Consider the following 119,380-nt stretch of genomic DNA (forward strand, 5'->3'; position numbering starts at 1 on the left):
TGGGCAACAGGGAGGGGCTTCTAAAGAACTGGTGACAACCTGTGCTTTAACCTGGGTCCTGGCTATGGGGAAGAGCATTCAGTCTGTGGAAAATTCACTCAGCTGTTTGTGTGTATACCTTTTTCTGATCATAATGTGTTTTCAACAAGTTTTCTAAATAAAATATTTAGCAGACAGCACGCACATGTGTGTGGAGTGCATGAAAAACCACTTGCAAGATGTTTTCTATGTGGAAAATGTTTATTCAAGGCCATTGAGTTCACTGTTAACTATCTGTCTACGGGCCGCTCAAAACTGAATGCTGATTCCCATCCTAATTCATCACAGACTAAGGACAAATATCACACATATTAACAATAGGAACATGGGCTGGAGAGGTGGCTCCATGCTTAAGAACTTACTGCTCTCCCAGAGGTCCCAGTTCCAGATGCCAGCACCCATGGCTCACAATGCCTGAAATTCAAGCTCCAAGAGAATCCAGTGCCTTCTTCCGGCTTCCATGGGCATATACGTGGCATATATATACATACACAAATAAAAATAAATATTTAAAAATAAATAAATACCTGAGCATCCAGCGAAACCACTTCTGGGCATACACCCAAAAGATGTTCCAACATATAACAAGGACACATGTTCCACTATGTTCATAGCAGCTTTAAGCTAAAACCCTGAAATCCTTCAACGGAGGACTGGATCAGAAAATGTGGTACATCTACACAGTGGAGTACTACTTAGCTATTAAAAACAATGACTTCATGAAATTCTTAGGCAAATAGATGAACTTAGAAAATATCATCCTGAGTGAAGTAATCCAGTCACAAGAGAACACACATAGTATGCACTCATTGATAAATGGATGTTAGCTCAAAAGCTCTAAATGCCCAAGATACAGTTCACAGACCACATAAAATGAGGCTCAAGAAGAAAGAAGGCTGACCAAAGTGTGGATACTTCAGTCCTTCTTAGAAGGGGAAACAAACTACTTAAAGGAGAAAATACAGAGACAGAGTGTGGAGCAGAGACTGAAGGAAAAACCATCCAGAGACTGCCCCACCTGGGGATCCAGCCTATATACAGACACCAAACTCAGACACAATTGCAGATGCCAAGAAATGCATGCTGACAGGAGCCTGATTATAGCTGTCTCCTGAGAGGCTCTGCCAGAGCCTGACAAATACAGAGGTGGATACTCACAGCCAACCATTGGACTGAGCACAGGGCCCCCAATGGAGGAGTTAGAGAAAGGACTGAAGGAGCTGAAGGGGTTTGCAACCTATAGAAAGAACAACAATATCAACCAACCAGACCCCCCGCCAGAGCTCCCAGGGACTAAACCACCAACAAAAGAGTACACATGGAGAGACCCATGGCTCCAACCGCATATGTAGCAGAGTCTTGTTGGACATGAATGGGAGGAGAAGGCCTTGGTCCTGAGAAGGCTCAATGCCCCAATGTTGAGAAATGCCAGGGCAGGGAAGCACAAAGGGGTGGGTAGATGATAGGGCACCCTCACAGAAGCAGGGAGAGGGAGGATGGGATAAGGGGTTTCCAGAGTGGAAAGTGGGAAAGGAGATAACATTTGAAATGTAAATAAAATAACTGATAAAGATAAATAAATAAATAAATAAATAAATAAATAAATATGCACTTGACAAGTCTTCAATATCTCAAACGCCTCACCGGCAACCCTCTGATATACAAAACTGTCACCCAGTTTACACAGGAGAGTTCTGAAAGAAAAAGTTATTTCCCTAAAGACACAGAGAGGAACTGGCCTTGTCAGCCCTGCTAACCGTATTAATCACCTGGCAGGCAGGGGAATCACAAGGCTCGCACTCTCAACTGGGAACCCCTACCCCAAGATCTCCCCGAGCTCCCTCCCTTCTAACCCCCCCCCCAGCCTTCCCTCCCTCCCAAGGGGAATATGATGAAACCAAGGTTCAGGTGAACTGAGAAGCTCAAACAAGGAAGTGTCAACCGCTCAGAGATGAGAAGAGGGCCAGAGAACTTCTTGTCTCCATCTTTCAATTCAAACTTCCCTAATCCGAAATGCTTCACCGCGGATTTGCAACCCTAAACGCCATGTTCCTGAACATTCCACTTGATAGCCTTTGGCTTAAAGGGCTCTTCCTGCTCTTGAGTCAAAGAGCAAACACAAGAGGGCTAGGCCACACGGCTGTCTGCTTCCTTGGGGGATAGCTTTTGTCTTCATTCCTCTTGGCACAGTCTGGGTTGTCTTAAGAGCTCCATGAAGATGTCTCTCTGTGCTTTCCCCATTCTGTCTTCATATTATGATTCACAGAGTCAGAGGCTCATCCATCACGCTTGCTCCCAGAAGAGCTCCTTCGAATACAGAGCCCCCCGATGCTCTTGGGGTCCACAGTGACGGATGCTTAAAACAAAAATGCAATCCCCAGTAGTCAGAACTTTTGTCTGCGCACTACCTCTAGGTACCTTAAACTTTCCTTGTCCTTTGGTGTCCAGGCAGGCTCTGGATCAGGTATGTAACTAGGACTATACACTTTCCCCACACATTAACCTCTCACAGTTTTAGGAGGTGTTTGTGGTTAATTCCATGTTAACTCTGGGTGAGGTAACCTAGCTCAAGGAGAAGAAGCCTTGAAAAGGTTCTAGAGACTTCTCTCATGGTTCCTACTGTTAACAGTGCAGTACTTGACACGCTGAGGTCCACTAAGGCAGCAGACTGTAGCTTGAGATACTGCCATGTGTTTAATTCAAAAGAGGATGAAACAAAAGAAAGAGATGGACAGGGATGTGGAGTAAAACATGCTTCCCAGAGTCACCCGCTGCTAATGAACCATGCCAGGTTCAGAACGCTGAGACCGCTGACGCAATGATCCACGGGAGGCCTCCAGAGAACATGGCCAGGCCTTTTGGAACAGAAGACTGCAAATTTGTCCTTGAAAAGCACTGAAGCAATACAGCCTGGTGTCACCTCTCTCCCCGGTGAGTTCACCTCAGGCAGGTCACAGCCTTCTCTTAACCTCACTTTCCCTCAAAGGATTGTGACAAGTGGCATAAGTCCCCAGTGTCTCCTAAGACCCTTCTGCTGTCTGCTCTTGGTGCTGGAGAAATCAGTCTCAAGGCAAGGGAAGTTTGCCTGTGGCTAACAGTGCTTGAGAAGATCCATTAGATGCACTTTGCCATAAAACTCTCCCCCTTCACCACCTTCTTCTTCTTCTTCTTCTTCTTCTTCTTCTTCTTCTTCTTCTTCTTCTTCTTCTTCTTCTTCTTCTTCTTCTTCTTCTTCTTCTTCTCCTCCTTCTCCTTCTCCTTCTCCTTCTCCTCCTCCTCCTCCTCCTTCCTTCTTCTTTTCTCTCTCTCTCTCTCTCTCCCCCCCTCTTTCAAAAACCTCCCCAAATTCACCTCCTCCATATCTTTTCCCCGTGTTCAAGAGAATGAACCGGGGACAAGCTGAATTCTTTTAATAAGAAAACTCAGCTCTACTTTTTAAAAATGGAAGCTGGCATGAGTTGTGGCTATATCCTATGAGACTGATTCTTCTTAAGCCTCAGCAAATTATATCGTTCTGTTCTTGATCAATTTAAGAACCAAAACAAAACTGTCATTCACACACACACACACACACACACACACACACACACACACACACACACCTTACCGGTACAGGGTCCTGAGTATAACCAGTGTATGGGAAGGAGTGGGAAGGAGGCCACCCACAGTTCCTTGGGAGCACAGTAGATGTCTCAGTATCACCTGTGAGGGAAAGCTGAGGCAGGAGCCTTAGCTGTGTGTCCTGCTGCTGGGTATCTGCTCAGAAGCATCCATGCTGGAGCACCAAGCATGCAGGGACTCCTCAAAGAACAATTCCAGCAGAAGCAGCAGTGAGGCGTTAAGTTTCCTGTGTCTGGGGCCCAGCGAGTGAGAGCAGGTGAGTGGATGCCAATGGCAGAATGGACGGGGAGCGTTTCTGAGGCCCTCGCCCTATCATGATGGTCATGCAAAGTCATACTAAGTTGTAAATCATACAGGTTCGCCCTGAAAGAAGTGACAACCTCCACCAAATGTTCCTTTGATGTGTTTGCCTGTTCTTGGACTCTTTAAACTCCTAACAGACTGTCAAAAGCAGACCTCTAAGGGTGTGAAACAAGAGTTCCCACCCTCAAGACTAGACAGTTCCCTATGTTGAGGTAGAGGTGGGAGGAATCCAAGAGAAACTGAAGAGAACACAAGGCAGCACACGCTGCCTCCAAAACCGAACTCAGTAAGGATAGACTTAAGAAACCCCGAAGACGTGCTGAGTGTAGGGAAGAGGGGATGCCTATGCCCCCAACCCTGCCCAAGGCCAAGACAATAAATGGCCCAAGGAGAGATGGTGAGCCAGAGGGTTTAGGTGGGAACAGGCAGCTGGGCTAACAGCCACCCCACCTCACAGTGCTACCTTTGGCCTACAAAGGGCATAGATAATGTGTGTCTGTCTAAGGAGGAGACAATCAATGGTAAATGCTAAATCGGAAGAAGCCAGCTGGCAGGTGACATCCATTTTTCTGGTCAAGAACAAGGACAAGCCTCCTCTGTGCACCATGGTGCAGGTAAATCCCTGAGACAGGAATGAAGGCTTTCTTTGTAAATGAACAAAATACTATCAGAAATAGCAGGTAAATAGCTGGCATGTATCTTGCTTGGTAACGCAGGTAAAAGAATGTGCAGACACCTACGTCAAGCAAGATACATGCCAGCTCCCCAAGAGCGCTCTCTCCACAAAAATATCCATTGGAGGGGATAGGGGGCCAAAGTTTAGAGCAGAGACTAAAGGAACAGCCATTCAGAGACTGCCCCACATGTGGATACGGCCACCAAAACTAGATAAGATGGATGAAGCTAAGAAGTGCATGCTGACAGGAACCGAATCTCTCCTGAGACACACAGCCAGAACATGTCAAATACAGAGGCGAATGCTAGCAGCAAACCACTGAACTGAGAACGGGAGCCCCTTAGGGGGAATTAGAGAAAGGACTGAAAGAGCTGAAGGGGCTTTCGACCCCATAAGAACAACAATGTCAACCAACCAGAGCTTCCAGGGACTAAACCACTACCCAAAGACTATACATGGATGGACCCAGGGCTCCAACTGCATAGGTAGCAGTGAATAGCCTAGTAAGAGCACCAGTGGAAGGGGAAGCCCTTGGTCCTGCCAAGGTTGGACCCCCAGTGTAGGGGATTGTTTTGGGGGGTGGTAATGGGAGATTGATGGGGAGGGGAACACCCATATAGAAGGTTAGGGGGCTGATGAACTGGAAACCGGGAAAGGGAATAACATTTGAAATGTAAATAAGAAATACTCAATTTAATAAAAATGGGGGAAAAAAGAGTGCTCTCCCCAAAACCCTGAGGTGTGAGGTCATCCTCATCTTACACAGAAGGAAGGAGCTTCCATAATGAGTGACCTGAAAGGTCAGCATACAGCTAGGCCCCAACCTGCCATGTTTTCTGCCATAACTCAGATCCAGCATCCTGACTTCAGAGATTTCTAATCATCGAACACACAATCCCAGTTCTTTTTCAGGCCTTACCTACCTCCATTTACCCAAAGTAAGAACCTGTGCAGAGCAAGGCCTACTCTCAGACCAGGCATAGGAGCGTGACTGTAATCTCAGCACTCAGGAGTCGGAGCAGGAGGATAAGTTGAAGGTCAGCCTGGGTGTCATAGTAACTTCAAAGCAATCACACTATAGAGCATGGCCTGGTGGTTCTCACAATTCAAGACCTCGGCATATCCCTGACTCCATTTTTCCCTCTGCAAAATGGACTTCACAGGCCTACGTAGTAGTGAACAATGCTTTATTATTTTGTATGAGGAAAAGGTAGGGGTATGAGACCAGAAAGCTGCAAGGTCCATCAAGCCTACCAATTCAGAAAGATGTTTCCAGGACACAGAAGTGGGAAGCATCGTGTGGGAAATCTAAATGGAGAGGAAGTATGTTTCAGCCTCAGTTTCCCACTGTAGAAGCCGTGCCAGGGTGAGTGGACCTGGCACAGGCTAGAGCCTGGTAGTATTCACTCCTGGTATTGTTTCCTTATTGGTACTATCCAATGGCTTCTAACTCTGCCTTTTCCCCTCAGAACCATTTGTACTAACTGGGCCTGGGTTTCTTCCTCTGCAATAAAACAGTAGTGAACTTTCTGTCCCAAGACCTTATGAGTATCTACATCCATCAGGGGTCTTTAAAAGAAAAGACCTCCCTTGTACACACATACACACACATGAAGTTTAGGGGTAGCTCAAGATAGGGAGGGGAAAAGATAGTTTGACTCCTAACGCTGTGGGAACAAGAGTTTGCCAACTGTAGAAAGAATGGGACTTGGGGGCGAGAGGTCACAAGTGATGAGAGCAAGACAAAGGTTCCTGAGTGATCTGACTGGACTGCCCTTTTCAACACTGAAAATCTGATCCTCCAGCCACTTGTGAGCATTGGTCTTCAACCTATAACTCATGCACGAAACCGTGAAGTCTTGAGTAAGCCTCCATCTCAAATGTTCTTGTTTAATTTGTGGACCAAACAGCTTAACTGACTCACCTGTTAATGTGATGGACAATTATTTACTTTGGAGAGCCCTGAAAGACTCTTCCAAACTTCAGAAATTGGAATTATCTCTAAGCCCATCATCCAATATCAGGTTTCCCGATTTCCATTCTATAAAAGGGAGTGGTTCTTCCTTGGCAAACGTGTTAGAAGAGGAACCCAGACACCCACTGAGACCTTGAGACTCAGGTGAGACCTGCCCCTTCCTCCTCTCCACAGATGCTCTAGGTAGCAGAAAGCCAGGTCCCTCACTGTAGGCTGGTGCTGGAAGATTGCACTGTCATTAACTGGGGACATGACAAGAAAAACAGGACTGGCCATGGTTGGGGACAGGGACTGACCACTCACTCACCTTTCCTAGAGAGGGAGAGATTGATAGAGCAATGAACTCCATGTGACCTAAGTGAAAGCTCTAGGGAAGAAAGTTTAACAAGGTAACCATCAAGGGGTGAACTGTGCCCAAGTGACCTTTGACATTATGTTGCTCTTAATGCTATCCAAAGGCCGTCATGGCCTGAAAACAGACCGAACAACCATCTCTTGGCAGAGATGATGGCTGAGCAGTTCGGGTCTTCAGTCTCTGCCATGCCGGAGCCTCTTCATCCACACTGAAGAACAGGGATGGGGGCAATGGGTCAGGCCACCACAGTCACATCCCAAAGCCCCAGAGTACATGATGGTCACTTAATTAAACAGAAGCTTCTGGGTCAGGCAGGAATGGCTTCAGAGCCTCTCACAGCTGCAACTAGTGACCTTGGAGAAACTGCCTAGAGTTGCTAGGCAACCATGCAATAGGGGTTGTCTGAGCCCACATCTGAGGATGTGGTGACAATGAAGTTGGTGACTGGGACAGACTACTATGGCAGTGTTAGATACTATTGCTAGTCATCAGCCCCTGGCCAGAACATTGACAACCCCATCCCCTGGGGACAGGGCATGCAGTGCAGAGAATCCTCTGATATCCATACCACAGAGAATTTGTCATTCTGTCTGCAGACACCAAGAGAGATGTTTCTAGTTGGGAGTCTCGTCGTCCTCTGTGGGCTGCTGGCCCAGAGCACAGCCCAGCTAGCAGGCCTGCCTTTGCCCCTGGGGCAGGGTCTGCCTTTGCCCCTGGGGCAGGGTCTGCCCTTGCCCCTGGGGCAGGGTCTGCCTTTGGCCGTGAGCCCAGCACTGCCTTCAAATCCCACAGATCTTGCTGGAAACTTCGCAAATGGTGAGTCTGTGACAACCCCTTTCAGGGGATGTTCACATGTGTCTCTGTTTTAACATGTGTGCTCTAGTATATCCAATCTCCCAGTACCAGGAAGGGACAGGAGAAGAGGGGGTGAGAACCTGAAGTTGGCAGGCATGACCTCTGAAGTTCTTTCCCCTTTGCAGCTCTCAGTGGTGGCCTGCTCTCTGGGGGACTGCTGGGCATCTTGGAAAATATTCCACTCCTGGATGTTATAAAGTCTGGAGGAGGCAGTTCCAATGGCCTGGTTGGGGGCCTGCTTGGAAAACTGACGTCATCAGTCCCTCTCCTGAACAACATCCTTGAGTGAGTTGCCACACAGGGATTTGGTTCCCACTAACAACAGAAGTCCCGGCCAGCCCTACAGAGGGAGGACATGGGCTGAGCATGGAGCCAGGGCTCGTCCCCAGGCCTCTCTTCCCTCTGGCAGCAGCAGCGGCCCTTTGCACCTGTAGTTGCCCCCAGTCCTAAGGCACATCCTGGGCCCCAGCAGCAGCTATTACGCCTGTGACAAGTCTTCCATGTCAGCTCCATAATCCCCAGTTCTCAGATGGAAAAACTGAGGCACAGAGATGTGCATGTGCTCACATAGCTAGGGTGATGCAGTCAGGAATCTAACTCAGAGACGCTCCAAGCTTTGCCACCCGTTACAGTCACTGTGTCCATCTTACCAGGGGAATGTGAATGGTCACTAGGCTACCCTCCTCACCGGTGTCCCCTATGCCTGAGACCTGATATGTCTTCCCATGACAAAGCCACATGGGGAGCTTGTTGCTGTGACCAGATACCCAAGCTTGGGTCCTTAGTAAGACAGGACTGAAGCCATTGCCAAGATTCCCAGCCTCCCAGGCCTTTGCTTCCTGACCTGGAGATGTCAGACAGACTTCAGTGCTGGATGACCTGAGGTCAGGCACCTGGTCTCCTGGGTTTGATTTCCCCATCTGTGAGATGGAGAGAAAGACTCTGGAGAAGACCAGGGAAGGTAAATAGGACCATGGATGGGTCACAGAAGGCTTCCTCCTGCCCTTCTGCATCCTTCCCAACTTCTGCTCTTTAATCACTGAAGAGCAGAGGGTTGATCTGCTGCTGGAGGTTATGACATAACTTGTGGTTTCAGCTATAAGTCCTGTCAAGGGTTTATTCTAGCTGTCCATGTATTTTCTATGTGTGTATTGACATACCAACACAGACAGACAGACAGACAGACAGACAGACAGTCTTTGTTCCTTCCTTTCATCTACCTACTTCCTCTTTTTTCCACCCTTCTACATATCCAACTATCTCTCTCACCCTAACCTACAGACCTATCCACTTGCCTTAGACAGCTCTGCGCTGTCATGCACAAGCCCCTTCCTCCCTCAGACACCTTCTAGACCTGAGATGGATAGCGGACCTTGTGTGTTGGGGTTCAATTCAGGCAGAATTGAAGGAAGATGGGTGTGCCTGAAAAACTCTCTGTCTCCCTCACCTGGGGTGCCAGCTCTCCCTCTGAGAAGGGTCAATTTGTGTGAAAAAAAATGGTTTCCAGATTTAAGACTTGAGACCCTGATTCTTTTTTCCTCTAATGTTGTCCCCTGAACAGCATAAAAATCACTGATCCTCGGCTGCTGGAACTTGGCCTTGTGCAGAGCCCTGATGGCCATCGTCTCTACGCCACCATCCCTCTGAGCTTGAAACTCCAAGTGAATATGTGAGTGGGTCGCAAGCGGGCGGTAAGGGGATGGCTCACGGAGAGCTTAAGGGAGACAAGAAGATACAAACGACCTGTTGCCGGTATGTTGAGCAAACTTAGCCATGTAGGAAATGGCTTGACCTCTCTGAACCTTGCGCTCTCCTACTTGGGAGATGAGAACAACTGTGAGAAACATAGGGTAAGGTGAGGCTGGCCCTCCTAACAATAAGAAACCCCCCACCTTGAAATGCAGGGGAGGGGCAGATGCTAGTAGGCATGTTTCCTCCTTTTTCTGGCAGGCCCGTGCTTGGAAGTTTTTTGCAACTTGCTGTGAAGCTGAACATCACCGCAGAGATTGTAGCCGTGAAAGACAATCAGGGGAGGATCCATCTGGTTCTTGGTGACTGCACCCACTCCCCTGGCAGCCTGCAAATCACCTTGCTCAACGGGTGAGGCTAAAGGGCTGGCTTCTCCCACCCAGAGACAGCAGTGTGGGATGACGGGACAATGGGTGAATATATGAGTAAGAGGAGAGAAAGGGAGAGGTGTGTGGAGGAGGATGGGTGGTAGATTGATGAATGTGTGCTTGCTGAGTGATGGAAAGACATATAGACATGGACAGATGGATAAGCAAAGGAATGCATAAATCCTCACTTATACCTTATCGGACAGAATGGCCAACTTTTTAATGTTAGGAAAGAGCAAGTGTACATGTTGTGACTTTTAATGGGTTAATACTTTTTGTCTGTATCACCAACTTCATGGACCTCCACAGACTCTGTCAAAAATTATTATATCTAATTACTACCAAGAGACAAAGCTTATTACTATGAATTGCTCAAAAACTATGCTAGATGGTATTGAAAGAATATTTTCCTGTTTATTGTGCACTCATATTTGTAATAGAATGACTAATTTTGTAATGGATTAGGCAATAAATAGTTTGTATTTAAGCCCCACCTACTATAGGGAAGGTGAACTTCACTGGCATTTTTCCAATTTTGCCTCATCTCATTTATTTGTAATACGAAACTACATTGAGGATATTAACAGAATTCCACCTTCAACCTCTATAACTAGGATCCTTGCTGTTCCTCTGCCATAGACATGAGTGGGGAAGGCCTGATCTCAGTTTTGGGGTGCCAAGGCTGAATGCCCGTAGTGACTGCTGAACTTCCCAAGCCCAACCCCAAGCCTCTGAGCCACATCCATGACTTTTCTCTTCCAGAGTCACTCCTGTTCAGAGCTCTTTAGACAGCCTCACAGGGATACTGACTAAAGTCCTTCCTGAGCTGATCCAGAGCAAGGTAAGGGATCAGAAGTGCCCCCCTTCTCCATGGGTCTTAAAGCTGCTCTGGCTAAAAGAGAGCCCTGGTGTGAACTAAACCCAGCTCCCCTGTATGAGAAATGAAGCCATCCATTAGTCCATCTATCCTGTGACCCCCTTATTTCTACACATCCAAACACACTGGTTGGTTTCTTCTGGGCTGTAGAAAGTATCCATGAACATTCTACCTTGGGCATGCTGCTTCTTCAAAAGTCTCTTCAGGAGGTTCTGAATCTAACACCTCTCTCTGGCCCGGCTCAGGTATGTCCTCTGATCAATGGGATTCTCAGCGGTTTGGATGTCACCCTGGTGCATAACGTTGCTGGTAAGTCCTCTGCCCCTCTGAAGAAGTGTCTGTTTCCCCAAGGAGTTTTATCTCTGCACATCATGGGACAGCGAGGCCTCACTAGCCTCATCCTTCTTTCTTTGGATGTATCTTTGTTCCCACAAATTATCCAGATGAGTCTGAGATTAAAGTCTGCCTCCTCCTCTCAGCCTGACCTGAGAGTAGCTGAGCTGGCTGGAGGGGGCGCAGCCTTCCCCACATTCCCCGGTGTGGTAAGCTTGCCTGGTGATCAGAGCTCTTGCTGGCCTCCTTCACCTCCAGATTGTGACTCTAATCTCGTTTTTATGCTTTTGTTGTTGTTGTCATTGTCCAGAATTACTGATCCATGGAATACAATTTGTCATCAAAGTTTAGGCTTTCCAAGAAGGAAGGCCCACCTTGGTTGAGCTGGTGAGTACTGCTCTTGGTATTTGAGGATTGGCCATTATCCTTCTAGAAGGAAGCAAGGACCTAGGGACAATGTCATCAGTATTAGTTAGCTCTCTGTCACGCTAATAAAAGACATAAGATAATCAACTTGTAAAGGTAAAATGGCCTCTTTTGGGTCACAGTTTTACAAACCCAGTCCATGACCAATTGCTCCATTGCTTTGGGAACATAACAGGGATCATAATGGAAGAAACTATTCATTCAATAGCCAAGAAGCAAAATGAGAGACAGCAAGAGGTAGCATGTTCTAGTCACCTAAAGACCTCCCCCTCCCTAGTGCCTCACTCCCACGGAATCCACTGTCTCTCAGCAGTGCCACCATGGACCACACCATTAACATCTAAGATTCAAGCTAGAGAACTATCTAAAGAGAGTCAAGCTTCCACTGGAACACACACAGAAATACACACAAAGGTTCACAGAAAGGCTAACAGAGGAAGAGAGACACGGGTGCCATATTAACACAACTACAAAGAGAAATAGGCATCATCATGGATATATATACAATTCATCATTACATCATCATCATCATAGTCGTCATTGTCATCATCATCATGGATTCACACATACATCATCATCATCATAGATACACATAAGTGTGCACACACACACACACATGTACATGCACACATTCAGATACGTTTGTGATACAAATCCATGCAGTCTCATACCATTATGCTTCTACATATGTGCAAACATCATATACATATTCACTACGGTCAAACGTATACATATTCTATATAGTGCAAGCACATGCACAAATAGTCAGACTCCTTATGGCTGAGATTCTTCCTTGGGTCTCTGCATGCCTCCTGCCTTCACAGGGCCAGTTTGATGATGGGACAATACCAGTAAGAGTCACCGACCTCAAGTCTCCCCTCCTGACCCAATTCTTCTCCCAACAGAATCGTTTCTCGATGCTCTCTCCTGCCTCTTGCCCAGTTTCCCATGGCTCACAGAAAGGGGCCCACATCCTGGAAAATCATATGCCTGCTTTCTCCTCACAGAGCCTGCTGTCTTTTCCCATCAGGAATGATTAATCCTAAATAAAATAGTTCTTCATCTGCACTGTTGTGTGTTCTTCATCATTACTTGGGGCTTTGGAGACTAGAAAGAGCCTGAGGCCATACCCTAGACGCCAGGGCCTACAGCCTCTATACTAGGTCTTGATCAGCTGAGGGCTGGGGTTCAGCTGAATGTGGATTGGGGCGGTTGTCCTGCTGTTCTTAGGTCATGTGGATAAGCACTGGGGCATTGACGTGTACACACAGGTTGTCACACAAGAAGTGAGGCAGCTGCTAGGAGACATGTTCCAGAGCTGGCCATGCAAGGTGGGTGTGTGAAGATGTAGATGTTTCTGGTCCACATCTCAGGTTGGGGATTGGGAGGAACCAGGAATGTGGAAAGGTGAACTGCATAGAGCAGGAAGAGCGGACTTGGATGGTGGCCACTCTGTGTGGAAATGCTTCGGAGGCCATGAAGGAGAGAGACACTTTGACACTGTCCTACTGGCCTCTTTTCTGTTCTCCCAGCAACAGGAGAACAGAGAATCACAAAGAAAAAGAGTGGAAGGGAAGGCACTGGGGTCCAAGAGTTACCTGCTTATGGAAAGCAATGAAAAGGCTAATTGGAGTTGTCATGGTTTGCTTTTTTTTTTTTGTTTGTTTGTTTTATGTTGTGTTTTAGAGGAAAACTTGATTTTGAGGAAGCAAAGAGAGGGGGAAAACTGGGATTGTATAGAATACTGAAAAACTGAATTCACTTAAAGAGTCTCCAGGAGACCAGAAAACCAACGTCTTGGTAGAAAAAAATAAACAAACCAAACAAACAAACAAGCACACAAACTCAGCAGTCCAGTGGACTCAGAGCAGGGAAGAGGGTGGAGGAACTCCGAGACCTCTTCCCCAGAGCGATGGCAGCATGGGGCCTGCTCACTGGGTCCCGCACAACCCGCTTTAAAACTTGCCTTCATCTGACCTGGCTCAGGGTTCACAGACTAGGAATGGACAGCTTCTCACATGCTCGCTGTAAACCACTGAGGAGTGGTTGCCTAGCACCAGCCGCCTAGAGTGGTGGTGACACTTAAGACAATGTACCAAGGATGAACCTCCAGCGGACAATCTGGAGAGAGGATGTAGGCTTCCAACGTGTTCAGGAGGCCTCACTTGCACGTGGGAGGGTTTGGGGGTTCAGAGCAGCCTGAGGAGGACCTACACTCTCACCTCTGGCCAACCTGAAAGTTCTGGGAGAGCAGGTAGTATAGAGGAAGGTAAGGAACATGGGATAAGAAAATGGTCGGCCATCGCTCTGGGCTCGGTTCTTGTTCTGGGCCCAACAGTCAGCTCAGAACTAGAACTGACTCAAGAAGAGCGCGCTCGCTAAGGCTGGAAACTGCCCGGGTCCGCTGCTTAACATCGCCCTTTAGTTTTGCAGAACTATGAGTACCTCAGGGGACATGTCTGAATCCTGGACGCCTTCTGGTTGTTCAGTCCCTCCTGGTGAGCTGGCTACTTGATTATGGAGTCTACTAGACCCTAGCGATCCTGGCTGGGCCCTTCTTGTATGTGTCAACTCATTTTTTGGAGATGGGGCTCTGTTGGGTCTGTCCGTTGGTATTGGTGGGGCTCCAAGTGAAGTCAGTTTAGGTCACAGCATTACTATAAGATACGCGGCCTCTTTCAGGACCCAGTAGCAGGCAAAGAGCTGCCATTTGAAGATGCATGTGTGTATGAAAGTCACTTCAGGCAACCTATGTGTCCAACAGCCTAGAAACTGTGCACCCCAAGGACAGTTCCCTGTTGCCACAAGCACCATTCTGCATAGGCAAAGGATACGGGCATCTGCGGGTCACTGGAACAGTAGTCCCAGAAGTCTTAAAGGCAGTGTATAGACTGTGGCTGGTTGGATGTTTTCCAAGACCGGCTTCCACAGAGGTCCCATTCAAAATGGGTGTTCTTGCAAGCCACGCTGATTAGGGGAACCAAAAAATAAAAGCATCTAGGTAAAGGACGTGTAGTCCTTAGTTCTTAAAACCCCTGGTCTTATCATCAGGCTTGGTTGCAAGTGCCACTTCCTGCTGAGCCTTCTCTTCAGCCCAAGCCCGAATAATCACCAAGGACAAAAACAATTATTCAACTATTTGGGAGATAGGCTTTTGGCTTCTTGTCCTTGTGACTCCCCAGGAAATGTGCCTACTATTCAAGACCCCGGACTTTACCTGGATTTTAGTTCAGGTAAGAAGTAAAGTCAATGCTGCTTCTGGTTTTGCAGGGTACCCAACTCTCAGGATGTCATCGATATACTGGGTGACTAGAACTTTCCTGCTCCTGAACTGGTTGAAGGTGGCATGCTGCAGAGGTGCGAGCCTTCCTTCAGGAGTGTACCACAGGCAGTAACAGGTAGGCATACATCCCTGTCTCATAACGCTGACCAAAATAGTGTCAAATAATACTAACCAAGCCAATAGCAGCATATTCCTCTCTCGTGGGGGTGGCAGGTATGGCGTTTGCCATCTCGGGGCCAAAGGCACCTGGTTTGTTGGAGTCCACTGCCAGCCTCTATGCCCCAGAAACCTTGTGAACCAAAGCAGCCTTTCCGTAGTGACAAGGTTGTTTGTGACATTCCTGCCTCAGTAAGTCCTGATGATCAAAGGAAGTATCTCACTTCCCTCCAGCATGCTTTTTGCTGACTAACCCACTAGGGCTCGGCTGGCAGGCCTCCTCGTATGGCTCAAACCCATAGCTATGAGCGGGCACATTCCCTCGGGTGCTGCTGGTGTTCTGCTCCACAAACAGTCTGAGCTATGACAACAACAGGAACTGTAGTCACCAGTGCTCAAAACCACCCAAAGGCCCCACCCATGAGCACATACGCACTACAGGCAGAAAAACACCCTGGGTCAGCAAATTATCCCCGATCTACCTGATGTTGCCAATTTCCTTTGTCTCCTAGGGAGACTGGAAAATCTTGTCATGGAAGCAACGATATGCCAAAGCCACAGGAAAGTCTGCGTCCTCCTCCAGTCTCTGCATCTTAACATCGTCACTTGGTCCCGTCCCTGAGAGCACCATTCAGCCTGAGACGTGTGTATCTACAGAGGTCCTTATCAAAGGAGTATCAATCAGGCTGTGGTGTGATTCTCTGGCCTTTTGCCCATAGCTGTCAAATCTCCTCCTCAGAAAATAACTTGATTTTAAGTCTCATTCCCATTAAGACTGTAAGTCTTTCATTAATGCATGAAAACAGGTCTAGATAGGGGGCCTCAAGCAACTCAGACCAGGGAGGGTTCCTTGCCAGGGACCCTCTGCCTGTTCCAGGCATCATCTAGGATGTGATGAGAGTCCGTGCTCACCATGTTACCCCTGTAAAGCCAAAGGATCACCAGCACCTCAGCCATTCCATTACGCCTCCCCACTGCTGGCCCTACCTTGGAGCAAAGACCTACCATCTGACAGTGCCATGGCTTGTTTTGTTGGTAACCCTGCTTACTGTGCCAGACTGCTGAGTAAAACAACACCAACCCCAAGATCAGAAATCAAACACTTCTACCCAATGGCCTCTTCAAGGAAAACACAGGAGGGTCAGATGCTGGCGGGGACAATACTGGATTAGTTTCCAAGAACTGGCAAACATCTGGACAAATCAGTAAGTGAGATTTATTTAGGTTCTCAGTTTCAGAGATTCGGGATTTCAGGGGTTTCAGTGCACCACAGTAGGAATGATAGGGCTGCGTAGAGCAGCCCAACACCTAGTGATCAGAAAGCAGAGGGAGCATGCCTGTGCCAACAGATTTCCCTCTGTCACCCAGCGATGACCCTCAGCCTGTTATCTGATGCCATCCACACTAAGGTCAGGTCTCTTCCCTCCTTAGCAGTCTCTGGAATGTCTGTCATAGACAGACTTATAGGTGCACTTCGCTGGTCATACAGGTGCTTCTCATCCAATCAAGAGGGGTCAGGAGGATGCGTCACAAATGTTTTGCTTACACGGGAGAGGAAGAGGGAGACCATGCCAGCAAGTAAGCATGCGTGCTGCCACTGTGCCACAAAGGCTCCAATCCCTCCCTTGTGGAGTCTGCAAATCTGAAAGCTGGGGCGGGGGGGGGGGGCACGTCTGAAACCATTGATGCAAACGCTGAATCAGAGCGAAGAACAATCTCAAACAGAAGGGTTCCCATGTAAGGCGTGAGCTCTGTGGCCTCATTGTCTCATGGAGTGTGAGACAGGACAGAAAGATGGGGGAGTTGTGGGCTGTGGGAAGGAAAAGCTATTCCTTGCTCTGAAGAATAGTTAGAACCTCTCCACAGCTGAGAGTAATTTTAGCACAGGTAATATTTTCTGTGTATATTGCTAGAACATTGAGACAAACTGTCTTTTATATAGAAATATTCTCAGATGGGGATGCTAGAATATCGATGAATCATGCTTAAGGCCTCAGGTAGAGCCTCTCTGCTCTCCTGGGCATTTGAGGAGAATCTCACAAAAGAACACTCTGAGCTTTTATAGGCAGGATGATACACTGCATCCCTGGGATCTAAGGTGCTATTTATTCGCCATAATCCTGTCTGCTGCACCTCAGGAACCACTCTGTTACCTCATTTCAATTCCTTGGCAACCCTTCAAATAAACAATTTCAAAACCCACCAGAGCTGTCTGTATGGCAGTTATACGGATGATGAGGCCTGGCTCTGCCTTGGAGGCTTTGCCCCACCCACGCCCTTGAGTATGCCTGACTTTTCTCCTGAATGCCTTCTCTTCTCATAACTCTCCTGGGTAAATCTGTCCTAAGAATCTCCTTTTTAACAAACTCCAGTTCTGCTTCACGCAAGCTCCTAATGATCCAAGGATCCAGTTTTACATGAGTGCAGAGCCTGAAGTCTGTAAGCTACTGCAGGCAACAGCATGGAGCAGGGTCTCCGCACCACAAGTATAGAAGTGGGTGGAAGAGATGGCTCAGTGGTCAAGGGCACTGGCTGCTCATTTAGAGGTCCTGAGTTCCATTCCCAGCACCCACAAGGCAGCTCACAACTGTCTGTAATTCCAGTTCCAAGGGATCTGATTCTCTCACAGAGACATCTATGCATACAAAACACCAATGCACATAATAATTTTTTTAAAAAAAAAAAAAAAAGGAAACTTATTTGAGTATGAAAACGTGTGGAAGTATCCCAGGCCTGAGGCTCATTCTTAACCTGGCCAACGGAAAAGTCAAAGCACCATATGCAAAAGACTGCCTCTCTCAATACTAAGAAGTCACACACTACAAAGAACAGAAGCTTACAGAAATAGTTGGGAAAAGCTATTAGACAATATCTAAAGCAACAGTAACAACAAGAAAAAAAACTCTAGAAAGGAAGAATAACCGGATTTGCAAAGTGGTTGTATTATATTTTTAAGTACGAGGCACACAGATACAAGTGAGGAGCTGGAGAAATGGCTCACTGGTTAAGAACACTTACTGCTGGGGTTGGGGATTTAGCTCAGTGGTAGAGCGCTTGCCTAGGAAGCGCAAGGCCCTGGGTTCGGTCCCCAGCTCCGGAAAAAAAAAAAAAAAAAAGAACACTTACTGCTCTTCTGAAGGACCTGGTTTTGGTTCCCAATCCCTACATGGTGGCAGATAAAACATTCACACGTGTGAAATATAATAATAATTGTTTTATTTTAAAAGGTATGAGACGCACAAAGAAACAGGAAAACATAACTCCTTCAGTTGAAAAGTAGCGAGGATCTCCAGATACTGAACTTAACTACACAACGACTTAAATTTCTGTTTTGAATTTGTTCAGTAAGCACGCATCTAAGACACTGTTTTCATCACTGTTCTGTCACTGTCCTTAAAAAACATGACCAAAGCAACTTGTAAAAGGAAGCATTTAACTGGGGGCTGGCTTAGGGTTCCAGAAGATGAGACCTTGATCGTCACGTCAGGAAGCATGGCGGCAGGCGACCGCGCATGCTCTGGAGCAATAGCTGAGGGCTCACAACTGATCCAAACGTTTCAGGAGGCGGACGCTAGGCTTGGCATGGACTTTAGAAACCTTGAAGCGTACCCCCATTGACACATCTCCAATCAAAACAATGTCTTGCAAATAGAAAATATGAACACTGTGACAGGAATCAATGAGAACGAATGCCCAAACTCCTGGAGTTGAGACGCACAGTGAGGTAGGTGAGATATTCGCTCACGAACCTAAACCGTGGGTTCTTAGAGAAAAGACGTGAACCAAGAGGGAAGAAGGGGCATGGGGTGCAGCTCAGTACTGGGGTGTTGGGTAGCATGCATGAGGCCTTGCTCTCACCCAGTACTACACACAATAAAAACTATCAGAGAACTCACAGAGATCCATCTGCCTCTGCTTCTGCCTCTGCCTCTGCCTCTGCCTCTGCCTCTCCTGTTGGAATGAAAGGTGTGCACCACCATTCCTGCCAAACTCTAAGCACTTCTGCCTACATGTTTTGTAGCAGTCTCCTCTCAAATTATTGTCGGCCACAGCTTTCCTGTCTGGGTTGAGTTAATGTTGGTGTTTTTCCAGGGGAAAAAAAACAGAAACAATAAAAAATAACTGACAAGCATGCCCCGAAGGGGTCCCTCAGGCTCAAATGGAAGGGGTGTTGGCAGTAAGTGGAAGCTATGATGAGAAATACAGAACACCTGACAGATAAGTACATAGGTCGGTCTAAAAGATGGTAAGACTCAGGGGCAGCTCAGTAGGTAAGGTGCTTGTCTTGCATACTGCTTTGCCTTACATGGATTGAAGCTTGTTTTCCAGAACACATGCACATACATGTCCACACATAAACACATATACACACATAAAAACACATATATATACACACACAAACATATATAAACACACACAATTACACACAGAGACATACACAGACATAAACACACAGATACATGTATACACATGTACATGCATACACACATACTTACACATACACATATATAAAGACATATATACACACACACATACATACACATAAACATACAAATACAAATATACATACATACATATATACATACATACATAGACATAAGCATACACATAGACACACAGATATACATACATGCATATACATGCATGCACAAATACACACACAGACATAAATATACACACATAAATGAACAAATACACATACATATACATGCATGCACACATGCTCACAAATACACATATATGTGCACACATACACATACATACAACAGAAAGGGTCTCTAGCACAGACTGACAACAAAACTCCCTACCTAAGCAAGGACGACCTTGAACTTCTGATCCTCCTGCCTCCACCTCCCAAGTACTAGGATTACAGGAATGTACCACCATACCACCTCCTCTTTTTGCAGCACTATAGGTTTCCTTCCTGCTAGGCAAGCACTCTAACAGCTAAGCTATGTACTTGCCTTGCCTAGTTTCTGCCAGAAACTCATTTTGAGTGTGATTAGTGTCCAGCTTTATACTGATGACAGATACACTCATCACTTTCCTTAAATTAGTTGTTGGTCCCTGAAGTCGGGTTGTAGATTTACCATGCAAACACAGAAGACGAAAATATAGCTCGACCGTAGAGTGTGTGTTGTGCAGGCCCAAGGCCCCAGATTCCATCCTCTGTAGTAGCAGTAAAAACTGAGGAATACCAGCCCACGGGCTGTGGACTCAGTGGTTTGCTGTGGTGAATTAAGCAGGGGTTGGGGCCTCATGGTTTGGAAGATGGTAGGGTGGTGATGGTTCAGCCATGGTGACTTGGCATACCACCCCAAGGAAAAGGACTATGAAGTTCTCCGTGGTGCGGGCTCCAGCGGCCACTACCAGAAGATCCGGGGAAAGATCAATGGGAGATACGAGTTTGGAAAGACCTTGACTATGGCTCCAGGATAGAAGCTGGAAAATGTGGTTGTTTCTGAAGTGAATTTGCTCCATGAGCCGAAGCATCCAAGCATCATTCCATATCGATGGAAACCGTGAAGTCCTTGCTTCAGTTACTTTTCTGTTCCTGTGATAAAATGCCATTGATGCAGTCCAGCCCCGGCATCCAGATGCTGAGGCAGGCAGAACTCTGGTGTTGGCAACTGTGGGGGAGGGGCAAAAGTAGTTAACTTTTGGTAAATTTTCTCTTTCTTTAACTCTTTGCTAGTCTGTGGCCCAAAGCCACTGACTTATGGCAATTAACTCCTGCTGATAGCAGCAGGGGATTAAGAAAAAAGGCTTAGCTTCTCTCTACCTGAGGGGCCTCCTGCTGGCCAGGCAAGAGAGTTCTTTAAGTCTTCCTGAGTCAGAAACAAAAGAAGAGGAAGAAAGGGAGAATTCAAGCACACATACAGACACACACACACAGATGCACAGACACCTAGGCCAGGTCCTACCACCTATCTCAACAATTCCACAAGCGTTCATGCACACTTACATTCATGCACATATACCAATACATGTGTGTATGTATATGCATACATATAGACAAACATATACATTTGGTGGATGGGGCCGAGCCCCAAATACCATACTTTATTCCTTCTCTCTGACCTTATACTTTCTTAGACAAAAATTCTTTATAAAATTACCTCACAGATAAAATGTAACACAAAGAGGCAAAGATTAAAACAGAGACAGAAGGAACACCCATTCAGAGCCTGCCCCACATGTGGCCCATATATATACAGCCACCCAATTAGACAAGATGGATGAAACAAAGAAGTGCAGAAGTGTAGATCGCTCCTGAGAGACACAGCCAGAATACAGCAAATACAGAGGCGAATGTCAGCAGCAAACCACTGAACTGAGAATAGGACACCCGTTGAAGGAATCAGAGAAAGAACTGGAAGAGCTTGAAGGGGCTCGAGACCCCATATGTACAACAATGCCAAGCAACCAGAGCTTCCAGGGACTAAGCCACTACCTAAAGACTATACATGGACTGACCCTGGACTCTGACCTCATAGGTAGCAATGAATATCCTAGTAACAGCACCAGTGGAAGGGGAAGCCCTGGGTCCTGCTAATACTGAACCCCCAGTGAACTAGACTGTTGGGGGGGAGGGTGGCAATGGGGGGAGGGTGGGGAGGGGAACACCCATAAGGAAGGGGAGGGGGGAGGGGGATTGCCCGGAAACCGGGAAAGGGAATAACACTCGAAATGTATATAAGAAATATTCAAGTTAATAAAAAAAAAAAAAGTAACACAAAAGGGGAGTTACAGAAGAATATCAATAGTAAGCTCGGAGCAGTGTTTCATTCTGTAAGCTCATTATAAGTTCAAGGCAACAGTTTCAGTTTCCCATGGCCTTGCTTTACCACAGTGCACACTGTGGCTTCATCCTTGGGCCTGACCTACAATGAATGGTTTTCCTTGATCACAAATCTGTCCCAAGCCTATTTCTCTTCTTAGTGTAATTTATGAAAGCTCATTGTAGTCCTTATTATGCAGCCTTTACTTACTATTCTATGAGGAGAAGGCACATTCTATTTTTATTATATTTTCTAGCAGAAGAACTGTACCATCTCCTTACATTTTCTTTGTAAAATTATTCTAATCAAGAATGCTATAAAGTAATTAATTCATCTAAACAGCATTAATTCACGAAAGTTCATCTTCATGTTGGCCTGAAGGAAATTTGCCCAATAGAGTGGGCTGATGCCCAGGAATCACTAGGCTACGTAACAGTAGCAGGAAAGGTACATCAGCAGTGAGAAGCAATCTTGGGATGAAGGCTCTAGGGCTGTGCCTCTCCAGACTGCACTCATTGCAGTCATATAAAATGGTGGGCCATCTCCAGGAACCTCACTTGCATGTCATAGATTTCCATAGTTGGTTTCTGTCATGCTGTGACCTAAGACAACTTACAGGCAAAAAGTCTATTTTGGCTTATGGCTACAGAAGGAGCATCTGTGGTGCTGCGGGAGGCATAGCAGCAGACAGCTGGAGCAGGAAAGCAGCTGATCACATTTCTCACAATATGCAGGAATGGAAGAGAATGAGCTCCAAGTAAGTTGAAGGTATGGAATCTCAAAGCCCATTTGCAGGGATGTACTTCCTCCAGCAAGGATCCCTCTCTTAAACGTTCCATAACCTCCTTAAGCAGTGCCACCAACCAAGGTCAAGGGGTCAGATACATGAGCCTATGGGGAACCCTTACATTCAAACAACCACGGCCCTGTATAACATGATGGAACATTGTGATGGTGTCGGCACCTGACTGGTCTAATTACAAAGGGACCAACGACAGACGAATACCTACGTGAGGAGTTTATTCTTGGGATGATGACTCAGTTCACACTGGCCCCAAAAGAAGGTCACAGAGGAGGCTGCTCCCACTGTGCTGCACCAGAATCTAGAATCAGTCAGTGTCTTCCTGGATGACAAGAAAGCATCAAGCCCAGGGACTCTGGGTTAGCTAGACTATTCAACCAAGGTATGGATCTTAAACATCTGCTAGCACACATTATCACATGTCTTCCGAATAAATGAGCCTCCTGTAATTATCATGAAAAACCGGATATCTGGTCCCTGGGTTGTTTGGCTTATCGATTGTATGTGCTGGCGCCTCCAATTACTGCTTTTAACCAGAAAGAAGTATATAGAAAAATCTGTATGGAGATCCAGGTGAATCCCTGTGGCTCTGATGGGATGAAAGACATTACTATGGAAATGTTCAACAGAAAGGGTTGCCACAGACCATTGGCTGAAGACATTCTTGAGAGCCATCTGATACCTCCATTGACAGTAAAAGCACAAAGAAGAAATCTTGAGAGGGTGACTCTTAGGACCCCCTGCAGTGTTGTCCTGCTGTGGGACCTGAAACTGGGGGAGAGGTAGTTATAAAAACAAGAACCAGACTGCAAAGCCAAAAAGGAAGTCGAGGGCAGAAGAAACATGAACAGCACATTCAAGAGAGACCAGACATTTTCTTAATGTTTTCTTAATTATGTGTGTGGGAGGTATAAATCTGTATACATAGGTGCAGGTGCCCACACAGACCAGGACACAATATCTGATTGTCTGGAGTCTGAGTTCCAGGCAGCTGCAAGCTGCCCAACATGATGGGTGCTGGGAACTGAACCTGGGTCTCCCACCAGAGCAGCAAGTGTTCTTTGGGGCTAAGCCATCTCCTCTGCCCCAGTTCAGAGATCCTTGACCCTCCATCCCCAATAATGAAGAAGAAAATTCATTTTGCTGTAAAAAGTATAGAAGACAATGAGGAAGAGAATGCAGAGTCCACTCACTTCTCACCTAAGTAGGACAAAAGAGGCCACTTGCTGCCCAGTGGCAAACTCACACAGATATTGGAGGAGAACACAAAACAAGACCTAAAGCAGATGGATTCTGTGAACTAGACCAGGAGAAAGGGGAGAGAGGGAGAGAGAGAAGAGAAAGGGTGAGAGAGGGAGAGAGACAGACAGACACACAGCAGAGACAGAGACAGACACAGAGACAGACACAGAGACAGACCCAGAGACTAAAAAAGACAGAGAGAAGTTGAGCACTGGTGTATTAATCCAGATTTGCTAAAGGAACAATAGCAACAATGATATATATACAAAACCCAACACCCACATTGAGCAGCTCGCAAACCTCTGTAACTTCAGCCCCAAGAGCCCCAAAACCCTCTTCTGGCCTCTATGGGTATCCAAACACATGTGTACATACACTTACCATAACACATACACACAGATATGTGGGAATACATGCATGAATAAAATAATATATAAACATACATGCTCGTGTGATTATGTGCATCATGTGTGTGCGAATGTCAGAAGAAAGCATTGGGCATCAGATCTGCTGGAACTAGAGTTTATGGGTAGGTGCCAGGATCTAAACCTGGGTCCTCTGCAAGAACTATAAACACTCTTAGCCAGTAAGCTATCTCCACAGATAATAAGCTATCTCCCCAAATAAATAGTTATTAGATATGGTAGGCATGGTGTGGGAAATCAAAGGGCAAGCAAATGTGAAGAGGCCATCTCCATCTCTCAGCACACTGAGTAGGAGAAAGAGCAAGAAAGTCCCTCTGTCCTGCTGCCACCTCATGCTTGAGCCCCAGTTCTCACTGTAAAAGCTTGCCTCCACCCACAGGATTTTGAGGACCTGGCACGGTACCGCCATGGTTTGCATGCTATTATGACTTTGGGCTCTGCCCTGTCCTTTCTGGGTCACTTGTCCTAACCAGACCTCAGTTTTCTCCTCTGTAAACAAGAATTTTACCAGGAATAGTGTGAAGACCTACACACATACACACACACACACACACACACACACATGCATGTGCCATACACACACACACACACACACACACACACACACACGCATATGTGTAGAATGGAGGGATAGCTCAGAGCTGGGAAGGCCACATGTAGTATGAGCAAAGTATCACCAAGTGGACAGAAAGGACAAGAACAGGGAAGGATGAGGTCTGGGAGCCAAGAATGAAGTTCCTGGTGCGGCCACCCCGGCTGCTCCAAACTTGATCTTCCTGACACTCATGAGCACGGATCTCCAACCTTAAGCCTCTGCATGGGACCATGAAGTCTTTAATAACCTGCCATCTCAAGTTTTCTTGTTTAGCTTGTGGACAAACAGCTGACTTGACTCATCTCTTAGAGTGATTGGTAATTACTCACTTTGCAGAAGCCTGAGAGACACGAGCCGATTGCAGAATCCAGGATTATCGAGAAACCCATCATCTAATCTCACGTTTCCTGATTGCTGTTGTATAAAAGAGGCTATCGCCTCCTCAGCAGAAACAGGTAGAAGAGGCACCGAGGACAGCCGCTGAGATCTGGAGACTCAGGTAAGTCCTGACCCATCCTCTGCTCCACCACTCTGGGTAGCAGGAGGCCAGGGCCTTACTGCTGCCAGATGGTGCTGTCATTCACTGGGGACTCAACAGCAAAAACAAACACTAACACTTTTATCAAGAGGAAGGACTGGCCATGTTCTAGACAAGGCAGCATTGTTGATAAAGCAGTGAGCTCGCTTGGGCAAGACATTTTAACAAGGTTACTATCACAGGGTGAGAGGCTGCCTATCATGTGAACTTTCTGGCACCTTGATGGTATCCACAAGCCATCATGGCCTGAAAATAGACCAAACAACCATCCCTTGGCAGAGATGATGGCTGAGCAGTTCGGATCTTCAGTCTCTGCCATGCGGGAGCCTCTTCATCCACACTGAAGAACAGGGATGGGGGCAATGGGTCAGGCCACCACAGTCACATCCCAAAGCCCCAGAGTAAACATGATGGTCACTTAATTAAACAGAAGCTTCTGGGTCAGGCAGGAATGGCTTCAGAGCCTCTCACAGCTGCAACTAGTGACCTTGGGGAAACTGCCTAGAGTTGCTAGGCAACCATGCAATAGGGGTTGTCTGAGCCCACATCTGAGAATGTGGTGACAATGAAGTTGGTGACTGGGACAGACTACTATGGCAGTGTTAGATACTATTGCTAGTTATCAGCCCCTGGGGTCGGGGCAGAACAGTAGCAACCCCATCCCCTGGGGACAGGGCATGCAGTGCAGAGAATCCTCTGATATCCATACCACAGAGAATTTGTCATTCTGTCTGCAGACACCAAGAGAGATGTTTCTAGTTGGGAGTCTCATCGTCCTCTGTGGGCTGCTGGCCCAGAGCACAGCCCAGCTGGCAGGCATGCACTTCCCCCTGGGCCAAGATCTGCCCACGTCCATGGGTCACTGCCGGTCCTTGCACGTGGACCAGACCCTGCCCTACTATGGAGGGACTACAGTTGTGTCCACGTATCCTACACACCATCTTGATAAAAACTTCAGAGAAGGTGAGTCTTTGATAGTCTCTTTCAGGTGTGTGTGTGTGTGTGTGTGTGTGTGTGTGTGTGTGTGTGTGTGTGTGCATGTGTATTTCCATGTAGATGCTCTAGTCTACCCAACTTCTCAATCACAGGGAGGGGGATCATCAGTGAGAAAGGGGCCTGGCGCTCTAGAGCAACAGTTGTCAATCTTCCTAATGCTGCAACTCTTTAACGCAGTTCCTCCTGTCATAGTGACCCCAGACCTTAAAATTATCTTTGTTATTACTTCACAACTGTAACTCTGCTACTGTTATGAATTATAATGTAAATAGCTCTCTTTTCTGATGGTCTTAGGTGACCCTTGTGAAAGGGCTCCACCCCAAATCCCTAAAGGGGTCTTCGCCCACAGGTTGGGAACACTGCTCTAGAGTTAGCAGATGTGACCCCTGAGATTCTCTGTTTTGCAGCTTTCAGACAAGGCCTGCTGTCGGGGGGCATTCTGAACTTTCTGGAACACATACCACTCTTGAGCCATGTGAGACCTACAGGAAGCAATGCTGGTGGCCTGGTTGGGGTGCTTGGAAAAGTGATTTCATCAATTCCTCTCCTGAACAACATCCTTGAGTGAGTTGCCACACAGAGATTTGGTTCCCACTAACAACAGAAGTCCCGGCCAGCCCTACAGAGGGAGGACATGGGCTGAGCATGGAGCCAGGGCTCTCTTCTCTCTGGCAGCAGCAGTGGCCCTTTGCACCTGTAGTTGCCCCCAGTCCTAAGGCACATCCTGGGCCCCAGCAGCAGCTATTACGCCTGTGACGAGTCTTCCATGTCAGCTCCATAATCCCCAGTTCTCAGATGGAAAAACTGAGGCACAGAAATATGCGGTGCTCACATAGCTAGGATGATGCAGTCAGGAATCTAACTCAGAGAAGCTCCAGGCTTTGCCACCTACTGCAGTCACTGTGTCCATCTTACCAGGGGAATGTGAATGGTCACTAGGCTACCCTCCTCACCGGTGTCCCCTATGCCTGAGACCTGATATGTCTTCCCATGACAAAGCCACATGGGGAGCTTGTTGCTGTGACCAGATACCCAAGCTTGGGTCCTTAGTAAGACAGGACTGAAGCCATTGCCAAGATTCCCAGCCTCCCAGGCCTTTGCTTCCTGACCTGGAGATGTCAGACAGACTTCAGTGCTGGATGACCTGAGGTCAGGCACCTGGTCTCCTGGGTTTGATTTCCCCATCTGTGAGATGGAGAGAAAGACTCTGGAGAAGACCAGGGAAGGTAAATAGGGCCATGGATGGGTCACAGAAGGCTTCCTCCTGCCCTTCTGCATCCTTCCCAACTTCTTGCTTCTTAAAAGTCATGACAGGTTGAGTAATTTCCACCTTGCCTCTTATGCAGAATTTATTCTAGTTGCCCGTGTATCTTCTCTGTGTGTACTGACAATACGTCTGTCCATGTATACGTCCTTCCTGTCATCTAACCACTCCAGCTTCCATCCACCCTCCCACATAACCAATTACTAATCTTCCTACCAACTTAGAAGTCAACCTTTTTCTCTGAAGAGCTCTCAACTAGTATACCCAGTCCCTTTCCTCAAATATTTCTAAACTTGAGGTAAACAGAGGCCCAGGTATGCTGGGATCTGATCCAGAAGGAAGTTAGAAATGAGAGGGATGTGGCTCAGAAACCAGGGTGGTTCTGACTCCAAGACAGTCCTCACATCCTCCTCCTCCCAGGTGGACAGCTCTCCCTCTGTGATGAGTAAATTTAGTTAAAGATGGTTCTTAGGTCTGAGATTAACACGTTCATGTTTTTCCCCAACCAGCATAAAAGTCACTAATCCCCAGTTACTGGAAATCGGTCTTGTGCAGAGCTATGATTTCCACCGCCTCTATGTTACCATCCCGCTGGGCTTTGATCTCAAAGTGAACACGTGAGTAGGTCCCAAGGTGGGTAGGAATGGGGGATGACTCACGAAGGGAGTTGGCTATGGAAAGCACAATGGCCTGACCCTTGAACCTTACCTATTTGATGTTGTGTTGAACAAACTCAGGTCATGTGGGAAACATACTTGACCTCTCTGAGCATTGGTTTTTCCTAATGGAAACAGAGATCAATATCACTGTCACAAAATGGAGTAAGGGTTTCCTGCCAAGAGGAAACCCTCCACCTTGAAATGTAAGAGGCCAAATACCAATAGAGCTGTCTCTGCCTTCTCTGTCAGACTGGTGGTTGGAAGTCTGTTGGAGCTGTCTGTGAAGCTGGATGTCACTGCAGAAGTCTATGCTGTGAGAGACATGTATGGGAGGAGCCGTCTGGTCATTGGTGACTGTATTTACCCTCCTGGCAGCTTGCGTATCTCCTTGCTTAATAGGTAAGGACAAAGGGAGGGCTTCTCCTGCCCAGAGATAGTTAAATAAAAGATGGACCAAAGGAAGGACGGATGAATAAGAGAACAGGAAGAAAGACGTGCTGGGGAGTAAGTGTGGATGGACGGGTGGGTGGATGGACAGATGGACGGATGGATGGATGGACGGATGGATGGATGGACGGATGGATGGATGGATGGATGGATGGATGGATGGATGGATGGATAGATGGATGGATGCATGGATGCATGGATGCATGGATGAATGCATGGATGAATGCATGGATGAATGCATGGATGAATGCATGGATGGATGGATTGATAGATTAGTGAGTAGATGAGTGGGTGAGTGGGTGAATGGATGGATCAGTGGTAAAATGTTTGGTGGATAGGAGACAGATGTATAGGCAGGTGTATGAATAGATAAGTAAATGGATAAACAAATGCTTCCTTTCCCGTTATTAAACCAAAATAACCAATTTATTGTTGGATAGGCCATATAGAATATGGTTTAAGACCATCTTTTATAACCTGATGAGGAGAGCCAGAGAGCCTCTGACATGAACCTGACCAGTGTTCCTCCAATTTGGTCCCACTTTGTTGAACTATAACACAAAACTATAAGACATTATTAATAGAATCCTGCTAAGAGGTATTAGATGTAGAGCCCATTTCAATTGCTTGTTCCAGTTACCTGTAACATGGGAAGGCCCAGGCATACAGAGTACATGGAGCCTGTCTAGATCATGGCCCAAATTTACTGGACACACATATGGGCTTTGTGGGTACTGTTTCATCAAGTCTCCTTGACAACTACTTACTCAGTACTTTTCACACATCCGTGGATTCCACAGTGTTGTCCCTGAAGCGTGTTTGTTCTGCACTCACCTGTGCATGCACATCTAGGTTGAGTGTAACCCTCTTTATCTAGGAGCCTTGCTGGTCATCTGCCATGGACATGCGTGGGGAAGGCCTGGTCTCAGTTATGAGTGTGCATAGTGGCCACTGACCTTCTCCAGCCCAACCCCAAGCCTCTGAGTCACACGCATGCCTTTTCTCTTCCAGACTTGGTCCCCTGCAAAACCTTATAGACAGCCTCACAGACATCTTGACTAGAGTCATCCCTGGCCTGGTGCAGGGTGTGGTAAGACACTAAAGCGACCGACAGTTCCCCACTACATGGGTCTTAGAGTTCTTAGGCTGAGTTACTCTGTTTGAAAACTGTCCACCCATCAGTCCATCTGTCCTGTGATCCAGATGTCTGTCTTCATTCTTTCTACTCCTCCAAACACATTGGTTGGCTTCTTATGGGCTGTAGAAAGTACTCCTGAGTATATTCCACCATGAGCATGCTGCTTCTCCTAGGGTCTCCTTGCAGGAAGTCCTATGCCTAACTACCTTCTCTACCCTGGGTCAGGTGTGTCCTCTGGTCAATGGGGTTCTCAGCCTCTTGGATGTCAGCCTAGCACATGATGTTGCTGGTAAGTACTGTTTCCAAGTCCCCTCTCCCTGTAAGTCAGCATCAGTTTCCCACAAGTTTTGTCCCTATGTACCAAGGAACAACCAGGTTTTATCAGTCACACCCCTCCTCAATTGAGGTGCCTTTGCTTCCATGAATGATCCAGATGGGTTTGGGGTAGTGTCTGTTTCCTCCTTAGCTTGACCTGAAAGCAGCTGAGTTGGCTGGAGGGGGACTAACGCTTCCCAACATGGCTAGGTGTGGTGAACATGGCTGGTGCTCCAGAGCCCCAGGAAGCACTCAGGTTCTCCTTGGACTCCTTCACCTCCAGATCATGACATTAGCCATTCCTTTTCTAGACGTGCTGCTGCGTGGAGTACAATTTGTCATTAAGGCCTAAGCCTTCCAAGAAAGGACCTGTCTCTGCTGCGATGGTAAATGCTGTTCCCGTCCTCCAGGATTGGTGGATGAGCTATAGTTCTCTAGGACAGGGAAGCAAGGATCTTGAGACAGCAGTGCACACAGAAGCTTTCCCAGTAGCACCACTCTGAGCGGGAGGCCTTTAACACGTGGGTCTGGGGGAAAGGAGTTAGATGCAAGTTATAACAATACCCAAGGAAAGAGACAAACATGAACACAGACACACAGAGATGCACCACTCCCTAGAATAACTGACAGATGTGGAGATGGACTGGAGCCACATACAGCTTCAAAGAGAAATAATGTGGTTATGGATACACACTCCAGCACATAGACATGGCAGTCAAACCCTCATCCACAGGGCACACATATACAGACTCACTAGCCAAGTCCCTGTGGTTAAACAGACACACACTCGAACACATGCACAAGAAGCTGTAGACAGACTAGGGTCTCAGCCTGCTCTTGTCTCTCAGAGATCCGATACCTGACAGGACAGTACTAGTGAGAGTCACTGACCTCAGCCTCCTCCTGACTGAACTCTTCTCCCCACAGAACCATTTCTTGCTGCTCTGCTCACTCCCTCCTGCCCAGCTTGCATGGCTCACAGAAGGGAGCCCCATGTCCTGAAAAATATGGCATGACCATCTTCTCAAGGAAACCTCTCTCCTCCTTTCTCAGGCTTGATGGATAACCCATGTTCATCTCTAAATAAAATGGTTCTTCTACACTGGGGCCTTATGTTCCTCCCTTCACTTGAGAAGCTCCAGCGAGTCCTGACTAGGTGGTCAGGGCCCTACAAGAGCTGGACCTCTCATATCACAGGAATGAGAGTTCTCGAACAGCTCAGGGCTTGGGTCTGGGTGAATGGGGATTTTGGACGACTGCCTTGCACACTCACAAAGTGTGCATGAGGAAGCTGGGAGTGGATAAGCACTCAGGCATAGATGTTCACACACAGTATCACCACACAAAGTGAGGCGGCAGAGGGAGGGATAGCTAAGACTAGACAGAGTGTGTGTGGACATAGATGGCTCCAGTCTGCACCTCAGGCTAGGTGTATTACCTGAGCCTTATATTACTGTGATAAAACACCAGGACCAGGAGAGATGTCTCAACAGTTAAGAACATGTGTTGCTCTTGTAAAGGATGTAGGTTGGATGCCTAGAACCCACGTGATGACTCACAGCCATCTATAACTCCAGTTCCAGAAGACTCAATGCCCTCTTCTATTCTGAGGGCACCAAGCACATACACGGTACACATATGTACAACCAAGTAAAACACTCATACATATATACAGATAGATAGATAGATAGATAGATAGATAGATAGATAGATAGATAGATAGTAGGTAGGTAGATATCTAATATTTACTAAAAAAATATACCATGACCAAAAGCAACTCGGGAAGGAAAGGGTTTCTTTCATAGCTTATAAATCCATCACTGAAGGAAGCCAGGGAAGAAACCAAGGGAAGAACCTGGAAGCAGGATCAGAAGCAGAAGTCTTGGAGGAACACTGCTTACTGAATTGCTTCTCAACCTGCTTTCTTATACACTCCAGGACTACCTGCCTGGGCTGGCATAACTACCTTCCTGAGCTGGCTTTATGCCCCCCTCCAAGGGCTTGGCCCTCCCACATTAATCATTAGTCAAGAAAATGAACCAGAGCTCTTGCTCTTTCCTTCTTCCTCCTGCTCTGTCCTCAGCCATTTCCCTCTTTTTCCCCATTCCACTCCCCCCTCTCTCTCCACGTCCTCATGGCCAGCCTCTTCTCTCTCTCTCTCTCTCTCTCTCTCTCTCTCTCTCTCTCTCTCTCTCTCTCTCTCTCTCCCCTCTCTCATCCCCTGAATAAACTCTATTCTACACTAAAAAAAAAGAAAAAAGAAAAAGAAAATGAACTAGAGAGGCAGTTTCTCAATTGAGAGTTCTTCTTCCCAAATGAGTCTAACTTGTGTCAAGTTGACATAAAACTAACTAGCACAACTGACCCTTGTCACCTTGACACACAGATGCATCACTATTCCACTAAAATATTTCCTTTCCCACTTTTCCTTAAGATAGCTTGTTAATATTAGTATCACAATATATAACATTCCAACTTTTAAAAGTCTCAGTCTTTAAAACTCCCAACACTCTGAAAGTTCAATCTGTCTAAAGTACCCAGTCTTTCTAAATCTCCAGAATCTCTCCATTGTGGGCTCCTGTAAAACCCAAAATAAGTTAGATCCTTTCTTACTCCAAGAGGAAAGAACCAGTCAGAGTCAGTCCAACTGAAAACCAAAGTCTAACAGTGTAAAGCCCAGTGTAGACTTCTGGGACTTGGTTGTGATATTCTAGGCTCCAAAGGCTTGCCACAGGACAGCATTGCCACAGGACAATGCCACAGGAAAGTATTGTCACAGAATAGCATTGCCACAGGATAGCATTACCACAGGACAGCAATGTCACAGAATAGCAATGCCACAGGACAGCATTGCCATAGGGCAGCAATGCCACAGGACAGCATTGCCACAGGAAAATGCCAAAGGAAAGCATTGTCACAGAATAGCATTGCCGCAGGATAGCATTACCACAGGACAGCAATGTCACAGAATAGCAATGCCACAGGACAGCATTGCCACAGGACAGCAATGCCACAGGACAGCAATGCCCACAGGACAGCAATGCCACAGGACAGCAATGTCTCTCTGAGGCTTAGACAAGCTCCACTTGACAGCTGCTGATATTCTTGGTGGTCATCCCATGTATGAAACTGGCATCTTCAAAACGTTGGCATCTCCACAGCCATTTGGCTGCACCTTCACCAATAGCCTCTCTTGGGCTCTCTTTAGGGACTCTGACCCTGCCACACAGTGCCAAGCCTCAACTTCTCTCTATGATCTCTTTATCCTTGGGGCTTCTCCTACAACTGAGGCTGTACCTTCACCAATGCCTTCTCCCAGACTCTCTTCAGGGACTCAGCTTCTGCCAAAGCCAGCACCACCCTGTGGCTACCAACACAATATACAGCCTTGGCCCCCTCTGGACCAGAGTTTCTGCAAGATGATCATGGGGGGAGGGAGGGATGCTTTCCACAAGATTCTGTCTCTGTGATGCTGGTCTCTTCTTAATCACCACTACTTTCTCAGCTCCAGCTGACCAGCATTGATCTCCCCAGCAAAGCAAAGGTTTCACCTCAGGGGTTCTTGTCTCTTGTTAACGACGGTCAATTCTTCATGCCCTGCCACCTTGATTCTGCTTCAGCCCTAAGAGTATCCAGGCACTATTGCCTGCTGGGCAGGGATCCCAGTCAGTGTGAGTACAGGAGAAATAGCTTTCTCCAGAGATAACTTTCAGAGAAACAGTTCTTCTTTATTGGGGGTAACAAGGGCTATATAAACCTTGGGGAGGGATGGAGGGTTTTCAGGGTGGGTGTACATTATTTGGCTGGGGCCAACGTACTGGAAATGTTTCACTTGCGTGGAAAGGAATTCCAGATGCTTGCTGGACATGTCCTTATAAGGAGAGGGGACATTTAACATGTAATTTGACCACCAGGCTACATGATTGCCTCAAGAGTGGCAGAGGTGGGAGGTCATAAGGCTTACTTGTGTTGAGAAATGCAGGATGAGATTTCAAGGACACGTCTCAACCTCACTCTTGCTCCAGACTGGCACCCCCAGCTCTCTGGAACCACAAGCCTCAGATAACCAGACTACAGATTCTAATTCAAAATATCAGACTCTCGTATGTCCCTCTGGAACGCCACAAGCCGCGCCTCCATCATCTGCATCGCTCTTACCATTTCTTCCAAGTTCCCGCAGAGCAGCCCACGGAGGTCTGAGAACTCCATGGCTTCCCCAGTCCAAAGCTAAAAGACCACCACAGTGCTCCTGAAAACGTGCTGTCAGTTCTGTCACAGCAACACCCCATGGCCTGGTATAAATGTCTGAGCCCTCAGTTTAGGGCCAGAACTCAAGGCGGCAGGAACTGAAACAAAGAACGTTGGGGCATGCTGTTCACTGGCTTGTCCAGCCTTAGAGACCCCATGACAGAGGGACTGAGGACTAGTGAGACGTAAAGAACATATTATATTATATTATATTATATTATATTATATTATATTATATTATATTATATTATATGTATCACCAGATTCAAGAGTGAAAGGACAGAGACATGATTTAACTAGAACCTCCCATTGAGTAGCTGAAGTGTTGCGACACCCAGCTCTCCCACAGTGTAACAAAATGCCTGAGGAAATCAACTTAAGGGGGAGTAAAGTTATTTTGGCTCTTGAATTCAGAGTTTTCAGTCCATGGTTCACTGGCTCTATTGCTTTTAGGCTGTCACAAGACACACACCATGGCTCACTTCATGACAACTGGGAAGCAAGAAGAAAGGCAATCAGAGCCCCAGGGTTCCCTGCGGGGGGTGGGGGTGCGGGAGTCAATGATGTAACTCTCCCACTAAGCCCCGCCTCCCTGGCTCCTCTGCCTCTTCACAAATCCATAGACTGGAGAACAAGCAAGCTTTGGGGGACATGTCACATCCAAACTATAAGGAGTGTTCACACAACCCAGCAGGGGACTTCCCCAAAAACCTGACCCAGAGAGAAGCAGAAAGCTTTTGATGGCCTGCTCTCCAAAGCCGTACACATCACTCTCTCTGCATCTCTCTTCACTCTATTGAGTCACCAGGGAAGGGAGGATCAAGCTCACACTCTGGAAGGGAGCGGAGCACCTGTGGGCAAGCTAAAAGCCGCCTTCCCTCTCCCTTCCAGACATCCCCTGGGCGTGGCCACAGTCATGGGAGTGCAGCTCCCTGCAAGCTGCCCTTTCACCCAGATTCTTCTCTCTTAGAAGATGAAATGACAATGGTGCAGGGTTTGGGTCTTGTGTTGCTGTTTTGACAGTTTACTCCGTGACTATGTCCCTTCCCTCTCTGTCCAGAGCAGGCGAAAGCAGAATTACTCTACCGGGCAGCGAAGAAAAGGCTCTCTGTGCTCCCATGGCTCTCAGTCTGCCTCGTGTCCTCCATTCATGTGTTTGGCAAGCTCAGGGGAAGTCCGAACAAAGCATGGTGTAACCGTAACCCGTGGAACAGCCACGTTTTTCTCCATGACCACTCTCTTACCATCTAATTGCAGCTAGAGTAATGTCCTAGCTGGGGGGCAGCTTTTCTTGAATATTCAGGGTGAATGCTCTCTTAGACTCGGAGGTGGGGGCCAGGGAAAGATTCTTTCCACCACATTATCTTAAAAAAACGTAAACTTACTGACATCCAGCTCTCGCTCATATCCACTGTGCAGTCATCTTCTGCTAAGACAGTTTGCTTCTGAGGGTTTTTAACTTATCCCCATAGGGCTGGTTAGGTGACTCAGCAGCTAGAGAAGCACGCGTCACTGAGCCTGAAGACCCGGGTGCTGGGATCAAACCCAGGACCTTCTTCCTTTTTACAAGCACCATAAAGACTAAGCCATCTCCGAAGAACCTAGATGTCTTGAAATAAAAAGTGGGGAGCATTTAGAGGAATATATGAAGTAAATAAAGGAGATGGTGGGGCTTCTTTTTTTTTTTTTTTTTGTCTTATTATTAGTAATGTTTGGGGTTTCTTTTCCTAAATTGGGTATTTCTTATTTACATTTCAAATGTTATTCCCTTTACCGAAAACCATGCCAACATCCCCCTAACCCCTTCCCCTCCCATCTTATATGGGTGTTCCCTTCCCAATCCTCCCCCCCCCCATTACCGCCCTCCCCCACAAGAATCCCGGTCACTGGGGGTCCAGCCTTGGCAGGACCAAGGGTTTCCCCTTCCACTGGTGCTCTTACTAAGCTATTCACTGCTACCTATGCAGTTGGAGCCCAGGGTCAGTCCATGTATAGTCTTTGGGTAGTGGCTTAGTCCCTGTAAGCTTTGGTTGGTTGGCATTGTTGTTCATATGGGTTCTCAAGCCCCTTCAAGCTCTTTCAGTCCTTTCTCTGATTCCTTCAACGGGGGTCCTGTTCTCAGTTCAGTGGTTTGCTGCTGGCATTCGCCTATGTATTTGCCGTATTCTGGCTGTGTCTCTCAGGAGAGATCTACATCCGATTCCTGTCGGCCTGCACTTCTTTGCTTCATCCATCTTATCTAATTGGGTGACTGTATATGTATGGGCCACATGTGGGGCAGGCTCTGAATGGGTGTTCCTTCAGCCTCCGTTCTAAACTTTGCCTCCCTATTCCCTCCCAAGGGTATTCTTGTTCCCCTTTTAAAGAAGGAGTGAAGCATTCACATTTTGGTCATCCTTCTTGAGTTTCATGTGTTCTGTGCATCTAGGGTAATTCAAGCATTTGGGCTAATATCCACTTATCAATGAGTGCATACCATGTGTGTTTTTCTGTGATTGGGTTACCTCACTTAGGATGATATTTTCCAGTTCCCTCCATTTGCCTATGAATTTCATAAAGTCATTGTTTTTGATAGCTGAGTAGTACTCCATTGTGTAGATGTTCCACATTTTCTGTATCCATTCCTCTGTTGAAGGGCATCTGTGTTCTTTCCAACTTCTGGCTATTATAAATAAGGCTGCGATGAACATAGTGGAGCACGTGTCTTTTTTATATGTTGGGGCATCTTTTGGGCATATGCCCAAGAGAGGTATAGCTGGATCCTCAGGCAGTTCAATGTCCAATTTTCTGAGGAACCTCCAGACTGATTTCCAGGATGGTTGTACCAGTCTGCAATCCCACCAACAATGGAGGAGTGTTCCTCTTTCTCCACATCCTCGCCAGAATCTTCTGTTGCCAGAGTTTTTGATCTTAGCCATTCTCACTGGTATGAGGTGGAATCTCAGGGTTGTTTTCATTTGCATTTCCCTTATGACTAAAGATGTTGAACATTTCTTTCAGTGCTTCTCAGCTATTCAGCATTCCTCAGCTGTGAATTCCTTGTTTAGCTCTGAACCCCGTTTTTAATAGGGTTATTTGTCTCCCTACAGTCAAACTTCGTGAGTTCTTTGTATATTTTGGATATAAGCCATCTATCAGTTGTAGGATTGGTAAAGATCTTTTCCCAATCTGTTGGTTGCCACTTTGTCCTAACAACAGTATCCTTTGCCTTACAGAAGCTTTGTAATTTTATGAGATCCCATTTGTCGATTCTTGATCTTAGAGCATAAGCCATTGGTATTTTGTTCAGGAAATTTTCTCCAGTGCCCATGTGTTCGAGATGCTTCCCCACTTTTTCTTCTATTAGTTTGAGTGTATCTGGTTTGATGTGGAGGTCCTTGATCCACTTGGACTTAAGGTTTGTACAGGGTGATAAGCATGGATCGATTTGCATTCTTCTACATGTTGACCTCCAGTCAAGCATCAGGGTGCAGTTGTCTCTGCAACCACAAGAGGGAGCAAATGTCCAGAGTACATGTATACGTCCCAATATAGCTTCCTTTCATTCTCTTCCACCACATGAATCCCAGAGGGTCCTGGGTTCCTGTCCCACCTTCCTCCTAGAATGGAGTGAGCAGACAGCAGAGTGTACAAACATGAGAGACTTTGTCAATTCAGAGGTAACAACCTTTAAGCTTCTGACGGTTTGCCAGAAGGGATTAAAATGAACTGAGCTTGAACTCTTCATAGTAGATAAGAAGACACCATTCTCACGATGCTACAGCTCAGTGCTCTCAGGAGCCTTCCCCTGCCAGGCAAGTCTGCAGCTCTGGCCAGAGTGGTGGCTCTCTCAGACCTCCAGAGCAGCAGATCTCTGAGATATTAGATGGCTTCCACCTCCAGTGTATGGAAACTGTTCCAGTGGCCCAGACAGGAACAGGTTCCTGAAGCCTGCAATGGCAGGTAGAGGCAGAAAAATCCTCAGGTGCCAGGTCCTCCACCTTTGAGAAATCCACCCAGAGTTGTCAAAAGTTACCAACAGGTCTGGGTGGCAGGGGACAGGGAGACAACTATTCTTTTTTCTGGCCTGGTCACATTGGGCTTTGGCTATCAAAAGCTGGATACTTGAGTGGCAGGAGTAGTTTCTCCTGTGGCTTCCTTGTCTCCTAGGCTTGAGTTCCAAGCCCACCTTCCCCAGCACCCCTGAGTCCACATGGAGCAGGACACCCAGCACCCAAGACCTTCTCACCCCAACCACAGTTTATCAAACTCAGGTTATCGGTCCTGGCAGGAAAGTGTCTTTACCCACTCAGCCATCTCAAGTCCAAGAGACAGTTATGGAGCAGTCTACTGTCCTGCAAGGCTCCATCTCCATGTAGATGGAGACGCCATGTCTCTGAAGTCAGAGCTTTGTGAGCAGGGAGTCCAGGACTCGGGTGCCAGTCAGTCTCCACAGCCCACACTGCTTGCTGCAGGCAGAAAAACTCATGCACTGCAGACATTTTAAAAACTGGGTCTCTAATAGTGGCTGACTTCAAATAAACTCCCTCTGTAACCAAGGATGACTTTGACTTTCAGATCATCCTGCCTATATGATATGGAAGTTTCTGGATATGACAGGTGATGCACACTCATTTAGTGTTTGGCCTAGAGAGACTCACATGGAGTCTTGCTGAGGCAAGGCCCATGGAAGGACTCGTGATGTTTAGAGAAGAGTATAAATAGGACTCAATAGACAGTGACAGCATGCTTGCACAGCTAGCTTTGCAATGTTTTGTTGGTCTCACATCATCATCTTTGTTGATCTCCACTTCACTGAGAGCGACAGAGCAGAGAGGTTCTCCTGATGTCCAGGCTGGTTCTGGTCACTCACACTGACTCATGCCAATAAGGCGGAGGCCTGGCTGTTTCTACTGGATTGTGCCACTGCTGCTGATTTGTGTTTGGTATCCTGACACGGAAATGCTGGTATCCTAACAACCAGAGATTGGAATCACCCTCAAAGAACCACTTCTAAACAGGTCCACATCCTGTTGTCCTAGTTACCATGTTTTCTCCCTACCCTTGGACAGTGGGCTAGAAGGGGAGGGAGGGGTCAAAGCATTTGAGAACCCTTATTAAATGTAGGTTTATACTGGCTGGTTTTGTGTGTCAGCTTAACACAAGCTAGAGTTATCACAGAGAAAGAAACCTCTCTTGAGTTAATGCCACCTTGAGATCCAGCTGTAAGGCATTTTCTCAATTACTGATCAGGGGTGGGAGGGCCCACTGTGAGTAGTGCCATCTCTGGGCTGGTGGTCCTGGGTTCTATAAGAGAGCAGGCTGAGCAAGCCAGGGGAAGCAAGTCAGTAAGCAGCACTCCTCCATGGCCTCTGCATCAGCTCCTGCCTCCAGGTTTCTGCCCTGCGTGAGTTCTTGTCCTGACTTCCTTTGGCGATGAACAGCAATAGGGAAGTGTAGGCTGAATAAACCCTCTCCTCCCCAACTTCCTTCTTGGTCATGATGTTTTGTGCAGGAACACAAACCCTAAGACATAGATTTTTAAAAAAATCTACGCCTACCCCTCCACCTCCTCAGTGCTGGAATCACAGGTATCCAGCTTTATGTGACGCTGGAGCTTGAACCCATGGTTTCCTTCATACTACGCACACGCTCTACCTACTGAGCTGCAGGCTCAGCCCTACCTCCAAAATAAATGTATTCTTTAAATGCTGGTGAGTGCCCAGCCCAGTACTGTCAATGCACCCATAGCTATCCCAGTCAGCACAGCATGGAATCCCACATTTGCTTCTTCACCCTATCTTAAGTTCCACTGAAACCAACTTGGGGAGAAAAGGGCTGATTTCACCTCAAAGAGGCCATCACTGAAGTGAGTCAGGTCAGGAACCTGGAGCAGAGACCGGAGGAGTGCTGCTGACTTAACAGTTGCCTAGCTTTTAAGCATGCTGTGCCGAAGTATGCACAGACACATTTGTGACTTTCCACAACACTGAAATGTATTGGGTGATAGCAAATCTATGGGCTACATCAGTTTCGTTGGCTGTAGCTCGCCACGTACCCATGATTCCCTTTGATCTCTGGCCACTGGCAAACTCAGGGTCTTTTATTCCAATCTCAGGCACTAATGTTAACTCTTGAATTGTGCTTCACATAATAATTAAATTATATCTGCATATGTGTATATATGGAAGTTACAGGATGGCTTTGAAAGGATTTAAGGGCCACAGAGGTCAAAGAGTTCAAAGGATCCTAACAGAGGCTGGGACAGAGGTTTGATGCAAACTCAGAGAGTCACTGCAAGTGGTTTGATAAGACGTTTTCCAGTTGGAACGCTGCTGGGGACCACAGGGCCAAGCCACAAGGTTGAGTCAGCAGGATCACGGGGCTGTGAGGGTGAGTTTCAGAACTGGGTCCTGATGGATGGTTGGGTGTCAGGGGACCCCACAAGCCTTATAGCCAGCAGGGATCCTCGTGAGGTGAAGGGTGAAACTTGAGTCAGTACCAGCTTGGCAAGTACTGAGTCAAAACCTCCAGGGTCTGACCTCATGGTTAATTTCTTACAAATCTAAAACTTTGGGAAGGGGTCTGTTTCTACATGGCGATTATCGCAGCAAAGCTTTGAGTTCGACTACACAGAACCTCCCTAGGAAAGTAGCTAGCACCTGTGACTTTAACAATAAGAGCGAGACCGATTCTCACTCCCAGCCCTCTCCTGTCCCCTCCCCCAACACCTGATTGACATCCCCAGACCCCTCCTCATCCCCACTCCCACCCTGTTCCCTCTTTCCACCTCCAGTGACTATTTTGTTTCTAATGTCTAATTTGCTTACAGATTCACACATCCTCCCTCGGGCCCTTCTTACTGCTCTGTTTCTTCTGGTCCGTGGATTGTAACATGGTTATCCTGTACTTTATGGCTAATGTCCACTAATATGAGTACATACCATGCATGTCTTTCTGGGTCTGGGTTACTTCACCCAGGATGATAGTCTCAAGTTCTATCCATTTGACTTCAAGTTTTATGATGTCTTTGTTTTTAACAGCTGAATAGTATTCCATTGTATAGATGTACCACATTTTCTTTATCCATTGGTTGAGGGACATCTAGGTTGTTTCCAGTTTGTGGCTATTACAATTAAAGCTGCTATGAACATAGTTGAGCAAGTGTCCTTGTGGTATATTAGGTTATTTGGCTTGGTGAAACCCCCCCTTAAGATTTCAGCATAGCCCTTGGCTCTGTGCCCCCTAGCTGGAAACAGTATTTCCATGAGATTGTGGAACATAGTGGCATCTCTGGGACTAGTTGACCTAGGATGGGCACCATCCACAATTTCAAGCTATACTGTGGAGCAATAGTAGTAAAAACGACATAGTATTGAAAGACCCCTGGAGCGGGGAGACCCTCACTCAAGTCTCGGGATCATGCAACCCCCCAAGAACTCACGTGAGACCGTCCTTGCTGTAATAAACATGAGGTCTATTGATAGGAACCAGTGCACTGGGGTCGAGACTCATATCCCACGCAGGGGCAGTGGAGTTTGACCCCGAAAGGCTGGGAAAAAGTGTATTTAAAGAGAGAAACCATAACCCTAGGGGGCAGGGATGGTGTCATTGGAAAGTGTCGAGAATACTAATGAAAAATCACAAGGAGGAGCTTCCTGTTTCTCAAGATTGTTAAACTTTATGGCCCATCAGTTCCTGGGAGGAGCTTCCTGTTTCTCAAGATTATTCTCTAAGATTTTAATCTAACTTTATGGTCAGCTAGTACAGGTAGAGGGCAGGGTCTGGAATTTGAGGTATTTAGGGCTTTTTTAAACATCTGACTTCTTAGCTGCATTTTTTATTCTTTCAGTATTGGCATAAAAACAGACAGGGTGATCAACAAAATAGAATCAAAGACCCAGAAAAATGGCTCAGCAGTTAAGAGCACTGACTGCTCTTCCAAAGGTCCTGAGTTCAATTCCTAGCAACCACACGGTGGCTCACAACCATCTGTAATGGGATCCCATGCCCTCTTCCGGTGTGTCTGAAGATGGCTATAGTATATTCATACCTAAAATAAATTTAAAAAAAAAAAACCATATACCTAGGGACACTTGATATTTGACAAAGAAGCCAAAACTATACAATGGTAAAATGAAAGCATCTTCAACAAATAGTGCTGGCCTAACTGGATGTCTACATGTAGAAGAATGTCAGTAGAACCATCCCCTGGGAAAAGGCCATCCCCTGACACTATTAACAATACTCTGATCTGCTTGCAGACAGGAGCCTAACATAACTGTCTCCTGAGAGGCTTCCTCCAGTAGTGCATGAAAACAAACGCAGACATCTGCAGCCAGACATCAGGCAGATATCAGAGAATCTTGTGGAAGAGTGGGGGATAGAACTGAGCTGGAGGGCCAAGGACACCACAAAAACACTTACAGAGTCAACTAACCTGGGCCCATGAAGGCTTGCAGGGCTGAACCACCAGCCAAGGAGCACGCAGAGGCTGGACCTAGCCCCTCATACATTTGTAGCAGATGCACAGTTTGGTCTTCATGTGGATCCCCTAACAATTGGAGCAAGAGCTGTCTCTGACTCTGTTGCCTGCCCTTGTATCCTTTTTCCCCTACCTGGACTGCCTGGTTGGGCCTCAGTGTGAGAGGAGGTGCTTAGCCCTGCTGAGACTCTGAGAAGGAGAAAGAGCAATGGGGGAAGGGATTTGTAAGGGCAGGACTGGGAGGACAGGAAGAAGGGGGTTGCAAATGGTATGTAAAGTGAATAGAAGAAATAAATTATGGAAAAAGGTTGTTTATAACCATCTTGCAACCCTACCTTTGTTTCAAGGGGGTTGTTATACCCACCTTGCATCTATGTCTTTGTTTGAGGTGGGGGAGGGGGGCACTAACTTATGATGCTTGTGTTCTGCTCCCATAACCTCATCTACTTTGCCCACCAAATCCTCCCAGTGAAAACCCAATACCTGTGAGCTATAAAAGCCTTGTCTTCCTCACATCCAATGCTGACCTCTCAAACCCCACCTTAGGGCGAGGCAACCTGTATACATGAATAAAAAAGTTTGTTTCGATGAATTTGACCATGATGGCTTGGGTCCGTCGTCTTTCTCCTCTCATCTTTGGGGTTAACACATACACTGAATCTGAGAGACCACTGCGTACCTCATTCCACACGACGACGGCAGCAGGGAAAGAGCTACCCGGAAAGGATAAAGACTCACTGGAAAGGAATGGTAGACACAGTGGGGAATGTAAGATGCTGTCCCTCCAAGCATGGCAAAGGGTTGCCAAGGGACCTAATGACTCCTGGCATCTCAAAGGACAGGCATCAACAGTTCTAGTCACTTGTGCTTTGGCAGGGTGAGGGGTGGGAGGACAAAAAAAGAGTCCCACGAAATCTTCAGTCCAAAGAGTCATAACCTACTGTCTGTGCTGCTTCTGTAGCAATGCACCAACCAGGCCACCGCCTCTCCTTCATTTTGTACAAAAACATGAGCATATTCTGAAAAGAAAAAGACTGACGTGTGAGTGTTCTCGGTGCGTCCTCATCATAGATACAAACACCTTCTCGGGTTCCCTGCCACCTCTCAGGATGAGTAAGGCCCTGCCCACCCAGACTGCAAGAGCTCAGGAACTTATTCTCTAAGCTAAACCTTCCTCTCCCTCTCCTTCCCCTTCTTCCTCCCCTCCCCTTCTCCACCCCCTCCTTCTCCCTCCCTCTTCCGGGTCTCCATAGCCTCAAGAATATCCTGAGGATAAGGTCACTCACAGTACAAACTGTGAAATCTTTAAAAGTCTCCTCAAACAAGGAACAATACCTCAATGCCACGGGGCCTGGGTCCTGGAAACCTGGCTATCGCCTGCGTAGAGGCAATGAAGAGAGGACAGGCACATCACCATGAAGGCGGGACCACAGGGAACTGGAAGCTCTGTGTGTTTATTGGGTGTAACACGGAGGGCAGGTTAACTAGTCCATAGGAGGTCTCTGTAGGGAGCAGTCTCAGGTTGTAACATCTGGGAGGAGAAAGCTGCAGTTGCCAGACTTTGCACACACTCATCCATCAATAGTCCATGAACACTCAGACTCAGACTCAGACCCCCAAGGGAAGCTTTGCCACTTCTCTTGAGCCTGGGTGACAGCTTTGTCAATTTCCCATGAGTCCATTGGCCTTGCCATCGTAGACATGACCACACCCACGTCAAAATACACATTTACTCAGAACTTCACACACTCAGGGCTTCCTCGGCTCCTTACATGTTAACTTCTTAAAAGCACGGTAAGTCCCAGTTATAATCCCCCAGCAGTCGTAATGTTACTTTAGGTTCTGGTCTGCTTCGCGCTTTCCCTATGAGACATTGTTATACACTCGCATACACTCGATGATTATAATCACATACTGTATTAGCGTATTTCCCCCACTGCCTTCCTTCTTAGGATTCTTCTTGTGTGTTCTGTCATATTCTCAGAATACCACTATCAGTTCTTAAAAAAAAAAGTGTCTTGCTCTTCAGCATGGAAGATGATGAAGACAGCTGTCTGACAGAACCAAATGGCTCTGAATACTCTGGCAGCACCCAGGGGAAGTCCGTGCCACAGTGAGGCGGAGCCCTGTGTGCATCCACCTGATGACTGGGGTGAGGGATGCCCTCAGGCCTCCATGGTCTGCACGCCCAGCTATGCAGACTCTGTGCCTGATTCTGAAGTGGATTTGGTTGATTTGCTTGGATCGTGGTCACCAGGCACCTCATGATAGAAGAAAATATAAGATGGCTTTCGTTCAGTCTCGAGATCCAACAAAAACGCCTGCTAGTGATTCATTGCTTATATATAGCTCGATGTCTCCCCTCACACAGAAAGATTTCAAGAGAAAGCAAGATGCCAATGGAGCGGGTTTAATGAATGCCCAAAGTGCACACGGCCCTGAGTGGGGCCTGACTCCAGTCCCGACCACAAACTTTCTGTTTCCTGGGAATCTTACAAACAAGACTCTAAAGTTTGCTTACAGTAAAAATGTGTCTTCATTTCCTCGTGCACCCCCTCCCTATGGTTTTACCGTATCAGCTGTAATTCTATCCAGTGTGCCTTAGAAGCTAACCTATGACCTCATTTTCCAGAAAGGAAAAAGTTGAAAGGGGATGGGAAGGAGGCTCCACAGTTAAGAACACTTGAAGCTCTTGCAGAAGAGCACTGCTGGTTCCCAGCCCCTACATGACGGCTCACTCCAGCTCTAACCTCAGTTCCGGGGGATCTGACACCTCAGGCACCGAGCATACGTACATTCAGGCAAACACTCACATATTAAAAAGATAAATAAGTAATTTTTAAATAGTGGACAAGTTCTCAGAAACCCTTTCAACAATGTCACTTGAGAAGGCACCAAAACTGTCACTGCTTAAGCACAGCTCTCACAGAGGAAGCCTGTGTGTTCACACTTGGCTGTCCTGTGCCATTCCTAAGAGCTCCCACCCCCCACTCTCTGTACACCCTATGCTAAAGCTGTTTCCTGCTAAAGCCAAGCCCTGCTTCCCACTGATTCATCGGAAATTCTTTCCTGGGGCACAGTCAAGAATCTGGCTTCACCTGAGGTCTCTGGGGAAATAAAAAAACCTGACAGGCATCCTAACATGGGACTTTCCAGGGAGCTTTCAGGCCTTGAGCACCAGACTAAGACTGCCAAAGCACCTAGCTTCATGTCTGACAGGGGCCAAGCTGGTCATGCGTTCACATAACATGCACAGCACCCTGGGTTCAATCCCCAGAAATACATAAACCCAGTGCCCAGGAGGTGGAGGCAGCATGAGGCCATCCTTTCCTGTATAGGAAATCCAAGTTCAGCCTGGGCTTCATGAAGCTTTGTCTGAGAGAGAGAGAGAGAGAGAGAGAGAGAGAGAGAGAGAGAGAGAGAGAGAGAGCAAATCTCCACATCGGTACGTGATTTGACCTAAATGTGCAGTGGACACACACCCACTCATCTGCTAGACTGTAATCAGAGGCTTACTCTGCTTACCAGCCCACAGTTGTATCTACCCATTCTGCCCTTCCACCCATGTACGTACGAGCACCACATGCATGTAGTGCGGGCAGAGACCAGAAGAGAGCACATGTATGATCACCTGGAGCTGGAACTTCTGGTAGTTGTGAGCCACTGTGTTGGTGCTGGGAAGGAGGGACCCAGGTCATCTGCAAAGGCATCCAATGCTCTTAACTCCCAAGACATCTCTCCAGCCTATATTTTTAAATTTTAAGGTAAATTTTATCCACAACAAAATGTACAGATCTTTAACTGTGCGTGGGGCGTGGGGGTGCATGCTCATGAGTGTGTGTGTGTGTGTGTGTGTGTGTGTGTGTGTATTGGTGGTTGGTGTGAGTGTGTTATGTGTATATAGTGTATACATACACATGTATATGGAGGTACATGTGGTGGTTTGAATAAGAATGGTCACCAATAGGCTCATATATTTGAACATATAGCCATCAAGGGTTGTTGGAGGAAGTGTGTCACTGGAGATGGGCTTTGAGGTTTCAAAAGTTCAGGCCAAACATACAGTCAGTCTCTCTCTCTCTCTCTCTCTCTCTCTCTCTCTCTCTCTCTCTCTCTCTCTGTGTGTGTGTCTGTCTGTCTGTCTGTCTCTCTGTCTCTGTGTGTGTATGTGTGTCTGTCTGTCTCTGTCTCTGTCTGTGTATGTATGTATGTGTATGTGTGTGTGTTTGTGTGTCTGTCTGTCTCTATCTCTGCGCCTCTCTCTCTCTCTCTCTCTCTCTCTCTCTCTCTCTCTCTCTCTGCCTACAGATCAATCTATGACTCATAGCTACTTCTCCAACACTATGCTTGCCTATGGCCATATTCCTTGCTACCATACTTCCTGCCGTAATGATAGTGGACTAAAAGTCTGAAACTGTAAGTTGAAAAACCCCCATAGCGGGGAGACTCTCACTCAAATCTCGGGAAGACGCGACCCCAAGAACTCATGAGAGACCGTCCTTGCTATAATCACACAAGTTTTATTGATAGGAACCAGTGCACTGGGGTCAAGACTCATATCCCATGCAGGGGTAGAGGAGTTCGACCCCGAGTAGCTGGGAGAAGGGGTATTTAAAGGACGAAACCACAACCCAAGGGAATAGGGAGAATGTCATTGGAAAATGTCAAAAATACCATTGAAAAATACAGGGGAAACTCCTGTTTTCAAGATTGTTCTTTAAGATTTTAATCTAACTTTATGGTCAGTGAACAGAGTTGCTAAACCAGCTGGTGTAATCATCAGTTCTATGGTCAGTCAAGTTCCTGGAACAGAGTCACTGAACTGACTAACCTACATTTTTGGCTCGACTCTGTTTGCTGGGGGGTCTGAATTTTCCTTGGTCCTTCAAGGCAAGCCTACAAAGATTTCTTTTTTAAGAGATGCCTTGGTCATGGTGTCTCTTCACAGCAATAGAGCAGTGACTCAGCCAGTATGCATGTGCATGCATGTGCAGAGAGACTAGAGAATACTGAGTGCCTATCAGTCTGCTATGTTGCTCTGAGATAGAGTCCTCCATTGAACATGAAGCTAGGTTGACAGCCAGCAAGGGCCAGCCATTCTCCTGTGTGCACCCTGCCCCTTCACACTTCCACATCTCTGGGGTTGTAAGTGCTCATACTCAGCCCTTTATGGATTCTGGAGATGTGAACTCAGATCCCCAGCTCACACAGCAAATGCTCTTACCCACTGAGCCATCAGCCTCTGGGCATCCACCATGTGTATACTTGGTTTTCTTCAACATTTTAAGAGTTACACTAACCCACTTTCAACCAACATTTCTCGAACCCCCTCTGAGTATCAAACTAGTGTATTTTCTTATTAATAGTACACGTTAGTCGGGGATAGAACCATTACTGTGATTCGTATGCGTAGAGTGGATGGTTAGTTGACTTTGTCATGTGCCTATTACCAATGGGACAGGGAAAGGCAAACAATCACACATAAACACATTAGTGAGATCACTGCAGGAGGACCTCACTGTAGGAGGAGCCCACCAAATGGGAAGTGCAGGAAGGCAATCTTTAAGGAAGTGACAGCCAAGGAGATGCCTAAATAAGAGAGGGTGCCAGGACACCTTCCACTTTGACAATGAGCCTCCATCTCCCTAACTCTGTCACAAGAATGCCATCTTCCTCACAGGCTCTGGTGAGGATTAACTCAAGCGTGCTGTGTGTCCCTTGTCCCTGTGAGATACACAGGCAGCAAGGTGCTGTCCCACTTGCATCTGCTGCAGCTGTGCAAGCTCTTGGATACATCCTGGATCCTACTGAGTGGTGTTCTGGGTGCTGGAGATGCCATGGTGTCTTCCTCATGGAGCTCACAGTTCAGAGGGTAAGACAGTGTCAGAACAAGGTGACTGGAGCTGTAGGGAGACTTGCTAGGAAGGACCTTCATGACTTCTTGGTGGGATATTAATGCCTAGGCTTCAAGAAGGGGGAGATACCTAAGCTGAATTCTCTCTCTCTCTCTCTCTCTCTCTCTCTCTCTCTCTCTCTCTCTCTCTCTCTCTCTCTGTGTGTGTGTGTCTGTGTGTGTGTGTGTTTGTGTGTGTGTGTCTCTCTCTCTGTTTCCTCCTCTCTCCAGTCTTCCCTCTCTCTGTCTCTCTCATTCTCTCTGTGTCTCTCTCCCTCTGATGAGGTCTTATGTACCTTAAGTTAGCCTCAGACTCCCTCTATGGTTAAAAATAACCTTGAACTTCTGATTCTTCTGCCTTGAGTTCAGACTCAGGGCTCTGTTCACATTAGGCAAGTACTCTTCCTACTGAGCTACACCTGAGCCCTTAGGCTGAGTCTTAAAAAGACAAATGGGACATCTCCAGAGCTGTGAGAGCAAGAGTGCCTTTCAAGTGAGAAAACAGCTACGTAGGAGCAAAGGGAAATGAACTGCTTGACAGAACACAAGAGATCTAGTCACATCAGTGTAGGGGGGAAACCTGGAAAATTCAAGACTGGGAAAAGATGGGCTAAACCCATGGAGGATTTAAATTTAGCAGCCAAACTTTGTCCTGAGAGTCACGAGGCATCAGTGGCATTCCTTTTAAAGATGGTGTTAGCCCACACACACAAGACCTGACATTGTCCAATGTTAGTGAAAGAATGGGCTGACAAAATTCCTATAAACTGCAAGTGAAAACGTAGGATGGTGTAACCACTTTAGAAAAGGTTCTGTAAGTTTCTTATAAAGCTAATCAAACACTGAGCCCCGTGACCCAACAATTTCATCCCAGGAGAAATAAAGCATATTCACAAATTGATGTGCATGAAATATTTATAGAAAGTATGAAACTCCCTAGGGGCCACTTGAAAGAAGAATAAATTAGCACATTTTGGTGAATTTATACAATGGGAGACTGTGTCCCCATCAAGAGGATCAGCTGCAGCCCAGAGGCACCAAAGCAGTATCAGAGATAACACATGAGTGAGCGGGACTGAGATGTGCCCACGTGTTTGAAACCACCCAACAGACTAGACTAATCAATTGTGGGGAAAAGTTAGATCTGATCCCTGCTGTGGAAGCTCAAGAGGTACTGGCTGGGAAGGATTACAAGGGACAGGACCTCTCTTGGGTGACATTCTGAATCCTGACAGGAAGGGGAGGGAGTTACACGGGTATATACCTTTTGTCAAAGCTTTGCCAGTCAAATTGTATGCTCTGTTTTTCTCTGTGGCACTTTGCTAACCTGATTTTCTGCAGAATGATGATTGATGCCAGCCACAATGTCATGAGAGTGGCAGTCATGAGCATCACACAGATGACGCAGTCCCTAGGACTGTTTTATTGGTTCCAGAATGTTCTCTTGTCTAAGACTTGGTACCAGCCATGTCAGGCATTGTGGCAATCTCACCCAGGGTCCATTCACATCATACTTCATACCTGCCGGATTCCTTTTGTATCTGGGTAGCTTTGAAAAGGCAATTCATCAGGCTGATACCCCCTCATCTGTACTGTGAGTTTAAACCCCTCCAGGTCAACAGTTGCTTTGAGGTCCAAAGAGTGATGTCGAGTTCCAGAGCAAGGGCCTGACTTTGATTTCCCCAGCCCCAGCTCACCAGGATGTCAGAGGTGACTAGTATCAGCTGAACTCAGATAGTCAACAAAGAAAACTATATGGTGGCCCCTCTCTGAGCTGAAACTAGACTGTTAGCAAATATTGAACTCCAGGCTCTAAAGCACCACCAGAGTACCGAGGGAAAGGGCACAGACGTTTGCAACTTTCTTTGAAATCGCTCTATCAGTACCATAGGCAGGTGTCAGAGAATAAAGCAAGTGCAGTCAGGTATCCATGGTGACACAGAAGCACCCAATATACTCTTGGGAAATTCTCACAGTAAGTTACCAGGGTTAGGCAAGATGGCTGTGGTAACAATGACAAGAAATGGCAGGTGGGGTGGAAGTCAGGGATGCCTATGAAGAATAAATTAGGGGACCTGAGGAAGACCTGAGCTGCAGAGGTAGAGAGGAGAGGTAGACAGAGACACCATTTGTGGTGTGACAGAAACAAGGTGGAAAAATGACCGGAAGTTGGGTCTACTCTGCAAAGAAATAGAACTGTCTCTGTCAGGAGCATCAGAGCTGCATAAAGAGGGGTGAAGACAGGAGAGGGCAGGGGCAGGATCATGGTCAGTCCCCCACACTTTGGTGGTGAACTTGGCTTGCCTTTGTCTAGGGGTTGAACCCCTTGGTGCCTCCTTCGCCTGGATGACCTGGTGACCGAATGAGTAAATGTTAGCACAGAACCCAACCCTATAAAGGGGGCCATGAGGGAGGTTCCCCTGTGTACCCCGCTGGCCCCCAGGGCATCAGGCCAAGCAAACACCAAGGTATTCAAAGCCCTAGGAGGGCCCAGGCCCCAGAACAGGCGCAGAGGTGAGAGGACTTGCTTCGCTTGGGTCTTAGAGGTTCTGCTGCTGGACACCCCAAGGTGAGAGACTGCAATCCGGGTGTCACGCACTTGGGATGTGCTCAGTGCATTGCTGGCACTCAATATCTTGGGGAGGCTTTTCTAGAATCTATGCCTCAATGGCATTGTGGCACCGTGGCACTGTCAGGTGGCACTCTGGCACCATCGAGTGGCAGTAAGCAAATGATTTCATTCCTAGTCTCTCGGTCCTTGTGGTGATAACTCAGAGAAGAGCTGGACGTGGTGCTCATGTGTTTCCAGCACATCTCTAACCATTCATTAAATCCTCCCTTGAAGAGGACAAAGCAAGGGCCCAGAGTGTGGCTCAGTGGTGGGGTTCTTGCTTACGCCTGGCTTCCGGGTTCAATCCCCAGCACCAGGTGAAGGAGGGGTTGGTTGCCAGAGGTCAATAACATACTTCTGTTTGCATAGAAGCTTAAATAACCATTTCCTTCCTACCTCATGCCTGTCTAGCAAGGGCTTGCCCAAACCCCATCCACAGGTGTCCAGATACCTGTGTGGGGTGGGGCTGCACACATGAAAACAGCAGTCATCACACCTAAACACCCAAACTTGGTTGTCACCATCGTTGGTATCGCTGTGGTCCTGTGGTTGATGGAAAGTGGCATTCTCCACTTTAGGAAGTGAGACACGATTTCCAGTTACGAGTAGAATATTGAGCTCATTCAAGCTTTGCAGTGTGGCTTTGTAGGTCAAAACGAATGTTAACAATTAAGAGTCTCAGCCATTGGTAAATAGGATCATCTGAGGAGGTTGTGGGCAGCTAAATACGGGTACCCAGCTGACACTGGCAAAAGGTCAAGAGGGCCAGGATTGAAGTCACACAGACTTGAGTTCAAATCCTGGCTTCATCACTGTGACCTTGAATAAGTCACCACACTAGGACTTCATCTGTGCCATGAGAATTATAACTAAGCTACCGGGCTCAGGACCAGCCACTGCCTGCTGAGCATTCAGAAACAGCAGGGCCAGTCTGTTCTGCATGCTAGGCATCCCACTTCCCCAAAGTTGTTTGTAAATCCAAACACATGGAAGTTGAGCAGGGAGAGTGGTAGGGTGTGTGTGTGTGTGTGTGTGTGTGTGTGTGTGTGTGTCTGTGTGTGTGTGTGTGTGTCTGTGTCTGTGTGTCTGTGTGTGTGTGTCTCTGTATGTGTGTGTGTGTGTGTGTCTGTGTGTGTGTGTGTCTGTGTGTGTGTGTGTGTTGGGGGGAGGGACCATCCAACTTTCAGTGGGACTGAAACCTCTTAGATAATGCCATGATGGCCTCTCCAGTTGCCTCTTTGTTCCAGTCACACACTATAAGTATGGAGCACTGCGGTTTACATTGGTTTGTCTATAGTTCACGTGATCTTGTCCAGAGATCCTTGGTCTAGAAGAATGTGTCCCCTGCTGTGTCCAAGGCGTACAGAACTCAGCTCTGCTCACACATCTGATGGCTAGCCAGCTCAGTCTCTCTCTCTCTCTCTCTCTCTCTCTCTCTCTCTCTCTCTCACACACACACACACACACACACACACACACACACACACACCCTGGATTTCTAAAGAAACAGAAATTCCAGGAGGATGCTGGGGGTGAACCCCTAAGACCACACGGTGAAGTCTCAGGCCGCAGCCATCTCCCTGGGCCTGCCCCGGGCTGGTGAGTCCTGTCCTGGAGTAAAGTGGAAGAGGTTGCCCTGAGGGGCCATCTCCACCACAGCCAAGCAGGAGAAGATGAGGCTAACCTCAGAGCTCTTCTCAATTTGAGAAACTCATCCGCTCAGAAGCGTCCTCCTCTCAGAGGTGCCCCATCTCCTCAGCCCCCAACGCGCAGACACACCTACAGGAGTAGTCTCAGACGCCTGGATTTTCCGGACACTGGTTTTCCTACATCCAGCCATGGACGTGGACAGGAATTCAGTGAGTGCAGCAGTGATGTCAGAGATGCTCAGGCTAAGAGTCCTTTGGGGCTGTAGAGATGGCTCAGCTATTTAGAGGACTAGGGCCCATGTGGTGGTTGACAACCACAGATAACTCCAGTTCCAGAGAGTCCAATGCCGTCTTCTGGACTCCACAGGGTCAGGCACATGCATGTGGTTGGTGTACATGTAGGCAAAGCACTCATACACTTAAAACAAAATAAACTTTAAAAACACTTCCTGGGCCTAGGCCCTGCTCTAAGCTAACACTCAGAGCTTTTCGGGTCCATCCCTCGGAAGTGCGACTCAGTCAAGGTCAGACATAGCTGACTGTCCAGAGCCCTGCCAACCCCAGACTGTAGCACAGGGAGGAGAGGACACACATCCAGGGCCACATCAGGAGGTCTGCTTTATCCAGGTGCCACAACCTTGCTCTCCACGGGGTCCCAGCTCTACCAGCCTCAACAGTGGCACCTAGAGATGCACAGGGAGAGGGAGAAAGAGTGAAGGGAAGGAACTAAGAAGAGGAGAGAGAGGTAGGGAGAGAGATAGGACAAGGACAAATGGGTATGAGAGAGAGAGAGAGAGAGAGAGAGAGAGAGAGAGAGAGAGAGAGAGAGAGAGGAAAAAGAGACTTGGAGAAACCGGAAACAGAGAGAGACCTGAAGAGAGCTGGAGCTCCAGATAGAACAGTGCTCAAGGCATGACTTGGGGAGTCAGAAGAGGCAGTTGTCCCCTCCCCCGACCCAGGGAGGTTCTGGTGCAGGTGCAGCACCCCGGGAAGAGCCGTGCTGTCCACTCCATGCTTGCCACGGGGTTCAGACAGCTCTCAGACTCACTGAGAGACCTCACTCGAAATGCCTCCCTTGCCCCGTACCCACCTCTTGGTTAGTTCCTCTCCCCCAATATCTCTACCTAGCTAGTCTCCTCTCAGAGCACTCTTCCGGAGGCCTCAACAGCAATGCCGGGGACAGTGACACCCTGGAACAGTGCAGACCTCTGTCAGACTTGATCTTCCACTGTGTGTTGCTTCTGTCCTCACATTGCCTGTGGGTCCCACACTCTCAGACCCTGACAACATTCCCCATGCCACATTTGACGTGAACTCCTTGCAGCAGACACATATGTCACACTGTCCCAGGTCCTGTGCTAAAAGCACCCAGCCTCCAGCCTCCAGCCTCCAGCCTCCAGCCTCCTCTGATCCCAAGCTGCCAATGGGGAAGGAACTCGGAGCACTGAGCCCCACCACTGCCTGCTGTGACCTTTGCACCTGAGGCTACCTGAGCACCTGCCAGGCCCCGGGTGTGAGCCCCGTCAGGGCGGGGCCCTGATCCTCATTTCCAGGCAGAGCTGGGACTGAGCCTGGCTTAGCCGTGGTTTGTTTGCATTTAATTTAGTCTATTCCTGCCCTACAAAAGAGGGATTATGCCCAGAAAGTTCCAGAACCGGGATTTCCGGGCTGCTGAGACCGTGCTTTTGTGCACTTATCAGTGGTGGCGTGGCAAAGTTTCCAGCTAACTTGGGGTGGGCAGGGCTATGACTCAGGCTCTGGGAAAGAGAGGCCTTGCTACACAGCCTTGGCCTCTGCCAGCCTCCTTCTACTCCATTTCAAGTTGTTTAGTGTGATGATTGGCTGATCCAAAAGAATGCAATGATGTAAAAGAAAAAAAAAGTTTAAATCCTAAAATCACCAAGATCATAAAAGTCACCTGGGATCACATCACCAAAAAGAAAGCGGAAAAAAGTAACTAGATGTTATCTCAGGGGGGTCATATCCTTCCAGAACATTCTCTAGGTTAATTTCACTTGCCTCAGTCTTTCTGCGTTGTTTAGTGACAGTTGCCTGGTGGCTGTGGACTAAATAGATCCCCTGTTTCAGGACATTTACGTTGGGCCTGCTTTGGGGCTAGTACCAGTAACCACACTGAAGGCAGCATCCTAACAATCATGTTCCCAAACTATTTGATCATTCCCTCAGCGGAGCCCTGATTCCCCAACCCTGACTCAAGGGACTGAGCCTATCACATGGGAAGGAGGAACAGCCCTACCTGTCTTGAATATCGGGTGGGCTCTCTCTCCTATGGACAGGCCTATGCAAAGCAGCCAGGAAAAGGTACCACAGAACCTACATCTTTAGTTTCCATTTGGGGACACTGAGGCCAGAGATAGGAACAACTTTTCCAAAATCAGCCCACTTGAGGCAGTGGCAAACTTCATGTCATTTAGACTTTTCTCCTTCCACTTCTACGTGTCTAGGATTTTACCAGAATGGACGGTCTTTAACAGGGAGGAAGCAGGAGGCAGCAGTACAAGGCCTCTGGATTGCTTCTGACAGAAATTGCTAGTCAACTGTCAACTGTCACATCCTTTCCTGCTGGACCCAAACCCCTGAGGACATCGACAACCATGACCGGGGCTTGGTACAATAGTGAATCCCCGTTGGTACCCAGAAGAGCCAGTGTGTAGAGGACTTGAGTCTGCCAAGAGTAGCTTGAATTCTTGCTTTCCTTCTGTCCTCTTCCAGGCAAGAAACCGTTGGAAATCCTGCTGGTTTCCAGCTGACCAATCCCACCATGCCACTCCTCCCCACACCCTCTGTTTCTATGCAACCACGGTCTTCTCCGGAAAGGCTGCCCTCATCGAAGCAGGACAGGGTGGGACAGGGTGGCAGAGCAGAGGAGAGAGTGAGGAAGAGCTGCCCCTGCTCTAGGGCCATGGGAACTCAGGCAGGTCACTGTTCTTCCCCAAGACCCTGATCCATCTGGGACAGGGGGATCCCAATATGCTATTCTCTTCTTCCTGAGACTGCTTGATGGTCTGTAGAGGAGAGGTTGATGGTCTTTTCCACTGTGCCTCTTGCTGCACAGGGACAACCAGCTTTGATGTGACATGGCGTCTCTCCTCAGCCCTAACCCCTCTGCCTTAGATGGCTGGTGGCTAGAGCCCTGCTCACCATCTGAGAGTGGTGAGGACCACCATTCTCCACCATCTGAGAGGTGGAGAAGAGGGAAGAAAAGTGCGTCCTGGCTGTGCAAGGTATCCTTGCTCTCTGTGGATGGATGCGCTTTACGCTGGGCCTTAGTGGCGCTCTGGAAATTTTTCTAAGCCTCTCTGCTGAGTGTCCCAAGTCTTAACCGGTTCAAGGCAGAGCTGCCTGCTGCCCACCCTGCCCACTGAACCATCCTCTCCAGCCGTCCCTGGCCCTCCTCAGTCCCTGCCTTTCTGGTGTCAACTCATCTCCTCCCCAAACCATGACCTCTAGCAAGCAAAGAGCCTGTCCTGCTGTGACCACACCAGCCTGGATGCCATCCACAGCAGTGACTTCCCAAACATGTCGTTCTGCCCACCATAACTGCAGCTCATTCACATGAACAGAACTCAACCCTTTGTACATCTCACTTCAGGAACATAGCCTCAAGCTCCTAAGTGATCTTGGGAGAGCCCTCTCCCTCTAGAACCCTGTTTCTTTCTGGGAGACCTGCGCTGTCCCTTAAGAAACGCCTTCACAGAGATGGACGTGTGGTGCACGCTTGTAATATCAGCACCTGGGAGCAGAGACAGGAAAATGGAAAGTTCAAATCCAGCCTGAAAAACATAGGAAACCCTTGTCCAAAAAGAGAAAGGGAGGGAGGAGGGGTTGAGGGGAAGAGTGTGAGATAGGAATGAAGGGAATGCCTCCACGATACCCCGCCCACATCTGATAGTGCTCAGTACTCTAACTGGATCAGGGCTCCTGCGTGACGGAACCCCACCCTGACCCCCACACCCCTGCACTGTGGCCTGCCCGTCTCCTTGTCGCAAAGCATCTGTGGAGTTGCAGGGCCTAGCACGCTTGAGTTTCCAGCAAATTCTAGTGTGACACCCCCCTGTGTATAGCCAGAGCGCCCTGCGCTCCCCAGGTGACAAGCAAAGGCCTCTCCAAAGAGAGAAGCTGAAACCTGGCAGATGAAAGGCAGCAGCCTGGGAGAAGGCACGGCATGTGCCAAAGCCCTGGGGTGGGAATGACAGGAAAGTAGGGCAAACTAGTACGGAAAGAGGACTTAGATAAGCAGCCAACAGTGCTGGGTCTTACAGAGCTTGGTTCTTATGCAAAAGCACTGCAAACTTTGGCAAGTTGGACAGAGGGCCAATGGCTGCTGGGCAGAGTGGATCTTTGGTGAAAGAGACTTAACGTGAAGACACAGAGACCAAGAGGGGACGAACTGTATAAGAACAGGGAAAGGGAGGGAGCAGAGGGATGGCTCGGTGCATAAAGCTCTGTTGCAGTAAACATGGGGACCTGAGTTTGGATCCCTGGACCCATATAAAAGTCTGGGACAGCAGCATGTGCGTGACCCAAAACAGGCCAGGGCCAGACACAGACAGGCTCTGTGGACTCGCTGACCAGCCAGTCTACTTGAATCAATGAGCTCCAGGTTCAGTGAGAGGTTGTGTCTCAAAAACTAGGATGGACCCAGCGCTGGAGAGGTGGCTCAGTGGTTAGAGCACTCGCTGCTCTTCCCGAGGACCTGAGTTTGGTTCCCAGCACCCACACCAGGTGACATAACTGCCGGCAGCTACAGCTCTAAGGGAATGGATGTCCTCTTCTGGCCTCTGTGAGCACCTCCATACACAGGGCATACACTCACACAGACGCAGACACATAAATAAAAACTGTTAAAAAATCTTTCCTAAGAGAAAATAATGAGATAGTGAGGCACAGAGGTCGAGCAACAGAGGTGGACGCCTGGCATCAACCTCTGGTGTCGTGTGTGTGTGTGTGTGTGTGTGTGTGTGTGTGTGTGTGTGTGTGTGTGTATGTACATGCATGTGCATGCGTGACACACAAAACATACATGCTCACATACACACACACCAAATAAATACATAACTTTTAAAAACACGAAGGAATAAGGAATAATGGAGGGACAAAAGAGATGTCAGGCACAGGGAACAAAACTCAGGATTGTAGTGTGGGCTTTGAGGACTCACCAGAGGGTTAAGATGACAGGGATCAAGCCGGGGAGCTGTTCCCTTCTGGATTGGGTCCTGAAGTTGTCTGGTGAGAGTAGCTTTGTAATGGTGGTAGAGTTGCCCATTCAGTGGGTGAGGATGTAAGCATTTTCTCCTCCGAAGGGAGCAGAGACCACAACTCAGGCACAGGAGAGGGTGAATGCCATTTTCCAAACTCCAAGGTTTCCCTCTGGCTACCACCACAGAGGAGCTTTTATTATTATTATTATTATTATTATTATTATTATATTTTTACTTTTGTTATTTTATGTATATGGGCGTTTTGCCTGCATGCACATCTTTGAACCAAGTATGTGTATGGTGCACAGAAAGGCCAGGAGAGGGTGTTGGCTTTCCTGGAACTGCAGGTACAAATGTGGATGCTGGGACTCGAGCCCAAGTCCTCTATAAGAACAGCCAGTGCTCTTAACCACTGAGCTATCTCTCCAGGCCCAAGAGGAGCTTTTGTGAGGTGTGAGGAGTTCCAGGAAGGGAATGCACACCAGAGTGTGAGGGTCTGAGAGAAACGAGACCAGAGGAAGAGGTGCAAGGCAGGGCCACATGGGACCAGGTACACAACCCAAGGGGTCCGGTGATGCCTGTTCAACCCTGAGTAGACTGAGCTGAAAGGCAGGAAGCCAGAGCAGGTGCGGGCACTGGCCTTGGCACCAGCTCTACCACCCTACAGAGGGACATTGTCTGTGGGCAGCAGGCATGGCAGCTGAGGAACCAAACGGGCGTGTGTCTCTCTGCACATGTGCCTGAGGCACTGGCAGGGTCCTTCCGGGAGCCCTCCTGGCTCTGCAGCAGCTTGCCTTGGGTGTTCAGGGTCTGTTGAGTGTTCCAGACACGGCAGGATGCAAACCACACTTTCCTCCGTGACCAGCCAGAGACTGTTTAACCTCAGGAACACTGCCCCTCTCTCATCATCATACAGATGGGGACAAGACTTAAACAATGGATCTCTTAGCCCTAATCCACAGTTTACCACTTCCAGATAGAAGCCAAGACACGTGTCCAAAGGTCACATCAATATCCCTACTGACCCTAACGTTAACCAGGACCCACCAGGGCAGAGTGGTCAGGAGTGTGTGGCCTTCACTAGGTGAGTGGGCTCAAGGCCCCTCCCTGACTCCTGGTCCTGTGGCCTTGAACAAATCTCTCAGCCTCCGATGATCCTGGAAAAGGCAGAGCTGTTAATTCCCATCTGGCACTGCATGGCTAAGTGGGACCAGCCTGTGTCCAGGCAGGGGTGGCCAGGGCCCCTCTGGCCAGTTCACTCTTGTCCCTGGGCCCATGGTCCATCACTCATTTTTCTTTAGCTCCACAAACACCCACTGCCTTCCTGGTGGTGTCAATGAAGCAGCTTAGGTCACAAAATGACCTGTGACAAGGGCATATGGCCCACAGCTCAGCCTGGTAGACAGCACTACCATGAACTGCCATTGTACCAAGGAGGTGAGAGGTGAAGCGCCTTGCCGAGGGAAGCATAGCAAAGAAGTAGCGTGGTGGGGGAGGGGGATGCACGCCTATTCTCTTAAAGAAATCAGTGAGTAGAGATGTGGTGTCCTTGCTGCATGGAAGTGGGTGTGATGGGCAAGGCTGTGCCTCCCTTGCTTCCAGGGGGTTGCCCTGCCTGAACTGTCTAGTCACTTCTCTACAAACCTCATCCTGTTGTAAGCAGTAACAGTGACAGCAGCCCCAAACACACTGCTACTGAGCGTCCCTCTGAGTAGGCCATGTCCTCAGCTAGGTGCCCTGTAAGACAGAGGAGCTTGAGTTTGCCCATGTCACGTGTACGCCCATTTCACATATGGACACTGAGAGGCTCAGAGTCCCAAGTCACTTCGAGTGAAAAAGGTGAAGACAGGGCTTGAACCTGCTTTGACCCCTAGCACACATCCTGCATCTACCATGCTGTGGAAATAAATGACCCCAGATGGCTTTTGAAGCCAGATTTCTGCTTGGACCCCTGGCTCTTCTGTTTGCTGACTGTGGAGACTGGTTCCTCCTTGCTAATAGCAGGATGACCGGCTGACCATGTGTGAGGAGGATACCCATCAGCCTAACTGATGGAAAACATAGGGTGATGTCAGCCATGTCTGGGATGTTCGTTCACTGTGGCTGCTACCATGCTCATCGTGGTCCTGTACGAGGCATGGAGGTCCCTGTGCTCACAGACAGACACTAGGGGAACTAATGTCAAACACATAGCCTGTAATCCACCCAAAAGACCTGGAGAGGACATATTTATTAGCTCTATCTGTGTGGCCAGAGACTTTGCAGACCCAGCTCCTCCCCGAGACCCTCAGTCAATCTATAGAAGCTCTCTCTAAGGACTTTAGAAGAGTTCTAACGCAGTCGTGACTGGTCTTCATTTAGCTTACTGTGTCCCTCAGGGAGGCTTACATATGCCTTTTTTGTGGATGTGAAACTGATTTCATTTTCATCAAACAAGTTTTCACCAAATTGTGCTGTGCTGTGCTTAAATATGCCTAAAATGACCTACTCGGGTCAGACTTCAGAAGTTTGAACCAACGCGGGCTACAGAGTCATATTGAACTGAACTGCCTTCCTGTCCTCTGTGGAGCCTCACCTTTCTGGCTGTAGAGATTGCAAAGACCACTACATAGACCTGTGGACAGTGATTTCCTGGGATGCAGGGAGTCCTTGTAAGGCTTGCTGGATGCTTACCATGTGTCCCAGTGCTCCCTCTGTCCCTCCAGCCAGCTTAGACCCTCCTTTCTCCAAACCTCAGGAAGCTAGAGCTCCCAGACTGCTTCCAGGAAGGGCTTTGGTTCACCAAGAGCTACAAATATTTACCTTGGAGACCTCGGCCCAGCCTGAGGTCTTGGCCCACATGCTCAAGGTGGCTGCCCAAGTCTGGATGCAAGATATAAGGCTGGGTCTCCAAACTCACCACCGAGGAGAGGAGCAGGCAGACCCAGGACTCCAGCACATTCAGGTAAAACAGGAGAAGGGTCTAGAGGCCTGGACAGTCAGGAAGGTTCCTCACAGAGAAGACTCGCTGAGAGTAGCCAAACTGCTGGGCGAGAACTGAGCCTAATAACACCCCTGTCAGCTCTGGTTTCTGGGGATCAAGAGAGGCAGGGAGGTGCTGGTATTCACATCCAAAAGCCATGAACAAAGATTGAAGCGTAAGACAGGTAGGCCTTTTCCAGTCCTCAGTGTACGGACTTCAAACCACTGCACAGAGTGGCCGTGCGGTGTCTGCATATGCTGAGCTGTTGCTGGGGACAAAGAGAAGCATCCGTCACAGCAGCCCTCAAAGAACTCCCAGGTGGCCATTATGTGATTACTGTGTTTAAGGAAGGCCCAGGACCAGAGAAAATCAGAGAAGCCTTCATGGAAGAGATAGTGTGAAAGATGCAAAGTTGAGTGGATGCTGGAGAGGAGCAAAAGGCATGAAAAGGGAAGGGGTTGAGGACTACATAGTGGGTCCATGATGAGAACAGAGACTAGGACCACATAGTGGGTCTATATAGAAGGCATGGGTTGAGGGCCACGTAGTGAGTCCATGACAAGGACAGAGGCTAAGGACCATGTGAGGGTCTGTAAACAGAGCAGGGGCTGAGGACCATAAAGTGGGTCCATGAAGAGGGCAGGAGATGGGGAACAAAGGGTGGATGGGCACAGGCTGGGATATGAGGGTGACAGTATCTCCCAGAAGAGGCAATGCTACAGCTTCTGGGCTCAGAACCCCTCTAATCAGGAGGCTGAGCAGGGGGCAGGAGAAGGGGGCTGAAGGGGTCCAAAGGATTTGGAAGATAAAGACACCATTTGATGGCATGACTGCCTTGTCAACCAATGCAAGCTGTCAGCTTGGCCCTCCGGTTTTAATTGTAGTATGGCTTCCTCAGATCCCAGGATCAGTAATCACAGTCCTCATTGGTAGGCTCAATAGCATTCATGAGTAACATCAAACCGCAGATGCATTCTCCCTCACAACTCCCCTCCCGGGTGCTATCATCTCACATTAGCCAGCCGCTCATGGGCTCCAAAAGGTTAAGTCCCTCGCCCGATCACCAAGCCAGCCATAGAAGATCTCCTACTGGAGTCTCTGACTCCCAGACCCACAACACATCCCCTTCAGGTTGCTGACACTCACGGATGGGGACTGTGCAGCTTTGTAGGGATGTCCAGAAGGCTGGCTCCAGTTTGCCCACAGCCCCTCAGAGGTCATTCATTCACTCTGCAATTCTGTATGAAGCACCACAGCCAGGCTCTGTGCTGGGTGTAGAGACAGTCAGGAGCAGCCAGCAAGGTTCTCCCTCCCAGAGTTCACAGCCTGGTCAGGAACTCTGATTTGACAACAGTGTCTCATTCCACAACAGACACATTAGTCTTTGGTGACAAGACACCCACATTCTGAGGCAGGCAAGGGCACATGGGTCCCAAGGGCCATGTCTCCCTTTTCTCTAAACGAGACAGTCTGCAGAAATCTTCAGCTCCGTGTAAGGAGTTTGGGGAGGAAGACTGATCAGGGCTGAAGGTGTAGTCTCTGGCCTGTGGAGAGTAACAAGTTGTCAAGGGACAGACGCCCCAGCACCACAGCATCTCTCCCAGAAACTATCATGGCTGAGAGCAGAAATGGGACAAGAAATGGCTGCTTTAAGCGTTGCTCAAAAGGAGGGTTGCTCCAGGCTGTGCATTCTGAGAGGGAGTAGCTTGCTGCCTGCTCCTGACTGTTCCTACACCCAGCACAGAGCCCGGCTGTGGGGCTTCATACAGAACTGCAGAGTGAATGAATGACCTTTGAGAGACTGTGGACAAACTGGAGCCAGCCTTCTGAAGATCCTTGTGGGTTTTCTGCAAGGAAATGGCTGTCTGCCAAGTTCTTCTTGTGGGAAAGGCAACACACTGAATGATTTCTAGATACTGCTAATCCCAGAGACTCTGTGAAGTGATGCTTCATCGTGCCCACTTGCCAGAGGAGAACCCCAAAGCATAGAAGTATCTGTGTTTTAGCCGATGATTCGAGAATGTACGGCTAAGTCTTGGCTCTTACCTACTGCCCTGAATGTCTCTCCTGGACACTGTGCCCCAGGATACCAGGCATTATGTGCCTCCCACGGGCCCCTCTGTCCAGCTATCAGGACCCTTGTGTTTACCACAGGCCCTACTACCTGCCACCTACTTCTCATCAATAGCCATGAAGATGACCAACCCATGGATCGTCAGCCTCCTGCTGGGAGCCACACTGGTCCAAGCTAACCTCTATCCTCCTGCAGTGCTCAACCTTGGCCCAGAAGTCATCAAGAAGCGTAAGTCATGAGCCCCCAGGCCTCAGCACCATAGAGCAAGGGCAGATGGAGCAGTCCTCCATAAAGGAAGGGAATTCTTCATCAAAGGAAACTACCAGGCAGGGGTGGAGCCCCAGGCTAGCAGCTGAGGTATGAAGGTCTGGGGTAGAATGATCTCAAGAGCCCATGATACCAGATGTCCCAATAATATTATCCCTAAGACCTACCAGTGGGCAGAATCGGGTGGCTTCAGTCCCACCCAAGGGTTTGTTACTCCAGATCCATGACCCTAGGCCTGGCCCTGGACCTAAGCTTACTTTCTGTAAGCACATGGGAAGGCCTTTCTCCCTGGGCCAACGGGAACTTCCAATACCACAGGAACTGAGGAGAGTCCCAGGCTCTCTAGGCAGCCTTCTCCCTGGCTCATTTCTGCCATAGGACACAGTCCTGTGCTAGAGGACACTTGGCAGCATCTTCCACCCAGGCACTGATACGGGTCTCCTGTGGCAGTGTGGCGATTACTTGGTAGACAAGCTCTTTTCCAAAGGCTAAGGGAAGCAAATGGCTTAAGGCTAATGCGATGATTCTCAAGCATGTGGTATGGGAGCTATGGGGCCCTGGGGTAAGCAGCCATGGCAAAAGTCTGCAGCCAAGGAGCTACTACACTGGTAGTTTGGGAGGAGATTCCCAGGGTCCCCTGCAGGGGAGTCGGTGGGCTGGCTCACCCGAGCAAGTGACCACTGAGCACCAGGAGCCACTAGGAAACTGTCTTAATTAACTCCATCGGAAGACGAAAGCCACACCGTAAGCCTGGCTGAGGTGTTTAACGTAAAGAATAATGGAACATGAAAGGAAGGAGGGTTTGCCTAAGAGGGAGGAGGGAAAAGAACTCTAACGAGTTCCCAGAAATGAGGTGGCACCCAAGGACAGAACAAACTCAGAACCAGAGACCTCATCCCAGGCCTCATGCGACTGGGTATGACTAACCGTTAGGTGGAGGGAAGCTTGCTAGGTTGTGCCGGGCCAGCTTGTGACCCGCCGCTGGCAAACAGAGCACACACCTGCCCTGAGCTGATGACATCCTTTGGATTATGTCCCTGGAGGGAGAAGTTGTTTAATCTCTCAAGGGGACCATTTCTGGGTGGCCCCTGGAAACTTGCCAGGGGCCTTCAAAATTTACTCTCAGCCTTCAGGAGCCCTGTTGACTGGCAGGTCAACATTACCTGGGCAGTGACACCGCAGGGGCTGACAAGAGGCATGCTTCGGGGACTTTCCACTTCATGTCCCTCGAAAGCCCATACTGATGGGGTTTGAGATTGCCAACCAGAAAAGATAAAATGTAATGGGTCCAGCCCCGTTAGCACAGAAGAGGCAAATGCTTGATCGGAATGCCACGGGGGGGGGGGGCCTCTGAAACACTGGCTGGCATGGTGGCACACTACCTATGAAATGGGCTCTGGCCACTGGGGAAAAGCCAGCAGGGACCAGCCCCAGGGCTCTTGTTCAAATTTCTTCCTTCCTCTGCTCAACACCTAAGGCATTTTGGACAATAGGGCAAACAGTGAGAGTGACAGAAGACCGTTAGCAGGCGTTGATTGGCCACCAAACCATCCCCAAGGGAATGCTTAGCTCGAGAAGTATTTGGTGCTGGCTAGGGAGAAGGAAGACTCGGGTCCAGCATCCCAGCAGTGATTGGCAGCCCTCAGTGTGAGAGTTCCCACTACCTCCAGCCTCACTGTCCACCCAGGGGCACCACCCTTCAGGGCACACTACATGGTGAAGATGATCATGTTGAGAAGGTGTTCCTCAACCCAAAGCCACTGCTAGGCTACTTCCCCTGCCTCCTCTTGACATCTATTCCCTGCGCCTATCTGCAGACCTGACCCAGGCACTGGAGAACCACGATGCCACTGCCATCCTCCAGGAGTTGCCGCTGCTCAGAGGCATGCGAGATAAGTCTGGCAGCATCCCCATATTGGACAGCTTCGTGAACACTGTTCTGAGATACATCATCTGGTGAGTGGGGCTGACAGAACGGCCATCTCTTCCCCACACCTCTGCTTACCTGTGCTGTTTGTTCAGCTGTCCACCAACAAACAGTAGTGGAGATGCACCAGACTAAGTTCCTCTTTTGAAAAGCCCCCCAGAATGGCTAGCGGTGATCATAAGGCAGCGTCACGGGTAAGAGGGCAGCCACATGGAAAGGTGGCCCCAGGTAGGAGAGTGCTGGAGCCAGGGTGTGCTTTTTAATGAAGGCAAAGACAAGAAACTGAGATTTCAGGCAAAAGGGACCAGTGGAGAAAAACCATGGAGGGGCAAGAGTCACTCAGAATGATTGCAATTCAAACCCCAATAGCAAAGAATGACAGGACAGTAGGAGCTTACTGTCAGCTCAACAGGCTGAGGCTAAAAGCCAAGGAACCTGAAGAGAAGCAAGCAAGGCGAAGGGGAGAGACAGAGGTAGGGCCGTGATGGAAAGGATTAGTAAACTAGGCTTGGGGTCCAGGTTCTGCTCGGGTGTGAGGAAGTCAGAGAAAAGGATGGGTGCGGGCATGGGGACGACACTCCTCTGAACGAGAACATGATTCTCATCTCCCCTCTACCCTGTCCAGGATGAAGGTCACCTCTGCTAACATTCTCCAGCTGGTTGTGCAGCCTTCGACCTATGACCAGGAGCTGGTAGTCAGAATCCCCCTGGACATGGTGGCTGGATTAAACACGTGAGTGTCCCCCAAATCAGACCCAGCTCACCTAACAGTTTCATCTACTCAACTCCCCCCCACTCCGTGCAGACTTCTAGAAACAAACCCCAACGTTAGAAGAGCCAGAGCAAAGTCCCTGAGGCAGGAATGACAGAGAGGAGGGAAGGAGCGGGAAGTGGTTAGAGCTGAGCTCAGCAAGCCGCCGAGGACCGATGGTGCAGGGCCTTATGTGACAAAATGAGAACTGCGCTTTAACAGAGTGTGAGAGTCAAGAGCAACAGAAGGTCGGAGCTAAGGAGAAAACAGTGTGGCACAGAATGGAGGCGGGAACGCCACACGGAAGGTCCTGCGGCCGCTCTAGAGGAGACAGATGGCTGAGGCCCAGGTTTGGGACAAGTGAGCAGAGGAGTAAACAGACTCTGTATGGGTTGGAAACAGGCAGAAGCAACAGGGATTCCTGTGAGTTAGATATGGAGGGGGGGGGGGGAGAGAGGGAGAGGGAGGGGAGAGGGACAGGGACAGGGAAAGGGAGAGGGAGAGGGGAGGGAGAGGGGAGAGGAGAGGGAGAGGAGAGGGAGAGGGACGGGGAGAGGGAGAGGGAGAGGAGGATTACTTCAGAGTCTGCTCCCACAATTCAGGGAGGAACAGCCAGCAGCCAAGACCACCAGGTTTGAAAGAGGCAGGCCAGGGGACAATGTGGAATCCACTGCTGTTGTGCCTGAGGACTCAGGGGATATCGGAGTGGGGCACAGTGTGACTTGGAATCTCACAGCATCCATACGCAGTGAGATCAGGAGAGAACGCCAGGACTCCAGATGTGGGAGGGATGATAGGAACCAGCAAAAGAGATGGTGAGGACAGACACCCAGCTGTGGCTCCCACAAAGACTTCAGCAGCACCCGTTCCCACTGCTGTTGTCCCCACAGGCCACTGATCAAGACCATAGTGGAGTTCCAAATGAGCACCGAGGTCCAAGCCCTCATCCGGGTGGAGAGGAGCAAGAACGGCCCTGCCCGCCTGAACCTCAGTGACTGTTCCAGCAACGAGAGCACCCTGCGCCTCAGCCTGCTTCACAAGTGAGTGCTGGGCTGCGTCACACTGTAGGAGAGGCAGACGGTGGCCTTGCCCACTGCACTCATGGACAACACTGGAGGAACAGACATGTGTCCCTCTGACTCTAGAGCTGGGGCTCCCTCCAGGGCATCTAGATGCCAAAGGCAGTTCTGGGTGGCAAATGGGAGCAGCGATGGTGTCACGATACCAGCTTGGGAGGGTGGGTGTGGAAGTGGGTGTAAGGGTGAGGCAAACCCCTGCAGACAGAGCAGCCTCTCCGTCTAGGGCTCCCAGGCCACCTAGGCAGGTCTAGGTGAGTCCAAACCAAGTTTACCTTCCCCTTTGACTGCCTGGGTGGTGTTGGGCAAGTCACCATCCCATATCTCACTTTCCTAGTACAGGAAAGGCTGCTAACGACACCTTCCAGGCAGCAAGCATGACCCACTCAAGAGTGTGATGTCACCTCCAGGGGATCCATCAGCTCCCTGCATCCTAATGTGTGCACAGATCTGTATAAGGACAATACCCAGGACAATGTCTGCCCTCAGCTCGGCCTCTGTCACAGCCTTGGCTAACGCCTTAGGGGAACTTAAGCAAGTGCCTTCCTCCTAGGATTCCATGTCACTTCTATAAAGCAGGGACAATCCTCTCTTACAAGCTCCCTAATGTCCCGCTTTCCTCTGCCAAAGGCTCTCCTTCGTGGTCAACTCCTTGGCAAAGAACGTTATGAATCTCCTGATGCCAGCCCTGCCCCAAATAGTGAAAAGCCACGTGAGTAAAAACCAGGCCTCTGGCCTGTGGAGATAGCACCCCCTGTAGGACTGGGGTGGAACTGCAAGTCGGTACCATTTGAGTTCTGTCTCCTTGGGTGGGATCCTTCTGGAACTGAATAATTCCTTCAACAAAGCAAAGAACCACTGAGCCAATGAACTGAGCCACTGACCCAGAGAGATCATTGAGGTCAAGGTAGCATGAAAGCCAAAAGTTTAGGAGGTCTTGCTCACGTGCTGGCCAAGATTTTAACACTTGTCTCTAAAAGGGTTGAGGGAGGGAGCCCTACCTGTAGCTTTTGCTGACTTCCCAGTTATAAATCCCACCTTCGAGCTGACTTTTGTCTACTAAAGTGACGTCATGGAGCAGAACTGGGAGAAGGTACACAGCAGTGTGCTCCTCTGTAATATTCCCACCCGACAGACAGTAGACAGTGTCTCAAGAGACAGACAGTAGTGGATGCAGAGCAAAATACCTAGGAAAGAATGGGTTGTCTGCCTTCATTAAATGTATTTTACTATGTTTTTATGTAAGTATATATACTGTGATTTCAAAAGCCAAGCCAGACATGCCCGAACATCGCGCATTTTGTCCTGAAATGCTGTCATAAGCAGGCTGTGGCATGCTCAGCCATCCAGCTGTGGTCCATAAACACTGCAGCCCGCTGGATCCAGCTGTGTTTACTTCTTCTGAGTCAGTCAATTCAGCCTTTCTGAGAAGACAGAACCCAGGGCTTCAACCCTACTAGGCAAGTGTTCTACAGCAGAAGACACTTGTAAACCCGGTGACTCTCATTTTATCTGCCCTTAATATGCCACGGGTAAACTCAAATGTTATGAGTGGATTTATCCATATTGATCAGTGATTTCCATTGTAAATTCAAGACACTTTAGCCAGGCAGTAGTGATGCATGCCTTTAGTCTCAGCACTTGGGAGGCAGAGACAGGCAGATCTCTGAGTTCAAGGCCAGCCTGTTCTACAGAGTGAGTTCCATGACAGCTAGGGCTACCCAGAGAAACCCTATCTCAAATTATCAAAAACCTGAGGGCTAAGGATGTAACTCAGTGATAAGGCACTTTCTTAGCATACAAGGTGCAGCACCACCAAAAGATGAACAAAGAAGAAATCCCAAATGAGATTTTATTTTATTATAAAGACCTACTTCATTCTTAGTCATATATATATATATATATATATATATATGGATGGGTATGAGAGAAGGAGTATATTCTACATGCATGGATGCCCACCAAGGCCAGAAGTACCTGACTCCTGAAGCTGGAATTGCAGGCAGGTTTGGGCTCCTTGGAGTGGGTGCTGTGAGTTGAGCTTGGGTCCTATGGAAGAGTGACACACACTCAGCTGCTGAGTCACCTCTCTAACCCCTGGATCTTATATTTTATAGGACTAGTTTAAGAAATAATATTCACTAGTCTGGAATAAGCTCTAATCCCAGCTCCTTGGGAGGCTAAGAAAGGAGGGTCACAGTTCAAGGTGTGCCTGGGCTACTGCGCAAGTTCAAAGCCAGCCTGCACGACTTGGCAAGGTTCCTCCTCAAAATAAAAAGTAAGCCAAAAGAGCAGGAGACGTAATGTAGCTCAGTAGTAAAGCACATGTGTGAGGCCTGGGATCAATCCTCAGTGAGGAGGGAAGGAAGGGAGAAAGGGAGGGAGGAAGGAAGGAAGGGAAAGGGAAGGAAACGAGGCTAGTTCCTGGTTCTTCTTGGAAGAGGAAAAGTCAGGAGACAGAGGGGAAAGTAGACATATGTGACTTCCAAGTCATTATTATTAGACCTTTAACCCCTGGACATTAGCAGAGGTACATGCATATCCACAAGGGAGATGGAAAGAAATCGCCTTGTTAAATGACCTTTTCTTAATGCCGTGAGTATGCTGTGGCAGAAACATAGACAAAGAATACACGTCTTTCTACAATGTCAGAATTGTCTGAATAACAATAAAATTCACAGGGCTATGGGTTTCAATGGCAACAATTTGTCAGACCTTGGTCATCTGGCGCAGGGGAATGTAGGTTCTTTTATTCCAATTTTTTAGAGCAGGGCACACTCTCAACACTTACATGAGAATGTTGCAGGCATGGGAGACAGGACTGGCCTTGAATCTCTGATCCTCCTGCCTCCATAGCCCAAGGCATGTGACGAGATAACCAGCAGGCATAGTTTTAAATTTTTTATTTTTCTTTTTAAAGACCGAGTTTCTTGAAGTAGGGCCCAGGTGCAAATATTTTCAAAAATTTAGTCAGATTTGTATTTGAATAGAAGAAAAAAATTCCCAGCAGAAGAAATGGCATGAACTTGGAATTCTGAGTTAATTCTAACCTGTGTGTTTGCACGGTCACTTGAGGCAGGTTGCAGTGGTCACAGTTGTGGGTCACAGGGTGTGAAGGAGGGCATGCAGAACAGTCAGGAAAGAAGCTCACTGGGAAAGTAAAGGAGCCCTTTTCCATGTAGACATGACTTACCCAGTCTGTCAGGACGTGACTCACCCAGTCTGTCAGGACATGACTCATCCAGTCTGTCAGAACGTGACCCATCCAGTCTGTCAGGACATGACTGACTCACCCAGCCTGTCAGGACATGACTCATCCAGTCTGTCAGGACATGACTCATCCAGTCTGTCAGGACATGGCTCATCCAGTCTGTCAGGACATGACTCATCCAGTCTGTCAGGACATGGCTCATCCAGTCTGTCAGGACATGACTCACCCAGTCTGTCAGGACATGGCTCATCCAGTCTGTCAGGACATGACTTACCCAGTCTGTCCAGTCTGTCAGGACATGACTGACTCACCCAGTCTGTCAGGACATGGCTCATCCAGTCTGTCAGGACATGACTTACCCAGTCTGTCAGGACATGACTCACCCAGCCTGTCAGGACATGACTCATCCAGTCTGTCAGGACATGACTGATTCACCCAGTCTGTCAGGATGTGACTCATCCAGTCTGTCAGGACATGGCTCATCCAGTCTGTCAGGACATGACTCATCCAGTCTGTCAGGACATGACCAGTCTGTCAGGACATGACTTACCCAGTCTGTCAGGACATGACTCACCCAGCCTGTCAGGACATGACTCATCCAGTCTGTCAGGACATGACTGATTCACCCAGTCTGTCAGGATGTGACTCATCCAGTCTGTCAGGACATGGCTCTTCCAGTCTGTCAGGACATGGCTCATCCAGTCTGTCAGGACGTGACTCATCCAGTCTGTCAGGACATGGCTCATCCAGTCTGTCAGGACGTGACTCAGCCAGCCTGTCAGGACATGACTGACTCACCCAGTCTGTCAGGACATGGCTCATCCAGTCTGTCAGGACATGGCTCATCCAGTCTGTCAGGACATGACTCACCCAGTCTGTCAGGACATGGCTCATCCAGTCTGTCAGGACATGACTCACCCAGTCTGTCAGGACGTGACTCATCCAGTCTGTCAGGACATGGCTCATCCAGTCTGTCAGGACGTGACTCATCCAGTCTGTCAGGACATGGCTCATCCAGTCTGTCAGGACGTGACTCATCCAGTCCAGGACGTGACTCATCCAGCCTGTCAGGACATGACTCACCCAGTCTGTCAGGACATGACTCATCCAGTCTGTCAGGACATGACTCATCAGGACTATCTGAAGGCTCTAAAACGTGGATGTCCCATCCCGTCCTAGATTCAAAATCAACGGGCCTGGTGGGATCCCTTTAATACGTTGAAGGGAGTGAAGGATGGGGAGTTGGGGGAGAGGGGGAGCTGCCCCCTCTATTCCTTCTCGTCTCTGGGTCATGGGTTGGGAAAGCCAACGGAAGCAAGGAAACATTGTTCCTAAGAAAAGTTAGCATTTCTCAAAACGCACTGCCATCACACAAAAATACTGAAGCGGGTGGCCAGCTAGATGGCCCTTCCATTAGAGCAGTCAAAAGGTCTGCAGGTCCTAAAGACAGCAAGGTAAATGCTTACTCCTGCCTCCCCGGCCCCCTTTCAGCAGAAACACTAAATCCACACTGCTGACTCTGGGAGCTACTGATATATTTTTGTGGGGCTGGGCTGCTGGGTGAGATATTTAGCAGCATCTTTGGCCTCCGTCCACTAGATGTCAGTATGGTTCGTCTGCCACATTAGGATAACTAAAAAAAAAAAAAATGTCTTGCCAGAGACCAAAATCTTCCCAGGTTGAGAGTTGCTGTCGATGTTAGGCAGAGAACTCCTTGATGGTACAGGACTATCTGTTGGGGCTGGAAACTCACCAAAGATACAGAGACTGCTTAGCACTGGGTGGGACGGCCCAGCTGGCCTTCTGTTCTGGAGTCTGACATGGAGGGACTCTGGTTTTGTGGAATGAACAAGTGAATTCTTGGCTTCCTCTAAGGAAGTTGTGGGTTCCTTTGAGCACTTGTGAGTAGCTGGTAGGCACAGTTTGGACACAAGGCAAAAGGCAAACGGACCTTAGGACAGCTGTGGACGCCGACAGCAAGGTGGGATGGAGATGGGCAAATCTGTGCGTCCTCGATCCACAGATGAACATCTGACTGGCTGGGGCACTACAGAGAGCCTAGGAGGAGAGCAGGCCCGGGAGGCAGTGGGCGAGGGGCTGGCTCTTCACTAAGAGCCCTGACTCTGTGTTCTTGCAGCTGTGCCCTGTGATCCAGCAGGCCTTTGATGACATGTACGAAGACTTCCTGAGGCTGACCACAGGTAAGGGCTCTGCTGTCTGCACTGCCTTTCCCTTGACTGCAGGCTTAGCCTTCAGGCCCCACCTTTACCCAGGAGAGACCACCCTCTCAGGTCTGATCAGCACCTTGGGCCAGCACAGGTGAGTGGGCTAAGCCCTGTCCAGGTACTGCAGCTTCAACTTCGTGAGCACCTTTTATGTGCAAGTCAGTGGTTCTCAGCGTTCCTAATGCTACGACACTTTACTACGGTTCCTCATGTGGTGACCCCCAACCATGCAAAGGTCGTTACTACCTCCTAACTGTACCTTTGCTACTGTTATTAAGCATAATGTAAATTTCTGTGTTTTCTGATGTCTTAGGCAACCCCTGTAAAGGTTTAGATCAACCCCAAGGGGTCGTGACCCACAAGTTGAAAACCACAGCTCTACATGAGGCTCAAATACCCAGGTTGGGCTGGGTTAATACCCAGCTCTACCGCTGATTGACTCCTTGACCTTGGGGGAGTCACTCTACCTCCTGGTCCCCAGTTTCCACATCTGTAAAGTGAGACTTTCTACCTCCCAACCTCAGAGGATTATAGTCAACATTTAAAGGTTATAGAAAAGTTCTGGGCATATAGGAGATATTCTGCCTGACACAGAGTTGCTTAAAAATAAATGCACGCTAGGTGGACAGGCAGAAGGACAGACAGATGGGTGGGTGATAGACTGACTATTGTGTGATTCTGAGAGGAGGGGGAAAGGGCAGAGGTGAGCTGTATGTGCAGAGCAAATGTCATTTCCCCTTCCCTGAGACTAACAAACAGGAGAAGACATGGACTTCTGTGTTGAGCCTTGTCAATTGGTCCTGCTCAACCCCCTCATAATAGAAATCAACAAAGGGGAAGAACCCCTACCATGTTATGATTTAAAATCTAAAGAGGCACATCAAAGGGTAGCCATGGCGGCATGGGAAGAGCAGAACAAACGACTGAGCTCCTAGTGCATATGAGGGCTAAATCCAGGGCTGGGCACTGCAGATTCACCATCTCACTTCCTCAGTGCACTCAGTTATCCAACTGCACACATAGGGAAACTGAGGCACGTGGTATATGCCACCTCCGAGCTCACATGTGTGTGTGTGTGCATGTGGGAGAGACAGAGAGACAGAGACACACACGCACAAAGAGAGAGAGAGAGAGAGAGAGAGAGAGAGAGAGAGAGAGAGAGAGAGAGAGAGAGAGGAGAGAGGATCAGATCAGATCAGATCAAGGCTAAAAGACACTAATGCTATGGAATCCCCAAGTCTATCTAGCTGCTCTGTTCTCAGTGACAGGGGCTGAAGCAGGACAGGGACAGGCCCACACACTCATTCTCCACCCAACATCTGGGCAGATGAGATGTCTCTACCACCCGTCCACCAAGTGGAGGGAAACCAAGGCAAACACAGATGATGGGCGAACTAATGAGTGCACACCAGAGTCGGATCCCAGCCCCTGCCTGCCTTGAGGGGTGGGTACAATGAGGTGGGGGAAGCGCAGGCTTTAAACACCAATTCAGGTTTGGCATAGAAGTGCGTGTGTTCCGGTTGTACACATTAACGTCTAGCTCTGTACGGGTGTTTTGAATGACCCTTGCAATGATTGCCATGGTTACCACCAACAGCATCATTTCTCCTGACTCTGGCAGTGCCCCTAACTGCCAGAAAGAAGAAGCGGTAGGAAATCACCCCACCCGACCGCACCCTCCACCCTCACAACCTTTCTTCTTGCCCTGAGTAGCACCCATTGCCCTCAGCCCTGGAGCCCTGGAGTTTGACCTTCTGTCTCCTGCCATCCAGGACAGTAACATCCTGTTCAACCTGAAGGTGAGTGTCTGGACCTCAGAGCAAACTGGGGACATACGTTAGGGAACAGCTCTTTTTCTGTGACCACCCAGGGACCAACATCTATACATCGTCAGGGCATGTATCCGATGGCATCCTGTGAAAGCCAGCAGGTAGAACATTATGTCTCCCTAGGGTCTGTGTGTGCATGGATGCCCAACCCCAAACTTCTGATGACACTGCAACATGGGCTCAGGACAGAGGCATCCTCAAGGGTCACACAGCTCTAACTCCCAGACTCATGGCTCCTGCCCTGGCTGTGTAGCCCTAGGCAGGTTTCTCCTCTCTGTCTCCATGGCTGTGGTTATAGTTAGGAGACAATGAGATGAGACTGCACTGCTTCCCAGACAGAGGATGCTCTGTAACAACGGACTTCTGTAAAACTCCCACACTGCACATCCCGTGCGTGGTGTGAGTCCCAGACAGGTTCTCAAGAGTCTTGGAAACCACAGCATGAGATGGCTCCATCTGCTCTGTTACAGCTTGAGTCCTCCCTTCACCCAAAGGGCTTGAGCAGTTGAAACCTAAGTGAAAAGCAGGCGTTCATACAAGCTAGGCACAGGTAGCATGCGGCCACAGTCCTGGGTGCTCTGAAGATGGGAGGCAAAAGGCTCGTTTGAGCTCAGGCATTAGGGGCCAGTCCGGGGAAGCATAAGGATATACCATCTCTTTAAACGTGAGACAGAAGGACAGAGGGAAGGATGGAAGAAGAAATAGGGACAGGGAAGAAGGGAGGGTAGAGGACTAAGGGACTCGGGAGGGGAGGCTGCCAGGTCCTTGACAAGCCATTGTCTTCATCAATCTCAACTTCCTGACACAAATGCAAAGATGGGAAACAGGCAGAATGGTACCTGCCTTAGTCTATTTTGTGTTACCAGAACACAGTACCTGAGTGATTTGTAAACATTAGAAGTTGACTAGGTTTGAGGTCCTGGAAGCTGGAAATCGAAGAATATGCTGCATCTTCTGGTGCAGGCCTCCATACTGCATCAGCCTGTGGTGGAAGACACAAGAGTTGGGGAGGGCGAGAGCAAGGGCAGCCAGGAGTGGAGCTTAGTTTCACAATGGTCTACTCCCACCTCCAGTAGCTAGGCCACTCCTATAACAACACTAACCGTTGTTAGAGGCCCAGTCACCTCCTGGAGGAGGTCTCTTAACCCTGTTGTACTGGGACGAGGTTTCCATCATGGGAACTTTGGGAGACACCTTCCCCTCAGCACGGTTGTTTCCTTCCAGTTGATTACAGGCTACAGTGTGTTACCAAGGTCCTCAAACAGTGCCTTGCTCTTTGCCTCCTCAGGCCAAGCTGCTGGACTCCCAGGCAAGGGTAACCAACTGGTTCAACGGCTCTGCAACTCCTCTGATGGAGACCACCCCAGACAGGGCCCCTTTCAGCCTGACCGTGAGGCAGGACCTGGTGAATGCCATTGTGACCACCCTGGTCCCCCAGGAGGAGCTTGTAATCCTGCTCAGATTCGTGGTAAGCCACACTGTGGTGGTAGGATGACTTTCCCCCCATGCCATCTGCCCACCAAAAGGAGACCTGAGGTGGGAACTACCAGTGATGATCATTTCTGCCCTCCCTTCAGAGAGACCCTGATTCTGAGGTTCAATGCTAGAGCCAAAGGCTTCCCTGAACACCCACCTTGGGCCCTGGTTCTGCCTTCAGAGACCAGATGTATCTGTTTCCTCCTCCAAATATCCTGGGGGAGCTTCAGGGCACTCTGGATACTGAGGAACTCAGAGATGGTGCCTGTACCCCAATACCACAGACCATTAACTGATCGGGGTCCTCATTTCTCCTGAGCCTGGGTGCCAACACATACTCTGATCCTATTACTGAAGCATGATTAGTGCAATTGACTCACAGCCCTTGCCCTCCAGATTCCTGATGTGGCCCGCCAGTTACAGATGGACATCAAGGAGATCAATGCAGAGGTGAGTCTGTTTGCCCCCTGGAGCCTGCTAGGTGTTTGCCGACTCTGTCCATGGGTCTCTGCAGGATGGAATGGATGTGGGCTCCTCTTTTCTTTCCCACTATGGGGACCAGGACTCCTAGAAGCCCAGAGACTTCTTCAGTCAAGCAGAGAAGCTTGAAACTGATGATTTCTGGGTAACAAGCCATTTCCTGGGCAGTCCCCTGCCCCAGACGAAAGGGTTGGGTCAGAGTAGAACAGCAATCACATGCAGTTGGGAGAAATGCAGGGAAAGGCAGACAAGGCTAAGAAACCGGAGAACATCCCCGAAGGGAGGTGGTACTCCACACAGGGCTGCTGGGAAGTACAGAGGCTGGAGTACCAAGAAACACCACAGGAGACACAAAGGACCTGTGCGCTGTGATCGGATGTGTGTGATGTCTTTCCAGGCAGCCAACAAGCTGGGGCCCACCCAGATGTTGAAGATCTTCACTCACAGCACCCCCCATATTGTGCTGAATGAGGGCGGTGCCACGGCAGCCCAAAGTGTTGTACTGGAAGTGTTCCCCACCAATACAGATGTCCGACCCTTCTTCTCTCTCGGCATTGTGAGTTTAAGTGTCTGTAGCTCGGGACAGAGACTGGAGGTTGCCCTGTTCATTGTTATGAACTGGGATATCACCCAGTAGTGTGGGGAGGAGGGGAAGTGATGAACCAAGAGTCAAAAACTTTGGGGACCCATCAGCTAGTCACTAACACCAGCAGCCCCTAGGGATAGAGGGACCATAACACCCATCAAGGCAGCTACCTTCCAGCTAGGGGCATTTTCTAGAGAATGAGCAATATTCAGCAGCTGAGAGGCAGCCCCACGCCCTGGAAGGAAGGGATGGGTCAGCATAGGACAGCAAGCACATGCAGCTAAGAGAAATGCAGAGGAAGGCAGAGAAGACTGGAGAAGGGTCGAGTCATAGGTAGGCTCTGAGTAGCGAGGCAAACCAGGCTTACCCTAAGGGGCAAGCAGTACCTGTGAGCAGGAGGGGCTGACTCCTCCTTAGAGCTGCGTCTCTGTGGGCGGCTCTGCACCAACCACTTCAGGGCTGCCTTTCACACACTGCAGATTTATTGGTACCTCCCAGAGAGCTCATCTTGGCATTCTGGCCTCGCAGTGAAAGACAGTGGGAGCCTACTTCCCAGACCAACCATACTCCCTGATGACCACTCCATGGCCAATGGGAGGCACTGCGGGAGAAATTGGTTCTCTTGGCTCCACTGCAATGAGGCTCCACACTCAGCCCCCTGCGTCAAGCTGATGCAAGTCTTCAGCCCCGAATGGCAAACCTGATTTAGCCTCTGAGCTTTGTGATCCTTCTAACAAAACTCAAGACTTACCAGAGCTGCTGGCGTCCTCTGCCCTTCAGTCACTTCCCATGTACACCAGGGGACTGATAGGACCCAATCAAGGAGTGGTAGGGCTTATTGAAGAAGACGCTTGAACTGCCTGAGACACCGAAGCAGGCAGTGCGCTGACTGTTGGCAGTGTCATCCCCAAGACTTCAGTGGCACCTGTGAAACAGGGGCTAGGGCATGGAAAGTGAGGTCAGAGAGGTCAAACTTTTCCCAAGGTCACAGAGCCAGTAGCCCAGATCACCTTGACTCCAGTCTTCCCTGTATAACCCTCCCTCTAGATGCATTCTCTCTTATTTTAAAACGGGGCCTGGGCTGTCTTGTTGCAGGAAGCCAGTTATGAAGCTCAGTTTTTCATAGCAGACAACCGACTTATGCTCAACTTCAATAACGTCAGGTAAGCTGCTGAGCTGCCCAGTGCTATGGGTTTCTCTAATCCACCACCAGGGGGCACCAGAGAGGGCTGATGGCAGAAGGCTTCCTTGCCAGGTCTGGCCTGCCTTAAGGGTTGAATTCCAAATGGAAAATAAAGGGACTCTACAGGAGCCACAGAGCAAGCTAATCCCACCACTGGGCTGGCCACCACTGGGCTGGCCACCACTGGGCTGGCCACCACTGGGCTGGCCTGCATGCACCACCCCAGGCTTCAAACAACCCATTCTGAAATTTTTCAAGACAAAACCAGTAACAGCCTAGATACTAAACCCTTGGGGCCCAGCAATGAAGTGACCTCTCTGCCCCTGCCAGTCCTGCAAAGTCTACCACCTTCTGTCCCAGAATGAATTCAGGGACTCCAACTGGAGACTCTGGCAATAAAGTTAGGCTCAGGGGAATATTCTGACCAGCCCATATGGGGTGAGATAATAGCTAGGTGTCAGATGATAGAGTATAGATAGATGATAGATAGATAGATAGATAGATAGATAGATAGATAGATAGATAGATAGATAGATAGACAGGCAGACAGATAGAAGATAAGATAGAGCAAGAGAGGGAGAGGGGGAGAGCAGAAATATAAAATCAAACAATCCTGTCACCCAGGCTGGCATTTCTATACAAGTGGTTGAATGGGAATTAGGGGCACCGCTCCCAGAAAGGACTGGAACTAACTAGTACAGCAAACCTCCCCCATCCCTGGGTGATTTTCCGTCTTAGTCCTTCTGGCCACCATCTAGCCCCTTTAGAATGTGAATGCCATGAAGCAAAGACTTTCCCTGCTTCACCATTGTCACGTGAGAGCCTGCCTGTGCCTTGCCCATAGCAGGTCCTCAATAAACCAACAGTTATTGACAAGAGATTCCAAGGGACCACTCTCATGGGCTTCTTCTGTTACAGTATCGAGCGCATCAAGCTGATGATCTCGGATATCAAACTGTTCGATGTAAGTATCAACAGATCATCTCTAAGGGAACTGGGGCCAGAACGGGCCATTCTAAAATGAGACACGGCCCAGGATTTGCTTTGAAAGACCTATCACGGGAAATCCTGGGCTGGGTTGGTGGGCTCCTCACGGCCCTCCAAAGCCTAGCCTGCCGGCTCCCGTTTCTACTGAGCACCCACTATACACAGATATAGCTGAGAACACCAACAGTGTATAAATGTGCACCACACTCTCTATTATAAAACAAAGCCCTCTACTGACCCCAGCAGTCTCTCTCCTCTGGTCCTCGGTGTCCCACGTCCCTAGCCTGAACCAGAGGGCTCAGCTGGGCTGGCTCTTGTCTCCAGCTTTGGGGTTTCCTTCGTTTTGTTTTACTTTGTTGTTGCTGTTGTTGTTGTTTTGTGTTGTTGTTGCTGTTGTTGTTGTTGCTGCTGCTGTTGTTGTTGTTGCTGTTGTTGTTGTTGCTGCTGCTGTTGTTGTTGCTGTTGCTGTTGCTATTGTTGCTGTTGTTGTTGTTTTGTGTTGTTGCTGTTGTTGTTGTTTTGTGTTGTTGCTGTTGTATTGTGTTGTTGTTGCTGTTGCTGTTGCTGTTGTTGCTGCTGCTGCTGTTGTTGTTGCTGTTGTTGCTGTTGCTGTTGTATTGTGTTGTTGCTGTTGTTGTTGTTGCTGTTGTTGTTTTGTGTTGTTGCTGTTGTGTTGTTGTTTCTGTTGTTGTTGCTGCTGCTGCTGTTGTTTTGTGTTGTTGCTGTTGTATTGTGTTGTTGTTTCTGTTGTTGCTGTTGCTGTTGTTGTTGTTGTTGTTGTTTTTGTTGCTGTTGTAGGTCATGGGATTCGTTCCTTTGTTGTTTGTTTGAGGCAGGTTCTCACTATGAAGCTCTGGCTAGCCTGGAATTCACTATGTACATCAAGCTGGCCTTGAAACTCAGGCCAATCCTCCTGCCTCTGCCTTCTGGCTGCTGGGATTGTAGGTGCTCATTACCCCAGCTGTCCCTCCATTGGTTTCTATGGCGTTTTGTTAGGAAAGCAATAGTTTACTGCAAGATTTGTGAAAATCTAAACATCTGGCCTCTCTTCAAAAGCAGAAGTCTCTTGGGTGCTTCCAGCTGAAAAAGCTCCCTGAGGGTAGAGTTCTCAATGAGCCACACCCCAGAGCGGTGACTCTCTCCCCAGGCTATCTGGTCCAACCCTGGCAGCTTCGGCCTATAGGAGACCTGGTATTCCAACAATGACTGCTGGATGCTTTTGTCCTGGGGGTGGGGGGCAAGTCAGAAAACCAGAAATGGCCCTGAGGACCTGGCAGTCAGCCTTGTAATGGCTTCCCTCTCCCTCACAGCCTGAAGTCCTGAAGGACACCCTGACCAAGATCCTTGAGTACACATTGCTGCCCAATGAGAATGGTGAGTCCCTCAGGCCTTGAGACCCTCTCCTAGGCTGCTGAGCCTTCTGTCTTTACCCAGGATCCCTTTTTTCACAGCCCACCCATCTTCTAAGCCTGGTTCAAATTCTTCCTGCTCCAGGGAGCCTTCCTAGCGACTGCCTGGAGAAGACCTCTCCTGCCTAACATCCCCTCAACAGCCTGGCCTTAGACCAGCTCTAAAACAGGCAGACACCAGGTTCATAGGGCCAGCTGGAACCAGATGCAAACAGACAGCTAGACCTCACTCAAGGGGCCTTAGGCAGACTGAGCTCAAGTCCCCAACCCCTCTTGCTGGCTTTGAACAAGCTCCCTGATCCTCCTGAGCCTTGGGCTCTCTCTGTGAAAAGGGTAAATAAGAGTAGTTTCCTCAGAGGTGGGGAAGGAGATGGTATATGTCAGGGGTGGGGAGAGCTGCTACCCTGTGACAGCATCACCATGTGTCAGGGGTGGGGAGAGCTGCTACCCTGTGACAGCATCACCATGTGTCAGGGGTGGGGAGAGCTGCTACCCTGTGACAGCATCACCATGTGTCAGGGGTGGGGAGAGCTGCTACCCTGTGACAGCATCACCATGTGTCAGGGGTGGGGAGAGCTGGTACCTATAACATCATCACCTTTTTAATTTGCTTTACTAGAGTAGGAAATCTCAGGTGGAGAAACTTCTGCAGTGGGTGATGGGAGCCATGACTGTTCTTGAACAAGTGTTAAAGAACGTGAGGTGCACTGTGGGACAACCAGAAGCTGCTGCCAGAGGGCCAGATAGGGCTGGATGGATGCTGGAGTAGCGGCCAGGCAAGCATAAGGAAGGACCGGACCAGGTCTTGTGTGCCAGATTCCAGACTCGCCACCAGGAAGTGCAAACGTGCCTACAATGGCCCGCCACCCTCTGACAACATTTGTTATTTCAGGCAAACTGAGGACTGGAATCCCCATGGCAATGCCCAAGGCCTTGGGGTACGAGAAAGCCATGTGGTCAGTGAGCAAGGTGAGAGGCATGTGGGAACAAGAAGCTGTCTGGGCTGGGAGTGGCCCACAGTTCACCGCCGGCCCTGTGGTCACCTGTCGGGTGTGGGCCACCACTATGCAGGAATATGTCTCCTCGCTATAATGTGCGCTGGGCGTGGCTCCTCGTGCTTCCAGCTGTAGAAACAGATGATGCTGTCCCCCTGGAAGAGCCCACATTCTAGCAAGAGGGACACCTATGTCAACTAATAAGCAGCACGAGTAAATAAGGGCTGGGAGGGAAGAGAAGGCAGTGGTGGAAAGGGGATGCTGGCTTTGATAGGATAGACAGGGAACTCCTCTCTGGAAAGGCATTGTGTGCTGGCATCTGAAAAGCAAGATGGTGAACCCAGTGGACAGAGGGAGGAGTGTCATATCAAAGGGACCGGCAAGTCCAAAGGCTCTGAGGCTGAGGTGGGTACTTTTCCAGGAAAGATGGTCAGGAGGTCTAGGGCATGAGGTGGCATCCAAGGACTGCATATCTCAAGTTACTTACGTACTCACACTCACTCTCACACACACACACACACCCACACGCTCGCACACACACACACACTCCCTCTCACTCTCACGCTCTCACACACACTCTCTCTCTCACACACACACAACACACACACTCTCTCACACACACACACAGAGAGAGAGACTCACACACACACACACACTCTCTTACACACACACACACTCACACGCACAGAGAGACTCACACACCCTCTCACACACACTCACACACACACTCATACACCCACAGAGAGAGAGTCTCTCTCTCTCTCTCTCTCTCTCTCTCTCTCTCTCTCTCTCTCTCTCTGTCACACACACACACACACACACACACACACACAACTGTGTGGCTGAGTGACCACTGCCTGAGCAGACCAGAGTTCCTGCTCAGTTCTCCATGCCAATGTCCCCAGTGTCTAACACGTGCTAACGGCTTAGTAAATGGTTGGTGAGCAGGTAACAACCCTGGCCTCTGCTGGAAAGGGGGCTGTAGCAGTGTCGGGCACTTCACACCCACTGTCAGCCCTAACAGCGATGTCCACACCAGCTCTGCTGTCAGCCTCACACCGAGCCCCAGAGGTGGGTCCTGGTATGATCTCCCTTTACAGATGGGGAAACTGACACTCGGTGGCACAAAGATATTTTTCCAAAACCACACACCTACTGGTGGCACTATTGACACCTGCCCCAGTAACCTCTTACTTTAGCCCGAACTTCTGCATGAGCCAGTCAGTAAAGTGCCCGTCTTGGTCGGCTGGCTAGTGGTCATTTATTAAGCACCTATGATGTGCAGACATTGTCCACAACAACGTACAAAGCAGAAAGAAGCCCTCTGGCTCCTCAGAACTTCAACCTAATTTAGAGGGGCAGATGCTCAGCCCTGCTCTACAGAGGCATTCTGGGTCAAGCCTGTGACTCCTGTAAGTCCCAATTCTCCCCCAAGCTGCCCATCAGGACCACTGAGCTTCTGAGCCATTTAATCGTAGAGAAATCCCCAGATCTAAGCCGTGTCCCCCTGTCTCCAGATGTCCTGTGTGGCTCTGTTGTTTCCTCTGTAGCCAACAATGCCCTGGTTGTGTTCTGCAGCCGGGAGACACCACACATTTGAATTATGGGAAGAGGGTAGAGAAGAAACAGTGAGTAGATGTGAGTTAAAGCCAGTGTGTGCGAGGACCCAGAACACGGGCGACAAGGGCCATGTGATCACTGCTCAGCGCTACTTTGCTGAGAGCCGTGAAGAGATGAGAATACAGTCTTTTGCTGTGCCTTATTAATTTACATTCCAAATGGTACCCTCCCTCCTGGTTCCCCCTCCAAGAGTTCTTTACCCAGTCCCCCTTCCCCTTTGCCTCTGAGAGGGTGCTCCCCCACCTGACCCATCCACCCTCACCTCACTCTCACCCCATGCCCCCTTCCTGGGGCATCAAGTTTCTACAAGATTAGGCACATCCTCTCCACTGAGGCCAGGCAAGGCACCTCTGCTATGTGCCAGGGCATAGATCAGAGCAAGTCTTATCATTACACTTAGTTTGGTTTTGATTTCTTTTTAAAGAGACAGTTGTTTAAAACTCAGGTGCCCCGGTCTCTCTGGAGACAGACAGGAATCTACTTTTTTAATATTTCTTTGCATACTACTGTGGACTTGGGGACAACTGTCCTACACAGTCCAGCCACTGCACACAAATACTTTGCCTGGGCCACGGATTGCTGAAAGATATTACTGTTTACATACAAACCCTTCACTTATGGCCTTGTTATGAACTCTGCACGAGTGCGTTCCCCCAGCCCAGGGCTTCCTTCATGGAGGACAAAAGCAGGGCAACCCCCGAAAAAGCAGAAAGTGAACCCCAAAGCAAAGGAGAAAACTAACCAGTTCGCCTCCCCTTTAATTCCAGGGCGCCCTCAAGCTCACCCCAGCCTCCTCCTAGGACCCTGGCTCTCCTCCCTCCTGATGAAGACCTGGACAGCAGCAGCCAGCCCCGGCCAGGTCCCAGCTGGGAATGCGGAAGCCTGCCATGTAGACTATTCCCCTGCAATTAATAAACACTTGCCAGTGGCTCCTGTTGTCGGGGTGGCTTTGTCCAGCATGGGAGTCACTCCACCTCCGGCAGGCCTAGGATATGGACAGAGACGTGAGGGTGGGGTTCAGACACCTCTGAGCCGACCTGAACAAGTCTGTCATATGGAGACGGCATGACCACAGAGGACTAGTAGCTGTGGTTGGGATCACCTCCCTTGGGTGGCTTACAGATCGGGAGACACGCACTTTGTTGATCTTGTTGGTGTGGTGGGTCATATGCTCTCTGAACCCTGTTCTGGTGACAAACAGGATGCAGCTTCTCCTAGGTGGGCTCCTGTGCCCTTCTCTGTCAAGTGGGGAGAATCATGGTTCTCACCTGGCAGGGCTGGGGGGACAATCAAATGAGGCACTCAGCCAGTGGCTCCGTGACACCTCAGGGAACACCTTATCACCAAGACCTTTCCTACTCAGACACACGTGACAGCCACTGTCTCCGTGGTTTCTCTGAAGCCCCGAGGTTCTGGGACAAGACAAAAGGCATCTGTTCATTGATCCTGGCTTGTTCCCCACCCCCAGCCACAGCCTTCAGGAAGACAGGGGTAGTGTCTGGTTAAGGGACAGTACTCGGTGTCAGAGGACATTTCTGCCATACCTCTGGTCTATAGTGCCACCTTGTCACCATAAGGCACTTTGTTCCACCCTATGTGATCACCAGATTTGAATGCTGAAACATGAAGACTCCCCTAACATAGCTATGGCCAAGGCTTCTCAGGTCCATCATCCCCTGGAGCTTCCGAGGGTGGCAGATGAAGATCTTTACTCCCTGGGTCAGGGACAGCTCTGGGTCCAATGTGACCTCTGGCCCCCAGGCCTCCCACAGGAAGGAACTTGGGCACCCACAGCAGCTGGTCACATCCTTGTCCCCACTGTTGTGCGGGCCATCTCCTAGATCCACTCTGCTCAAATCTGGGTATCAGCCTCCTGCTGGTACCAAGACCATTTGTTTCATGTTGGATGTCGGTAACACTAGAGGGATCACAGAGCTCACCCGCCACCTACCTTCCCCACAGCCTATGCAACACTCTCCCCTCACCCAGCGCATGTCACTGCCTGTTCTTTCAGACTCCTTCCTCATCCACCATCCTCTGTGCTCTGCTTTCCCTGGGAAAGACGAGAAACTGTTTCTGCTCTGACCGGCATCTGACAGGACCCTGACACTGCCATTCCTGACCCAGAGACAGGGGACCCTAGAGGCAGGAGTTCTCAAATCCCACAGGCGGGGCTCTGAGCGTCTGCACCCTTCCTCAACAGAAAGGGTGAAAACTCTTCTTAAATCTGAGTCTCAGAAACAGTAGAGAGAGAATTCCAGGTTATATCTTATAAACTGCCCCTAAGTGACACCCATCTGTATGACTCTAGCTCCTCAGAAGGCTGAGACAGGAGGATTATTAGTTGGAGACCAGCCTAGGCTACATCACAAGAACACGTTTCAAAACAAGGCTTGAGCCTGGAGAGAGAGATCCGTGGTGAGGAGCACTGGCTGCCCTCCCAGAGGAGCTGGGTTCAGTTCCCAGAACCCGCATCATGGCTCACAACTGGCTCTCCAGTGCCAGGGGACCTGGTGCCTTCTTCTGGCCTAGTGTGTGCCAAGCATATGTATTGTCATACGGAGATAAATACAGGCAAAACACCCACACATTAAATTTAAAAAACAAACAAACAAACCTCACCCTTTCAGATGGAGAGGTGGGTCAGAGATTAAAAACATCCACTGCTCTCACAGAGGACCTAGAACCTATATCAAGCACTCACACCCACGTGTAACTACAGTTCCAGGGACTCTTGCGCCCTCTGGCTGCCAAAGCACATGCTCACATACACATAAATTTTTTTAAAAATCTTAAAATAGAGAACCTAGTCTTCTCTAACATATCCCACCAAATCCTCTGAATTTTCGCTGCTGGTTTGTTCTGTTGGCTGAAGGAAGAGACGCTTCAGAACAAGCCAGGGTCAGCCTCACGCTTCCTGTGTATCTGCTGCCTCCTGGAACTCCGTCTTCCACCAGCTCCCAAGCCTGAACCTCCAGGTTGAAAACTGGAACTCCTGAGGAAAGGATGGGGAAGGAAGGGGAGAGATGGTGTAATGATATCATAATCTCAAAAAAACCAAAAAGTTTAAAATGAGAGATAAAAGGAAATTGGAGCTAACACCTGTCCTGCTTGTGCCGAGTTGTACAGGAGAAAATTCAACTGAAAATGCCAAGACGACTGGAGATAGTTGGTGGTGGTCACACCACCCAGTAATGAAGGAGCCACGCTCACATGGTTGGGTGCATGCAGGAGCATGGGTTGCTGGGTTCCCGCAAGGCAGGGCCTCTATACAGGTAGGTGACAGAGAGCTCAGTCATGGAACTGCTGTGGCAGAACCACCAAATCTCTGGGCCCTTTCTGGGCCCTACATCAAACCCCATCTCTCTCTGGCATGCTACCTGACCGGATGGAGGCACTCACTCCTGTCTCTCAGTTCCCTTGTGTAAGAATTAGAATGATCATAACAGGTCATTAGCCCTTCCTGTGCACCAGAACTGCAACTCCACAGTTGCTGCTATGCTGACCGCTGACCTTCACCATCCCCAAAGCCATCTGTAGGACTATCGTCTTCTGAGTGGGGCTTAGAAGGAAATGAACACAGTTTGTTCTCCATTCCTCAGATCCCACATAGTCGAAGCAACCATTTAGGACCTGTCTGAACCTTTGGTGACCACATCTGGGTAGAAATGAGGTAAGAGCCTGGGTGACATACAGAGGAAGGACATAGGAAGAGCAGGAACAAGGCGAACACTGCCAGCTTCATCTTTGCTCACACATGTCACCCACACACTCACGCACATATGTGCACACACACACACACACACACACCCTTACCACCTTGGGATATATGCCAGTCACATCTTGCATTAGCAGCCTCCTCACAAGAGCGGGAGATACGCCAAAGGGAAAGGGCCCAAGCCCATCCCACTTCCTCCTTAGGGTCCAATGGCCACATGCTGAACTTGCTGTCCCCTACCCCAGCACTGCGTCAGTGACAGGCTCTATTGGTTTTGGCCAAAAGCTCCTGGCTGCAAAGTGCCAAGAGAAGTGATTCTTTCGCTGAAGAATTGGGCTTGCCAAACTTTGCCAGGGGCCTTGTCTTCTCACCATGTACCCGCCCTTCACTTCAGAGCCTGGCGTATAAAAGTAGTCCTTTAAGAAACCTGGTGACACAGTCCTGAAAGATCTAGAAGGCTCCATTCAGAGCGGTAAGGACAAAGGAGACAGCACCCACATACACAGATGTTTGCTGTGCCTCCACCATTACATGGGGAAATAGAGCAAAGGTTCTTAGCATCTGGTCATCCTGGGTTCAGATCCAAGCTCTTCCACTTATCTTTTACCATAAGGGCGTCAGGCCCAGAGCAGGGCTGTTAGAATATAAAAAGATAGGGGGCAGGGTAAAAAGATGGGGACCAGGGTAGTGTGGGGTCGTGGCACTGCGGGTCCCTGGAGAGAACGTAAGCTCTCACTTCCACGGCTGCAGGTTCTGAAGGGAGGATGCTGCTGCTGCTGCTGTGTGCACTGCTGTTCTGCTGGGGGATGCTGCCCCAAGCCCGAGGGATGACCCATGGCCCTCTCTTCCTGCGGATCAACAAGACCCAGCTGGAAACAGGTGAATCTCAAGGAATGAGCTTGGACAAGCATGGCCTCCAAGAAGGCAGAGCCATGGACAACAGCTCTGGGCTTCTCCTCTGGTGTCCATTTACCAGCGTGCACAGCTGCCCTTGCCCCTCCTCTGCTCTAACGCTTGTCACAAGCAGTCCTCGCCCTGCCATTCAAACCCTCCAGTGTCCTCCTTACCACCTCCCACCGCATAGAGGTCATGGCTGCCTCCTTGGCTGTTTGTGGGCCCATCCCCCTTTCTCTCCTTCTAAATGTAGTGTGCTCTGACTGGGCCTGGAAGTCAAAGTCCTTACCACCTCTCCTCCAGAAATATCTTCCGATCTCCCTGTAGCAGTCAGGTCTCTCTAGCTCCCACAGTCCTCTGGTGAAACCTCGTCAATGAACTTGTCCAGACATAGCACCTGCTAACCTGTCTGTCTGCCTGCTGCTCTCCCTGCCGCTTGTCTGGAGGGTGTTTGTCCCAGCTTGAGGATTGGTGACCTGGAGACATTTGCATGTGCTGCTGCTCTCCCTAGACCCTTCCATAATGAGTTCCTTCACCTCCTTGGGGTGTCTGCCCTAAGCCTCCTCCTTACAGCAGCCCTCGAGGACCTTCATGTCGGAAGCAGTCACTGCTCACCCCAGTCACGCTTAGACTCTGCCCTGCTTCATTTTCTCTGTAACACTTCCAAAACTTACTTTACTTGCTGGTCTGAGTTCTAGTTTGTCTTTCTCCCCGACTACCATGTCAACTCCAGGGCAGTGGGAGTCACGCAGCTCCTCGAGAAGAGGAGACTTACTTGCTGGCTGAGTTGGGATGGCAAGGCAAGGCTAAGTCAGGACAATCACTTAAGTACAGGAGTTTGAAACCGACCTGGGCAATATATTGAGATCTGAGCTCTGGTCTCCTGATAAGAACTTGTTGAATGGCTATCTTATCTTCTAGCTGAGTTCAGGTGCCAGTGGGTGTTTGCTGAATGGCTGAATGAACCCTGAGGAGTTGTTTTTGTCCCCAGACATCTCAGATCTACTATTAGAGTACCAGGTCCTGAAGGGTGTGATCAGGATGGCTGTGACTGGATCCCCAAGTGAGGGTGTGTCTGTCCTGGACCGCCTGCCCTTTGTCAGAAAGGAGCTTGTCAAGAAGAAGAGTGGGCTGGACCTGTCACTCGTGGGGGACCTGCTGTCTGGGAAGACTATCCCTGAGCTCAAGAAGTTGCTGGAGACAGCCGGGTGAGTGGCCGATGAGGTAGCCTATGCCTCTCTTCTCCCTCAGGGGCCTTTCCCTGTCAAGTGGAGCAGAAGTGGGCAGGCAACCTGGTGTCTACAGCCTTTCCTCAGCCTCAAATGCATGAAGCAGGTGTCCTCCTACTTACTGTGTGGCCACCTTTCCAAATCTCTCCAAAGCCCTCCAGGAAAGAAGCAGGGTCTTCCCCTCTGTGGTTCCTCATTCCTATGTTTTACAAATATGAAGGGTTTCCAAAATAGCTTCAGTTAACTGCCTGCCTTTGAATGACACGGCCATATCTCAAGATCCAAGGTTCCCAATTGGATGGGTTTGCCAGCACAGCCGCACTGAAGTGTCCAGAGCCAGCGGTCTCCCTGGAGAATGGCGGCCAAGGCAGGCGTCTGCAGCTGCTTTCTGGAAGCAGAGCTCAGCCTTTGCTCCTAGCATCCACTAACAGTCTCTGGTGCAGGCACCTTATGCCTGACATTGACCTCTCTTGGGGCACCCTTGGGTTCAAAGTCCCTTTCTCTAGGGACGCAGCCATGCTGGCTTACGGTCTAGGCTACTCTAGTGTGACTTCACCCTTACTAATCATGCTGGCAGCCAGTGTCTTCTAAATAAGGTCATGGTCTGCAGTCCTAGGGGCCAAAACTTGAACTTGGACATGGGGACATAGTGCAACCCATGGAAATCTGGCCACACCTGTCCTGCCCTCCCACACAACGAGTGTTAGTGTCAGGTCTGTAGTCCCTTAGCTGGTCCCCAGATACCCGCCATGCTGTCTGCTCGGCCCTGAAAGGCTAGCAGAGCAAGAGCCCACCTAGACAAATGGTACTGATTTTATTTGCCTTGAGGGAGGCCTGCACAGCCACAGGCTCAGCCGTGAGTGCATGAGTCCCTCCCCAACATTAGCAAGGAAAGACTCATAGGTCCTAAGACTCCAGGCTCCAAAATGGATTTTCTGGTGGGAGTGAAATGGAGAGGCCGGGAACTATAGAATGGGGAACACTGCCCAGGGAGGCTTGGGAGGCAGCATAGGCAAATACCATCACCATGCCGAGTGTTGGCACTGTCCACCGCTTCCCCCATCCACCTGGGTAACCATGCCATGGTTTAAGCCTACCCTATCCCAGGACATGACTTGGGAGGGGAAAAGGAAAGCACCACATAATCTGATCCTAAAAATATCCTCCAGGCTGAGCAAGAAGATCAGAGTTCAGTCCTCGGCTACATAGGAAGTTTGAGACCAGCCCAGACATATGAGACCCTGTTTTGAAACAAACAGGAAAAGAAACCCCTTCCAGAAGTCTCCTTGCTGGTGGCCAGGTCCCTCCCTGTGATAGAAGGCGTTACTGCCAGCCTTAGTGGCTCCGGAGGAATCAGCAGCTGACACTGGTGTCCCTGGTGCAAACCTGACCCCTCCAAGCCCAGGGAGGAGAGACACCTGAGAAGGGAAGGGAAGGGAGCATAGTGCTGAAGAATGCTCGGCAGGGCCTGTGGGCCTCTCATGGAAACTAGAGGGGCTGCCAGGACTCTTGCGTCCCCATTGCCTGCTGGCTTTTCTTTCAAAAAGCTCATTGACTCTTATCCCTGAGACCTTGGAATCAACCCCAGGGTCCCATGCGCATTGTCAAAACATTTCCCACTGAACTACAGCCTCGGCCCCAGAGTCTGGTACTTGGAATCAGCCAGTTTTGTGTGTACAGACTTGGGCTACAGTACCTGCTTGTTAGAGACTTGCCCAGAGAAGGGTAAGGACTGCCCAGGTCCTCCAGGCTTAGAGACTGAAGCAGAGTTCTGTGGTCTCTGGCAGACCACTATGTAAGGACAGGCTGCCCCAGAGCTCTCTCCACTTCTCCTGGCATCAGCTTCATTCTAAGTTCTCCAGATACACACAGAGCCAGACACATCACCCCCTGCCTCCCATAGGTTGGTCATAGAAGATGCCAAGGGACCAGAAGTCACCCTGGAAATTCTAAGTGACAGCCTGCTGCAGATCACACTGCGCTGCAAACTGTACCTCTCACTCCTGGAGTAAGTAGCCATGGCATTTCCTCCCCACATGCTGCCAGGAAGCAGGACTAATAAAAGCCATGTGTCACCACAAGCACATTCTACAAATACTGGCTGACAGGGAAACTGAAGTCTGGAATGGGGAAGCGGCCTGCCCTGAGTCATTCAGTGAGTCTGCAGTGAGGACTCTCCCCCATGCTATTGGTGCACGTGGGCACACTTGCACTGATGGGACAGTCTGGGAAGAGTCTGCGGCCCCTGGGCTGTGTAGCTGAAGCAGGAGTGTCCGTTCTCTGGGCATACGTCTAGAACCAGGCATAGCTCTAGTCCCTTACTGCAGTAGGTCAGGAGTCCATCTTCACACCCATGGACCAAGTGGTTGTCCCCATGGCCACCTGCAGAGGCAGTGATACAGACACACGTTGGCTAGTGAAGTAGGGAGGGTCACCATGCCCTTTGGGAATATACCAGACCCCGCCTTTCTTAGGAATATGATTTTTGGTGCAACTTTATCACTTAATGGGGGAGTCTTTGACCATTCCACCTGGAATGCATTTGATCTCATCTGGTGTCAGAAGCTAAGCAGACCCCTTAGTGCTTGGATGAGAGGTGTTAAGCCTAAGAGAGCACTGTGACAGAGTCAAGGGGCCCTGAGAAATGTCTCTGCACCCTGGGGAATATATTACAGCCTTGATTGGGATAGCGTGGCAATAGTAAGATCCAGCGGAGAGAGCATGTGTCCCATCTCAAGGTCACACTCAGTGTCTGCTGCCCTCATGAGGACCTCGGCCCAGTGCTGTCCAGTCTGCTAGCAGATTCTGTATTTTAAGGAGCTCGCCTAGTTTCAAATGCAAGCTGCAGCCAGCTCATGACTTTTGGTCTCAACCTTAGACTCTACCTGGGACTCTGCCCAGACATACTGTCCCTACAGGAGCCTATGGCTGGAAGCCATCAAGAATATACGCATTGGAGTACGGCTAGAACAGATAGGGAACAAGACCCGAGTGGCCTTCGAGGAGTGCCACACGCCACCCGGAAGCCTGAACATTGAGATCTTGAAACGGTGAGCACTTCTGAGTTCTTCCTGAGCCTCCCCTGAGTCCTGCGCTGGCCCAGCCCCTTCTCCAGTGGTCCTTCTCTAAAATTCTGGGCTGGGGGTGCCTCTCCTTCAAAGCCACAGAGTATACATGTCACCGGTCAGCCTCTCTTGCCTCCACACTAAAGGTCATGGTAAGACTCAACCTCTGCTTAGCTACTTCCTAACAGTGGGTGCTGGCCAGCTACGGACTTCTGGGAGCCTTGGTTTCATTGCTTATGGTACTCAGCCCACATGAACAGTCCTGGGAAGGAGATTACTAACCGACTTACATAGCACAGAACCTGACACCCAAGGGGATCAATTATTCATAGAGACATGATCTCCTCATTGCCAAAGGGGCCACTTCCTGCCTGAAAATCCCAAAGACTTTTATAAAAGATCAAATACAAATAAGGACATAATGAAGAAAGTCAGAGAAAAAAACACATGGGTGTAAGGGGGGCAAGAAGATGGAGGAGGAGGGGAGAAGGTGGGAATGCTGGGGAAGAAAAAGGTAGTTACTGTGGCCTTCCTGCTACCCTGCCTAGGGGAGTTTTCCTCGGCTGTGTTTGGCTTCCCCTCCCTGCCCACACCTTTAGCACACCCATGTATGCCTACCTGCCATCCCTTCCCTAGATCAGACACCTTGTTGCCAAACCAACTGCTGGAACTGGTGGCAGACACCCTGGATGGATCCCTGCCCTTTTTCCTGCAGAAGATAGTGAGTCACCAGGGGAGAGGGGTGTGGCCCCCAACAGAGACCCTCTACCATGGCCCTATTCCAGCAGGAACCCCTCTTCTCTCCCTCTAGGTGTGCCCTGTGACCACAAACCTGATCAACTTCCTGCTGGAAGACATGCTACACATCATTCTTCGTATGTTGCTGGTGGTCAGATGCCCCTTGCCATGTGCCATGTGTCCGTCTACAGGAATATACCCAGGGACAGGACACCCATGCCTACAGGAAGGATACTTTCTAACTGGGAAAAGGATGGGACAATATAGTTTGTAAATACCATGTCACTTGCCCTCCGAGCTTCGGTCTCCCTATCTGTTAAGCAGGATCAATGGAAGGCCTATAGGCAAGGCCTGTTAGAACAATACCAACAACCAGGCACAAAGCCATCACTCAACAAGTGTTCCTTATTTCAGGAGGCTCAGTCATCAAAACCCTTAAGGCTGAGCAGGGGAGAAGGGATTTCTCCCGCCTCCCACAGCATCCTTCCCACCTCTGCCTCTGGCTGAGTTGGGTTTTATTTCTGTGCCACAGCTCCTGCCATCTCTGATCCCAATGATTTCCAGTACTATTTGACCACCACAGAGTTCACAGAGGGAGCCATCCTGATGAGAGTGGAGGTGAGCGACCCTAGGCTGCCATGGGCCCTTGGGGACCTGCTGGGGGAGGAGGGGCAAAGAGAAAGGGAGGTAGGGCTTCCTGGGATGGGAAGGAGCAAAGCGGAAGACAGGCAAGAGAGGAGCGGGACAAGGGAGTGGAACGAGAACGGGAGCCCAGGGAGCGAGTCAGGCCAGCAGGAGAACAGCTGAGCCCGCTCCCAGATGGGGAAAGTGTGGACAGAGAATGGCTGAGGACTGCCCAGCTCCTGTCCACTGCCTTGATGTCTCTCTGTAACGGAAGGTAGGAAGGACAAGAAGGTCCAGGAGGGACAGGGTTCAGAGAACAGAGTGGAGTTCCATGGAGGAAAGGGAGCCAGGCTCAGGCACTCAGCTCTAGCTCGTCTCTCATGGAGGATTCGAATGAATGGCATCACCTCACTAGGCCTCGGTTTCCTTGTGTTCAGATGGCTCCCATCTGATGATAAGACACTGTTGGTTAGGCTCACATGAAATTGTGCCTGCTGGAGTCTGTGTAGTGAACTGTGACCAGGTGACCACCAGGGGGCGCTGTCCCCACTGAGCGTCTTCCATCATTTCTTTGAAGCTTGTGACTCCCTGTGGCCCACACCAGAGGCCCCCCAGGTCAGAGCACGTGGTTCCCCCACCTCTCCCAGGATTATCCCAGAACAGCATGGCAGACTTTGCCTTTTGGCTAGAAATCTACAATGACATCCTGGCCTGCCTCTACACCAGCCAGGAGATCTTCGTGGAGCCCCAGGATTCCTCGGTGAGTGCTGGGAGATCGGCAGGAGAGAGGAACAAAATGCCCCTGCCTGTTTCTTACATGGTAAAGCCAAGACCCCACTCACAAAAGTCATTTCCCCACTCTAGACTTGAGCAGTCTAACCTTACTAGTTCCTTTTGATCCTTTGGAACCCAGAGCAGAAGCCCCATTATCTGAGAGGAGGAACACTCACACCCTTCTCTCTTCATAACGCACACCCATTCTTACACAGCAGATATTTATAAAAGCCTGCAGTGTGCTGGCCCTGTGCACACAGGTCCCTATCATGCAGAGATCAGAGTGCCATAGCGGAATCGAAAATTGAACAAGAAATGTTCTGGTAAATGAAAGGGTTGGGGGTGGAGTGTTCACAAGGGACACTGAGATAGATGGCCGGGGAGTACAGAGTTTATTAGGGGAGTTATTCACACTATAGACAAACAATGGACAACAATGTGGCAGAGTCTCTGAAGGAGGCTCAGAGCCTCCCTGGCAGAGGTGGAACCTGTTGTCATATCCTTCAGAGGTTGAGGAAGTTTCACAGCACAGCCCTGCACCCTGGCTCTCTGCTCTCCAGGAGGAGAGTGCAGGAGGGGCAGGGTGAGAGGTCACTGATACCTACTTTGATGTTCTTACTTCTGGATGAGAGTCTGATCCCTTTTAGCTAAGGTATCACAGACAATGTCTCAGAAAGTGCCTGCCACTCTCTGTGAGAGGAAGCCACTGTAAATATCATTTGTGGCCTGGGCAGAGGCTGGATTCTAATGGTACATCCTTACAGTAAGTAACTAGTCAGCTTTGCTTAAAGCAATCAGGGCAGCCAGAAGGCCACCTGGATGTTGGTGCTGGGAAAGGCGTATCTAAGGGTGGCCTCTATGCTGGTGAGGACACACACACACACACACACACACACACACACACACACACACACACTCAGGCATTCGCACCCGTCCCAGGGCTGATGGGAACAATAAGCAAGCCCACTGCATACATCGATGCTCAAAAACTCACGGCAGCTTCTCACCACTCCCAGAATAAAAGCAAGGCTCCTGGACAATCTGATGCCCTGTTTCTCCCCAGCTCTGCCTTCTGACTCCTTGCATTCTAGGCACACGGATGGCACTGATAACCAGCTCAGTGCTTTGTACACACATCTTTCTCTTCCCTTTCTCACATTCTTCTCTTCACTGGTAGTCTCAGCATGAATGCCATCTCCTCACACGGCCCCTTCAAGATGGCTGTAGAGATCTGAGAAAGTGCTCTCTCTCTCTCTCTCTCTCTCTCTCTTTCCCCTTCTGTCTCTCTCTCTCATACTCTTTCAAAACACTGATCTCATCTTAACTCTATAGATAATTACATATGTGTATATAATTATGTATGCAAAGTGCATATATGTGTAATTACATATAAAATTACATATGCATGTAAATTATATATGCAAAGTGCATATGCATATACATGTGGAGCATCCAAAATTCAGATCTGATATCTAAAGTGCTCCAAGATCTGAAAAACTTTACGTGTCCACAGGACACCTCAAGTGGAACATGCCACGTCCAGAAACTTTACACCAGACAAAGGAAGTTGTTTAAAACAGTTACACCAATGAGTGCCCAGACTAGAGAAGTGACCTGCTCAAGGTCATCTGCAGGTGGGACTGGCTGTAGGCGAGAGAGGTCTCCTCATCCCTTCACTTGCTACAGAGTTGAAAGTTAATTCCTGGCCCACCACCGAGCAACTAGTAAACTAATCAGACTCTGTGCAGAGTGAACTGAGACACATTGTTTTATTAAGAGTGGGGACGTTCTATGGGTCCGGGCATTGAGTGCCGCACACAGGGTGCAAGGCTGTGTGACCAGCATGCTCCTGTGCTTGTGTGTGAGTAGAAAAAGTCTATCAGGACATACTGCAAAATGTCAACAGTAGTTACCTCTGAGAATAGGATTCCGAGGGAAAAGGAAAAAGAAACGGGGAATTTTACTTCAGATATTTCTATAATCTTCTCTGTGATGACTTGTGATTCACTGTAACTCGGAGGTCAAGAATACGCTTAGTGCTCCCTGAAACTCAGTGAAGCATCGATGGCTGGGTAGAAATGTGAAAAGGCTATAACAGGAAATTATTCATGGCATATCTGTGGAGTGTGGAATGTTCTCTAGGAAACTCTCTGTTTCACTGTATTTAGAGGATTTTGCATAGTAAGAGGCTCGGTGGCTAGAGAGATTGCCTGGCTTGCCTAGCATACGTGAGGCCCTGGCTTCAGTCCCAGGCATCGTGCATACCTGTATTCTCAGCATTTGGAGGGAGCATCGAGAATTCAGCTCCGTCATGAGTCTGAGGGCATCATGATACACAAGACCCTGGCTCCAAAAAAAGTATAACAAATGCTAGGAGAAAATTATAAAAATCGTAGAAAGTATGCCTTTCCAGATAAACGACTCTGAACAGTCACACACGTGACTGTCTTGAGCCAAGGCTAACTCCTGTGCGGGCAGCGCATCCAGTGCAGGCAGCTGCCTCCTGGAGCCCTCGGTCTGCTCAGGACACACTTAGAGGACTCCGAGGACTCTAAAGGGCTTGGTCTTTGCCTTTCTAGGAAGTTGGCCTGTGGCAACTGCTGTCCCTGAGAAGCTCGCAGTCCCAGCCAGGGGTAGGTATGATGCCTGCCCCTCCCCCAGCACCCTGGGCTAGGCAGGCTGAAGGTTCCATGGACGTGTTCTATTTTTCTGCTATGGACTCCAGAAGGACTGCACCCCTTTACGGTGTCAGGATGTGAAGCAATAGGATACTACCACAGCAAGATGTCGTAGAGCTAGAGGAACTCAGTCCCCTGCCTCATAATAGAGTCTGTTTCCCACCCTTCCGCACCAGGCCAAGGAAAGCCATCCTCTAGCTCTCCTTCCTGTTCCTCTGCTTTAACCTCACTCAGGCTTATAATCTGACCAGAGGGAGCCTGGGCCTGCTCATCAGCGCCCCACGACCCCCTACCGTTCACCTCGATGGCTGCAAGACCACCGTCACCCAGCAGGGCTTACTGACGCTGCAGGGGACCAACAATGCCTCCTCTGGGGCAGTTGCCTGGGTGAGTGAAACACATGGATTTAGTTCCCAGCCTGCAGACTGAGGGCAGGAAGATGGGACAGCCATGACTAATCCCACCACTGTCTGCTACCAGTCTACACATGGGCAGCTGCGCCCACTGCTACGACATTAGCATTAGTTTCTGAACTAATAGTCTCCCACTGGGGCTCCCCAAGGTCCTCGTAGGCCATGAAGAAGTTTTGGCTCCAGACCCTATAATAGGTGTAGCTAGGGCTTCCAAAGGACTCCAAGGTCCCTAAAGGACTCGGTCTTTGCCTTGGGCAAAGCTTAGGCGCGGCTAAGTCACAAAGCTGAAAGAAACCTGGGGCCAAGATGCTCCTGACAGCCCCACCACTGGAGAGAACATTGGAGAACATAGCAGCCATCTTCACCCACTGCCAGATTGCAATGGTTTAATTCTGAATGCCCTGACCTCCAAATTGGAAAGTGCCTCAGCTGAGGGTCAGACAAGTCATTGTGCCGTAGATGTCCTGCGTGGCATCCTAAGGATGGGACAGGGTCCTCAGATCCTCCATGGCATCATTGTATGGCCGAGACCTAGCTATCCCCCATGGAGGAGAAAAGCCCTGTACCTGTGCACAGAGTCACAGAAGTGTATCAACACTGCCACAAAACCAAGAGGAGTGAGCTGCTAGTCCTCTACTGGAAAAGCTGAGGCAGAGGGATCACTTGAGTCTAGAAGTCTGAGACCAACTTGGGCAACATAGCAAGAATCCACTTAAAATTAAAACAAACAAACCAGTCTGGCTTTTTGTTGTTGTTATTGTACAGCCCTTGCCTACTGTGAGGCCCTCCCAACATGTACACAGGCAGCGAACCCACTGACTGCCAGAAACAGTGAAGGCCCAAGCCTGCCTTTCCATTGGGGGTGCCTCAGGTTCAGGCCTAGCCTCCCCTCCACCAGGAGCAGCCAGCACCATCGGTGCCTCCTCTCCCAGTGAGGCCCATATACAGTGTAGGGAAGACAGCAGCAGGGTGAGGACCATGGGACAAAACAGAGATCTGTCCAGTTGGGGCTGGGGCCAGAGGCCCCCATTGTAGGGACCAACTCCAACTCTGCTCTGCCTGCTTTCAATCCCTCACAGCAACTCCTCTGCAAAGGCGTGTTCTCCTCAGGGAGTCAGAAACAGCAACTCCAGGTCACACCATACGGGTAACGGGTTTGAGTCTGGAATATGCGACAACTGACAGGGAGGTGGGGAGCAAAGGAGTGGTGAGGGATGGCCGCCCCTGCTATGCCTGAGGTAGGGCAGTGCTTAGACACCCACCCAGCCTAAGATCACTTACTGACCTACTCTCTTTCCTCTGGCAGAGCTGTGGTCACCTTGGGCCCCTACCCTGCCATCATGGAGAAGCAGGTGAGTCCCTTCCTTAAGCCCTGTGCTCTAAAGGCTCCATAAATGCACGTTGTAAATGGTCTCAAGTCACTGGCACAGGATTGAAACTCGGAGTCATACTCTGTCCCTAATCTCATCTTACCTTGGAGCCCCCCAACTCCTACTGGAGTAGGGTGAGGCCTCTGGGGCTCTGGCTTGCCTAATTCATGTATAACAAATATTAAATGAGCACCTACTATGTGCCTAGTCTTGCCTTAGGTACACAGATGGGTCAAGTATCAACACAAAGGCCCCCACCCTTTTGAAATTCACGTGCTGGCAGACATAAATAGTCCCACCTAGAACCATATATTTATATGGGCCTATAAACCTCAGCAAAGCCAATTATATGGCATAGAGACAGGTGACAGCACCATGAAGAGAGAAGCAAGTCAGTGTGGGGATCAGCAACATTAGAAGGGCGTCTGGGAAGATGGCTCAGCAGTCACAAGCTGGCTGTCCTTCCAAAAGACAAAGCTCAGTTCCCAACACCCGCGTGGAAGCTCGCACTGTCTGTAACTCCAGTTCCAGACAGACAGACATGCAAGCAAAACTCCAATGCACATAAAACGTGTGTGTGTGTGTGTGTGTGTGTGTGTGTGTGTGTGTGTGTGTGTGTGTGTGTGTGTGTGTTTTAAAGGAATCTGAGTGATGCATTGATGTGAGCTTTTTTTTTGGGGGGGGGGGTAAGATAGGGTTTCTCTGTGTAGCCCTGGCTGTCATGGAACTCACTCTGTAGACCAGGCTGGCCTTGAACTCCGAGACCCACCTGCCTCTCTGGACCGAGTGCTAAGATTAAACGTGTGGGCCACTACTGCTCAGTGGAAGTGAGCTTCTAAGGAAAAACTGAAACAGAAGTAGGGAGAGTAGGGATTTCAGGAAGAAGTGAACCAAAGACCCAGGACTGAAGGTGCCCCAGGGCTGAGGGAAGAGCAGGGGTCTGGAGCAGAGAGGGCATCAAGACACAAAGAGGGGGCAGAGCAGGTCATAGTGAGGCCAAACTGGGATGACTTTTCCTCAGAACGAGATGGAGGCCTTGCTCGAGGCTGGAGAGCATGAGCAGCACCAGAGAAGGCAGTGGGACCTGTAGCAGGGTACAGTCAGCACAGAGTGGATGAGAGTCCCAGGAGGTGACGGTGGCTGTGCACACAAGAGTCAGGAACTGGGATTTTAAAGCTAGACCTAACTAACAGGATCCCATGATGGGTCAGAGAGGGGAAGGAGGTGGAGTTTCATCTAAGATGGGGCAGGCTTACTAAGGGCTAACCTTGATCTCTAGGTCGAACGCAGAGGTGCAGGGAGCTGAGCATCATGGCTGAACTGACAGGCTGGCCTTCAGTCCCTGAGCTCAAGCCACTGTTGATGCAACCTGCACCTCTTCCCCACCTCCTGCTTGGAAGAAGGATGCCCACAGTAAAGCCCCCTTCCCATGGCCCACACATCCTCTCTGCAGGCCTGCGTGCACAGACTCTAACCCTAAAGGAGGAAAGTCCCAGGAAGGCGGGGCTGAGTGAGGATATGAACCAAGAGACACAGTAGGGAGGGTTCCCTGGGCTGGAACCCAGGCCTTGTGTGAGACCCACTAACCAGCCCTGCCCTACGGAATACTACGGTCATTGGCACATCACTTCACTTGCATAGACTCTTGGTCAAAGACAACAAGACTCTTGCTCTCAGGTCAGGAAGCTCAACTGTGACATCACAGGGCATCCATCAGACCAGGGTGACTATGCATGGTTTCAGACAAATTATTCCTTAAATAAGCTACCCACCCACACCTCAGACTAGTAAGCCAGCAAACTAAGTATCTGAAGGAGTCTTCTTATGTGTTCGGATAAGTTGGGACAGTCCTGATCACGACCCCCTTGCACATTCCTCGGGATGGGAGGCTTGCTGTTTCAGTGGGCCCCACTGTAAGCAGCTCTCAGTCCTAGAAGGACTAGAGTTGGTCCCTGTGAAGATGCACCCTGGGCTCCCATGGATCCATCTGTTCCCTTCCCTGGGGCTGCCCTGCAGAGATGGTGCCTGGCTGGGGGGGGTCTCCTTTTTTGGCCCCCTCAGGGTTCCCTTGGGCCTTCACTAATCTGACCCAAAGGTTCCAAAGTCCTTCAAAAGTGGCATCAGTATAGATACAGTGGCCCCTGTAACCCCAGTGCTAGGGAGGCTGAGGCAGGAAGATAGCAAGTTCAAAGCCAGCCTAGACTACAAAGGGAGACTTTGGTATTTTTTAAGATGGTGTCTGTGGGACATCTCTGGACTCTGTGTGGCAGCTGTACTGAAGGCTCTCCCTATCCTAGGCTGGCACATCCCCATCCATGTGCCATAGAGGAACTGAGCTGCCTACCGTGTCCCATTGCAGGGAGAGTACCTGAAGGCCTTGCTCTTGGCTGTCCTGAAGAGGCGGTTCCTGCCTCACCACAACAGTGAGTCTCGCTGTACCTCTCTGTCCACCTCTCTGTCTGGCCACACTCACAGTACATTGCTGGGGGCAGCACCAGGCCTATTCACAGGGGCTGCCAACAGTTGCCTGGGTTGAGACTGACTTCCCGGGAAAACAAGAAGCAGCCACCCCTGAGCTCTCAGAAATAGTTGCAGAGACTGCTAATGCTGATGCAAGCTCAGAGCACGGACAGGTGACCAGGAGAGTGACTTCAGGGCAGACGTAAAGTCTCAGTGAAGAGGCCATCAGAGCGGAGGGGCCACTCAGCTCAGCAACTACAGGGCCGAGAGTCAATGGTCCCAAGTAGAATGCTAGATGGGCTGAAGCCAAAAGGCTGGCCAAAGTGTGCTCACACGGTAAATGTGACCAACAGGGCTGAAAGCTGAATGTCACAATACGTCACCCTCACCTCTAGCTATCAGGAATCCAAAGTTTTCCAAAAATCCCTGTCTGCTCCTGTGCTCCACAGATGCTAAGACAAGGCAATGCCTTGTGACATCTAAGGAGGTGAGCTAGGAAGGCGAAGGGCAAGCCTTAGCACTGGGCTTCCTGGCCTGGCCATTCCTTGGACACAGTGTATCCCATCACCCATCACCCATCACCCATCACCCATCACCCATCACCCATCACCCATCACCCATCACCCATCACCCATCACCCATCACCCATCCCCATGGTTACTTGGTCAGTAGTCAGTACCTGTATCCCACGGCACAGTGAACTTCCAGAGACATAGGTCCTCATGTTTCTCATTGTGTTCCTAGCATCCTGTCCAGACTCACACCAAGTGATAGAAGATCTCTCTCTCTCTCTCTCTCTCTGTATGTGTGTGTATGTGTGTATGTGTATGTCTGTCTGTGAGTGTGTGTGTGTGTGTGTGTGTGTGTGTGTGTGTGTGTGTGTGTGTGTGTGAGAGAGAGAGAGAGAGAGAGAGAGAGAGAGAGAGAGAGAGAGTCTTGAGGAATTACCTGGCTCAGGCTTCTCATCTTTCAGATGGGCCCACTCTACAGACCCAGAGAGGTTAGGTGACTTATCCAACATGACCCAGCAAATCTCTGACCAAGCTGAGTCCAGGAGCCTGACTTCTTGCCTTCTCAATTGAGAATCTTTTGTGCTTTGAGAACAATCACTTTGAGAAGCTGGTAGAGACTCGAATGTTAGCCAGGCTTCCATCCTGAGGTCTATGGTGGCTAGGGAAGGTTCTGGGCATGAAACGAGCAAATCTGTTCAAAAGGGAGCCTAACTGGGCACAGAGCAGGGGGCAGTAGAAGGCCCAGCAGGGCAGCCAGGGAGGTCAGACAGCAAGGATGCCACCTGCAAGGGGCTGGGGAGATAGGACCTACTCTTTCTGTGCCCACCACAGGCTTTCACTCAATGCTTGTCCCATAATACCACAAGGGTCAAAAGACAGTCCAAAAAGTAGGCCAGGCACAGAAGTTGATATGGTCATGCAAGGTCTAAACACCAGGTCAGGAGCCTGTTCGGTGACACAGGGTACTGCTTCATACTACAGCTCCACCCAGAGGAGAAAGGGGCAGGGTGAGAGCCCATGAGAAAGCCCAGGAGGGCTGTATGAAACAACTTGAGGGAAAAAAAATAAAAATAAAAAGCAATGGAGGCTTGGGCAAGCCTCGTGGAAGAGACTAGAATGAGGAGCGCTCAGGCTGAGGACCCAGGGAGGTCTGGGGACAAATGGAAGAACAAATTCTTGGGCTCTTCTTCTTCCCCCCACCCCGCCCCCACCACCTAACTTCCAAGTGACCATTAGGCCAAGAGAGGATGCCAGGTCACTCCAAGGCCAGAGTAGCTGGGGGGGTGGGGGGGGATAGGGTGGAGCAAGACCGCTCAGCACAGGAGGGAGGCCATGCCAGGCCCTCGGTTTTTCACAACTCAGTCTTTGAAAATCATCCAACCGAATGGTTAGTTCACAGAAGCACTAATTGCAAACTGACCAGCTCTGTAAATTTACTGATCTGAGGCTTAGTTTTCGATGTTTGTCAAGGAAGCATATCTGTGAATACTTACCCTCTTTGATATGGTCGATGGATATTGTTGACAGGGCCAAACATCTAGTGCTTTCAGGTTTCCAGTTGATTCAGACTCCTGATTCAGACATCTATTTTCAAGATGTTTCATATCTACCACCCTGGTAGGATATTTTAGGTTCAGTGTGAGAATTGGGTAGACTATATTTCCTGAGTAGATTTATAGGAAACCTTCAATCTTCAACAAACTGAATCTTCCTTAAAACACCATGAAGAAGGTGAACTTCCTAACAGTACTCACAAGTCTGGAGTGTTTTTAAGAAGAATGTTCCTTTAAAAGACAGGAGTGAGTGAAGGTGTGGAGGGACTGTGAGTCAATCAGGGTTGTACAACCCGGGGCTCGCAGGACACATGTGTATATCCCAGGATAGTATGAATATGGCCTGGCCCAATTGTAAATGGTAATGTCATATTGAAACGTCAAAAGTTGTACCCTCCTAGTGAAGTCTGTTTTCCCTGGGATGCCTGCTGTTCAAGGCTGCCTGGTTAAGTAGGAGGTTGGAACACAAATGGTCCTGAGGCTAGGGGCTGGGGTCTGTAGCTACACAGAACCTCCCAAACATACCTGCAGGACAGCCTGCCCACCAGGCCCTGAGCTCTGCCTTCCTCTTGCAGAGTGGCTCCGTGAGCACAGCCTCCCACTGCCCAACATCAAAGGCATCTCCTTCAGCCATGCCCAAATGGACTTCTCTGAGGTAGGTGCAGGGGAGAGGTCTCCCTGTGATGCTCAGCAAATGGGCAGGAAGTTAGAGCCTGAGGCCGCTTCCAAAGCCCTCAGCCATCTTGGATGTGGTACTTCAGTTATAGAGGAATTGACCTTGGCCTTGGCTTTCAGCATGAGTCCCTCAGGAAGCCAAAACACAGGGCTCATCAAGATCATCTCCCCCTACACAGACAAAGTCAATGTTATTCTCCCCCACTTTGATTGTGAGGAGACTTGAGGCTCAGAAAGGGAGAAAAACGGGGCCAGGGTGACAAAGCAGGAAGCTTTATCAGACCTCAAAGTTAATGATCTCAGCTAGGACCACCTACCTCCCTAGAGCTGAGATGTCCTGCTTGTACCTAGGGCATCCACAAATAGTGCCATTGTACCCAGTGCCTACAAGCATTCAGGGGTGGGAAGCAGGGATCGGGTAGGAGGCCAGAGGCAGCCCACCTGAAGTAAGAAAGCATAAGGGGCCCCTGAGGTGCTGCCTGGTGGATCTGCTCACAGGCCTACCTGCCTCCTATCCCTATCCTGGCTTCCGTTCCTTCCCAAGTGGGTCAAAGTTCATACAATGAAAGTTCCAGGTCTGGGGGCTGAGTGTTGCTGTTCTTCTCGAGGACCCAAGCTCCACTCCCAGCACAACCTCCTGTAAGCTCCAGAGGACCCGATACCCTCTTCTGGCTTCCACTGGTCCCTGCACACTTGTGGTATACACTCAAAGAGGCATACAAACGTACACATAGATACAAATGAAATAAATAGAATTTTTTAGAAAGATAAAAAATATTTGAAGGAAGTTGTCAAAGAACAAGTTGGAAGGCAGACAGAAACAATCTCAAGTTAACAGAGTATATCTCCCATAATAAACTGTCTCCTAAAGGCTGGATGTGACCATGATAAACTCCACACTGAGGCAGGAGGGACAGGACAGACAGACAAAGAGAGACAAGGACCATGGAGCGTGGAGAAGGCATTGCTAGGAAGGGTGGGTCTCGGACACATCCTCATGTCCTCATCTCTCCACCTGAAAAGATTTCCAAGGTTGTGGCACATCCAGCACTCAGGAGGGGGAGGCAGGAGCCTCATGAGTTGCAGGCCAATCTGGGCTACGTAACGGGACCCTGCATCAAAAGGAAAGGCAGGACAAAGGCGTGAACTTGAACTTTAGGACCACAAGCTTAGGCCCTGGGCTCCCATCCCCATTCCTGACTACAAAAGCCTGCCTTCCAGACCCTGAAATGGGAAAGGCAGCAGGCATAGCCTTATGGGACCACTCTGTGTTCCCCCACACACACCCAAATTCCCAGTCTGCTGCTCCTCCCTGACATCAGCCTAGGGACCTTAGAGAGTAGAGACCCTCATTTGAGTAGGTCTAGAAGAACACATCCAGATAGTCCAGGGTTTGTGACTGCCCTAAAAATAATGCCACCAGTCCTGGCACAATCAGGTCGGGTGCTGACTGGGGTGTGTGGGGTCCGTTGATGGGTCTGGGTGACCAGAGTACAGCCAGAGTCTTCCAGGCACTGAAGTGTTGCCTCCTCATAACCAGACCTGTGCAAAGCAAGCCTCGCTTACCAACTTGCTTCTAGGCTGCCTTGTAGGCTTCCATTGTCCAGGTTGTGAGTTACATAACTACAGAGTGCACCATGCAGACTGTAGTCTAGAGGGGGAAATGCCAGCTGGAGCTGGACAGGCACAACATACGCATCCTTACATGGCTGCCCTGATTGCTCAGTCACTCGCTCACTGTCCTTTGTTCACAGTCAACGTCTCAAGAATAGCTAGTGTGAATAGTCTAGTGTGAATAGTCTAGTGTGCTGCTCTTTTCATCAATGCTCCCAAGACTCCTTTTCCTCTCCACTCTATGCCCTATCCACTCAGTCCCTGACTCTTCTGTCTTAGAGTCTCAGGTGTGGGCCCCTCTGGAGTGTCAGCAGCGGACTGTGAGAAGTGGGGCACACAGACTCTGTGCTATATAGAATCTATATGTATAATCTACAGGATTACATCCTGCTGACCGTCCCCGAGTAACCATTCTGCTGGGGCGCTGTCCCTGCCCACAGCTGCACACGCTCAAGAGCCCGAAGTCCACGATCAGCGGCAGTCCCAGTGCAGTTCACAGCTGTAATAAAGATGTTTCCTCTGTGAGTCTGGGTCTGAGTTTCACGTGTTTCCTGGGAGCTGGGAGGATGACTTAAGTGTTTAAATGACAGGCATCCTTCCCAGCTCTAGTTTTCCTATGACCCTTCTGGAAAGTGCTCTGAGTTCTGTCCTCAGTACCCAGAAAAGGGCAGAAGGAAATAGGATAGGGGTTTATGGATGGGGGTGTACTATTGTTAAATTTTCATAAATCAAAATATTATTTTGTGATTAAATTTTCACTGAATTTCCCTTTTTAATCAATGATAGAATTTTAATTTCAATGCAGCAATTATTAATGCGTTCACATTTTAAACATTTTCATTCTATCATGAATAATGATTAAATATATCCTGAATTTAAATTTTTTTCATTTATCATAATGGTATGCTACATAGACTGTGGGAGAGGGCAGTGATCGTGATGTAAACTAAGTAAATGGATAAATAAATAAATAAATAAATAAACAAACAAACAAATGGTACAAATAAATGTACAATTAAAGTATGTTTTAAAAAAGTATAAGCCTACACCACTATCATTTTCCCTACCCACCTGAAGCACAGTTCTTAACAAAGACACAAAAACCCACGTGTTCTCAATGAAAATTGGTGGGGCAATAAAAACACTCAGTGGCAGAATTCCTCTGTCCTGCACAAATAAGCTCCCCTAAAACTGAAGAAACTACACATAACAGCATTCTCTCTTCTCTGGCCCTCTCAATGGTCAGTGTAATCACACTACATGCTCTTTTAATATGTTGTCATGTACTGCCAGCGACCATTCATGCTACTAAATGCTGCCACGCCTTCCTTCTATGCTACACCCTTCACTCTCCAGACCCCTTTCTCCTTCCCTCTCTTCCCTTCCCCTTCCCCTCCCCCACTCTCTCTCCACCTGTTCCTGAGCTTCTGCCTCTCTCTCTCTCTCTCTCTCTCTCTCTCTCTCCCTCTCTCTCCATATCCCCTCTCTTTCTCTGCCTCTACTCCCTTCTCAGCTTCCCTTCTCATACCCCCAAATAAACTCTATTCTATACTACATCAATCCTATGGCTGGTACCGAGGAGAAAGGGATGCTTCACCATGGACCTGCTGAGGTACCCCCTCCCACCACACCACATCATGCTCTATAAAACATAGCTTTATAAAAACATTGGTTTTATTTTTAAAAAAAAAAAACACATCACTAAGGGCTTTATAGAATCTGTCTATGTGAACTGTCTGTCATTTTATGTTCAAAAGCTAAATAAGATTGAGTCACTGCATAATTGATTTAAGTCATTACCACTCATTTTTTAAGGTGTGTGTGTGTGTGTGTGTGTGTGTGTGTGTGTGTGTGTGTGTGTGTGTGTGTGTGTGTGATGGTTTGCATATGCTTGGCCCAGGGAGTGGCACTATTAGGAGGTGTGGCCTTGTTGGAGGAAGTGAGTCACTGTTGGGTGGGCTTGGAGACCCTCCTCCTAGCTGCCTGAGGATGCTCAGTCTGTTCCTGGCTTCCTTCGGGTTAAGATGTAGAACTCAGCTCCTCCTGCACCATGCCTGCCTGGATGCTGTGGTGCTGTCTCACTCCTACCTTGATAATAATGGACTGAACCTCTGAACCTGTAATTAAATGCTGTCCTTTATAAAACTTACATTGGTCATGGTGTCTGTTTACAGTAATACGACTCTAACTAAGACATGTATAGACATGTATACATGTACATAGTATAAATGTATAGACATTGGTATGTCTATATACACAAGCACTTTAAGGTAATTTTACTTTTGACACTATACAAATGCCAGATATGGTAGCAAAGGCCTTTAATCCCAGCACTAGTGGGATCTCAGTGTGTTCAAGGCCAGACTGGTCTACATTAGTGAGAGGACAGCCAGAGCTACATAGTAAGAGTCTGTCTCAACCAAAACAACAACAAATAAATAAATACATAAAACAAAAACAAAAACTATACAACCTGCTCAAAGATATACCATGACATCTCAAAATTTTCAAATAATCCCATGTGTTTGATTAGATCATCAAAGTAACTCCTCTTTTACAGTGTATTTAAGTGATCGCCATACAATGCCTCTGCTTATGACTATTATAAATAATGCTTGATGCAAAAGCCATTCAATTTAAAAAGCTACAAAGGAGTTAAATATAAAAAGTATATTTTAAGTGCATTTTCAGTAAAGCAGGTTACAGAAAAGAGAAATGCTTTTGATTGAGAAAGATTTCATATGGTAAAGTAAGGATTGCTCCACAATGGGAACAGAGGAGGACAGAGAGGAGTGAAGTGCACTGTGGAAAGATGGTGAGAATAAACTTAAGAACATGGGCATGGTGAGAGCTGCCAAGTCCAAAATAGCCCCAAAGAGGCAGCGCTGCCGATAGTGTCCAGCTTGGGTGGGACTCTGACAGGGTACACAGAGGGAGTGCTAGCAGACAAACATAACCCAAACTCGCCATTCCTCAGAAACCGTGGGAAGCATGTTTCTGGCCGTCAGAAAAGCCATTACCTCCCTTACCTGCCTCCAGCAACAAGGCCTCTAGTCCCCTGTTACTCAGACAGCTCACAACAGATCAAATTTCCCAGGCTATTCTGACTTACACAGTCGGCGCTGACTGAGCCCCACCTCCTGACACTACTCACCAAGCTGCTCTGACTTACACACTCACTCCCACCACAACCCGCATTCCAGGAAACTGGCAAGGCTTTTTCCACCATGATGTTCTCTCTCCGTCTCTCAAGAGACAGCCTGGCAGTTTTTAATTCCCTAGTAAACCTTCCTTTCTACTCAGGTAGTGGTCTAGTTCAGTGGTTCCACTGTGTCTTACTTATAACAAAGTCAGTTGTAGTTACAAGTTATTGAATTTTTTTGTCAAGCTATGACTGTTTATTAACTGACCAGATTATAAAAATGCCATGGGAAACACCTTAGTTCGTCCGTCTAACAAGCCTGTCTATCTGGTCTTCCCTGTTGCCAGCATCTCCACCTTCTACAAAGTGGGTTGTCTTGTTCTTCATTCTACCTCGTGGGGAAGATAGTTTGAAGGGCCATGGGAAGTTATTTGCTTCCTTTCCATTCCCCAGCTGTACAGATCTCCTGAATTAGATCCTCCATGCAGATGATGCCAAATTTACCAAGAGATCGAGCAATCAAGGAATTATCTGTCAAGGCAATGCGCTTTTCATTGGTTTTGCCATAGCCTCGCTTGTAGATGAGCTCATTTACTGACTTCAGGCTGGGGTACCACCGTGCCATGTACGGCTCCACAGTCCTCAGCATGTTCACTGAAGCCTTGCTGAGCTTAACAAAGGTGCCATGCAGGATCTGCCGAGGACGAAGCAGCTGCAACACCTGGCGCACCTTTGGGCTTACTCCACTGACACCTCGGAGTCTGGTGACAAAGGCCAAGTCTGGTTCTGCGAGCACATAGACGTTCCCAGCTCTCCTTGCCGTCCTCGCCATGCGAATCTCAGTCCAGTCCGTCTGCCTGCACTCCTTGTGAGCGAGCGTGCTTTGCCGTCTCCTAGATGAGCTTCCTCCTTGCCTTCCGCAGTGTCTTCAGGGCAAACTTCTTCCTCAGGCGCCTCACCTCCAACTCTTCGAAATTCCTTCGCTTTTTCTTAAGGGTTTCTGGCACAATGAAAGAAAAGTACCCCTTTTTATTCTCTCCACAGCCTCCCCGGTTCCTGCCAGAAAAGGAGCTGAAGCTCACCATACTGAATTCTTAACATCAGAATTCAATGCCAAGATAAAACTGATACCTCATTCTGTTTACAGCAATAAGGTTTTCTTAAGTGTTGATCTCCTCTTCGTAATTTACAAAGAAATAACTTGCTCAGAAAGGCAAGGGCTTTGTTTTATTCTCTAACTGAAGGAAACATTTTGAATCCGTGATTAGATTCTATTTGTTGTTGTTTTTTATGTTTTTACTCGCTATACAGCCCCTTCCTTAACCATAGAAAATTTTCTCTTCAAATAAAGGATGCCTGGGGCTAGAGAGACGGCTCAGTGGTGACAAGCGACAAGCGCTGCTGCTGCTCCTTCAGGAACTGGCATTAGGCTCCCCGCACTTACACCGGCAGCTCACAATCACTGTAACTCCAGCTCTCCACTGTGTGCATATTTACACACACACACACACACACACGCACACACGCACGCACACACGCACACACACGCACACACGCACGCACACACGCACACACACGCACACACACACACGCACATGCACACGCACACACACATGCACGCACACACACACGCACATGCACACACACACGCACACACGCACATGCACGCACACACGCACACGCACACACACGCACACCTGCAAGTAAAAATAAAATAAATCTTTTTAAAAATAATAATAATAATCTTTGTTGGGGCATTCCTGCTAAACTGCAGAGTGAGCATAAACCTCACCTAAATGGACAAGTATTTAAATATATTTATAAATCTGTACTATTTTATAAACAAATGAAGTAATAAGTGGCCAAATTTTGCTAAAGCTTTGATTCCAACTTCATTAAAAATGGGCTAATCAAGTAACTGAATATTTCTCTCATTTTTTATGCTTCTTAAATACTTGTATAAATAAATCTTTTTAAATTGCTTAAGATATTTAGTATTTTACTTGATATGTTCCTATGTGATGAAATAATGGCCACCTTAGTTTGCTGTTGCTGTTGCTGTTGCTGTTGTTGTTGTTGTTGTTGTTGTTGTTGTTGTTTTGGTTGTTTTTCAAGTCAGGGTTTCTTTCTGTAGCTCTGGCTGTCTGGAACTTCCTCTGTAGGCCACGTTATCCTGGAACTCAGTGAGATGCTCCTACTTCTGTCTCCCAAGCGCTGGGTTAAAGGTGTGCACCACCCCCACCCGCCCAACCTTAATTTTAAAAAGGAACATTATGGGCAGGCATAGTGGTGCATACTACAAAGAGGGCCCTGTCTCTGATAGACAAAAAGAATTTGTTCTTTCACTAATGGTCTTGTTATGACTGCTTTGCTTACCCAGAGCTCCTGTCTTATCAAAATCCAGTTTTCATGTTTAAAATAATTCAAGAGTTCACTTTTTTCATTTTTCAGAACAAGTTGGATAAAATAAATCTACATGTTTGAGATTTTGGTTTGGTTTGGTTTGGTTTGTTGTTTTGTAATGTGGCTTGGTTTTCTTTTATCCATAAATATTTTTTAATTACAAACTACCCAAATGGAAAGAACACAGAAGTAAGGGTCCCTTGTGTCTATTGTCTGTACTGTGTAATCTTGTGGTCCATCTATGCACTTGGCTCCTAGCTCTGTAGGGACAGCAATCAGAATGTTTGCTCTGTTCAACAGCAGTGAGACCAAAAGCTCAACCCTGACCACACTGAACTAGCAGGTACACAACACAGAAAAACAAGCCACAGCTCCACATGAAAGGGAGAAAAATCTGAAAGTGGTGGGGCTTCAAAGATTGAACCCAGGTCTAGAGCATCAGGACAAAGCACAGTTGGCTGGAAATGAAGAGTCTCGGTGCTTCACCTTGGGATGGGGGAAGAAACCCAAAACTAACAAGGAAACACTTCCAGACAGATTTCAAGTGCAGATTTCAAAGTTCTTCACCTTTCCTCTTTGGACAGTGGGTAATAAAAAGAAGATAAGGGTCTAACTGAATGTCTGACTCTGTGAAGGGGCGGGGGGAGGGGGCGGGGGAGGGTGTGTGATGGAGGCAGACAGGAAAGCACTTCACGTCCAGAGCCCATGAGGAAGAAGTGTTCCTCAGAGTCCAGAGGGTTGCAGGGAGGACCACCCGAAGGACATGCCACCACCCCAGAGAGAACAAATGTCTCCATGCCAAGGCACCCAGAAGTTTGTTGAAAAAAAATCTATTTATTACATTGATAAATCTTCCAAAAGACATTCCATTTGTGGGACAATTATACTGTGATTGGGAGCAGAAGGTGTGGCCATGATAGTTGTGATGTCTTTAGTTTGAATTGAAACACTTTAGGTAAAAACAAACTTTTTCCTACTAATAAAATATATTGGGGATGGAAAGATGACTAAGTTTAGTTCTAAGTCTTCGCATCAGAGGGTTCACTATCACGTGTAACCCTAGGTTTAGGAGATCTAATGCCTCCAGCCTCCAGGGATACCTGCATTCCTGTGCAGACAGACAGACACACAGAGAGAGAGAGAGAGAGAGAGAGAGAGAGAGAGAGATTAGTTAGTTAGTTAGTTAGTTAGTTAGTTAGTTAGTTAGTTAAAAAATAATAAAGGGGCTGGAAAGAAGACTAGCCATATAGAGCACCTGTAGGAGACTTCAACACACCACTCTCATCAATGGACAGATCATGGAAACAAATCTAAATAGAGGCACAGTGAAACTAACAGAAGTTATGAACCAAACAGATTTAACAGATGTCTATAGAACATGTCATCCTAAAACAAAAGAATATACCTTCTTCTCAGCACCTCATGGTACCTTCTCCAAAACTGACCATATAATTGGCCACAAAATAGGCCTCGATAGATACAAGAAGATTGAAATAAACCCATGCATTCTATCCGATCACCATGGACTAAGGCTAGTCTTCAATAACATCAAAAACAACAAAGCCACATACACATGGAAGCTGAACAATGCTCTACTCGATGACAACTTGGTCAAAGAAGAAATAAAGAAAGAAATTGAAGACTTTTTAGAACTTAGTGAAAATGAAGATACAACATACCCAAACTTATGGGATACAATGAAAGCAGTGCTAAGAAAAAACTCACAGCTCTGAGTGCCTCCAAACAGACTTGGAGAGAGAGCATACACTAACAGCTTAACAGCACACCTGAAAGCTCTAAAACAAAAAGAAACAAATACACCCAAGAGGAGTAGACAGCAGGAAATAAGCAAACTCAGAGCTTCAACCAAGTAGAAACAAAAAGAACTATACAAAGATTCAACAAAACCGGGAGCTGGTTCTTTGAGAAAATCAATAAGATAGATAAAACCATAGCCAGACTAACCAGAGAGCACAGAGACAGTATCCAAATTAACGAAATCAGAAATGAAAAGGGAGACATAACAATGGAAATGGAGGAAATTCAAAAAATATCAGATCCTACTACAAAAGCCTATATTCAAAGAAATTGGAAAGTCTGGAGGAAATGGACAATTTTCTAAACAGATACCAGGTACCAAAGTTAAATCAGGATCAGATTAAACCATCTAAAAGTCCCATAACCCCTAAAGAAATAGAAGCAGTTATTAAAAGTCTCTGAACCAAAAAAAGCCCAGGACCAGATGGGTTTAGTGCAGAATTCTATTCAGACCTTCAAAGAAGACCTAATAACAATACTATCCAAACTATTCCACAAAATAGAAATAGAAGGAACACTACCCAATTCATTCTTTGAAACCACAATTACACTTATACCTAAACCACACAAAGACCCTACTAAGAAAGAGAACTTCAGACCAATTTCCCTTGTGAATATCAAGGCAAAAATACTCAATAAAATTCTCAAAAACCAAATCTAAGAACACATAAAAATGATTATCCATCATGATCAAGTAGGCTTCATCCCAGGGATGCAGGGATGGTTTAATATATGAAAATCCGTCAACGTGATCCATTATATAAACAAACTCAAAAATAAAAACCACATGATCATTTCATTAGATGCTGAGAAAGTATTTGACAAAATTCAACACCCCTTCATGATAAAAGTCCTGGAAAGATCAGGAATTCAAGGCCCATATCTGAACATAGTAAAAGCCATATACAGCAAACTAGTAGCCAACATCAAACTAAATGGAGAGAAACTTGAAGCAATCCCACTAAAATCAGATACTAGGCAAGGCTGCCCAATCTCTCCCTACCTATTCAATATAGTACTTGAAGTCCTAGCCAGAGCAATTAGACAAGAAAAAGAAGTCAAAGGGATACAAATTGGAAAGTAAGAAGTCACAATATCACTATTTGCAGATGATATGATAGAATACTTAAGTGACCCCCAAAATCCCACCAGAGAGCTCCTATAAACAACTTCAGCAAAATGGCTGGATCTAAAATTAACTCAAACAAATCAATAGCCTTCCTTTACTCAAAGGATAAACAGGATGAGAAAGAAATTAGGGAAATGATGCCCTTCACAATAGTCACAAATAACATAAAATACCTCAGTGTGACTCTAACCAAGCAAGTGAAATATCTGTATGATAAGAACTTCAAGTCTCTGAAGAAAGAAATTGAAGATCTCAGAAGATGAAAAGATCTCCCATGCTCATGGATTTGCATAATTGATATTATAAAAAAGGTCCATCTTGCTGAAAGCAATCTACAGATTCAATGCAATCCCCATTAAATTCCAACTCAATTCTTCATAGAATTAGAAGGAGCAATTTGCAGATTCATTTGGAAAATAAAAAAACCCAGGATAGTGAAAATTATTCTCAACAATAAAAGAACTTCTGGGGGAATCACCGTTCCTGACCTCAAGCAGTATTACAGAGTAATAGTGATTAAAAATTGCATGGTATTGGTACAGAGAGAGACAGGTAGATCCATGGAATAGAATTGAAGACCCAGAAACGAACCCATGCACCTATAGTCACTTGATCTTTGGCAAATAAAACTATCCAATGGAAAAAAGACAGCATTTTCAACAAATGTTGCTGGTTCAACTGGAGGTCAGCATGTAGAAGAATGCAAATTGACCCATTCTTATCTCCTTGTACAAAGCTCAAGTCCAAGTGGATGAAAGACCACATAAATCCTTGAAATTTTAATATGACACTTGTGTTCCATCAGTGTAATCAGATACAGAGGACAGAGCAGATCCTGATGGAGAACAGATTAATATGCTTCTTGTAACCACTTCTTTCTCCTGATGCTCTGACTTCCTGGTTATTCAGCCTCATCTTCATCAAGTCCTAAGATGAACTTCTTGTCATGTGGAACATGAGTTTGTTGCAATAATTCTCCAACTCTAATAAGCCCATTCAAAAAGAACACACAGCTTAGTTACAATGTTTATAAGCTGCATGCCTAGACCACGCAGGTCTACCACTACCCTATTCTATTCCCCAGCTATGAGATCCCTTGCTACTTACTGCTCCTTCAGGCACATGGTTCTGCTCCATCTTCCTTTTATCTCCCTTCCTCTGTCTTGCCCTATCTCCTCCATCCTCTTGTCTGCCTCATGCCTGGCTAATGGGAAACTATAAAAGGTACCATGAAGGGGTTGGGGATTTGGCTCAGTGGTAGAGCGCTTGCCTAGGAAGCGCAAGGTCCTGGGTTCAGTCCCCAGCCCCGAAAAAAAAGAAAAAGAAAAAAAAAAGGTACCATGAAAAGCTATGTCTGTGTTGCTACAATTCCAGGTGCACCTGTGATGTGCGGGAGCTCGAGAAGAGGGATGAGTATGGAAAGGAAAAATATTTGTGGTCTAAAGTCAAAATTACCTAGGAAGCTGCTCACATGCTGCTGTAAGGAAAGGATTCACACCTTCAACCTACTCAGATACAGGCCCATTAACCAGGGGTGACTGCTGCCTATAGGCAGGCTCAGAATCTAACAGGCTGTATGCTTGTTGACCAAAAGACAAATCCAGAACCTAGAAAACCACATGCATGTGGCTACCAGGGCAGGCTCAGCACCCAGAGACTGAAAGCACATTGCTTCCCAATACAGGTTGCCCCTACTACATAGTCAGAGGTCAGCAACATATTGTCATTCAACAAGGCCTGGTACTCAAGAAGCAACCCATATGCTGACTTCAAGGCACGCTGATACACAGAAAGCTGAGTGCATGCTTTTCGTGATGTGGGCCCAATACCCAAGAGTTGCCCTCACATTGACTAAAGGGCAAACCCAGTTCCAAGGAGGTAAATACACACAAATAAGCATGGGCCCAAGTACACACTTTACCATGCAGGCCCAATACTAAAGGGACTGTCCCCACAATGACCCCAAGGAAGAAGCAATACCTTGTATGGGCACTGAACACAGACAGGACCCGTAGCCATGGGAATGCTCATATGCTGAATTCAGTGCAGACCCAGAACCAAAGAAGGCAACTGTAGATATCCCTGTGGCAGTTAGTCAGGGGGATAACCATACAATTGTCCCAAGGCAGTTTCGTATGTAAATGGTCACAGGAAAGAAAATTCCAATGTGACTGTTCCATCATATGGCTAAAGGGAAGATTTATATTGTAAATAATATAGAGAAAATGTCAAGAGGCGCCTGGAAGGATCCAGGGTAGAGATAAAGAGAAACAGTTGACATGGCCAGGGCTATCTGTGAGAGACAGGAGAACAGCAGTGGGCGGGGCAGGGGGGCCATTGTAAAGAGAACAAAGTGGGATCTGGGAAGAGGAAAGCTGGGGAAGATACAAAGGCTTATGATGATAGCATTGGGCAGGGGGTGCTTTGAAATAGAGTAAGTTCTTGTGAGTAGGCACTGAGAGAGCCAGGAAGCTGGCATGGGCTTTGATATACAAGTACATATGTATGTCAACAGCGTATGTATGCCCATTCTGCCAGAGTTAAGAAGAAGGACTCCTTTTGGCATATAGGAACCAATTTCACAAGTTCCTGAGGAATGCTCACTTTTATCCAACCACCAGAAATCCTCCTATCATCCCATTTGAGCTTATTTTTTGTTGTTGTTGATTCTTTTTTTTTTTTTTTTTTTTTTTATTAACTTGAGTATTTCTTATTTACATTTTGAGGTTATTCCTTTCCCAGTTTCCAGCCAACATCCCCTAACCCTTCCCCCCCCTTCTTTATGGGTGTTCCTCTCTTCATCCTCCCCCCATTGCCACCCTCCCCCCAACAGTCTAGTTCACTGGGGGGTTCAGTCTTAGCAGGACCCAGGGCTTCCCCTTCCACTGGTGCTCTTACTAGGATATTCATTGCTACCTATGAGGTCAGAGTCCAGGGTCAGTCCATGTATAGTCTTTAGGTAGTGGCTTAGTCCCTGGAAGCTCTGGTTGCTTGGCATTGTTGTTTTGAGCTTATTTTTATATACACGGACTTTCTGTTGGACTGCCTAAGACCTAGCAAGTCCTAGTACCCAGGAGCACTGTACACTGCTCCTGGGACAGAACAAGTACCCAGATGAGTTAAGTACCACACTGACTTCGGGGAAGATCCAGCAGCCATGTGACTACACCCAGGATGACCATGGTGAAGGATAAGTAACCAGGTAAGCTTCACACGATACTTCCCTGTACATAGGAAGCTGCAGAAAAACGACTCACAGTATAGTCCCAATATCCATGATGTCATCCTCACACTCTACCCAGAAGAAGCTCAATATTCAAGTGCTACCTACCCAGCAGGACGAATACCCAGAGATCTTCCCTGAAGTCAGATGTGGCTGGCTTCCTTTGACACACGTTCCCTAACGCTCCACAATAGGCAGAAGACCACTCATGTACTGAGCTCAGAACGCAGAGATGCTCAGAAGGCCACTGCACACTCTAACCCTTGGAGGTCCAATACCCGGGAACAGATCATGTTGGCTCTATCGAACATCCAGAACCCAGGAGGCTTCTTGTACTACTGACCTGACAGCAGGTCTTATATTCATGGGGCCCTACTCACACTGTCTTTAGAACTGGCCCAGTAGCATGCCCACAGGCTGAAATAGAGGATAGCGAGAAGACTCTGTCTGCATCTTGCAATGTTTTACACCGAGAGTTTAGCATGATGAAGTTCATGTGCCTAGCAGGCACAAGACCCCAAGTCTGACCCTCAGCACTGAGGGAGGAAACAGTCCACATTTCATATTTGCAAACAAAGGAAACCCTGGCAGACAGAGACATACTGAACTGCTATATAAATAAAATAAAACCTGGCAAAAGGTTCAGAGGAAACTTGAGTATAGCTGATGCAAGGACAAAGGCAGGATAAGAAAAGGAGGAGAGTGATAAGAACAAATCTACAGAGGCCAGCGAGGTGGCTCAGCAGTCAAGAGCACTGGCTGCTCTCCCAGAGGACCTAGGTTTGATTCCCAGCATCCTCTTGGTGACTCACAACGATCTATGACTTCAGTTCTGGGGGATACGATGCCTTCTTCAGTCCTCCACAGGCACCAAGCACATATGCAGTGCACAAACACACATGCAGACAAGAAAACACACACAGAAAGTAACTTTTTAAGTTCTTAGGGGAACAAGAAAGAAAATTAGAGTTGCTTGTCTATATCAAGCAAGCTACTGACTGCTTGATGTGCTCCATCTGGTTTAATCCATGAAAGTCCTAAGACATGATGACATGATATCACACCCAAGGAGGATGAAGGAACTAAGGCACAGAGCAGCTGGATAACAACCCAAGGCCACACAGCCTGTGGGCAGCTCAATCACGTCCTGGTCCATCTGGTCCTAAAAGCTGAAGTCACTCAAAAATCCTGCACTCTTCTAAGCTAGAGGATTGTCATAATTTGTAGATAACAAAATACATCAAGAAACTCATTAAGACCAAGTAATCTCAGCCATTCTGGAAACTGAGTCAGAAGGATGAACACCATGGTGAATAATTTATTCAAACTCTCAAAGAGGAAGCAAAGGAAGCAGTGTGTGGTGAGACACAGATGAAATTGCTGTACTGAGAAAGTATAGGCAGGAAGACCAGGAGTTCCCGGTTGTCATCAGCCACAACACAAGTTTGGGGACAACACAGTTTAATGACACCGAGCTTTTAAAAGAAAATTTAATTATGGGGCTAGAGAGGTGGCAAGAAATGATGAAAGCACTTGATGCTGTTGCAGAAGACTGAAGTTCAATTCCCAGAACAGCACAGTGGCTCACAACCATCCATAACTTTAGTTCAAGGAACTCCAACACACTCTTCTGATCTGCAGCTCAGTGGTAGAGCGCTTGCCTAGGAAGCGCAAGGCCCTGGGTTCGGTCCCCAGCTTCGAAAAAAAGAACCAAAAAAAAAAAAAAACCTCACAAACATAGAATAAATACCAATCTAAAATTTTTAAATACTAAACAACTAACATATTAAAGAGAAGTCTTGGGCTATGGCTTGGTGGCTGAGTACAAACCTGGAATACATGACTATAGATTCAATTCCTAGTACTAGAAGAATGAAAGTGAGACCTCGATGAAACTCCATCACCTCTGCAGACAAGACCACACTTCAGTGACAAATTGAAAAGATTCCAAGACCAAAGTACCCAGGAGAGGTACTGTGACTCC

General features: G+C 48.5%; 4 protein-coding genes and 1 pseudogene across 5 annotated transcripts; 4 read left to right on the forward strand and 1 right to left on the reverse strand.

The window, feature by feature from the left end:
* Positions 1-6,728: 6,728 nt before the first annotated feature.
* Bpifa1 (BPI fold containing family A member 1) lies at positions 6,729-12,645 on the forward strand. 2 transcript variants are annotated; one of them, XM_032902425.1, is made up of 9 exons: positions 6,729-6,758; positions 7,566-7,785; positions 7,950-8,109; positions 9,386-9,493; positions 9,775-9,924; positions 10,704-10,782; positions 11,064-11,127; positions 11,462-11,538; positions 12,483-12,645. In XM_032902425.1, exons 2-8 carry the CDS (start codon positions 7,578-7,580, stop codon positions 11,500-11,502), a joined length of 810 nt encoding a protein of 269 aa, XP_032758316.1. In that variant the 5' UTR covers positions 6,729-6,758; positions 7,566-7,577; the 3' UTR covers positions 11,503-11,538; positions 12,483-12,645. The 2 variants fall into 2 exon arrangements, with proteins under 2 accessions (XP_032758316.1, XP_032758317.1); XM_032902426.1 differs by lacking the exons at positions 6,729-6,758; positions 12,483-12,645 and adding an exon at positions 10,034-10,041 and having other exon boundaries at positions 7,578-7,687; positions 7,736-7,785; positions 10,706-10,782; positions 11,462-11,502.
* Positions 12,646-25,287: 12,642 nt separating this feature from the next.
* Positions 25,288-31,321, forward strand: LOC116900720 (BPI fold-containing family A member 5). Its single transcript, XM_032902427.1, has 9 exons — positions 25,288-25,361; positions 26,138-26,363; positions 26,804-26,960; positions 28,170-28,277; positions 28,569-28,718; positions 29,778-29,856; positions 30,130-30,193; positions 30,531-30,605; positions 31,147-31,321. Exons 2-8 carry the CDS (start codon positions 26,150-26,152, stop codon positions 30,569-30,571), a joined length of 813 nt encoding a protein of 270 aa, XP_032758318.1. The 5' UTR covers positions 25,288-25,361; positions 26,138-26,149; the 3' UTR covers positions 30,572-30,605; positions 31,147-31,321.
* A 20,027-nt stretch (positions 31,322-51,348) lies between these two features.
* Bpifb1 (BPI fold containing family B member 1) lies at positions 51,349-84,292 on the forward strand. Its single transcript, XM_032902428.1, has 16 exons — positions 51,349-51,393; positions 63,457-63,570; positions 65,427-65,565; positions 66,162-66,269; positions 67,178-67,327; positions 67,994-68,075; positions 72,712-72,775; positions 74,513-74,598; positions 75,917-76,096; positions 76,501-76,554; positions 76,982-77,140; positions 78,266-78,333; positions 79,272-79,317; positions 80,651-80,714; positions 81,642-81,718; positions 84,132-84,292. The coding sequence occupies exons 2-16, from the start codon at positions 63,459-63,461 to the stop codon at positions 84,162-84,164; spliced, it is 1,422 nt and encodes a 473-aa protein (XP_032758319.1). The 5' UTR covers positions 51,349-51,393; positions 63,457-63,458; the 3' UTR covers positions 84,165-84,292.
* Positions 84,293-87,846: 3,554 nt separating this feature from the next.
* LOC116901047 lies at positions 87,847-106,132 on the forward strand. The gene is made up of 15 exons (XM_032902629.1): positions 87,847-87,961; positions 88,968-89,184; positions 91,109-91,213; positions 92,124-92,255; positions 92,907-92,991; positions 93,082-93,145; positions 93,541-93,626; positions 94,210-94,392; positions 96,986-97,039; positions 97,319-97,471; positions 98,577-98,644; positions 98,804-98,849; positions 101,227-101,290; positions 103,968-104,047; positions 106,060-106,132. Exons 1-15 carry the CDS (start codon positions 87,847-87,849, stop codon positions 106,087-106,089), a joined length of 1,482 nt encoding a protein of 493 aa, XP_032758520.1. The 3' UTR covers positions 106,090-106,132.
* A 2,988-nt stretch (positions 106,133-109,120) lies between these two features.
* LOC116901048 lies at positions 109,121-109,908 on the reverse strand (annotated as a pseudogene).
* Positions 109,909-119,380: the final 9,472 nt, after the last annotated feature.

This window comes from Rattus rattus, chromosome 5, assembly GCF_011064425.1.
Source record: "Rattus rattus isolate New Zealand chromosome 5, Rrattus_CSIRO_v1, whole genome shotgun sequence".
Taxonomy (NCBI): Eukaryota; Metazoa; Chordata; class Mammalia; order Rodentia; family Muridae; genus Rattus; species Rattus rattus.

Bases quoted from the DNA above. Each gene is read 5' to 3' on its own strand.
- Bpifa1 (XM_032902425.1), top strand. From the start codon at position 7,578: ATGTTTCTAGTTGGGAGTCTCGTCGTCCTCTGTGGGCTGCTGGCCCAG. The intron at 9,925-10,703 runs GTGAGGCTAAAG...TTTCTCTTCCAG, and splicing joins CAAATCACCTTGCTCAACGG to AGTCACTCCTGTTCAGAGCT. The intron at 10,783-11,063 runs GTAAGGGATCAG...GGCCCGGCTCAG, and splicing joins CTGAGCTGATCCAGAGCAAG to GTATGTCCTCTGATCAATGG.
- LOC116900720 (XM_032902427.1), top strand. From the start codon at position 26,150: ATGTTTCTAGTTGGGAGTCTCATCGTCCTCTGTGGGCTGCTGGCCCAG. The intron at 26,961-28,169 runs GTGAGTTGCCAC...TTCCCCAACCAG, and splicing joins CTCCTGAACAACATCCTTGA to CATAAAAGTCACTAATCCCC. The intron at 29,857-30,129 runs GTAAGACACTAA...ACCCTGGGTCAG, and splicing joins CTGGCCTGGTGCAGGGTGTG to GTGTGTCCTCTGGTCAATGG.
- Bpifb1 (XM_032902428.1), top strand. From the start codon at position 63,459: ATGAAGATGACCAACCCATGGATCGTCAGCCTCCTGCTGGGAGCCACA. The intron at 77,141-78,265 runs GTGAGTTTAAGT...GTCTTGTTGCAG, and splicing joins CCTTCTTCTCTCTCGGCATT to GAAGCCAGTTATGAAGCTCA. The intron at 81,719-84,131 runs GTGAGAGGCATG...CTTTAATTCCAG, and splicing joins CCATGTGGTCAGTGAGCAAG to GGCGCCCTCAAGCTCACCCC.
- LOC116901047 (XM_032902629.1), top strand. From the start codon at position 87,847: ATGCTGCTGCTGCTGCTGTGTGCACTGCTGTTCTGCTGGGGGATGCTG. The intron at 91,214-92,123 runs GTAAGTAGCCAT...CTGTCCCTACAG, and splicing joins CTGTACCTCTCACTCCTGGA to GAGCCTATGGCTGGAAGCCA. The intron at 92,256-92,906 runs GTGAGCACTTCT...TCCCTTCCCTAG, and splicing joins AACATTGAGATCTTGAAACG to ATCAGACACCTTGTTGCCAA.